This window comes from Plecotus auritus, assembly GCF_963455305.1.
Source record: "Plecotus auritus genome assembly, chromosome: 9".
Classification (NCBI taxonomy): Eukaryota; Metazoa; Chordata; class Mammalia; order Chiroptera; family Vespertilionidae; genus Plecotus; species Plecotus auritus.
In genome coordinates this window covers 118,501,333-118,645,511 of record NC_137783.1, presented here as the reverse complement: position 1 = coordinate 118,645,511, position 144,179 = coordinate 118,501,333, and the positions used below count along the sequence as shown (strand labels likewise).

At 44.5% G+C, this 144,179-nt stretch overlaps 1 long non-coding RNA gene and 1 pseudogene across 2 annotated transcripts; one reads left to right on the top strand and one right to left on the bottom strand.

Moving 5' to 3' along the window:
- Positions 1–64,523: 64,523 nt before the first annotated feature.
- Positions 64,524–123,271, bottom strand: LOC308233924. Its single transcript, XR_013959013.1, has 3 exons — positions 123,164–123,271; positions 91,466–91,586; positions 64,524–64,659 (listed from the first exon to the last, which is right to left on the bottom strand). It is a non-coding gene; the product is annotated as an uncharacterized lncRNA (long non-coding RNA).
- On the top strand, positions 103,375–103,904 carry LOC308257757 (ferritin light chain-like; annotated as a pseudogene). The gene has a single exon. The product of its transcript is annotated as a ferritin light chain-like (transcript).
- Positions 123,272–144,179: the final 20,908 nt, after the last annotated feature.

The window sequence follows — 144,179 nt, the reverse complement described above, 5'->3', positions numbered from 1 at the left end:
CTGGCCTAGCTCTCTGAATAGTAGAACGCCAGCTCATCTAGAATGGGAATCCTGGGGGGCAGGGAGCCCCTAATCTGACTGTGCCAGGGAAGGGCGTGTCGATGTGGTCTAATGCATCCTCCAGACAGATCAATGCCACTTTAAACATGCAAACACAGTGCAAATATGCCACATGGCTGGCTTTGAGGCCCAGCCGGTTGCTAAGGAGTCTAGTATTCATCCAGCTTAATTAAGCGAGTCTAAAGGGCTACATGCTCTCTATCCCCCATCCATCCTCAAAAAAAGGTCCTCAGCAGAAGTCAGTCAATTATTCAGAAGGCTGCTTTGGGAGGTTGAGGAGGACAACCTGGGGACAAGACAGCAGGAGCTCAGGGTTGGGCACAGGAGGGGTACACTAACAAGACCAAATGTGGCCTGATACAGGATGGAATAGGAAGATAGGCAAAAGCCTTAATTAACATCTGTTTGCATATTCAATGTCAACTGTGAGTTGTTTAAACCAAACTCAAAGGTACACAGAAATCGGTAGTGACTGTCAGAAAATGATAAGACTTTTCAGTTTTGCATTTTGCCTTGGAATACAAAAGATTGCAAATCTGCTCTGTGTGATACTCATAATCAAAGATAAACTCCAATTTAATTAAACTAACCAAGGACTACACTTAAACACACCCTCCCCCCCCCCCCCCGACCCCCGACCCATTCTCACCCCGCCCCACCCCGCTCTAAGCCCCAGCCCACAGGCAATTATCAGCCAAGCTGTGGACTGCAATAAACGTTCTTCCTGCCCAGTCATGACAACTGTGGCCTTGAGGTTGGCACCCAGGACCCTGAGATAATCACTCCTGGAGAGAACACAGGGCAGGGTGGGATATTAGATCTGTGTGCTGTCCCCAGGCAATAGGCCAGCTTTGACTTAGTGGTGGTTTGCTGTGCAAAGGAGGAAGCTAGGGCTGTGAGCTAGGGTTTCAAGGGGAGAGAAAATTAGCATTTATTCAGTATTTCCTGTCTGCAACCCCTTACTTGTACCTGTACTTTCTGGAAAGTTCTTCAAGTGCAGCCTATTACAAGAGTGGATACTTTATACAGAATCGCCTCCGGTGGATGTCTAGTGTAGTTTCTCACCCTCCTCTCTTTCCCACAGTCCCATCAATCTTCCTACCCTGCTGTTGACTCTCCAGGGCCCTGGATCAAAAGCCTTTCATTCTGTATTATTTTATACTAGGAGGAGGAAGAGGGTGGGAGGTAGCTTTTCCTCTTAAGCATAACTTCGCTATGTTGCCACATTACAATATGACCACACTCTAGGGATGCCGCCTCTTTTCTTGACGAAGACTAGACCTCACCCTGGGAGGTGGCCAGGAGGAAGAGAAAGGAAAGTAAGACTATCCTGTGCCCTCACTAGTGCCCTAGGCCTGTCACCTACGTGCTCTCCCCTACTCCTCGCAACTACCATATCATGGTCCAACCCTTTCTGTCACCGAGGAAACCAAAACTCAGAGATGTTGAGCGAATCCCTAATACAGGGAGTGAGTCTTGGAGCCAAGACCCAGGATTTGTCTGACCAAAGCATGCCCTTTCCCCTGAGCCACTGCCTCTGTCCTGGCTTGGCCAGACTCCAGAATTCATTATCCTGTGTCCCATGGGGTACAATGAACTCTGGCTTAATTCTGACATTTTGGGTACAGCAAAGAATTTGGTCAACAAGGAGGGAGAGCGTTGCTGGAGGACCTCGGACATGGGTGATGCTTGGAGCTCCACAAGGTTGTTCAGGGTCCCAGGGTCCTGGGGACAAGGTCCAGCCCCTGGGGAAGCTGGGCAAGGATGAGGATCCAGCCCTGTCAGCTATAATTCAGGGTAGGGCTCTACAATTGGTTGAATTACTTGGGTTGCCCTAAACCTAATGACTGGATCTTTATAAAAGCAGAGAGGGGAGAGGAGACCTACAGAGAAGGTGGTGGGATGATAGAGGCAGAGATTGGAGCAACATCTCTGCAAGCCATGGACACCAAGGACTGCCGGAGAGAGACCTTTCCCTCAGAGCCTCAGGAGGAAACCAACCCTTCCAACCTCTGGATTTGGATTGGCCTCCACACTGTGAGAAAATAAATTCTACTGTGTTAAGCCAGCCAGTTGTGTAATTTATCGCAGCAGCCCTAGCCAACCAACACAGACTCGATTCCTGGAAAGATAGGAATAAACCAAGAAACACCAGCTGTAAGTGTTTCAGTGGCAATAGGCCCAGGCTGGTCCTGGGTCAGATGAGGAGCCAATCTCTCCCTGGGAACCGCACACTGATGATAGGAGTTCAAAAACTCCTCCCTCTACTTGAGGGAGTGGCTGAGGCTTCAATGCCCTCCAGGTCCCAGCAGAGCAGGTGCAGGGTCTTGAGGGTGAAGAGGTTTAGTACTGTCCTGACAGGTTTGGCTCAGTGGATAGACCATCAGGCCACGACTGAAGGGTTCCAGGTTCGAGTCCAGTCAGGCAGATGTACCTTGGTTTTGGGATCAATCCCCAGTAGGGGTGTGCAGGAGGCAGCAATCAGATGTTTCTAACTATTCCTTTCCCTTCTTCTCTGTAAAAAAAAATCAATAAAAATGCATTAAAAAAAAAAGAGGATTGGTGTTGCTGCTGAGTGGGGCTGGGACAGGCTGGAGCAGGCCCCAGGCCCAAGGTCAAGCAATTCCAAAGATTTATATGATGCCCTGTGGTCGGGGGTATGGTCTAACGGGTATGTACGAAGGTGGGTTCATCTGACCCTGTCTTCACGAATTGGCTATACATTTGAAAACATAGATGCCAGGCCAGCTGACTCTTGGCTTGCTGTCTGCAGGTTGGGTTTGGCTTCTCTGACCAAGAGCTTGAGGGTTCCCTTCATTTTCTCATCTCCACACTGCACATACTAAGTCCCCATGCACAAGAGGGAAGGAGAACTCAGTGCTGGCCCTGCAGGGGCCCTGGCTGAGGGGCCAAGGTCAGGGGCTGGGACTGAACTTAGAAATTCCTACTTACAGCATCTTGAACCTGAAAAGTAGAGAAGTGGATGCATATCAGAGTCCCAGGAAAGCTAAGATCCAGAGGCCTGGAAGACAAGGCACACACACACCAAGTCCAAGGTCTCAAGACCCAGAATCAAAATCAGGGGGTGGACCCAAGAATTCAGAATTGGAGGGAGAGCAGGCCTGGGATGAGCAAGGAGAGTCTGGGTACCTGTCCTGCTGCTGTCGTCTTGAGGGACTATGGCTCCCCTTTGAGGGATAGCAGGACCTCAGTGCATGACTGGAGGTGCGGGGAAACCAGTTTAAAGGGTTCAAGGTAATGCTGACACCAGCCAGGGAGCCCTGTACTCAGCTAGAAAGGTCAAGCCATCACACCAGGCTTCAGCTCAGAGGGTCAGACTCTCCCCTCCCTCTGAAACCTCTAAAGGAGCCCCTTAGGTCCACCCGGGAGCGAATCTGCCTTTAAGTTCAAGCCTGGGAAGGGGAGGGGCAGAACAGAGGCTGACAAAACGGGTAGCAGGAAACTCTCCAGAAGCTTTCCTTGGAGTGCAAGCCCTGTGGGCACAGAGTTTGAGGCTCTGCCCAGTGCAGTGATGCTCAAAGGCACCCATTGTGGACCCCAGGAGGATGCAGCCAAAACGTCAGACACCGGGAAAAGTTCTCCCAAAGAACTTGGACTTCGTTTGGCCATCTGTTGCTCCCTGCCCTGTACGTCACCTCTGCAGAAACTCCTATCTTAGCTCTGGGCCCTGAAGCTCCTCACAGACAAAACCCACAGGCAAAGCAAGGGGCCAGACTGTTCTAATGCAGGTTCTCTGTCTTGAACAAGAAAAACCAAAGAATCAGATCTGGCCTTGCCCACAGCATGAGCTCATGGTGGTCAAGTGTTTGGCTGGAGCCGAGCTGATCATCAGAGATGATGGAGACGGAGGGTGGGCTGCTTAAGTGGCTTCTGCCTTCTCTGTGACCCCTCTGAGGACATCCTCATGAACCGACCACAAGGGGAAGCAACTGGATCATTTTTCCCCAGGGGGCTGGCTCACTCTGTAGCCTCATTAGTTTCCAGTGCAAATTTAGGTAGAGCAGCAAAAATGCATACATTTGTAACAGAATCACATTAATATGTATAAAAGGTCCAATGCAAATTGGAAAGTGACATTTGAAAATCCTTTGATAAGTGGCTGAGCAGAGCTTAAGATTCCAACTGGAAGCTTGATGTCAAAGAGGGGTCTTGCTTCCCACGCTTTGCCCACACACTGCTCAGGAACCAATTTTGAAACTATATCAACATGTGTGTGTGATTTTCACCCATCAAAATGTCTCATTCTTTCCCCCTCTGAAGTATACTGTACCCAACGTTGGCCAGGGTAGAGGAAGCAGACCCTCACACAGTAGTGCTGAGGGAGTGTGGGGTGGCAATTGGACAGAATGAACCAATAGCCTTGAACTTGTTCCCATTTCCTGACCTAGTCTTTAATTTCTAAGAACTGCGTCTAAAATCGTGATTGAGGGTTTGCACACATACCCCACCCCACCCCACTCCAATGTAACTGAAAAAAATATTCTTTAAAACTTTATTTTAGGGGAAGGAGAAAATAAATGAAATGAAGTGCAGTGAAGTGAAATAAAATAAACAAAATGAAACCCCTACTGCTTGTCTCCTAGAGGAATGCACATTCATCTCATGAGTAATTGGCTATCTGATTTAGAAAATTCCTGGCCTTTTGGCTATGAAGGGGAAGGCTTTGGGCAAGCCCAGTGGTCAGCAAACTGCGGCTCGTGAGCCACATGCGGCTCTTTGGCCCCTTGAGTGTGGCTCTTCCACAAAACACCACCTGCGGGGGCACAAGTACAGTGTGATTGAAACTTCGTGGCCCATGCGCAGAAGTCGGTTTTCGGCTCTCAAAAGAAATTTCAATCGTTGTACTGTTGATATTTGGCTCTGTTGACTAATGAGTTTGCCGACCACTGGGCTAGCCCATATGTGAGAGACACAGACAACAAAGGAACTAGATCACCCAGCATAACAAAGTCATAGGAATTCTAGAGTGGTCCCTCCCTCAACTCAAGAGAAAAGAGTTTTGGGAAATGTGAGACAGCTGAGAAGAGAAAAGATGGGGAAGAGTTTGGGGAGAGAGAGCAGGGCCAGGCAGGATCATGGGCCAAGAAGAGAGAGGCAGTAAAAAGTCCTCAAGGAGGGAATAACGATGTCTACTATTCCTTTCTTGGTGCTAAAATCCAATTTGATCCAAACCCTTTAATTCAGGTCATTGTGTTAACTAGCCTGTGGAAAATGAAGGAGGAGGAGCCAGCTGGCTCATGGTTGAAATAAAGTGAACAAAAAGAAGCTGAACAGCTAACAGAGAAGTGGAAGACAGTGAGAAGGGACTGCAAATGGTGACAGCAGCAAGAGTGTAGAACAGAGCCGCTCAGTCGTGGGCACTGGTCTTCACCATCCCTCATCGCCCAGAATCCTCAGCAACATTTGCCAAAAGGATGCCAGGAGGCAGATGCCACCAAGAAAATCCAGAGGAAACCACATTGTGTTACAGGTGATGGAAGTACACTTTTGTTTTGAATTTTCTTCTTTGCTTATATGTATTTTCTAAATTTTTAAACAAGTATGTATTACTTGTGAAAAGTAGAAATAAAATTTAAAAAGTTTGCTGACGTGACTGCAGCAGGAGTTACATAGCCAGCAGGATCCCATAAGCATCACCCGGACCATTTTCCTGTGCACAGGGGAACAGCACACAGCCCGGGAGCCTGCCCCCCACCCCTGACACCTGCACAGGACGCCAGCCAGGCCAGCCCAGCCCATGGACATGGCCCCTCTTGTTCCCAGGCTCTATCAATGTTCCAGAACCCCAGGAACATTCTTCATAGAAGACAACCAAGGCAAAAATCATCATTAAAAGGGTCCTTGTTACCTCACGTTTTCTAGACCCAGGGTTTTGACATCTTAAAGAAGAATCACATGTGGAGGGTAGACCCTTCCAGAAAAGGTAATGGCCAGCTACCCGCCAAGCTCCTGCTCTGATCCTTTTGGAAAACTTGAAGAGCCCAGGTTTCTGGGTCCCAGCCGTGGCTGTGCTGGTTGACAATGAAAACCCCATTCCACTCTCCGGGCTCCCTCTGGCCTCGTGAATCTTGGCAGAAGGCTGCTCTCCTATGGCGATGACTCCCGTATTAATTTAAGTCTTTTCGAGACATACTTACTAATTAAAATGTGAAACAATTTTTATCCCTTTAATTAAGATACAAGATGGGAAGCATAATTTAATTCGGTCTATTGAAGATATCAGTATTATTAGCTCCATAACTTGCTTCCATTACAGATGACTATGTGAAACAAAAATTTTTTTTTCTCCCACACTCTCTGGAGCTTTGGCATGTGCACTGAGTCCTGCAACATGGGCCGGGGGGGTGTGGATCAGGGACTGCAACCCCATTGAAAAGGAGCCACGTGGAAGTCAGAGCCACCGAGAACATCAGCTTTCGGACCCTGTCTCAGGTTGGGTTGTCCTAGAAGCAGACGCTAAGAAAGAGTTGAGTACAAACAACTTGCACAAGAAGAACTTTTAGGCTTTTAAGGCACTGAGGAGTGAAATAGGGACAGAAAGAGGGTCAACTTGGGTGAACAAAGGAATAGGTCACTGCTGCGGGGTACTGAGGGTAACCTCACTGGGGACACCTGATAGTGCACAATACACCTCAGGGATGTCCCACCTGAGGGATGAGGAAGCTGGGGTGTTTACCCTCCAATTGTCCACCATGGGCTAAGGGCTGCTTCCAGGGATGTCAGCTCCCCCGTCCTTCCCCCCTCCCCCCTTAGGCCAAGAGTTGTGGAGGGCAGTCATCAGTGGTGAGGGGTGAGGGATGAGATAAGATGGGCAGGGCACAGCCCTGTGCTTGCAATTGCTGGAAAAGGAGGTATGCAGGGAGAGTCTCAATTGCTGACTTATTAGTAAGCTCTTTCCATGGTCCAAGAGACAACATCTTGGACTGGCAGCCAAAGACCTCACTTGGAAGTGTCTGGGGAAGGCTAAGAGCAGCAGGAGGTGTGTCCAACTCTCTGACCCAAAGTCAGAGAAGAGGGTGGGGAAACAGGAAAGGCACCGTCAGGAGCCTGGAAATAGGAATGAGAGAGAGTTCTAAGGTCATTTCAGTTAGTTAAGCCCAAAGGGAAATTTCTCACCCAGCACTGGAGCCCTGACCTTCTGTGGAGAGCTGGGTGTGGAGTACCAGCTTCTTCCAGTTGAAGATGGAGAGGGCAGTTGTGAATTTGACCCCGTACTAACTGGGAAATGAGGAGTGTACATACTGTCCAAGACAGAGTCTGAAAAGATGCCAATCAGAAATGACATGGGATAGGGAGTCAGCTAAAGGGAAGATTCTGAAGGTGAGACTGCATCCTGAGCTGGTTTGAAGGATGACAGGAACCAAAGAACTGAGCTCAGGAAGGAAGATGGGCCATTAGATGCCTGTGTCAGGGAGCCACTAGTATACACAATCAGCCGGGTAAGGATGAGCTCGATTAGAGCCCACAGAGGTTGCGAGATAAGGTGCCCAGTAGAAGACCTCCTTTGTCAGAGGGAATATGGTGGGATACAGAGAGCTTAGCAATGGCAGCCTGACCTCCTGGGCTTTAAGCCCTGATTCTACCACTTACTAGCTGGGTGACCTTGGGCAAGTAGCTTAGCTCCTCGGAATCCCCTACATAGAATTCTATGAGGGCTGAATAAGTAATGTAGAAAAAGTCCATAGCTTAGAGTCTGCCCCATGGTGGGACCCCATAAAAGTTACTTCCTGTCCTGTCCTACAGTGATCTTACATTGTAACCTGTATAACACTCTGGGACTCACACCTTCAGGGAGCCCAAACATGGCAATTTCTGACTCTGTGTGTGCATGTGTGTGTACACATCTGTGAATGTGTAGGAGCGGGCAAGAAGTAGAGACATCCTCTCTATCCTAGTTTCTTTGAATGTACCTGTCCTAATTTAAAAATAAAACACTTAGCTATGTGTACCAACCCCCTTCCTGCCTCTGGCATTTCCCCAGACAGGTAGGACAGTGAGGCAGAAGGGTCTCAAGGGTCATAGCTCCAGTCTCACAGCTGCTGATTGTCAGAGCAGGCCACTGAATGCTTTTAACTACTTCCATCCTCCCTACCACCTGGTCCAGCCCCTGGAGGCCCATCCCAGCCAGGCCCTCATCAAGCCTAGGGCATGGCACTCTGTGTGGGATATGCAGGGGGTCTTTTAGGGTTGAAGTGGGGAGACACTATGTGGGATATGCAGGGGGTCTTTTAGTGTTGCGGTGGGGAGCAGGGGTGGGGAAAGTAAATATTTGAATCTGAGCAGAGCTTGCTCCTAACTGAAGGAACTTTTCTTCCCACCCAGCAACCCTTCTGAGAAGTGACAGTCAAGGGAGGAACACTGATTCAGTCTGAGAAACACAGGCCTGAAATTCCATCAGGGAATCTTTACCCCACACAGACGCGCAGGGGCTGGAAATCAGGGCCTCAGGAGAGCGGGCGGCAGTGTGCCCCTTGTGGTTGAACCTGAGGAAGAGTGAGAGCCGAAGCTTCCACCCAACAGCGGTCAGGCCTTCTTCCTACCACCTTTCATATGCCTCTCTTTGCTTTGGGCACCCAGAAGATAAGAACATCTTAAATCTTAAAGAAGTGCAGCCATGAAAATTCAATACTAATCCCATCAGCCCCCCCTCTTTGGGCCCACAGCCCTTGCTGTTGGGGCCTTCCTGAGGGGACTCAGTGAAAATCCCTGGAGAGACAGTGCACACAGCAGGGCCGCTTCTCTCCTGCCACACTTCATGCACTGTGAATTTTAAAACACGTGGGAAAAGCCACCTTCATTGTCAGACCACATGATGAAGGGCTCACTCTTTCCCTCGTCCAGAAATGCCGCCAAGCTGAACCCCTTCCTGAGCACAGAAGAGCTTCCCAGGCAGTAGGTGGAGGCCCCTCCAGCCCCTGGCCCAGGAGAAAACCGGGCCCAGTGGCCCACCGTTCCCTGACACCCGTGCTCCTCCCCATTGCTGTTGGAACTTGACTTGGGTCACTTGAGCTTGATTTGCTACATCTTACTTTTTGTGGCTCTGATTATGCTGTTGCCACTCAGAGTAGGGAGAAGCCAGGGGTCTAAGAGGCAAGGAGGTGGGTGATGGCAGATGTGATCAGCAGGACCCTGGCCAGGTAGCTTGACTGGTTGGAGCATTGTCCCCACACACAAAGGTTGCAGGTTCGATCCCAGGTCAGGGCACTGAAGGAATCAACCAATGAATGCATAAATGAGTGGCACAACAAACTGATGTTCCTTTCTCCCTTCCTCTCTCTCTGAAATCAATCAATAAATAAAAATTGTAATTAAAAAAAGAAGTGATTATCAGAGGCTGCTGGGAAAACCCATAGCTGGACGAATGGGCCCATAGGCATGAGGGCTTTTGTCCACCAGTCCTTACAACCTCCCCACTCACAGCTGTTGACTTCAAGTGCATCACCGGGCCCAATGTAGTTCCCTCGATGATTCCTGGACTTTGTCCAATCTGTCCTTTGTCCTGAGCTCCATATCCATTTATCCAGATATTTCAGAGTGGCCCATAGACAGCAGACTCACGCACTCAAATCTGTCCTCTTCGTCTAATCCTCAAGTCTGATTCTCCCCCATTGGTTTCCCATTCCTGTGAAAGGTGTCCTGCAGGCCGAAAATGTGTCATGCTTGATACCACTCCTTCCATCCCTGGTACCCAATCATTCATCCAGTCCAGCCAGTTCCATCTCCAATGTATAACTCAAATCTGTGTACATCTTGCCATCCTTGCCACAATCATTCAAGTTCAAACTTCCTCTCAGCATCTCACATCTGGATTATTTTTACACACACCCACTGGTCTGGTCTAGTTGCACTGGTCTTGCCCCAACATTTAGTCCATCTGCCTAGAATATCCTCTTTCTTTTGTCCATCTTGCAAACTCTCTCTCCTCATTAGCCTTCCTCCCCTGTGAAGCCCTTGAGGATTCGCCCATTTGATATGAGGGACAATAACTTCCACTGAGGGCCCCAGACCCTGGCACTCATACATCCATTTGAATCCTGATCACATGGTACTGCCACTGATCAGTGGCACATCTTTCTCCCCACAGGGCTCCTTGAGAGCAGAGGCTGTGTTTTCTTCATCTCTGGGCCCCCAATGTCTAACTCAGTTCTTGGCAAATAGCAAATACTTCAGAACTATTTTCTTGACTTAAAGAATCCTATAATAAAGAGGACAGAGGTCTTTCAAAATCCTTTTTCTCCCATATCTGAAGGATCTAGAAATTGGATTTTATGTTGGTATCTTTCTAATCATAGACCCAATTATCTAAGCCAGACTGAATCTTTTAGCAACTGAATCCATCCAGCACAGCATATCCCTCACTCAACAACCAGGAAAACTTTTGTAAGAAAATTTCCTTGTCTCACTTCCCATTTTGTTGTTTTAATTCTTTAAAATTGAAGCTGTATCTCCATTTCAGAGCCTCAATACCTAACATTCCCCGTGGACCAGTAAAACACAATTGTAGTGCGGTGTCCAATTCTTCTGGTCCTGCCATCAGGGAAAATAGACTTCTTTCTCTTGGCTCATGCCTCCATACTCAACAGCTCAGAGCTACCCATTAGCTTGATTCAGTGTTTGAAAATAATAGTAACAAAAAAATGAATAAAAAAAATGAATAAGAGAATGGCAACCAATGTTACCTGAGCCCATAGGTATACACTGGTATTCATAAAAATCACAGATTCTGTCTCAGTGATGCTCAGAGACGAGTTCTCTAGATCACTAATTGCTCCTGGGAGAAAATATATCTGCTTGGGTTCTGTAGGTGCTTTGCACGTGCACTTACTCATTCATTCAGTAAGCATTCAGTGAGCACCTACTGTGTGCCAGCCATTGTGCTGGACTCTGGGCAATCCAGAGATGAGTACCAAAATCCCTCTCCATGGTTTGGACTTTTACTCACCTTTCTACTTCGGTGGTTTACTCCAGCCTGATTCCTTCTTTCCGTCCCACAGGTCTTGACAGGAACAGCATGACTTCTTGTGCCCTTATTCTTCTGTTATCCCTACAATTTCTCTGAAGCCCAAACTTTCTGAGAAAAAAAGTTTCCTTTTCTGACTATTTTCTATTTCAACTTCCTTTTGTTTTGTCACAAAATCAATTGCAACCTCCTCACTGCAGGCAAAACTGATGCCCTTAAGTGGACTTCAAGCTTTTAAATGTATTTGGTGTACATTCTCCCTATCACATCTACTCAGTCACTCACCAATCAATCCTTCCTTCCTTTCATCCACTCATCCATTCATACATCCATTCATCCATCCATCATCCATCCATTTATTGAGCAGATACTATGTACCAGGCACTGAATAACCACAGGCCCAGCACTAAAAAGCTCATAAAGTGATAGGGGAGAATGAACATTTTTATAAATGTTCATGAAGAGTGTTGAAGGAATAGTGTGAGAACCCAAGGGAGAAGATAATTAATTCTAACAAGTATGGAAAGGTGGCATCAAAAAGTTGACATTTGAGCTGAATCTTGAAGGTGGAAAAGAGGGGGAAATGCCATTCAGATGAAATAGCCACTTAGAGATATAAAATAATTGGGTATGAACAGAAAAAAACAAAGGTCAAGAAGCTCAATATGATTGGAGCAAAGGAAGCAGATAAGAGAGAAATATAAAATAAGGTTAAGTTATTAATTCCATTTTTCTTCTATTGACATTGAAAGGTTCTTATTACTCAAATACAAAGGACCACTCCACAGTGACAAAAGCCACAGAGAAGAAAAAAAACTTGAATTCCTATTCTGAGGGAAAAAAGTAATCAAGAACTTCTTCAAAATTATAATAAAAAGGAGATAAAACTGATCCCATACCTACAGAGCTTATGACAGTGATTTTGTAATGCATTATCTCCATTTCATCTTCTTAATGACTGTGAGGAGAGATTATGGTTGCCATTGAACATATGGGGAAACTGAGGCACAAAGAGTTTAGGCCATTTGCCCAATGTCACACAATTGCTGGTTTACAGATCTAGGGTTTAAATTCAAATCTACCCCAGCTGATCAATGATTCTCTCTCATCATTGATGTTTCTATCTCTTTCCCTTCCTCTCTAAAATCAATAAAAATGTATTTTTTAAAAATAATAAAAAATTTCAAATCTGCCTCATTGAAAAGACCCTGTTTATTCACATTATGCCCATTCAGAGTGACAGTGCTGGGGCAATGAGAGCATGGATAGGGGTTGGAGCCCAAGAAGCACCCAAACTTGGATAAGGAGACTTCAGTGGAAGCCCTGGGTCTCCTTAATAGCTCCATGACCTCGGACAAATCACATGGCTTCGTGAGCAACAGTTTTGCCTCTAAAATGACATGGTGTGTTGGATTATCCAGGTCCACCATTCTTTGTTTCCAAGCCAAGCAAGAGAATGTGCTCACTGTCGAATGAATAAAATTTTACATTTCTGCTTTATTTGACATTGGAATGTCTCTCCATAAAAATGAAACAGAGCCTTGATTGTGAGTTTGTGATTGATCCCATTGCTTCACTGATCTGGTCCTCGTGGTTTCCTCTGAATCCACTGAAGCTTGTTGAGGGTGTATTCTGTGTGAGGTATACTCTGTCAGCAACCCAAGGAGGTGTGGGGGAAGTAACTTGCCTGGTGGGTACAGTCCTAAATGCAATTGTTCTACATCTTCAAACTAAGTGAACTGGCTGACTTTTCCCAAACTGTCTTTTGAGGAACACTAATTTTAGCTGTTAAAAGATATTAGGGGTCCAAAAGTATCCTGTGCCCAAAAAAGTTTTTTGGGGAAAAAAACCCTGTATTAAACAAGGATAAACAAGCTTCTATATTGTGGGGCTCCTCCCAGACTTTGATAAGCTGATGTCTTAGGAATTCTTCAAGAAAGAGAAGAATAATCAGGGTTTCCCAAACTTTCTGGACTACAGAATCTTTTTCAAGGAATACCTAGCCAAATGAATGTCCCAATGACTACACTTTGGGGAGCACCAGATCATGGGCTTAAAACTCTTAATTAAGCAGGGGCTGAATTGTAATTATAAATGTGTTGCAATATGACAGATGAGAGGTCACCACCTGCCAGTGTTCATTAACTGTTAACAGAAAGAGGATCCAATCTGCGTTCATAATGAGCACTGTCCTGGCTGGCAAGTGACCCTATAGGTCACACACTCGCCCCTCAGCTGGGAGGGGAGCAGTGGGGCCAGATAACCTCTGACACTCTGGGAGTGCATTTACCCAAAAAGCATTCAAATGCCCCTTTTCTTCCCTTGTGACATTTTAAGAAGATGAATCCTGGGGCAAGAGGGTCCTCACCCCTCTTCTAAGTACATATGCTTGTCAGCAGGAGGTTTCTTCAAAGGGTCTTCTGAGACTTTGTCCTTGTCTAGAATGACTGGTTGGTGTGTTTTATCATGAATCTGCAGACACCTGCAGTGTAGGAGTTGGGCCAATAGTCTCTTGTAGTATTTTCATGAGTTGATATTTTTAAAAGCTAAAGGGTGCTGCTTTTCTTCCCCAATTGTAGAACGAGGGCAGGAATAGCCCAGTGATGAGGATCACATTTGTGAATATGGTGAGTTTATTTTGTTATTTTCTCATGCAAAAATGAAAATAATCTTAAAATGCCTAATCTACTTAAAAAAGAAAACATATCTATATTTTTATTCTTTTCCCCTCTATTTCCACCCTTTCAATAACCCTTAATTTTTTCTTGGTATGAAAGGAGAAAATTCTTCCTATAAAATTTGGGAAAATACAAAAAGTCATAAAGAAAACAATAAAAATAGTAATCCCATCATCCATGGAAAACTACCAATACTTATTTATTCAACGCTTATGTACTAGTATTCATAAATATGTGTATCACATAAATATATGATGTGTATACATATCCTATATAATAAAAGGCTAATATGCAAATAAACCGAACAGCAGAACAACTGGTCGCTATGACACGCACTGACCACCAGGGGGCAGACGCTCAACACAGGAGCTGCCCCCTGGTGGTCAGTGTGCTCCCAACGCTGCTCAGCCAGAAGCTGGGCTCATGGCTGGCGAGCACAGCAGTGGTGGCAGGAGCCTCTCCCCACTCCGCAGCAGCGCTAAGGATGTCCGACTGCTGGCTTAGACCCACAGGGAGCGGGCCTAAGCCATGAGTCAGACATCCCCTGAGGTCTCTCAGACTGTGAGAGGGCATAGGCTGGCCTGAGAGACCCCCCCAAGTGCATGAATTTTATGAACCGGGCATCTAGTATATATATATATAAAATACAGGAAACAACATAAATAAATAAATAAATTGTTTTTACCAAATTGAGAAGTTACTGTGTATAGTTTTCAAACCTGCTTTTTTCACTTAGTGCTGTGTCATCAGCAGAGTCTGAAGGCTGAAGTTCCCCATTCCAAATCGCCTGAGGTGTTGGCTCATAGACGCACTGATGAATTTACAAGCTGCTGTCAAACATGACAAGTGATGGCCATGGCATTCATAGTAGTGGTTCTTGAAAGCAATTAAATATGGCATTGCTATCACTACCTAATGTGTTTATATCAGCTCCTGTAATTGTTTTCTACAGTCATCAATTTCTCAAGTTAATTATAAACAAATTGCTGTGCTTAATTAATGGGTATCACTAAGGGGTATTATCTAATATGCATGTGAATGAACCTTGTGGCAGCCTCACAGGGGCTGGATTACTGATGTCAAGAATGTCAAGATGGTGGCCCTGGGAGAGAAGTCAATCACCCAGAACACAGGTCTTGAGCGTGCTCCAGGAAACCCTGGGGCTGGAATCTGCTGGAGCAACAGTGTCCCAAAGTTATTGGTGCCCATGCTGGGTCTTCAGGGTGTATGACCCCTTGGACCTGCCCGGCTATGCATCAAGAAGGAGCTGAGATGAGGATGACTGGATGTGCTCTCAGTTTATTAATGAAAGTCTCTCCCTAGCAGCACAGATTTATTGTCTATGTTACCCTACGTGGTCTCCCCTCACCTTCCCGCACTGTAGCTAGTTTGACGTGATGGTGATACCACTGGGACCAGGCTCCCAGGGTTCAAATCTCAGCTCTGCCAGCTACTAGATGGGGGAACATGGGCAAGTTACTGCTTAATAGAACAGTGCCTCAGTTTGGCCATTTGTAAATAATAACATGTGTTGTAAAGCTGATGATAGATTAGGTAGATAGATAGATAGATAGATAGATAGATAGATAGATAGATAATAGATAGAATAGACATTTAACTTATTCATTGATCCACTCATATTTGTTTATTCTTAAATTTATTTATTCGCTTGTATTTTTATTTATTCAATCATTCATTCATTATCTGTCCATCTAACTAATTATTTAGTCCACAATCCTTTCCTATGTGCTAAGTACCATACTATGTGTTAGGAATATAGAATTGAGTAAGACAAAATTCTAATCATAAGGAAATCACAGTCTAATGGATTAGATAGTCATTTATATCCATAATTGCATTAGAATGTTTTAGATTCCACAGTACAGAGATATACAATGTATTTTGTGAGTCTAGGATTGATTGCTCCTGCTTGGAAGTGAGAGGGAATCTTGGCTGGAGAAGGAATACTTGAGTAAGACTTCAACAAGTAAAGAAGAAGGTGGGTAAGGACAGGAGAGAGCACTAGGTACAACCATGTGGCAATGGGCCCATGGCTCCCATAATTTCTAAATCACATGTATCTCAAACATGTCATGAGTCCTGTGCTGTGGTGAGGATTTATGTGGGCACAAGAAGACAAAAACATTCTTCACTTTATCTGCCCACTTCTATCTGTCACCAAACGATGAGGGTGATGGTTTTCAATTTTTCAGGAAATGATCTGAGGTGAGAAAGACATGGACCCCTGAGTACTGGAGGTCCTGCAGGGGGCCACCCTGCCCACCCAGGTTGAGCCAGTCCTCATGGTTCTGTCACCATCCAGTGTCTCTGGTCATCCTCAGCCACTACAGGAGCATGAACCTCTGTAATGTGAAGAGAGATTCACTCCACTCAACAGGGTATTTGTGGGGGAGTGAATGCTGTTTACCACTTCAGAGTGGAAATTCCCCAGCTTCTCGCTCTGAGGAACCCGTAAGAATTATTCTCAGTTTATATAGTATCTTTTCTTCAAGTAGCTTTATAAATTTTTAATCAAAATTGTATTTTAGAAACTAAAATCTACTTGATTTCTACCAGACTGTCACACTGGAAAAAAATTTTATAAATCCCAAATGGGATTTCTTTTTTTTTAATGTCTGTATTTCTTCTTCTTCAAGTGAGCTTCCAACCAAGCCTTCAGATTTTCTTTCCTTTTTTTAAAAAAAGGACCTTTTATGCACAATGTCAAATCCAAAAATGTGACATTCATTAAGTGACATTCTATTCCAAGTCACTTTGACAAAATAATGAACTCTATTTGTAGGAGAAATAGCATCTCATCTGACAAGGAGGTGTCTCTGGAGTTTTGCTACAAATGAAAAAAACTATTTCATTTTTTTTTTCTAATAAAATAGCAAGTTTGAGATCTTGGAGAAACTTTTTGGAAACGGTGGAAAATGTCCAAGAATCTGTAGGTAAGCCCCTACCATATTCACATGTCCTCCTGTTCGTCAATCATGTTTGGATATCTGGTTGAGGCCAATACAAACCATGGTCCTTCATCCATGTGAGCCACATCCCATGCCCGGGGGCAAACAAGGATTCAGCTTCAGGACACCTTCAGCTTCCCACCTAAGACAAGTGACCACGGCTTCTCTTTCCTCTGCCAGTGACACATGGGGACACTGGCTCAGATGAGAATCACAGGTTGCTAATCACTTGGGATAAGCAATCCCAAGGCAGGGCCTCTAGTCACAAATCCAGCTCATAACCCAAATAAGGGCTTCTTTGTTTTGAACTGTTTATGTTTGCTATAGCTCCTTGGTCATTTTTTAAAACCTGAGGCTAACTTTCAAGGTGAGCCCAGGAACCCTGAGTTATCAGTGAGAGCTGGTAGGATGTCCTAGAGAAACAGGATTGGGGACTTTGATCCTAACTGTCCAGTCCTTGGACTCCCTGCAAAAAAAACAGGAGACCAAGGCTGCCTTAGCACCCGGGGGAAAGAGCAGGAGGAAGCTCACTTCAACATAGGAGCTGAAGGCACATGGCCCTGCTCAGGACACTGGCTGTCACAAGAAGAGGTAAATTTTATTTTTATTTTTTTATTTGAAAAATATGTTTAAAACAATAAATAAAAATCATGTATAAGCTCACCATACATTTTAAAATTATTAAAATAGGAAATAAAACTCTTTTTCTCTATCCTAACATGAATTCCCCCCTTTGCCATGATAGTCATTGTCCATCCTTCCTGACATTGTCCATCCTTCCTGAAATTTCCTGTCTGTAGACTAAAGATAAATAGACATGTATAAAATTAGAGGGTCTTCAATCTGGCCAGCGATCGAAGTGCAAGTGTCTGGCGTGGAAGGGTAGGTCCCAGCTGAACTCTGGGCACTGGACAGCACTTGGGCACCTGGGCCCAAGCGTGCCCCCCTCTGCCTGACTCATCAGGCCCCTGCCCAGCTCCCTCAGTGCTTGGGAGCCGGGTGGCAGCCCTGCCCACTGCTGCCACTGCTGGTTGCCATCTACAAGGTGATTGGTGGGGCGATCAGGCCCTGCTTGCACCCGCCTTGGCCTGGTGCTGCCCGCTCACCTGCTCCACCATCCCACCGAGGTCCCACTCTCATCGGAGCCCATCAGGGCTGGCACCTCCACTGCTGCTTGCTGCCAGCACCACGTAGTTGACCCCCACCATGTTCCATGCCACCCCTGGTGGTCAGCACACATCTAGTGAGCGGTCGAACTCCCGGTGGAGGGGACAATTTGCATATTAGGCTTTTATTATATAGGATAATTTTGTACCTTCTGATCCTGGGGAGCATGTTTTAAGTTCTGTGAGAAAGGTTTGTAAAGCAAAAGAGAATCTTGAGTCCCAGTGGTGTTTTTAGACAAGTCTGTGGAGACCTGGACTGTACTTATTACCCAGATCCCTGATTACCACTCCCCACTCTCCTGGCTCCGCCCAAACAATATTAATGCAGTGTGGCAATGTTACCATTGGACGTTCCTTTTGTTTTAAAGCCCAGTTAAAGACAGAATAGCAGGCATTTTTTCAATAAGAAGACGTGATAGACTGAGTAAAGCAGATTTCCCTCCCCAATGTGGGTGGGCCTTATCCAATCACATTGAAGGCCTGACTAGAACAAAAAGGCTAACCTTCCCCAAGTAAAAGGGATTTTCACCTGCCTGGCTGTTCTCGCAGAAACATTAGTCTTTTGATACTTTCAGACTTGAGGTGAAACATTGGCTCTTCTTATGTATCATCAAATGAGATAATTTGGGGGCGGGGGGAAGCAAAAAGTTTGTCAGTGAGCAGTATATATACTTAACTGTAGAGCCGAAATAAAAACAGGTGTGGAGGTAACAGTGACCTAATATGATGGAAATGGTAAACACTCTAACAATGTAGAAATGAGAAGAGAAGGTAAAATATGGTAGGATAAAAATTACTTCATACCTAATATCTGGGAGTTAGTAGTTAGCATTCAAAACTAACCGAACAGGTCAAGTGAGTCTGCCAATTGAGGACCAGTCAGAGGCGTTAGGACAAACACAGCTGTAATGAAGGCTATGTTGAGTTTAATTCTCAGCTCTGCTGCCTGATTTTAAGCAACTATATTTACCTGGACCATAGATGTGGATACCCACCTGAGAGGATTACTCTTACTGGAAAGTTGCCAAAAGGCAGACGTGGAGGCCCCTGACACCCTAGCTGTCTGTGTGAAGGAGCCACGCCTCCTCTCATCATAGGCAAGAGCAGAGCACTAGACTGTCTCTCACGGTACTGATTTCTAGGTGGGAGGTGATTCTAAAATTGTAAGACACCACTTTCCCTGCAGTGCCCTTCTCTAGAATGTTTGATCCACCAGTAGGAGCCTCCCAGGACTTTTTCTTATTTCTTGTAGCAGGTTCATGCCCCACTGTTTTGTTTTGTTTTATTTTGTTTTGTTGTTGTTGTTTGTTTGTTTGGGGGGTGTGTGTGTGTGAGTGTGTGTGTGTGTGTGTATGTTTTGGGGGGGTTTTCCTGCTCTCATTATAAACATTTAGAAATTATTTACAGACTAGTGGCCTGGTGCACAAAATTCATGCACAGAGAGGGGGTTCCCTCAGCCCAGACTGCACTCTCTCCAATCAGGGACCCTTTGGGGGATGTCTGACCTCCAGTTTAGGTATGATCGCACAGGGACTTCCTTCTCACAATCTGGGACCACTGGCTCCTAACCACTCACCCCTAACTGCTCTCTCCTGCCAGCCTGATCTCGCCCCAACTGTCTCTGCCTGCCTGATCACCCCTAACTGCCACCCCCTGCTGGCCTGGTTGCCCCCAATGGCCCTCCCCTGCCAGCTTGATCTCACCCCCAACTGCCCTCCCCTGACAACCTGATCTCGCCCCCAACTGCCCTCCTCTGCAGGCCTGATCTTGCCACCAACTGCCCTTCCCTGCCAGCCAATTTGGTTCTGATTGGTCAGTTTCTATGCCAGTCAGTGTCAAAAGCTCCACCTCCTAGGCAGCCATTGGCTCCTCACAGTTCACCCAGATTTGGTTCTGATTGGTCAGTTTCTATGCCAGTAAGAGTCTCCGGGCCTATCTCCGGGCCTGATCAGAGAGGTGGGGCTGATCAGCAGCCCCCACAGAGGCCCAAGAGAAACAGAGGTGGGGTTGCTGGCAAAGCCCAGAGAGAAAGAGAGAGGCTGCAGATCAGACCCTGCCTCTATCTCCGGGCCTCTCTCTGGGCCTGATCTGCAGCCCCCTCAGCAATCAGTGCACCGGCGGCATTCAGTGCTGGGTCGCCATGGCAACCCAGCACTGACTGCATGACTGACTTCCAGTGTTTGGTCGAGCCTTCAGTCAGTCGTTAGGGACCCTGGGTTTTTATATAATAGGATATTTCTCTAATGTTATTATTCTTGTGACTTTATATTCTTTTACCTTTACAGTTTTAATTTTTGTTTTTTTAATCCTTAAATGCCATATACTAGTACTGCTTTTTCTGCTTCCTACCTTATATTTTAGCCATTTTATCTTAATCTTCCATCTCATTTGCTTTTATGATTTTAGCCTTTTATTTTGTTGGCTTATAGCCTTTTACATTTTCTTTTAAAACTCATCCATTTTATCCCATTGTTATTTTTAAGTTGCTAACCTTTTGCCTTCATTGTGATTTATAGTCTCTTAAAAATGTGAATTTTTTTTATTGTTTTTTCAATCTCCTTATAACCTTCCATACTCTCTCTCATGATTGAAATAATCTTATTCATTTCTCCCTGGTCTTATAGATGTGATCCTTTCCATTTCCTTTTACAATGGCCAGCCAGAATGTGTGGCCATAGCTGTGTCTGCAGGAGAAAAGCTCACCACTAATTGGGGGGGGGGGGGGGGCGGGAATTGGGGCCCTTCTTCCTTGCATTTGCCCTAAAAGTTCCACCCTGTTCTTATAAGGAACAGCGGAGGCTATTCCTTCCTATTCAAGAGTCTCTACTCCACTCCAGCCCGCAAACCTCTGGGAGACCCCATTAACCCTTCAGAATTCTAACTCCCTGCACAGCGGACAGACTGGATGGAGGAACTGTGCTGTGCCGACCATCTCCTGCCCTCCGGTATCAGAGGAGAGACTCTCTGTTTTTAAATCCTTCACCTCTAAGTCCCTAAGACCCTGCTGGGACCAGTTTCCATCTAAGCTTTGCTTCCATTGCCTCTCGGGGGATGCTTTCTCTCCAACTTCCTACCAAACAGAAAGCTGATCACTTAAATACACTTCTACCCACGCTGCATCCTTGGCAATATAGTGCTTACCCACCCAGTTTGTGGTTAAACAATAACCTTGGGGAAGAGAGAACCCTCACTGGCGGCTCTCAGTCATATTCCAAGCTTCCACTAGTGTAACTGATTCAGGCCATAGCAATGAGCAATGGGACCAGATTCTAGAAAATAATTACAGGAGGCATGTGTTTGGTGATTGAGGGAAGGGCCATATAATTTTTATAACTTTATAAAACAAGGTCAATTATTCAAACCTTGTAGGTCCCAGTCCAGTTTCTGGCAGGCCTGGTAATAATCACTCATTTTATACAGTTGATTAAAACGAAGTCCTCAAGCTAAATAAAACAGAGGAATAAAATTTCCTGTGGCCAGAACTGCTCAAGGAGGGTCTCAATGGTCAGATTTTGGACTTTGGTTCTGTTCTGGGCATGATGATTTAGGCACACAGCAATTTATCAATAAATTATTTGTTGGAATAATTAAGTAAATGCCTTGAAAAGTCATATTTGCCATATTTAAGAGCAGATATGACTTCTTGCCCCATTATTTTTAGATATTTCATCTAAACATATGTCCTTGCCTTTCTGTTTTTTAATCAAAAGTTAAACCTAAGTTTCTCAAGCCAGTGCTTCATATTAGCCATTCTACTACTGCCTGCTGCACTGTTTTTATGGGGAAACATCTAAGAACAGTATAAGATCATTGGAGGCATTTGACATTTCCCTGGTCTGATCTGTGGACAGAGTTACATGGGCTCAGTGTATGTTGTGTATGTTCATCTAGAACATGGGGCTTCAGGCTTTTTCTACAGAGGGGCAGAGAATATTGTGAGGCTGTGTGGTCCATACAGTCTGGGTTGCAGGAACTGTGCTTTACCATTGTAGCATGAAAGCAGCCACAGACAATATGTAACCAATGGCATGGCTGGGTCCAGTGACATTTTATTTATGGACACTGGAACATGAATATCATATCATTTTATTTGTCACAAAATATTATTATTATTTGATTACTTTTTAAAACCAACCATATGAAAAGGTACTAAAATTCATTAAGCATCATAGAAATAGACTCATAGATACAGAGAATAAACTGATAGCTTTTAGCCTTTTATTTTCTTGGCTTATAGCCTTTTACCTTTTCTTTTAAATCTCATGCATTTTATTCCATTGTTATTTTTAAGTTGCAGAATGGAACTGGTGGGAGGGTGGGAAAGGGGGCTGTGTGGGAAAGGTAAAGGGATTAAGAAGCACAAATTGGCAGTTACTGTATAGTCACAGGGATGTAAAGTACAGCATAGAGAATACAGTCAATAATATTGTGATAACGATGTATGGTGCCAGGTGGGTACTAGACTTATTGGGGGATCACTTCACAAATTATATAAATGTCTAACCATTCAAACTAATATAATATTGAATGACAACTGTAACTGAAAAAATAAAATAAATAAACTTCATTAATCACCAAGGAAATGCAATTAAAGCCACAGTATACCACCCCACACCCACCATAATGGCTAAAAAGGTCAGAAAGTTCCAGACCACAGCTGGTGAGAATGTGGGGCAAAGTGAACTCTTCTACAACGTTGGCACAAATGTAAATTGGTGCAATTGTTCTGGTAAACTGTGTTTCCGTGTCTAACAAAGCTGAACATCTGCATGCCTTATTACCCAGCTATTTCACTTCTAGTTGTACACCCAGCAGAAATGCACTCATGTATCCACCAAACAGTATGTGCTCTGATGATCATAGCAGCACCATTTGTAACAGGGAGAAAACTGGATATTATCCAAATGTGCACCAGCAGTGGACTGATAAACAAATTGAGACATAATGGAATACAATACTATATATTCCACATAATGGACATGCACGCGACAATGTATATGAAATTCAGAAAACATAATATGAAGTGGAAAAAGCCAGACCCCAGTGAGTATCTATTTATTATTCCATGTAGACTACAGCAATGGACAAAACGAATGTGTGTTAGACATTAGGAGGATGGTCACCTTTGGGTGGGTGCAGTCACTGAAAGGGACCACAAACAAGGACTTCAGGATACTGGTCAGGATGTTTCTTGATCTTGATGTTGATTACTTGTGTGTGTTTTGTTTGTGAAAATTCCTCAAGCTTCAAAAAAAAATTACAGCTACATTTATTATTGCTCCATATATAGATTATTCCATATTATATGAATACTGGCTACAGCTAATACTACCTGCTTCATTTTACTATGCGTGGCACTAGCCTGACAAATGGGGCCCTGTCCAGCGCTGACTCTGCTGCAAAGACTTTGTAATTTGTCTAAATGTGTGCAGCAATGTTGAGCATCATCAGACGTGAACCCCACAGACAGTAATGCCTGTGAATATGGAATCATTTCTCTCCACTTTGAACATTTTTCTAAAGTGGTTCTGGCAGGTGAGGTCTAGATCCTTGAAAGGGCAATGACTATGGGTCTCTAGAGTCATGTCTGACACAGATTTCCCATGCAGGTGCATTATCCAGGCAGGTTCAGAAATGGCTTCACGTGGACCTCTCCCAGGAGCCGATGTGTTTGAATAGCATTTGAGATGCCAAGATGTCATTGTTCTCTGCCTCCTTAGTACATCCTGGTCCCATCTGCCAATTGCATGAAGCTTTTCATTGTCTCCCTAGGTTGTAAAGGTCCTATGACAAATTCTCAGACAAATTCAGATGTAATTCATGTTGAGCACCCCCATTCGTTTGTCTGCTTACACTCCCCTCCTTCTTCCAGAAAGGTTCAAAGCCATCTTTAGGGGTTACTGCCTAGCCTGTGAGCTCCCTCCTCTAAGAACTTCTTCTCTAGGTCTCAGTAGTGGGTCTGGAAGCCACATTTACACTTTATTTCCACATAATGCACTGTTCCTGGGTGAATAGACCTGGGGGAGATGACTGCCCCAAGCTGGGCCCATTGCAATCTTTCTCCTGAGAATTTGAAATTGGTACTTGGAGACAGCTGTCACTTTCCACTGACAGGCTGACTGAGACCATGTCAACCTACCTTTTGCACAGAGAAGAAAGGAAAGCTGGTCCATAGAGATAGACAATGAAACAGATAAATAGGGGAAAGTACAAATGGGGTGTTTGGGAAAGAAAAAGGAGAGAGACTGGGAGAGGGGGTGCCTTGGTTTCTGATATGTCTCTCAATCCTGGTTCTTGTCCCTCCTTTGGCCCAAGCCCATTCCTCCCCTGTGTCCATGAGATAACCCCTGTAATAGTATAATGACTCACTCCTGCATTCTTTAGCTTAAGCTAGCTCAAGTGGGTTATCCACAGTCTCTAACTAAAATATAACCCATTACAAGATAAAATCATATTTGAAATGTGTCGACAAAATGGAAAATGAGACCTGGCGGCTAGTACGGTGTCAGGAGAGAGAAGAGGATACCAACAGCAGCCACAAGACCCTATGTTTGCTGCCATCAGCCAACAAATGCCAAGAGGATGGGTTCTTAGGTATCAGCCGCTCTCAACCCTGACTCTGCATGAGGGACTCTGCAGAGCTCCTGAGAAACACTCCCAGGCTCCGCCCCAGAGGTCCTGATTTATTGGTCTGGATGGGCATCTTTATGTTGCAAAAGTTCTCTTGTGATTCTAAAGTGTGGCCAGGGTGAAGAGCAAGAGTTTATAATCACAATATATGAAAATAAAGGTAAATAATGAATCAAACAAAAACAACTCCTTAAGGAAGTACAGGAATAGTGCTGAGGCCACAGAGAGAAACTCCCCCTGTGGATCCTCATTTGCAGGACATCTGTGATGCACTATACAATGTCCTCAACAATATCCTTAAATACTGAAGTGTCCCTGAAGGTGAGTATTTTTATAATCCCAAAGCAGCATCCAGGGAAACACCCCCTCAGGGTGGGACAAAGCAATTCTGCTGCCCGGGTCCATCTCAGAATGGGCGTGGAGTATTTGGAACAGCTGTTTACACTAGGACTCCTGAAATTAAAGCAACTTTTCTTTCCCCCAAGGAGAGCTCTGTAGTTTTCATCAGATTATGAGTGGTGGCTTTGAGCTCCCCAAAGGTTTCAGCATCACTGGAAGAGAAGAGTTCATGGGCTGACTCATTTTTTATTTTATTTGTTACAATTTTCTAACCATACAGGAGTCTCTACAGTGTCCAATTGGGCTTCCAGGTAGACACTTTTATGGGCACCTGGCATGTGACAGAGCTCGCCATGTTTCAGACTTGATCAAATCTGCCTTAAGAGTCAGCTAGCACGGTGAGGATCGGTGTCCCCTTTGGAAAAGTGAGGAGGTTGGCAAGGACACATGCGTGAATAGGAAGTAAAGAAGCAGGTAGAAGGAGTCGCTGGTGGGCCAAGATCCTCCTCCGGAAGCATTTGGGATACACTCCAGTGCAGACAAAAGGACAGTCAAGCTCCAAAAGTTCTCCATCTGAGCACAAACAGCTATAATTTCTGCTTGGAAGAAATTTAAAGCAGGTGAACCAAATACAAATCTTGTTCATAAAACATCTCTATGAACACCCAAGGAACATTTAACCTTGAGAAATATAGTTTCCTGGTTCCCTCTCTAAGCTAAATTATTTTCAAAATATATGACTATGTGACTGAATTAGTTAACTTGTTCCTTAGGGTTATTGACCATAAGTCAGTTTAATGTTGGAGGCTGTCTAGCCAAAATGATGACTTTGTTTTTAGAAGCATTTGATCTGTAGTCCTTTACAACATTAATTAGATAGTATGTAAGTATCTAGTAAGGTCAGCACTGTCTCATGAATCTAAACTACAGTATCTATGAATAAGTGAAGACCCCTCCCCCTTTATTTTTTTATAAAAAAGGGTAATATTCTGATATCTTAATCACTGAAAAGGAGTAGCAAGACTTTGAGATATTAGTTAAACAAAATGCAGACCAGAATAAATCTCTTTGGGAAATGCCATCTGATTCATCAAAAGAATATTCTTGTTGGGTAGTTCCTAAATCAGGAGTCAGCAAACCACAGCCCAAATCTGATCTTCAGCAGTTTTTGTGTGACCTACAAGCTAAGAATGTTTTTTTGGATTTGGGTTTTATATATTAGCAACTTGTGAGCTAAATCTTGAAGGTTGAGGCAGGGATGACAGGAAGAACATTCCAGACAAAAAGATGGGCATAAGGAAACGTGGAGACCTGAAGTCACTCTCCCAGCTGAGGAAGACTGCTCACCTCCACAGAAGAATTCAGGGATTCCAATTCATGCCTTTAGAGCTTGACTGTGCGTCAGTTAGGAGGTGCCAATGCTTATCCTCACTGTATCACTGGGCACCTGCTTGTTCAGGATTCCTCAGCATGACTCTGTGCTCATGGGACAGCAGGAGTGAGCAAGGTGAGCCACCAGGAGCTGATACCCTGAAGTGAAAGGTCACTGCTGCCTGGTCAGAAGTACCCAGTAAGGGAAGCGGTAAGATGATTCAAGTCCTGAGGAGAAGCTAGTTCCTCCTCCACAGCCTCCTCCACAGGTGGGAGAATGGTGACCATAGTCAATGAAGCCCATTAGGCTCTATTGGGGAGAAACAGGTCAGGTAGAGAACATCAGGTACATTGTATCTAATCCTGGGCACTGCATTCTGATGGTGAGTGGACTCAGAACCATCTTCCCTGAGGAACACCGGTTTAAATTGAAGCAGGATATAGGGGAGGGGGCCAAGGAAGAGCAGTCTCTTCAATCTCCTGAATATCATGAAGATGGACTCAGTTTTCTTATTCTGCACTGAAAAGGAAAACTAAAAGCTCAAATGAAAACTACAGAAAGGGAGATTTTGGCTCAACATAAAGAATTTTTTGATCATTAACAAATATTTGTTGGGAACCGAATATGTGCTAGAATTATTCTAGGTACTTTATAGCAATGGGAGCTATCCAACCATGGAATGAGATGCCTTGGAAAGTAGTGAGTTCTCTGTCACAGAGATGTTCAAGCAGAGGCAAGTAGATCTCTTAGTGGAAATGCTGAGGGAGGAATTGAAGCCTGAGGCAGGAAACTGACCCAGCTGGCTTCCGGTTTCTCTTTATCCCTGCAACTCTCTGACATGAGCTTCCTAAGGACTGAAGACACTTGTCTAAGTTACAGTCAGATATCTGCGTGTGGTATCCTGGGGAGGCTAAGGAGAAAGGGAGACATCATCATCCTCGCCCTATGGGTAGAAAACCCAGCCAGAGAAAAGTGAAATGACTTTATTAAGGCCACACAGACAATAGGGTCAGAAGCAGGCCTAGAGACCAGGGTTCCTGCTTCTGAGTCCTGCATTTGTGCCTGTCTGGCTCCACCACATGGCCTGACACCCCACTGGCCTGCTGGCTGATGGTCCTGAAGGGGCCAGAGGCCCCTGGATTTCCAGGCAGTGTAGTGTCAGTCCTCGCCATGCTGTGGATCAAGGCTTACACCAGGACGGCCTCGGGGGCAGTACAGTCCTACAGGGCTGCTTCCTCCTGCTCAGGCTTTAATGCTCTGTGGCCTTATCTTAGAATTCTTGATAACGTTATTTCTGAACCTGTGATCTAATGGGCATTCACAGGAGCTGAGGGTCTCAGGTCACTTGCAGTCCTGCCTCCTGCTACCTTTCCAAAACCATTCTCGAGGAGTGGGTGGCCTGCAGAGTTTCTCTCTCCCCAGCCCCCACCCCATAACAGCTACTGCCCTCCACCCCAGGCAGGGCACAGGGAGGATTGGGGTCCAGCACACACCCTATACACAGCATCAAGGGGTGGGGCTTAGCAGCACCATGACACTTCTGGTGCATGGCCAGCCAGAGGCCATGCCTCCAGAGGATTGAACCTCTCACCTACACCCAATCCAGATACCATAACATGCCAGCATAAACTTTTTTTAATCCTCACCTGAGAATATGTTTTTATTGACTTGAGGGGTGGGGGGAGGGAGAGAGAGAGAGAGAAACATCAATGAGAGAGAAATATGTATCTGTTGCCTCCCATACGCTCCCAACCGGGGATCTAACTGCAACCTAGGTATATGCCCTAACCAGGAATTGAATCTGCAACTTTTTGGTGTGTGGGATGACACTCCAACTGAGCCACCAGGCCAGGGCTCCCAGCATGAAATTTTAAAGTCAATGGGGGAACCCATCTGCTGTGCTTTGGGGCAGTGGGGGCTTGCCCGGGGTGGGAATGGGGGGAAATGAGACATATGTAAAACTTTAGGCAATTAAAATAATTAATTAAATAATTTTATAAAAGAAAACTAATTTGTCTTTAGCAAGTGAATGACATTAAATAGCAAGTGAAAAACACTATGACAAGTGAGAGAGAGACAGTAGAAAAAAGGGAAAAGCCTTATCTATAACAGCACTTTTTTCTGCGTTTTAACCTTGGAGCCCCACATTTTCATTTTGCACTAAGCCTCACAAATTATGTAGACAGTCCTGGTGACAACTCGCTCCTTGCATAAGCCAACACATGTGCAAACCTGGCAGCTGACCCTGAAACCACTAGCTGGAGCCCAGTTCGACAATAATGTTGCTTTCTGTGAGTGCCCCGTGGTGACTCACAGCTCGAGACTGTATATTTCTCACTTGTCTGAATGCAAAGTAAAAGTAGCTATTTTTATAGAACAAAAACCCAAGAAAAATATGGAATTCAGCCCATCTCCATGCACTGCTGCACCTGAGACACTCAGCACACGTAATAAATCTGTCTTTGGAAACTTGCTCCTTTGCAGTTTTGACACAGATAAATGACAAGTATTAAATCTTAAGGGGGGAGAACCAGCTGCTGTACTTGTTGAATTATGAAGACAAAAGCCTCCAGGCCTGCTGATTTGAGGCACCAGCCAGGGGCCTCCTGGGGAAGGGCACAGGTGAGCTGGGAGAATGTCACGGCACAGTGTCTGTCTTCACCAACCCAAAGACCTCAAGGTCACATCTAAAAGCACTGGATCTGAACTTGGGAAGCCACTGGATTTGGACCAGTAAGAGGACCTTGTTGGGGACAGATGCTACACTAAGGCAGTGGGTCAGAACTTAGATTGTCATCTAAAGGAATATTTCTTTAACCAGAATGGGTTCCTGGAGAAAGAGCAAGGACTAGCAACAGACGTATTTATTTGTTTACTGCTCAGCCCAGCATTGTTGTTGGTAGGAGTCAAGGGCGAGGATGGGAATAATTCTAGAATGCCAGGGGCAAACATAGCTAGTAGGCGATGCAACCCACCACGGAGTGTTCCTCTCCCCCTAGGGAAACCTCGTGAGGGCAGGGGCCTTCACTTCTTTGTTTTTACTCCTGGTGCTCCATACTTTGCCCAGCTTGGAGTGGGAGCTCAGAGCCCTTTTTAAAAAAATTAAATTCAATCCACCACCTTTGTTCTTTAGATGGGGGAACTGACCCAGAGTTTTGGTGGTATTTCCAAAACCACACAGCTACCCAATGGCACAGCTGGGATCAGACCAAGACCTACTGACGCAATTTGATCTGTTTCTATTCTATTGCACTCAAAGAGAACATTGGTGTTTCAATTTCTTTGAAGGTTATATATGCTCCCTATGGATGGAGGGAAATCTCAACCATGAGCTGCTTCCCAAAACATTAGCAGAATTGGGGTCTGGAGAAGGGTGGAGGATGGGGTGCAGAGCCCGGCCAACACAACAAAGACTGACAGTTGCTCAGACAAGGAAGCCCAGACCCTCAGCTCAGGGGGACCCACCTCTGGCCCCACCCAACATCCCGAGGTGAGAGCTCTTTGCAGGACGATCACACCATCGATAGGAGGAAGAGCCAGACATTCTTCTCAGAGCTCAGCTCCCATGGATCAATTCATTTCATCCTAGCAAGCCGTCAGGGAGGCACAAGTATTAACTCCATGGGACTGAAACTGAGGACAATCTGCCAGTGAGACGTGGAGACCATCTTCCACCTGAACGTCTGAGCCTCCCCTCTTGGCCAGTTGCGCTGCTACCTGTCTCACCCTGAGAAAGGCAGAGGAAGGTCCTTAGGAAGGGGTAACACTGACTCCTCTCAGGGAAGCAGGAGCCCAGCACCTGCTGCTGGAAAGGCCATGCTGGGGAGCACTTGGCACCCAGCTCTGTTCCTGGACTTCTCCCTTCTCTAGAGCCATCTCCTGAACTCATCCACTGGGAGCTGAATGCCTGCATCCTCAAATGTTCCCATCCCATCGTCCCTGCAATGGAGAATTCACAGAGCCCAAGTTCCCCAGTCCTCACATCTCCCACTTACTGGCTATGAACTTGGATGAGTCACTGGACATCTCCAGGCCTCAGTCTCTTTACTGACCACTGCTTCATAGGGATCAAATGACTTCTCACCTGTAAATTGTTCAGTGTAAGCCATCATCCAACCTGTTCCAATTTAGTCACAACTAGGACCAGCCACTTGAGAGTGTTTGAGAGCACAGACTTTGGAGCCAGACAGATTATGGGCAAGTAGTGAATATTTCTCAGCCTTCATCTCTGTAAAATGGGTATGATAGTAGTGCCTACTACAGGGATGTTAAAAGTCTTATGCCGGATAATTTATGAAAATTAATAGTAAAAATTGTGTATGACTTTAAATAAGTTAATATATAATACAATCACTGTTAGGAGGCCCTGGCACATGTATATTAGCTGTTAATATTAATAATTTTCAACTAAAGACAGTTACAAGTCAGACAATGTCTATAAAGTGATTAGTTTTGTGTCTAGCACATGGTTTGTTCTCAATGAATATAAGCTACTAGTTAATGTTATTTTATTGTTGCTATCATTGTTATCAGCAATAGGCTTGACTCAGACACCCCAACTTTAGCAAATCTAAATATTCCCTCTTAGACTCAAACCCAACCTGACTCCTGCAATAACAGGTAAGTAAAACATTCAGGTATTCTCCCATTGGAAGGCCAGGTCCCTAAAGACAGGATTGGTAGCCTGAAAAATGGATAAAAAGAAAATCCAATGCCCGGGTCCTCATCACCCATGTGTGCTTGGCCTAAGCTATCTCTTGGGACCTTGCTATTCAAAGGGGGGGGGGGGGGGGGGGGCAGGAGCACAGCCAGCATCAGGCATCCCAGGGAGTGGGATCCAAGAAAAGCAGAAAGTCAGTCCCACCCAGACCTCCTGAGTTAGAATCCACATGTTAACAAACCCCTGGCGATGCCCATTGACAGCAGAGTGGAGCAGCACCGCCCAATGGCTCAGCAGGACTTGGCCCTTTCCGCCTGGTCTGGTCCAGGTAAGAGGGCTGGACTTGATCACCACCCCAAAGCTGGGTCTACCATCTGTGCAATCACCTGGGCCCTGCGCCCTACGCCCAGAAAGGCCAGGGTCTTGGTTTAAGTTTCTGCCCTTACTGTCTTGACATTCTTAGTAATTTGAACAAGGGGCCCCACATTTTCATTTTGCACTCAGTCCCACAAATTAGGTAGCCTTTATGCCTGGTACCCAGGATCCTTTAGGACTGGGAACTAGAATCTGTCTGGCTTTTGCTCCAGTGGCTGGAGATGGAACTTCACATGGCTTCCTTGGGATGTTCTGTTCAACTTCTTCACGCCTACATATTGTTATATGCATGTCCTCAGACGCAGGCGTCCCTGGCAGGACCTGGGTTCTGGGAGATGTGGAAGTCTAGGAGGTAGTATCGAGTTCCCGCAGAGTGAACTTGGAAAGCTGAGCTGAAACTTTGCCTCCAGAAAGACTGCCAAGAACCTCACGTTTTTCCCTTTGCTGGTGGTGGGCCCTCGTGCCATCCTCCAAGTCACAGTGTGAGGCCCATAAGTAAGGCTGCTTGGATTGATGCGTTATGATGACAAGCAAAAGACCAGCTGACATGCTGTCATTTCCCAGAGGCATCAACCACCCCCTAACACACAGCTCTTCTTAACCTCCTCAAAGTAAAACTGCCCTGAGAATTTGAGTCTCACAGACATAAATGTGGGGACAATCACAGAAAATAGGTGCGTCCTTCCCACGTCTTCCGTCTCAGCGAATGGCCCCACACTCTCTAGTTGCACAAGCAGAGTCCGAGCAGTCTCCTTGACACCTCCCCTCCTGCAGCGCCCTTTACAGCAAACACTCTCAGTTTCACCTCTTAGGGAACTTTTCAGCCCTCCCTCCCACTTCTCTCTTTCCTCACTGTCTCCTCCTTCAAGCTGCCACCATCCCTCCTCAGGGGCCCAGAAGTGGCCTCTAAATTAGTCTCCTCACATCCACACCTGCCCCCATCCAATCTGTTCTCCATTCTGCAAACAAAATGGTCTTTTAAAAACATGCAATCCTGATTATGTATTTGTCCTTAAATTCCTTCATGTCTTCTTACTTATTGTGCTGCAGATGAAGAATAAAATTCCTAGTGCGGCCTACAAGCGCCTACAAGGCCTCAGGCCTCAGTTTGCATCTGGCTGTGCCTCACGCTTTGCCAGTCCTCTCCAGCCAGCCTGGGCTCCCCTCGGTGCCTTCTCCCACCCCTCCCCCCTGTCATTATCTCCCCACTTTTGCCTACTTAACATCTGCTGTGGTTAGTGGTCACCTGCGCACTTCCCGCTGGCAGTCAGGCTTCACATCCCCAGCTCCCACACTTTTTTAATTGTGTGACTTTGAGTAATTTACAAAAGTCCCCTGCATCTCAGTCTCCTCATCTGTAAAAGGAAGAAGTAATAGTACCTGCAGCGACAGGAATAAATGAGATGGTGCATGGACAGCACTTCGTGTCAGGCACATCATGAGCACTCAGAAACGTCGCTTGTCATCATAACGCATCAATCCAAGCAGCCTTCCTCAGCGAGGCCGGTCCCTGGAGTGCCTCCCCTCTGCCCCCTCCCAAGTCAGGTCGGGTGCCCTCCTGTGGGTCTCAGTTCTTGCTCCTTCCTTCCTTTCACAGCACAGCGTGGATTCGCCTGCCTTCTGCTCTAGGTTGTAAGCTCCCACAGGGTAAAAACAGTGCCTATTTGCTCACCATTCTCTCCCTCCCCGCCGCCGCGCCCCACTCCCCCCACCCTGAGAACCTAACAGTTTCTCAAAATAAACACTCCCTTTTTTGTGAAGTCTGAAGGGTGTGGGCACGGGTTATGATGTGGGCTTCCTGTCACCACATAGGGAGTTGGAGAACTGGGGACAAGAGAAGATGCTTGGACCATCCCGGGCAGGCTGACCAGTGGCTGACGTCAGATGAATGGTCCCCCCATTTCTAGCAAGCTCTGGGGAGAGACACAAGTCAGCCCCAGTGTGCCCTGAACACTGTACAGCTCTGCTGGTACCTCCCTGCTGCCTGAGGACCTCAGAGTGCAACCCACAGCATTGCTGCAGGGACCCCACCACAGAGGACAGCCTTTCCCACGCTCCTTAGCTGCCCAGCTCAGTAAGGTGCACCAAACAAGTCTATCTAGTTACAAAGGTGTGTCGTTTGGATTTCCATGTCTCCATTACAGAGCACACAGGTGTTTGCATTACCATCATGCATCACTTTGAATCTTAGTTACCTCTGCCGCCTCCTTGCCGTGTGGCACAGGTGTGGCTCCTTGTAGAAAGGGCTGAGGGCTTGCTCTGAGCCTGGGACAGGTTGAACCTTGAACACTCTCACCCCATTTTGCTGTTGAGGAACTGAGGCTTCAGAACCGCAGGTCTCACAGCTACTATGTGGTAGACACAGGGTTTGAATCCAAGCAGCCTGACCCCAAATGCTTGAGCTATGTGTGATGCTTCTTGGACTTGCCTTCAGACAGTACTAGTGAGGGGTGGGCAGGCTGTGCAATCTCCTGGGGCCCTGGTGTCTAGAGGGGGCATAGGGCCCAACTATGTCGTATATGAATACTAACTGTGTTGAGAACTTTAGCTTGCCCCCCATTGCTGATGAACATGTTTCCCCGCGGTCTGACCATGTCTTTTGGCTGCCCTAGTCTATGAAGAAGTAGAAAGAGCAAAGCTCAGAGAGTCAGGGAAAGGCCAGGATGTACTTTGGGTCTCTTCCCTCCTCCAGGCTTCCTTTCCCCGGACATAAAACACAGGTAGATGAGATGGCCTTTCCGGTCTCCTCTTACCCTCTCCACTTCCAGATCTGCCTACATGGGAGAAGCTTATTTTGTTGTATCGTAAATCAGCAAATGAGATATGAGACGCCTTAATGAGCCAATTAATTAGGAGTCATTTATTGCACGCGGCCCAGAGGGAGGTGTCTCTTCCAAATCTCTGGGTACCACATACAGAAAGTCTCCCGTATTTATACTTTTTGAGCCTCTTTGTTTGCAGATATTACAAAGGGCTCTGTGTGAGTTATTGTTACAGACAGTTGTAACCTTGAATACATAATAGGTTTGTACTTGGCATAAGAATATGGGAATTGTTATCAGTATTAGTCTGTTTTAGTCTATTGTATTGGATGGCTAGCTTGCAAGGTCAGAGTGTTAAGTTTATCTTTTTCTATTATTTGAAAAAAAACACAAAGTCATTTTATAGAATACAAGACTGTCTTAAAGGGACAGAGTTTACAATGACAGAGTGTACAGGACTAGGGACTATCTAACAATAGCAGAGAATTTCAAACAGCAGTTTTATACAAGATGGAGGTTACTATGCTTCAATTTAAGCTGAAGCTTAAATAATTGAGCAGCTGGCACATGGGCAACCCTCAGAGTAATTTAAGGGGTGCCTCAGGCATCTGGACTTTTCCATCATATCTACGTGCATCCCCACCATTTCCTAACACTTGATGAGCCATGTGGGTTGTCGTCAAGGCTGTGGTTTATGAAAAAGATTTCAGGGCTCAATCCCAAACAAGGAGCATGGAGTCCCTGAGAGGGAGAGTCCAGAGTGTCACTGAAGGGGACAAAGAGACAGCATAAACGAAAACGAGACCAATCTCACCTGAATTCAGGGGTGAAAATTCTAGACAAAACACCGGCAAATTGAATTCAACAGTATATCAAAAGAACAATTTACCAAAACCAAATTAGGGTTTACCCGAAGAATGGAAAGCTGTTTTAATATGAGTAAATCTGTTTACAGAACACATCGATGGGTCAAATAAGAGAAACCATATGACTCTCTCAATAGGAGCAGAAAAATCATTTATGAAGATTCAACATTCATTCCTAAGGGGGACATTCTCTAAAATAGTAGGAATAGATGTACAAGTGGACATTTGTGGGGGTTTTATGGTGGGAGGGCACTCCACAGCTGAACCCCCTCCCTAGGCTGGGGAAGTCCCCACTGTCTGGGTTCTGGTGGGAGGCAGAGTGACCTCTCACTATAGAAATGGAGAAAACAGACACTCACAGTTCTGGGCATGGTCCCACCCTTGCAACAACAGTGAGGCACTTAGCCTAGGCTCAGATGGTGGCTCAAAAAAGACAGGCAACAGAAAAAAAATTTTTTTTTTATTTTAGCTCTTTTGAGAGCAGAGAATTTGTTATGGTGGTTCTAGTAACAGCGGCAACATCCCTTTGCGAGGAGAATGTAACAATAGCACCAAGCAGCTGCCTCCAGGCTCCAGGGGCCGCAGTGCTGGCGTTTCTGGCTGTGTCTCCCCCGTTCTAAGACACAGCAGCCGTCCCCTCTGTTCTGCCTTGTGATCTGAGCTTGGCACAAGCTGCTCTGGCTCCCTTTGTGCCTGACCCTCTGGAGAGTCTCTGCACTGCCCAGGATCCTGTCAATAAATTCCTTTTCTGCTTAAATCACCCAGAATCAATTTCTGCTATTGGCAGTGAAGAAATCTTAATGATACAGAAGGCTATTTCTTTAACATAAAAAGAATATGCATTTTTCTTTACTTTTTTTTTCTTTTTTAAGAATAGTGTATTAATTTTTAAGGGAATCAGAAAGAAACATTGTTTGGGTGCCTCCTACACGCTCCCTACTGGGGATGGAGACTGTAACCTGGGTGTGTGTCCTGCCTAGAATCCAACAGGCAACCTTATGGTGCACTGGTTGATGCTCAACCAACTGAGCCACACCTGCCAGGGCTGTCTTTTTTTCTTTTTTCTTCAAACCTGTGGGGAAAAAAAATCCATAAATAATAACCTTCCTATTAGAACAAAGAGCAAAACAAGGATTAAAGCCAAAACCACGATGATTATTATTTTGCATATGTACCCATGTCTTTTTTTTTTTAAAGGTTTGTTGAGGTGCAATTTGCATACACTAAAATTTGCCCCTTTAAAGTGTATAATTTGATGGGTTTTAGCCATTATGTATAGTCATTGAAGCATACATGCAATATATGTATAAACTATTTCCATTACTCCACAAAGTTCCCTCAAGCTCCCTTAAAGTTAACTCCCTCCCCTTCCCCAGTCCTGGCAACCACTGATCTGACTTCTGTCCCCATGTTGGCCTCTGGAATGTCATATAATGCCTTGGATGGCTTTCTTCTTTCACTTGGCATACGGCTTTTGAGATTCATCCATATTGTTGCATGAGCACTATTCCATTGCATAAATGTGCCAACATTTGTTTATCCATTGAGTGACATTGGGGTCATTTTCAGTTTCAGACTATTATGAATGAAGCTTCTATAAACACTTGGTGTAAAGGTTTTCATATAAACATATACATTTATTTGTCTTGGGTAAATATCTAAGGGTAGGAATGCTGTGTCACGTCAGATAAATATTTAACTTTATAAGTAACTGCCACACTACTTTCCAAAGTGCTGTGCTGCTTTGATTCCCACCAACGCTCTGTGAGGCTTGCACTTCCTCTTCATTCTCACCAGCACTTGGTATTATCAGTCTTTTAATTTTAGCTGCCTACTAGACGTACAGCCATATTTTTGGTTTGGTTTTAATTTTTATTTCTCTAATAACTGATGATGTCGAGCATCTTTTCATCTATTTATTTGCCACCAATATGCCTTTTTTTGGGGGGGGCACGGTGTCTGCTCAAGCTGTGCACCTACTTTTTTATTTAATTGTTTATCTTATTACTGATATTTCTGTATATGTTTTGAATATAAGTTCCTCAGCAGATTTGTGTTTTGCAAATATTTTCTCCCTGTGGTTTATATTTTCATTTTCTTAAGGGTGTCTTTCAAAAAGCAAAAGCTTGATTTTTATAAAGTTTAATTTTTTGTTTTTTTCTTTTATGATTCATGCTTTATGTGTCCTACCTAAAAAATTAATTCCTAGCCAGAGGACACAAAGGATTTATTTCTCTTATGCTTGCCTCTAAAAATTCTATAGTTTTAGCTCTTACATTTGAGTCTATGATTCATTTTGAGTTAAATTTTGTATGTAGAGTGAGAAAAGGGTTCATTTTTACATATACACTGAGTGGCCAGATTATTATAATAATCTGGCCACTCAGTGTGTGTGTGTGTGTGTGTGTGTGTGTGTGTGTGTGTGTGTGTATTAGAGGCCCAGTGCATGAATTCGTGCATGGGTGGGGTCCGGCCAACCTGGCCAGGGGGAGGGGACATGGGCAGTTGGCCGGCCTGCCTGCTGGTCGAACTCCTGGTGGAGGGGACAATTTGCATATTAGCCTTTTATTATATAGGATATACACTGAGTGGCCAGATTATTATGCATTCAGAGTTCATAATAATCTGGCCACTCAGTGTAAATATAAAAATTTTCCAGAATAGTATTGTTATGTAACATAGTTTTAGATGTTCTGGTTGCCATAGTAAAATACAAACATAAGAGATAAAATTATTGGAAAGGAGGAGAAAAACCATTATTTACAGTCAACATGATTTCATGCCCCAAAGCCTCAAGAGAATCCATTGAAAACACATGGAATTAGTAAGGAGAATTCAATAAAATGACTCATTACAGAATAAACATGCAAAAACCAATAACTTCTCAATATAACAGCAGTAATTATTTAAAGGATATAGTAGAAAAATAAAGAATCTCATGCACAATAGCAACAAAAGACATCAATGCCTACAACTAATCCTTTTTGTGTGTGGTATGTTATTTTTCAATTACAGTTTACATTCAATATTATTTTATATTCATTTCAGGTGTACAGGATAGTGGTTAGACCAGCCGTGGGCAAACTACGGCCTGCGGGCCTGATCCGGCCCGTTCGGCTGTTCTATCCGGCCCATGGAGCCGAAAGAGCAGAGGGTTCTCTTGCTCTCCCCTCCGCTCCTTTACTTTGAATTTATATTAGTTCACACAAACACTCCATCCATGCTTTTGTTCCAGCCCTCCGGTCCAGTTTAAGAACCCATTGTGGCCCTCAAGTCAAAAAGTTTGCCCACCCCTGGGTTAGACAATCATCTATATATATAAAAAAGCATAATATGCTAAGTGTCCAACCTATCAGTCAACTGGTTGACTGCTCAACCAGTCGCTATGACACACACTGACCACCAGGGGGCAGATGCTCCAAATGGGAGTTTAGCTTGCTGCTGGGGTCCAGCTGATTGGGACTGAGCAAGATGGGCCGGGCACACCCTGGAGCCCTCCAGGGGTCCCTCCCCGGCTGGCCGGCCCCCATCAGCCCCGATCAGGACTGGGTGAGACAGCCCTGATCAGCCTCGGTCACTGGCCAGGCCAAGGGACCCCACCCATGCACGAATTCGTGCACCAGGCCCCTAGTATACTTTAAAAGTATTCCCCCTGATATTACCGGTACCACCTGGCACCATACATAATTATTACAATATTATTTACCATATTCCCTTGTTGTATCGTAAATCAGCGAGCGAGATACAAGGCACTTTAATGAGCCAATTAATTAGGAGTCATTTATTGCATGCAGCCCAGAGGGAGCTGTCTCTTCCAAATCTCTGAGCGAAGTCACACAGGAAGTTTTTCGTATTTATACCTTTGAGCTTCTTTGTCTGCAGGTTTTACAAAGGGCTCTGTGTGAGTTATTGTTATAGTTTGTAATCTTGGATACATAAAGAACAAACATTTGGCATAAGCATATGGGAATTATTATTAGTATTAGTCCATTACGTTAGATGGCTAGCTTGCAAGGTCAGACAGTTAAGTTTTTATCTTTTTCTGTTATTCAAACTAAAACAGTTATTCTACAGAATAAGAGACCATCTAAAAATGACAGAGTTTACAGAACAAGGGACTACCTAACAATAGCAGAGAATTCAAACAGCAGTTTTATACAAGATGGAGGTTACTATGCTTCACCCTATGCTGTACTTTATATCCCCATGACTATTTTGTAACGCCAATTTGTAGTTTTTCATCTCTTCACCTCTTTCACCTATTCCCCCATGGCCCTCACCTCTGGCAACCATCTGTCCTCTCTCTGTGTCTATGAGTCTGTTTCAATTTTGTCTGTTCATTTATTTTGTTCTTTAGATTTCATATGTAAGTAAAATCTCTGTCTTACTTATTTCATCTAACACAATACCTTTTAGGTCCATTCATGCTGTTACAAATGGTAAGATTTCATTCTTTTTTTATGGCCCAGTAACATTGCATTATATCCATAGCATTTTTATTCACTCATCTACTGATGGGCACTTGGGTGTTGTAAATAAAACTGTAATGACCATAGGGGTGCAAATACTCTTTCAAATTAATGTTTTGGGTTTCTTCAGATAAATACCCAGAAGTGAAATTGTCGTGTCATAAGGCAGTTTCATTTTTAATTTTTTAAACCTCCACAGTGGCTGCACCAATCTGCATTTTCACCGACAGTGCATGAGGGTTCCTATTCTTCACATCCTCACCAACATTTGCCATTTGTGGATTTACTGATGATGGTCATTCTGACAGGTGTGAGATAATATCTCATTATGATTTTAATTTGCATTTCTCTGACTATTAGGCCTACAACTAATCTTAACAAAGAAAGTACAGGGCCTATGTAATAAAAATCAGAATGCTTTATTGAGGCCATAAAAGATGATAACTAAATATAGAAATGCCAAGCTCTTAGATGAAAAAATTCAATAATCTAAAAATGTTAATTTTTCCAAAGGAACTTGTAATACTGGGAGGAAAAGGGTTGGAACATGCCAAAATAATTCTAAAACTTAGATGGAAGAGTGAACAGTAAGGAGTAGCTGATACTTTAAATGATATTATAAGCCCTGGTCGGTGTCTCCATTGGTGCAGGGGTCCTCAAACTACGGCCCGCGGGCCACATGCGGCCCGCTGAGGACATTTATCTGGCCCGCCGGGTGCAGCTGCCTGTCCTGCTTAGTAGCCGACTCGTCCCAGGCCTGCACTGCGCATAGGAATTTGTTCATAGTTTTTGTTTTTTTTTAACTATAGTCCGGCCCTCCAATGGTCTGAGGGACAGTGAACTGGCCCCCTGTTTAAAAAGTTTGAGGACCCCTGGTTAGAGTGTCATCCCAATACATCAAGGTTGTAGGATTAATCCCCAATCAGGACACATACAAGAATCAGCCAATGAATACATGGATGGGTGGAGCACTAATTGATGTCTCTCTCTCTCCCTCCTTCTCTCTCAAAATCAAGAAGTAAAAGTTAAAAATAAATAAGAAAGATATAATTTATATATTGTGTAAGGGCACAAAATAAAATAGATGGATCAATATGCTACAATAGGATAAATTAGTCTGAAACAGAACCTGCTGCATATTAAAACTTCATGTATAATAACTGAAGCATAATTAATCAGTTGGGATCAAGATATACTGCAGGGTGGTGAACACAGTACAATATACGGATGATGTGTTATAGAATTGTACACCTAAAACCCATATAATTTTATTAACCAATGTCACCCCAATAAGTTCAATAAAAAAGAAAGATATACTGCACAGTAGCAAGAATGGAAAAAAGAAGATCAATTATGAGGCTCTGAAACTAGTCCCAGAGACATATGATGGCAGACAAGTTCCCTGGGTTCCTAAGCCAGAGCGGCTCCTTCGTTAGGCAAGCAGGTACCCACCTGGGAGCAGGGCACTACAGGCTGGTGGGCAGGTGTGCACATCTGGGAGTTGGGCACATCCAGTGCCCTCTACTGACAAAGCTTAACATCATGCCAGCTGGCAAAGGAAAGGGATTGTAAAGGGCTCTTATTTTTCTCCATAGTTCAGGCAACAGTGAGTTTGGAGCTGACAGGTAATGTATTGATAACTGACACAGGATGTAAGTGCCAGCCCACACTTTCCAACACAATTACAGTCTCGGCTCTGGACACATTTGCTAACATCCCAATGGCCAAAGCAAGTCACCTAACCAAGTCCAATTACCAATGGCGGGGGGGAGTATACGCTACACAGAAGGGGGAGGGAAGTGAACACTTGCTAAGCTATAATCTAAACATCACAGAGGTGGTACTGGTAGGACATCCTGGTGGATTGAAAGGGAAGGAAAAGAGAGGAGATGACTCTTAGAGTTTGGATATGAGCAGCTGAGTGGCTGTAGATGCTATTTACTAATATAGGAAGGACCAGAAGATAAACAGGTTTGCTGAGTAAAAGCAAAAGTTTGGACTTGTTAAATATTGACATCTAAGAGGAGATCTCGAGGCAGCTAGATATGAGTCTAGGGCTCAAGAGAAAGGTCACATCTAGAGATCTAAGCATGATAATCATTGGCTTATAGGAAGTGTTTTATGCCTTGGGATCTCCTGGGGAAAGAAGGTAGCTGGAGCAGAGAAACTGTCCAAGGATGGGGCCGGGGCACTTTCCTATTTAGATAACAGGCGGGGAGAAAGATTCAGTAAGGGGGCCTCAGTGGAGGTGCTGGTGTTGTGGAAGAAAACCAGGAAAGTGTAGGGGTCACGGGAGCCAAGAGAAGACAGTGTTGGAAGTAGGAAGAAGTACCCAATGAAGCAAAATATTCCTGAGAATTTGAAATGTTCCTGAGAACAGCGAGTAAGGTTGTTGGTGACCTTGGAAAGAGCTATTTAGGGGACCAGCTCTATGAAGAAGCACTGTGCTAGGTGCTGGAGATAAAGAGATGAATAAGATGCATTTCTTGCCCTTTAGGAAATCGCTGCCTGGAGAGGAAGGCAGGCATGCAAATAACTCATTGCAATACAACGTGATAAATCTTACACTAGAATAACACTTTCCTAAATGCGTTCCACTGAACACTACTATTAGAGGGAGATGTTAATTGGTGCTCCAACATGTTCCAAAACCAAACAAGCTTGGGAAACTCTGCGAACCGAACCCCATCTCGGGCTACAGTGCCAACGGCAGAACTCTTAGCTCTATGCTCAGGTCTTAGGAAACCAATGTATTGCACCTTGGGTTCCTGTCTACACACCCAGGTCCTGTCTGGCATCCCCCAAGAATTAAAGAAAAACAATACCAGCTCCACAGTCAGTAGAAACAGCCACCAGTGGGGGGAAATGGCACTGAAGAGCAGCCTCTGGCAGTGTGACCTGACAGCAGAGCTGCTCTCAGCAGCAATGCCCAGGCAGGATTCCCCTGGGATGTGCCCTGGATCCTGTGGCAGAGCAGCAGGGGGAGGGAGCCCCTGCTTCGGGACCCCCAGGTGGCCCTGAACACAGGACACAGCGCCTGAGACCTCCCAGCGGAGTCCATGAAACTGCATTCCCGGGGCAACCACACACCTGCTGCTGCAGAATTGAGAGGTCTGGCTTTCAATTAATCTTGCAATTTCCCCCAGAGGTAGGAAAATTAGGAAAAATTAAATCACCAGCTGGCTCCTCAGCAGTTTCAGGCCCTCTTCATTTTTTCCCTGACAGCTAAGGGACGAGAGGCAGCAGAGACCCCATTAATACTTTGTTGCACAAAATGCATGCCGCTGAACAAAAAGCAAGGCATTCGTCCATGGCTCCAGGATTCCCAGGTGATTTCTGAAGCCTTCTACCTCAGACAGATAGAAAGTGCAAGGAGCGTGAGGGGCGGGGTTCTCACTCACACCTATTGGTGGGGAACAAGAGGAGCCCCTGGTCTGGCAGGAGAACCTGGTGCTGCTCAGGGTTGGAGAACCTGGGTCTGCAACCTTGTTCTAGCTGTGGGAAGGGGGCCCGCTAGGGCACAGACATCAGGAGACCACGAGGAGAAATAATCCATCTTTTCCTCATTTTTCTTGACATTTTTGACAGCCCCTTCCAAACATAGGATCTTTGGTTTAAGGGGTTGTGTAAGTCACCTTTCTAAAGAGTCAAGGGGAAAAAAAGACTATTCTATTTGGAGCTGTTTTTGTTGCAACAAATCAAATGTCACTCCAACTGGCTGAGGAACAGAGATATGGTTTGTTGCAGTGACACAGAGGAAACTTAGACTAAACAGACAGAATAGGAGGCACAGCCAGGCCCCACAGGGTCTAGACCTGAGAATAGCTCAGTCTCACTGAGGCCATGTGGCCTCTCTAATTCCGTTTCCACTTGATTCTTATTCAACTGGCTTCCTCTGCTTATACATATTGTACTTGGCCCTCCATGGCCACTACCAATCCTGACTCTAGATCACTTTTAGTCTAAAGAAACTACCAACTACTGGCTACAGTCCCTGTGTAATTTCATCCAAATTCTTTAGAACTGAATCAGTCACTGGCTGGTAGGAGGCAAGTCAATGGGACAATAGGTCATTAACCAGGAAACAGATCAGCTATTCAGCAACTATTGTCATGCCAAGGAGGGTGGAGCCATGTGAAATTTGCACTGTCCCTTCAGAGGGATGTGAGCAGGGCAAACATTGAAGTCCAAATAACATAGAATTGTATAGATGATTACCATCAGCGATGCAGACGAGTGGTAGCTTGAACAATGGCCCCCAAAGGTGTCCACATCCTAATCCCGGGAACCTGTTAATATGTTTACCTTATATGGCAAAATGGACTGCAGATGTGAATAAGTTAAGTATTTGGGGATGGGGTGATTATGCTGGGTTCTCTAGGTGGACCCAATGTAATCACAAGAGTGCTTGTAAGAGGGAGGCAGGAGGGTCAAAGACAGTGTAGGAGATGAGACAACAGAAACAAGAGATTGGAGTGATTCGGGGAACAGGTTACAAACTAAGGGAATGCAGGCAGTGCTAGAAGCTAAAAAATAATCCAGGGAAATGGATTCTCTACTGAAGCCTCTGGGAGCAACACAGCCCCACCTACATTTTGATTTTAGACTTCTGAACTCCCAAACTGTCAGAGAATAAGTGTATTGTTTTAAGCCACCAAGTTGGTGCTAATTTGTTACTGCAGCCAGAAACCATCTCTATAAGCACTCTGGCCTCTCCCAGAGAACTGAAACCTTAGCTCATTATATTTTGGGGTACAATTGGAATTCAACTAAATGCCACTCTGTTGTGTATAGCTTGCATTTACTCTTTCCCAAACTGAAGATTTGATTAAGTTGATTCATCACTGTCTAATAAACAGTATTCCCATTGGCCATACTGATGGAGCACCGTTGAGGGGTTTCATGCCAATACCCCATGGAGAGCGGTGGTTTCCCTCTTGTCCAATACCTGGACCCTGGTCCAATCAGCTGTGGTCAGGGCAGCAAGACTGCTGTCAGTCAGCACAAATTCACACACACACACACACACACACACACACACACACACACACGACACACACGACACACACAGGAAGTTATTAGGGAAAGAATAGGTTTGAGCTATTTGTGGGAGTCACCTGAGGACACCTCCTACAGCCAGTAGGGTTTAACATGGAGAAGTTTAAGAAACAATTTTGAGGGTTTTTTGTTTTTTTTCTTAATTTCAGAGAGGAAGGAAGAGGGAAGGAGAGATAGAAACATCAATGATGAGAGAGAATCACTGATCAGCTGCCTCCTGCATGCCCTCTACTGGGGATCGAGCCCACAACCCGGGCATGTGCCCTTGACTGGAATCGAACCCAGGACCCTTCAGTCCGCAGTCAGATGCTCTATTCGCTGAGCCAAACCAACTAGGGCAATTTTGAGGTTTTAAGAGAAGAAAGGCCCTTACTGACCTATTTTACCAATTTTAATGCTGTCTCTTGAATTGTCAGAAGCTTTAGAGCTAAAGACCTGAGATTCCTTTCTTTGGGGTCCTTTGAAGCCCCACTGTCTCCTAACGCCAGCACTAAAAGCAGTCCTCCTCCAAGGTCAAAGGTGACCCTTCCTCCTGCATCTCCCACCTTGCCCTTGGCCCCACAGATCGATTTGCAGGATGGCACAGGCTCACTGCTTGCCCTGGAGCAGTATTTTAGGAGTTGAAAGAAAAGAAAAAAGAATCTGTTGAAGCCAATTTCAGTTCTAGGCATGAAAAGGGATGCATTGCTTGAGCTTCTGGAAATCAGGATGGCTTAAGAAGTCAAAGAGACATTTGAAGTATTGCCTTCAGGCCTGGAAGAAACCTAAACAATCAGAGGTGTAAATGCACAGGATTCAGGTATTGGTATATCCCTAAAACCAGGTCTCCGGGCTGCAGGAGCCTGGCCTCATTTAGAATTGCTGGAAAATGCACTCTGAAGGCTCCTGGACGATTTGGTTTGGATCAGCCTTTTTCCTATAGTGTTTGTCTTATTTATGACTATTATTTTTTAGTGATTTATGTTTTCCTCCTATAATATGCTACCTTTTATTAAACAATTGGGCATCCCAGATCAGACTATCTAGAAATAAACTTGTGCTTTTCTGTGGTATTTGTTAAAAGATAAGGATTTTTCAACTCATGATTTACCTTTTTATGGACTTTCAACAACTCATCTCAAAACAATTCCACCAGCTTTCTTAACCTGAATCTTCAGTTAGGTTTCCCAGTCCCTCTCATTAAATTAAAACCTTTATAGTGTTTTAAATTTTATTGAAAGTATCATGCACATCTTTCATGATTCCTTTCATAAAGATTAAATGCATATATATTTTTAAATATACATTTATAAAATAGATATATTTACCCAAGAAGGCAAAGTTTACCTGCCATATACTTTTTTTGTTAGAAAATAAAACCAATCTGGCTTCTAGCATAGGCCTGTGTAATCCCTCCCAGAGGTCCCTTGGAGCAGGATCATGGCCAGTTTCGTCTCACTCTTTCCTGGAGAATGAGAAATCAGCTCCGTGGGCCATGGCCTCCCTCCTGCAAGGTCACCCTCCTCATGATGCCCAGGTCCATTGTGAAGACCCCAGGAGAGTGTGGGTGGCTCTGGGGAGAGCAGTGGGAAGTCTGCCGAGCGCTGGGCAGGGAGAGGGCCTCAGCACACGGGACTGTGGAGGAGACAGAGCCAGGCTCCCTGGGCACCTCTCTCTCTCCAATCCCTATGGAGATCACCTTTCTGCCCCTTGTATGGGCACAGCCCCAGGCCTACACTCCTGTCAATAGCATCTTGGAGGCAATCTGGATAAACCCTTAGGCTGCCATGAGACCCCAAAACTGTGCCTCCTGTGGCCAACACATGAAGAGTAAGCGGGTGTGGTTTCCGAAAGCCCAGTGTCTCCACCTCACACTCAGGCCCTGACCCTCCAGCGGAGGCAGCTCTGTGATGTCAGCATGTCTGGACTGGGGAGGATGTGCTGAGTGGGGTGTCAGCAGCTGACCTGGTTGCCCACCCGTTTGTTAGGCCTGGATACATCCTGCCCACAGACACAGGACTTGGAGGACTGGGAACCTTCCCAGGCCACCATGGGCCCTCACTACCTCCCAGAGGCTTTGCTGAGACGCCAGATCAGCAGATTGTCTGGCTTAAGGAGCTGTCGGGAAACTCTACAAAGGGCTTAGCTGATAATGAGGAGTAAATTGCTAATCATAGCTCCAATTGTGCCCACCTGCCCGCCTTCACAAGGGTATTTGCTTCATCAAAAGAATAGAGCTGTGATGGTGGAAAGGTAAGCCATGAAAGTGGGGTTAGAAGGGAGAGAGCCCTGCCAGGTCTCCCCTAAATGAGAAAGCATCCAGTCCTGTCCACAAGGCTCCCATGGGCACCTGGAGCCCAGGAAAGAGGGTTTGGGGCTGGAGGATATGTTGCCTTTAGGCCCCTGTAGCAGGGAGCTCAGGGGGCTTCGTGTTTAGGGTGGGGCCTCAGGGCCCTGTGTGACTTCCACAGTAGCAGCAGTCATAGATCTCTATGTGCTATTTGCAAAAAGTTTAAGAGGACTGCCCACGCCTGCACCCCGGCCCATGCCTGCTTCATGGCCTGACTCCTAACTCTGTGCTGATTTACTGAAATTAGAAGGTTTCTGAATACAAGATCAAGGATGATTTCAAATATCCTACAGTAAAACTTGTGGAAACTGTATGTGTTTTCTGTAACCAGAACCCCCCCTCCCCCAAAAGCTATAAGCTTCAATTTATATCAACTCAATATTTATACCAACTGTGAAATTTCTTATGGATCAGAAGCTCTAATTGGCAGTTATAGCTGGTTTTAATGAATAAAACTGTGAAAGTACAATTAATATCTGCAAGCAAAGAGTACATGGTAGATAGGATTTTCCAAAGCATGGAGTTCAAGGGAGAAAACAACACAGAAGGTATCCATGGTGATGGGAAGGCTGGGGGCACTGAAATAAGTCCAGGGGCAGGAGCTCAGGAAAGGTGGTTGGATTGGATGCAGTCTCTTAAAGTGAAAAGCCATACATCGTAGTGGAAATAGTGTAGCATATATAAGAGAACTCTGGGCGTTGCCTTGCTGCGTGACCTTGGGCAAGTCCCTTTCCTTGCTGAGTCTGTTTTCACACCTGTGCAATGAAGGGCTTAGACTTGTCTGATTCCCCCTCCCAGGACCAGGGCTCTGGACCCAGACTGAAGAAAGGGGAATTGGGGATATGGTACAACTTCAAGGCTGTGTGACCCTGAGCAAACTGCTATACCTCTCTGAGCCTCAAGTTTCCATTAATACTAGTGCCTACCTCTAAATACTTCAGTAAGTCTCCGGAGTTATTCCAGCTGCTGGTTTTACTGCTGCTGCTTCTAACCTCTTTTGAACTCTGACCCCCGGCTTGGATTTAGGGTTGTGGCATAGATAGCTGAGCACCAAGACTAATTGTTCACAGACCTCTTCTACCCCACGGTTCTCTGCCTCCTCTCAGGGCCGGTCCCACTTTGCTATCAGCTTTCCCATCTCAGCATCTCTTCACTCTTTCCTTTTCAACCTGTTACTGAAGCCCTGGCAGAAGAAATCAGTAAACCCTAAACAGATGTGTCTTGGCTTTGGCGTAAATGGCAGGGCTAATCCATCCTCACAGAAGCAAACATACCTCCCATCTGAGCCATGCCAAAGGTGATTTACTGAAATTAGAAGGTTTCTGAATATAAGATAAAGGATTATTTCAAATATCCTACAGTAAAACACCGGCTTAAGGCAGAGTTTGGCTACTACAATTTTTGGAGGATGGATGGAAGGGCCAGCTGTCTTTTCTCTGTTAAAAGAAATGGAAATCTTAGAGGACTACGGGCGGGGGTGGGGAGGAGAGGAGAAATCTTCAAGTGGAAAATAGAAATTACTATATTAAGAGCCTCTAGCCCTGACTGGTTTGGCTCAGTGGATAGTGCGTCAGCCTGCGGGCTGAAAGGTCCCAGGTTCAATTCCGGTCAAGGGCATGTACCTTGGTTGCGGGCACATCCCCAGTAGGAGGTGTGCAGGAGGCAGCTGATCGATGTTTCTCTCTCATCGATGTTTCTAACTCTATCCCTCTCTCCTCCTCTCTGTAAAAAATCAATAAAATATTTTAAAAAAAGAGCCTCTATTAAGGTAAATGTCTTGCTCAAAGATGGACAACCTCGATGAATGTGGGGTTTGGTGCTGGTGGAGAGTGGGAAGATGGTAAAGTGAAAAATGACTCAGAGGTTGTGGCTAATGGTGCCCTTGAAGAGGGGAGAAGGGTTGGGGAAGTGGAGGAGAGGCAGTTTCAGAGTAAGGGAGGCAGCCTCCAAGACGGCCCCAGTGACCCCCACTTCCTGGTATTTACACCCCCCCCATGTAACCCCTCCCATTGAGCGTGGGTTGCTAATGAATAGCTGTGGGATGTCACTTCTGATGTTAGGTTACAAAGACTGTGGCTTCCATCTTGCTCACCCTCTGTTGCTCTCCCTTGCTCTGCGGGGAGCCAGCTGCTGTGTCCTAAGCTGCCATATGGAGAGACCCACCTGCAAGGCCCTGAGGGTGCCTCCAGCCAGCAGCCAGCTGATAGCCCTCGGTCCACCAGCCCTTGAAGAACTGAATCCTGCCAGCACCTATGGGAGTGGGCTTAGAAGTGGGTCCCCTTCCAGTGGAACTAACTACCAGATGATACTGCAGCCCCAGCTGGCACAGGGACTCTTTGGAGGAAAAGAAGAGAAAAAGAGTTGAGTCGTGTGCTTTACACACCTTATCTTGAACCTCGAATTCATTCTGTGAGTGATGTCAGCACCTCCATTGTGTAGATGAGGAAGGAAACCAAGACTCAAATAGGTTAAAACATGCCAAATGTCATGTGACAAGTGAATAGAAGAATGGGGATTTGAAACCAGGACTGACTAATGCCAAAGCCCACACTCTGGTTATTTCAGAAATAGACTGTGTTTGCCCGGCCCGTGTAGGTTGAACATCGACCTTTGAACCAGGAGGTCACGTTTCAATTCCCAGTCAGGGCACATGCCCGAGTTGCAGTCTCCATCCCCAGTAGGGGGCGTGCAGGAGGCAGGCAATCAATGATTCTCTCTCATCATTGATGTTTCTATCTCTCCTTCCCTCTTCCTTCCTCTCTGAAATCAATGAAAATCTATATATATAAAAGCCTAAGCGACCAAACGACCGAACGACCGGTCACTATGACGCGCATTGATCACCACGCAGAAGCTGTCCCCTGGTGGTCAGTGTGCTCCCACAGGGGGAGCGCCGCTCAGTCAGAAGCCCTGAGCCGGGCTCATGGCTGGCAAGCACAGTGGCAGTGGCGGGAGCCTCTCCTGCTTCTATGACAACACTAAGGATGTCCGGCTTAGGCCCGCTCCCCATCCTCCGAGGGCTCCCAGACTGCAAGAGGGCACAGGCGGGCTGAGGGACCACCCCCCACCCTCGAGTGCACAAATTTTGTGCACCAGGCCTCTAGTGTATTTATAAATACACTGTGTTTATTTTCCAATTCAAAATAAAGATGGATAGCTGTCCAATTATCCAACCAATAAACACAGGGAGACAGCAAGAACTGGGACTGGAATGCCATGCTAACCAAAGCCAAACCTTCCCTGGGTTGGAGATAGACCCCCATGCAGTATCAGAAGCTGATCAGAGCCTGTAACATACCCTTGGGGTAGAATTCTCTACATGCAAAATGATCTAGTTTTTTTCATTTATTTTAAAAATTAAAGGCAATAGCTGAATCTGATATTACTATGGGCCAAGTACCACTTCCAAGAACTTTACAAGTTTTAACTCGCTTAACCCCATGAGGAAGTTAATATTATAGTCACCCAACTTACAGATGGGGAAACTGAGGCATAGATAAGTTAAATAATTTCCTCCAAGTCATTCAACTGTAAGGGCATGGCCAGAATTTAAACCTAGATGGTCTGGCTCCAGAGTTTCATGCAAGATACACAACTGAAGTCTGTCTGGGCCCTGGACTGTCATGTCAACTGGGCTCCAAGACAGCAAGTCTGTCTCCTTTGCTGATCAGGCTCAGCTGCCCTGGGTTTCAGTCCCCCAACTTCTGGATTCAAACATCACCTGTGACTTCCCTATTCAATTCCTGGGACTGGAATTGCAGTTCTCTGCCTTGACTCCATCTATCCTGACTCCCAGGCTGCCTACGCCTGCACCCCGGCCCATGCCTGCTTCATGGCCTGACTCCTGACTCACCATCGGCCAGCCTGAGGCTCTACCCACTGCCAGGCTGCCCCAAGGAAAGACCATCACCTGGAACAGCCAGGGTCAATTTTCTTAGAGCTATAAATGGTCTCAATTCTGGGGATATTATGTGAAGAGAGATTGTTTTCAGGCGAGGAAAATAACAATACAGAGGCAGAAGAGCATTACTGTGTGGATAAAAAGATGACCTATGAAAATGAACCCAACAGAGCCAGGAAGTTAGATTAAGGTTACAGACCGATCTGGTAGGGAAGCCACTAGAAGCTGTTATAGACCTCCAGGGCACAATGAAAAAGCAAATCTGCCCATGTTTATGCAGATAACAGGCTGTTAAAGAGGCCATAACACTGATCATATGGGACTTTAATAGCCCTGCAATGGCCTGGAATAAGAATTGTGGGGTGGTAGGCAGGAGGGGCACAGAGTAGGCAGGAGGGGCACAGAGCCGACAGTGACCCAGGCTCTCCTCCAGGAGACTGTGTTGGGCCATCAGGACAATCGGGGGGCTATTTGGGCAGCCATCCACAAAGCCGAATGCAATGAGGGATGAAGAGACGGAGCTAAAATGCTAAAAGCAGCACTTCAAACAAGTCTCAATTCAGTTTAGTCTTCCATCTGTGGTGACTTTAAAAATATAATTCCCAAATTGCCAGTGGCATCCAGGAAACAGGGTCTGTGGGCAGACACCTGCTCACCAGTGAGAATTCAGAACGGCATTTCTGGGTGGGGTCCCGGTGGTTGATCCGTAAGGAAGACAGACTTACATAATTCCAGAATAGCAGAGCTGGGATGTCCTTAAAAATGACGTAAACTGCTCACAGAGGGTCGCACATCTGGAAAGGGGAGGGGCTAGACCTCCATAGTCCTAGGTCCCTGCGGAGGTCCCAGCAATTCCCTGGGGTGAGTGAAGTGAAAGTCTTTGAAAGTGTCTCCTTGAAGGAAGTATAGAATCAGAGGCATGTTGGTTGCCAAGGAGGAAACAAGGGGAAAATGAACAAAGATGGATAAATTCAGATCTGACTTCTCTTCAGAAAAAAAGAAAATTCTAATAATTATTAACCCTCGTTAGCTTAGAGCAGTGGTCAGCAAACAGAGCGGCAAACCACGGCTCTCGAGCCGCATGTGGCTCGCGAGCCGCAGTTTGCCGACCACTGGCTTAGAGAAAGCAAGAAAACAACTACTGGGATAGGCAAAAGTAGGTTCACAGTTGTAATACAAATAAAAAATATAATAATTAATAATACACAAGAATGAACTCTGTACTCACAACTGTAAACCTACTCTTGCCCACCTGTATGCAAAGGCAAGACTAGGAAAGAAGCTGTTGGTTCCCATAGACATCAACCCCCCAGGTGACAGTGCCCCACCCATTGCACCTTTGAGGATCGGTGAAAGCTAACAATAGACTGTACCTATTCCAGGTGACTGTCCTTGAGCCCTTTACTTCCTCTGGGCCTCTGCGCCTGCCGGTCTCCCTGCTTCCCAGGTTTCTGAGTCTATGCCCAGTTTTGACATTTCTTCTGGCCTTATCAGATTAGTCACTTAATCCCCGGCCCCTTGGACATTAGCTTTCTGCATCGCTCTGAGCTCTGGCTTATGTTAACATCTCCCACTGTCCTACTGGGAGACCCCTGCTCTCAATGCAGAAACAGACCCATGCAGCCCCACGTGCTAGACTAGCCCCCGGTTCCTCTCAAGTAGACATTTTGTCTTAAACCCTAAGTTTTCACCTGGGATAAGGTTACAATAACGCTCCACATCTTTTCTCTTGAGAATTTAGAGCTGGCTACAGAAAGGGCAGGGCAGCAGGTACTAAATGTGCAAGACGCTTCGAGCTGAAGTACCAGCCAGATGCTGCTGCCTCCAGTGCACAGGCGCATTGGGGGGCGGGGGGAGAGAGGGAGAAGGGCTCTAGGAGAAGATTTCCCCAACTCTTCCAGTTTTCTCCTGCAGCCGTACCTAGGCTGGGCTCTCGGGCCCTGTGGTTTGCAGAAGAGAGGGAACTGACCTGGGGTTGGTCAAGACATTTGGGTCCTAAGTGACAAATCTAGCTCAAATTAGCCATAACAAAAGGGGCTTTATTGGATATCATGACCTCACAAGCCCGGAGTGAAACTGACAGGCTTAGCCAGAACCAGGGCTCAAATGGAGCCAGTAAGACTCTGCCTCTCCCTCTTTTTCTCAGCCTGGCTTCCACCCGGTGACGATTTTATTCTACGAGCTGATGTTCTCCGTGTGGTAGGAAAATGACTCTGGCAGACTTGAGTCACTGTCCTCAGAGCTGGCTCTCCAAAGCCAGAGAAATCTGTCAGGGAAACTGGTTGGCCCTGCAGGACTATACGCCCAGCCCTGGACTGACTGCATTGCTAGGAGATGAGGTACTTTACGTCACGGTGTTGGGGATGAGCTTAGAGGCAGTGGAAGGCGGATAGCCCAGCACCTCGTAGGTTGCTGTGAGCACTTTATTCTAAGGTGATGGGAAACCAGCCCCCATAGACATGTCTGAAAATACCTTTGAGCCTTATCTGGATTCCCAGTTACAGAGGAAAATACAGCGTATGGTGGGGCACTGAGCTCCCCACAAAAGTGCACATGGAAACTAGTTTGACTAAGTGAAATAAACCAGTCAGCAAAAGACAAGTATCACATGATCTCACTCATATGTGAAATCTAATGAACAAAATAAACTGATGAACAAAATAGATCCAGAGACATAGAAACATGGACAGACTGATGAATCTCTAAGGGAAGAGAGGGGGGAGCAGGAAGAGATCAACCAAAGAACTTATATGCTTATATGCATAACCCATGGATGCAGACAATGGTGTGGTGAAGGCCTGGGGGGTGGGGTGGTAGGGGTGGGGAGGAGCAGGGTGGCAGGGATCAATGAGGGGGAAAAGATAAATTCAAAACAAAACAAAAACTAAGCTTTGAAAGATGACCAGGAGTTTGTCGGGTGAAGGAAAGAAGAAGAAAGCATCCCAGATGGAGAAAGAACAAATTCACAGGTGAAAAATGGCCAAAGAGCAAAGCATGTTCCAGGGATGGCTGGCCATCCATCTGGCTGGAGTTTGGCCTGGGAGGAGTCAGAGCAGAAAGCCAGGCTCTGAAGCAGCTGGGGCCCGATGGGAAGGACCTGGCAGAAAGCAGCATCTCCAGCTCTCTTAGGAGTGCACTCCCTTCCTGGAGAAGCACATTAGTCCCTCGTGAGTGGCCGTCACCTTGTTAACTTACCGCAAAGTAAGCAAGTGCTGTTCTGGGAGGCATATGGCCCGGCTCCCTGCTCCTCCTCCCCAGCCACCACTGCTCCCAGATCCAGGCAACTGCCCGGGGCAGCATCAGAAGTGCCGATGTGCTTGGGGCTTGCAGACAGCTTTTCCCTCATAAGCAAGCTCTTTTATTTAATTTGGGGAAATTAGGTGCTATTGAATTAATTTCTCAACTGTCATTGCCGGAAAGCTAAGGACAGTGGATTTACAGGCAGAGGAAGAGCAGGGGAGGCCCACAAGACAGCAAAGAGGTGGCAGAGTTTGCAAATTCCTGATTCAGGTCTGTCCAACAGTCATTCCAACACGTGGGCTTCCTTCTGCTGTGCAGGCACCGTGCCGAAGACGCCCAGTAATTAAATAAGAAATGAGAGTCCCCTGATAGGTTGTTGTACCCAGGGCCCCGAAAATGATGGAAAGGTGGCCTACCTCTGCTGTGGGGTGAACCCAAAAGTAATTACCAGGATACTTTGCAGATTATTGAATAAGTCCCTGTAACTGGCACATTGATTTATATAAGACCCAGAGATTTTGAGAGATTTGAAAGAATATGAAGAATCAATCAATATTTTAATTTATTTTGGGGTCCAGGAGACTCCGGCTCTGCGGAAAACCGCTGGGAGGAGACGGCGACCTTGTCACACGGCTGGCGGGCAGGAGGCAGGAGGCACTGGAGTCTGTTTGGCAGCAGCTGCAGGGAGGGACTTCTGGCCTCTGGAATGTTCGCTTTCTTCCTGACATCAGTCAGATGCCAGGCAGCCACGGGCTGGAGGGCCTCAGGGTGACTGTGCTCTAGGGCCCGTGGGAGGAGAGGCTCTCAGCTGGGAGATGGGGAGCTTGACATGGCTTCCAGGATATAGTCCTCGGGGGCTGGAGAGGGGAGCCTGTAGACTTCCTCCGCTTTCTAAGAACACACAGCTGGGGTCTGGGGACTTCTTCATAGAGCCACTGGATGACATGACATCTTTGGGGGAGATCCAGCATCTTCTCCCTGGGACTGCCTTCTTCCCTTGCCCTCTCACGGGAGGTATGAGCACCTGTCTCCGACCACAACCACCCACACATCTGATTCCCCTGCCAGCTGTAAGCGCCCTTTAGGCAGAGACTGCATTTGATCCATGTCTGTGGCCCCAGCACCTGGCATCATGCCTGGCCTAGAACAGGCAGATGTAAAAAAAAAAAAAAATGCACTGCATCAACGAGTGGTCAAATGAACTAACACAAGAAAAGACAAATACTTGTTTGTGGAAATGGTTTTTAAAGGTCACACGATATATTTGGATGAGTGAAGTTTCAACAACAGAAGTCACATTCGAATTGGGTCCTGAGAGGAGCTTAGAAGGTGCAGGCAGCGTAAGGAACTGACCAAGGCCTGCAGCACCCTGGAGCCGTGACAGCGAGGGGGACAGAGCTACGGTCACCCCAGGCCTGGTGGAGCAGTGGCCCCTCCTGGAGAAGGCCGCCTGACATTGGCCAATGTGGAAGCCCCTCTGTTTGGAGTGGAGAAAGGGGAGAGATGACCCAATAGTACCCAGCATGGGGCTGTCGGGTAACTCTGCCTTTGGCATTCTGCCTTACCCACCCCATGAGAAGGGCAAACCTGGGCAGGCCTAACTGATGGCCTCACCCAGAGGCTGTAAGCAGGCAGTTTTGTTCTCCAGGAGATAATAGGCACTGTCTGCAAATGGCTTGCTTTTTATAGTTCAGGGAAGGAGGAAAGATGCTACTGACTTGTGTAGGGTAAAGGCCAGAGCTACTGCAAAACATATGAAAATGTACAAGAAGCTCCCACAGCAAAGAATTATCCAGCCCAAGATGCCCGTCGTGCTGAGGGTGAGAACGCTGGCCTAACGGGATGTTTCAGATGAACATTTCGGTGGACCAGAGGGCGTTGCCCTTGCTCTTCTGGCAAAGGTGGCATCATTAGGTCTGGCCCCAGATCTGTCACCAGCGAGTGCCCTGTGTCCTGCCTTCTCATGTCCTGCCTTGGGACAGTGCCACCTTCAGGCAGAAGCCCCTATGCTCTCCATCGCTCCTCGCTGACAGCAGAGTGGCCAGGGCGGTGGGAGGACAGGCCGATGGCACGGCCAAGCCAGGGGCCTCCACAGCCTGGCTCTGCCTTCTCCTGGAGGCCAAACCTCACTCCCCCTGGTTTTCAGTTTTACATTCACACCCTAAAAACATTTGGTAAAAGTGAGTCAAGTCTTGCCATCTGTCTCTTTCACTTTTATTATATTTATAACAAAAAGAAAAATCAGGAGGAAACTGAATTCAAACTGCAAATAACTGGGACCCTCCGAGCAAGGCTGCTCCTCAGGGAGGGGCTTGACCTCTGGGTATAGAATAGAGAGCACACAGAGTGTGTAACCATCGGGATCTCAAGCATGGCTCATGGCAGCCCTGGGACGCGGCGGGGGGGGGGGGGGGGGCGCGGGGGCATTGTCCCCATTGACAGATGAGGACACTGAGGCTCACCAAGAGGAAATTAATCATCCAAGGTTGTGCTCCCAACAAGTAGCAAAGCGAAGTCTTGAGCTCTGTGCTGGGCCCATCGACTCCAAGATGTGGACAATGGTGCTTCCTACTTCATCCTGACCTGGAATTGTTAACTCATTCCCATTGTGGGTGTCAGTAAAACTGTTGAATATAATATTGTGTGTCGACTCCACAAGTTTAAGTAGCGGTGGTTCTCAAGAAAGCCTTATTTTTCTCCCTGTCACATCTTAGAGAGTTGGTCTCTCACCTGACCCTCTGAGGCCAGAACTGAGAGAAAGAGTTTCATTCATACACTCATGCCACAAATGTTTATTGAAAGTGAACTGCATGTCACATTCTACCTGTGTGGTGGCCAGAGAACACCATACTGAGCAGAGCAGGTGTTGAAAAAGAGCCCTTGAAACCGGGTTAGAGAAGACCGTAGTAAGGGCAGACTGCATTTATTGAGCAGCTGCTGTTTCAGAATTTTACCTTGTACTTATTCTAACTCACTACTGTTATAGCTCCCATTTTACACAGGAGAAAACTGAAATAGTCGAGGAAATTGCTCAAGGATACCGAGTGTAAGAGTTGGGCTCTGTTCTGACACACGTTACATGGATGAACCTTGAGGACATTAAGTAAAATAAGCCAGTCACAAAAAGGACAAATATGGTGTGATTCCACGTATATGAATTACTTATAGTAAAATTCACAGAGACAGGAAGTAGAATAATGGTTGCCAGGGGACAGACAAGGGCAGAATAGGGAGTTATTGTTTAATGGGCACAGAATCTCTGAAATGGGGGCTTTAGGAGATGGATAGTGGTGATGGGTGCACAATGATGTGAATGTACTTAATGCCACGAACTTAAAAATGGTTAAAACGGTAAATTTTACATTATGTGTATTTTGCCACAATAGAAAAGTAAAAAAAATATATAACTTTTAATTGACCATTAAAATACATAAATTGGTAGGAAAAAAGGGTTGGGCAATGGAACTCATTCTCTTAACCATCCCTGTGTTAGACGGTTGACTCCCCCCCGTGCCCCCCCATGCCACATTTAAAGAGAGAAGAGACCTGATGTAAGCCAAGAGTTGAGGTGGTGGAATGAAGTCCAGAGATGCAGGCAAACTTGGGTCCGAGAGTGGGGACAGACCCAAAGCAAATGGACTGAGATACTAAAGCAGGAGAGAGACCAAGTGAGATGCAGGAATAGGGCTGGCTTAGGCTAACTTACAGGACTACTTGCCAGGCGAAAGGTATTCTGTGCCAGGGGTAGAAGGTGACCAGATATGAACTCAGCAGCACTTGAAGGTACATTATCTTCCTTCTAGACATTTTCCCAGGTACCTGACCTCTCCAGAGTTCCAGCCCAGCTCATTTCTGCAGATGAGACCTGAGGGACACCAGGTCTACAGGTCCAGAGCGGAATGAGCCCTGAGATGATACTACCAAGACCTGGGAGGTGGGGAAGGAGGAGTCCCTGAGCTGGCATCACAGTCCTTGGGCCTAATTCAAGAGGAAGGCTGCCGGAAAGGGAGCACATAAGTGTGGTGGCTGGGGACAGATCAAACAGGATTCTCTCTCCTGAGAGACACATCAAGGTGTCAGTAGCCAAGAAATGAAGCCAGAGGTTGGAAGCAGGAAGGAGCTGATGGATGCAGCCCAGGGAGAGACTGGGCAGAGGAGGGAACGAAGGATAGGTGAGGGCTGATGCCAAGCAGGTCGGAATATGGAGGAAGGCCCCAGTTGGAGACACATAGGTTCAGGAGCTAAGTTTGGAAGTGCAGGAGGTTAATCTGGACCCTCTTTCTACATAGCACCTGGGGCCTGCCCCAGACTAGGGGCAGGTCTTTAAAGGGACTGGCTTCCCTTGAGTTGACACCCCTCTGCAGCTACGACTGATGGTCATCTTTAGAGGGTATAATGATCATCTTTAGAGATGCAGTGTGCGGGCAGGAGATCTGGCATTTCACCCTGGACATAACTTAATCTCTGAGTTCCTGTTTCCTCATTAGTAAAATGGGGCGATACTGGTTCCCAACAAACCTCACAGGCATGTTCTGAGGATCCAGTGAGAAAAGAGGGGTGACAGTTCTGTGACATCTGCACCATATGATGAATTTGTAAGGGGGCTTGAAAATGTTAAATAGCAAAATTACAGCAACACAGAGGCCCCATCCCTGCCACTAGGAGAAGAGGGGGAATGATGTGACTTCGGAAATATGCAAGGTGTGGGGTGGTGAGGAAATGATAGCTTTCTATGTCCTAATTACATTACTATAGTCTAATTAAATACCCAAACCAGAGGTCTGTAAAAATTCTGCTGCCCTGAGGCCAGTGGCAGGAGGAGCACAAAATGGCAGGCAGAGATCTATGAATAAGCAAGGGACCACGCCCAGCTGGGGGCAGTGGGACCACATGAGGTCTGGTAGGTGGAGCAGCAGAGGCCCCAGTCCAAGGAATGTGAGTGGTTGGTGGAAGGACAGGGAGGAGGTGGGTGTTAGAGGCTCAGCACAGATTTCTACTAACTAAATACTCTTAGACCATCCAGCCATCTAAACACCAACAGGCTCCATAAACCTTCCCCATTGCTCCTGGCCCCTCCTAATCTGTCCAGTCAATAAATAAAATTAGTGTTTCGTTAAATAACAATAATAATGGATACCAGGAATTAAATGTCTATAACAACGGCTACCATTGTATCCTGTAGGCCTGATGCCATATTCAATATTTTGTATCTATTATCTCATTGAATCTTAACAACTGTGCATTATATACATAAATCTTTGAGAGGTTAAATAACTTGTCCAGCGTCACCAATCAGGCAAGAGGAAGAGCTGGGATTTGAATCAGATATGTCTGTCTGATGCCAAAACCAAGTATATTAGCCTTCAGTGCCCCTCATTTCTTGAGGGCTAGCAAGCAGGTTGTACATAAACCTGCCTGTTCTGTAAATCTTCTCAAGTGAGATGGCAAAGAAAATGCTGCTGTGATGACCTGGACGATTCAAAGTCACTTGAACATTGAAGAACCTGCTTGGTAGCCTAAATCCATTGAGGATTTCCCAGGGAGAAACATGTAAGTGAATTTAGGTGCATCCACAGGGTGCTGGGCCAGCAGCTGTGAATAGCATTCCCCAACTAATTTCCACCTAATGGCTCTGGGTGTAAAGAGTAGCGGGAATAATTGTAATAATAGGCAGGTTAATCTGTTCCATTATTTACACTTTGTAAACTGTTGAGCAGAGAGGCATTAATGGTTTTGCCAAAGCAGAGCAGAACCTGGGAAGGCCTCTCTGCCTTAACTGCTGCTGGGAAAAGGCAAATTGTTCCATTTGGGACTCTGGGCCTATGGGCAGAGGAAACAAGTTCCACAGGGAATGAGTGGCCGGGCCAGTCCTGCCATTTCATTCAAATGGCTTGCAGGGAGGTTTGGGGAAGGGGGTGGGGGTGGGTGATGAAAGCTATCTATCACCTGCAGGCCTCCACCAGCTTTGGAATCAAACCCTGGTTTGAAGGGGGGTTCCCTTGTGTAACTACAATGTAAGTTACTATGTAAGTTACTAGAACTGAAGTTTCCCGAGTCCCATTTCCCCGCACCGCCCCCCCACCCCCCCGCCCAGCCCCACAAACATTTTCTTAAAGCAATTTATTCAGGAGACTGAAAACATGATTCAGTAAGCATTCTTTTACTATATTCTGGAGAGAAATGTACTGTTAAAACTTAGGGCTGAATATAGGCCCTTAAAATGCTTGAAGATTGGGCTGTTTTTCCTTCATTCCTGATTTGTTTTATGTCTAACAACAACCAGGAGACATCCTTTGTGGTATGTGATAGAAAGACCATGGACATTACAATGGGACAGAATGGGTACAAATCTCATCTCCCCACCCACCCAAGCTCTGAGGTCCAAGCAACACACTACATCTCTCTGAGCCTTAGTTTCGAGACATTCCTAGTTTGACTATCCTCAAGTAACCCGTTTCTTAGAGGTATGTCAAGGATATTAGTCTTTTCAAAGGACTAAATTTGGGTTTTGTTGTATTTTCTTTTGTGGCTAATTAGAGAATATATTTTCTTCCCAAAGGCCTTCAAGTTCAATTTCTGCATATATTTGTTATTTATTTACTTCTATTTTCTTTGCTAGTAATGTGTTCCTTTTCTAACTTCATGAGGAAGAAACCTGATTTGTTACTTTGTACTATCACAGTATAAAGATACTTTCTTCTTTACATAGCGACACAAAAATTTTGACATTTTTATTATGCAGTTCAAAAATTTTTCTAATGTCCTCTGTGATTTCTCCTTTGACACACAAGCTATTTTGAAATGTATTTATACATTTCTAAACATGTAGAAAATGTATTATTGGGTCTTTGTTATTGATTTCAGGTTTAATTGCATTTTAGACAGAGAACATACTCTGGATGATTTCAGTTCTTTGAAATGTGTTGAAACTTGTTTTATGACCCAGCATAAGGTCAATTAGAACAAATGTTCTAGTTTTAACTTATTAGGTAAAAACTTGTTTTTCTGAAGCTAAACAAGTGGATACTAAAGTTCATGGAAAAATACACACACAGAATAACTAGGAAAAATACTGAAAAGTGAGAACTCTGAGAAGGAACTAGCCTTACCAGCTATTAAAACATACAAAAAAATCCTTTATAACTACAATAGTGGTACTGACACATGAGTAGACAGAAAGACTGTAGAGATGCGACAGAAATTCAAGAAACAGATCCAAGTCCATATGGAAATCGTGTATATAGTATAAGTGGCATCTCAAATCACTGGGGCAAAAATTACTTTTTCATAAATGGTGTGGGAAAATGAGAGCCATTTGTAAAAATTATATCCTTTTCTTGTACCAAATACAAGACTAAACTTGAAGTAAGTCAGTCATATAAATATACAAAATTAAATTATATAAGTACTAGAAGAAAACACAGGTAAATTCCTCTATAACCTGAGTGTAGGGAAGGATTTTGAGTCTTTATAGTTATTGTATTTTAACTCCTAGAATTCCCATTTGGTTTCTTTTTAGAGTTTCCAGATACCTATCAAGATTTTCAACTTTCTCTATTATTCTCTTGAGCATAGCAACCATAGTTATTTTAGATTTATCTGATAATTTCAATATCTTTTTCCCCTGTGGGATTGTTCCTATTATTAGTTGATTCTGCAACTACATTTCTTCTGCCAAGGAAAAAGAATAAAGAAGTTTAGATTCTCTTTGCTTATAGATGTCTTCTTGTTGGCTTAAATAAAATGCCTACAGGAGCCAGGTAGGTAACACAAATTAATAAATTTAGCCAGGTAAAAAGTAATAGGGAAGGGTGGGAACTGTGGCTAACTGGGTAATACATTTCCTTCCCAAAGGCCTTCAAGTTCAAAAACTGTAAATACTTTCAAGTCAAACAAAACACATCTGTGAACTAAATTTGCTTTCCCAATGTCACAAACTTGTGTTCCTAAATTAGAGACTGATGTATTCCTTCCCTTAAGAAATTTTGGGGTAGCTGCATCCATTTGCTTCTACTAAGGGATAGATTCAGGAGAATTATTGTGAAGTCTTGACAGTAATAATAGCTAACATTTCTATAATCTATATTATATGCAAAGAATTCCTCTAAAGACTTTACATATGCTAATTTAATCCTTATAACTGTATTATGAAGAAATCCCTCATCATCCTTATTGGATACATGAGGAAACTGAAGCACGGCAGGATTAACAGACTTGACCAGGGTACCTCAGCTAGTTAGTAACAGAGCTGGGATTCAGACCCCAGCATTCTGGCCCTAGAGACCATGGTCTTCACCACTACACAACCCTGCCTCTCGAGCTACAGAGGAAGAAAAGAGCTCTTGTTCTGGAAGCTGAAATTCTTTAAAAAAAAAAAAAATCTTTATTGTTCAGATTATTACAGATGTTCCTCTCCCCCGCCCTCTCGCCATAGCTCCCCTCCACCCGGTTCCCACCCCACTCCAGGACTTCCCCCTCCCCATCCCCACCCCCACCACTGACCTCGTCCATAGGTGTAAGCTCTTTGTCCAACCTCTTCCCGCACCCCCCACAACCCCTTCCCCCCGAGAATTGTCAGTCCACTCCCTTTCTATGCCCCTGATTTTATTACATTCATCAGTCTGTTCTGTTCATCAGGTTTTTTATTCATTTGGTTTTTAGATTCACTTGTTGATAGATATGTATTTGTTGTTCATAATTTTTATCTTTACCTTTATCTTCTTCTTCCTCTTCTTAAAGAATACCCTTCAGCATTTCATATAATCCTGGTTTGGTGGTGGTGAACTCCTTTAGCTTTTTCTTGTCTGTAAAGCTCTTTATCTGACCTTCAATTCTAAATGATAGCTTTGCTGGGTAGAGTAATCTTGGTTGTAGGTTCTTGCTATTCATCACTTTGTATATTTCTTGCCACTCCCATCTGGCCTGCATAGTCTCTGTTGAGAAATCAGCTGACAGTCGTATGGGTGCTCCCTTGTAGGTAACTAACTGTTTTTCTCTTGCTGTTTTTAAGATCCTCTCTTTGTCTTTTGCCCTTGGCATTTTAATTATGATGTGTCTTGGTGTGGTCCTCTTTGGATTCCTCTTGTTTGGAGTTCTCTGCACTTCCTGGACTTGTAAGTCTATTTTTTTCACCAGGTAGGGGAAGTTTTCTGTCATTATCTCTTCAAATAGGTTTTCAATATCTTGCTCTCTCTCTTCTTCTGGCACCCCCATAATTCAGATGTTGGTACGTTTGAAGTTGTCCCAGAGGCTCCTTGCACTATCTTTATATTTTTGGTTTCTTTTTTCTTTTCCAGTTGGGTGTTTTGTTTTTTTTTTTGCTTCTTTGTATTTTAAATTTTTGACTTGATTCTTGGCATCCTCTGGTCTGCTGTTGGATCTCTGTATATTATTCTTTATTTCAGTCAGTGTATGCTTAATTTCTGGTTGGTCCTTTTTCATATCCTTGAGGGTCTCACTAAATTTCTCAGAGATTTCTAGAAGATTCTTGAGTAACGTTATAACCGTGGTTTTTAACTCTATATCCAGTATTTTGCTTTCAGCAATTTCTTTCATTTGTGACCTGTTTCTTTGTCTCTGCATTTTGGCTGCTTCCCTGTGTTTGTTTCTGTGTATTGGGTAGCCGCTAAGTCTCCTTGAGTAGCTTTGTGTGGTAGGTGTTCTATAAGGCCCAGTGGCTCAGCCTCTCCAGTCACCTGAGGTGGACGCTCTTGGTGCACCCCTTTGTGGGCTGTTTGCACAGTCTTATTGTAGTTAACCCTTGATTGTTGTTAGTATCACTGGGAGGAATTGACCTCCAGGCCAATTGGCTGTGATATCCAGCTGTGTCTACACTGGAAGATCTGTTGCACAGGAGACACCCTTATGGGGAAGAACTTGTTTCAGTAGGGCTTTGGTGCTCACTGAGTCTGCCCCTTGAGTGTGTCTCTTATGGATGTGAAGAGTTGTAATTTGGTATGGTCTCACTCTGACCACTGGGTACACTGGCTCTTGGATCTCCAAGGAGGTGCAAGGTCAGCCACTGTCTGGGGCTTCCCAGTAGGAGCTACAGAGACATCTGCAGATTTCTCCTCTTTATATGTGGGTTGGAAGTGCTCAGACCGAGGCCCAGCTGTGAAGCAAGGCAGGCTGTTGCTGCCAGGCCTTGGGCCTTCTTTTGGAAGTTCTGGGGCTCTCTGACCCAGCTGCAGTTTGAAAGGTTTTAGACGGAGAAAGGACAGGCCATTCATATGCAAAAGCCTCTGTGCACAACTTGGGTGGGGTTGTAAATTGGGTGGGGCGAGGTCTCTGGGAATCACCAGGGCAGAGCAAACAGCAATGGCTGCCAGTCAGCCCTGCACCAGAGAGGTCCCCAGGTCTCCGCGTCCAGTGCCCCCATGCAGGAACAATGATCACTGCGAGCACCTCTGAGAGAAAGCTGCCCTCACGTTCCTGGCCCAATGCCAGACAGTCCAATTTCTCCCCATATGCGTCTGGGTCCCCCAGAGTCTTACCCAGAACTGGAGTTCAGAGCAAGCAGGAGCTTGTATCTCCCTCCTGATTAAAAGAGCAGCACATCCAGGTGCCAGCACTTTCTGCGCCTCCGCACCTCTTACCAGTCTCAATGCGCTTTCTTCACCTCTCTAGTTGTGGAAATTCCACTCAGCCAGCTTTCCCGCAGTTCTGGGTGGTAGTTGTTCTGCCTTTTAGTTGTAATTTTGATGTGGTTGTGAGAGGCAGCAAGTATAGGTGTTTACCTATGCCACCATCTTGGTTCTCGAGAGGAAGCTGAAATTCTTGACTGGGTTCCACTTGACCATGAAATCTGCAAAGAAGCAGAAAGAAATGTGCTGTTTTGTGAGTACTCTGAGCTGCTCAGCTCCTTAAACCCCACTGTGTTGTCATTCTGTCTATTACAAACCAGGATGCATTTGAATTTCAATTCAATTAGTAAATGTAAAATTGCCATCTTCATAAACTATACTTTGACATTTAATATGCCAAACATGATCATTTTACGGGCAAACCAAGTTATCCATAATACATTTTTATGTTCTGAAGCTATCAAGATGGCTTCAGATTTACAGAGTACTAAAAAAACTTTATCATAAATTTCTATTTTCCCTAAAATTGCTTTTTTTAAATGAACCAGGAAAAATTATATTCCTGTCAATGTCTCCCCTCGAGTAGGTTTAGAATTCTTGAAAAGTTGAAATTGCTCAAAGATTGAGGGTCCTTGTGCAGCTCTGCACAGTCACACATATTAAAGTATGCCTTCAGTTCTGTACTCTTTTGGGGAGGCTTGTGGAGTTTATATTCATGGGATTAGGGAAGACTCCCAAATTTTAAATAGTTTATATGCTTGGTAGCGTGTAGTCTCAGAGCTCTACAAAGTAGTTGCTAGACAAAAGACCTTGTGGGGGATGAGATGAGAGGGGGCGGGGCCTCCCAGTGGCCATGCTGGAGGTCTGAGGAAGGAATCAGTGGCCTGTGGGCTGGAGCTGGCTGAAAATCTACACCCTGCAAAGCTCACTCACTCCTTCCTCAGGATTGTGGATGGTAACAGACTTCTCATCCCTGACCCCTTTGAAATACAAACTGAGTGAGAGGTTGGCAGGACATTTCATCAGTAACCTCTAAGGACTCTAAAAAGTCTCTGAGTCCAGGACCCTGATGGGGCCACACAGGAAGGAGAGCATATACCTGGCTTTCAAAGGGCAGGAAAAATAAAGAGCACATTGGATTCAGGTCATCACACACCAAGCCCCACAAATGGGTTTGGGGTGGCAGGGGGTGGAGAGGTAGAACAATGAAAAAAAGCAATAAGATCAGTGCAACAGAATAGAAAGCTAAACTTAGGTCCCAGTATACATGAAAATTTAGTTTACTATAGAGGTAGTTTTTCAAATGACTGAGGAGACTATGATTATTCAATAAATTATTTGATACAAAACACTAACTATTAGGCCAAAATGAAGTCAGGTCTCCACCTTATACCACATAGAAAAATAAGTACCAGATAAATTAAAGATAAAAATTTGAATATTTATTATTTTTAAAAAAACATAAAAGAAAATATTCAGGAAAAGGTGGCAGTATGTGAGAAAATTTATAAAACTACTAGAGGTCTGGTGCATGAAATTCGTGCACTAGGGGTGGGGGGCCTTCAGCCCTGCCTGCGCCCTCTCACAGTCCAGGAGCCCTCAGGGGATGTCCGACTGACTTAGGCCTTCAAGGAGTCGGACATCCTTAGTGCTTTCACAGAGATAGGAGAAGTTCCCACCACCACTGCTGCGCTCGGCAGCTGTAAGCTCGGCTTCTGGCTGAGCAGCGCTCCCCCTGTGGTCAGTACACATCATAGCAACCAGTTGTTCCGCTGTTCAGTCGATTTGCATATTAGCCTTTTATTATATAGGATCTTGTCCAAAACCTAAGTAAACAAAAAGAAGTAAATAACAAATATACCATTGACATTGAAACTGTAGCAGGATCCAAATCTCACACCACAAATTTCAAGAAATATCCTGAAACTGAAATAAAAAGTATTTGACTATTGGAATTGTCCTAGAGAGTGCAAAACAAAGTCATGAAGACTAAAATATATATATATATACATATATATTTTTTTAAAGTTGTACTAATATCCACCTTTTCACACCCAATTTGGAGTAATGGGAACCAGGGCTAAAAGTGGACAGAGGGAATGTGCAATGCTGCACCTAGAGCTCCTTTTCCCCAATGTACCTGATTTCCCGAGCATAACCTGAGAGAGAAATGAGAACTCACCCTAAGGATAACTGACAAAAGGCCCAGTTAACAAGGCCATTTTAACAAGGCTGTTTTAATCCAAAAGCCAGGAACCTCTAGGATTTTGTGCAAACATGGCCAGTTCACCCCAAAGCAGAGAGAACTAACTAAGGATGGGAAAATCCAACCATGGGACAGAGCCTGGCCCCAGATCAGTACGTTCTCTAGAACAATGAATCCATGTGAGCCTTTAAGTCTCAGGAACAAAGCAACCACAATTACAAAATAGAGGTGAAATTTATAACTCCTGAAATGAAAACCACTTTAGGAAAACACATACATTATAAACTAGAACAAAAATCACAGACCATACCAACAAAATATTGGAAGTAGAAAGATGTAAAGAAAGCGTGTCCATTGATTTTTTTTCCCTCTTTCATGGGAAGTGGGGCTGTCTACTAGGTGTACCGGTTAATAATAGTGGATTTTGTAATCAAAGAAAACACGATAATTTCAAGAGAAACATCAATAGTGCTTTATTCAAAGTAATGTCCATCACTAGCTACACATTTCCCCATCTTTCAGGTAATTTATGGATACCATCCCAATAGAACTTTTCTCGTTTTGAGGCAAACCATTCAGAGACCCAATTTTCCACTTCTTCGTACGTTTTGAAGTGCTGCTCAGAAAGTGCATGTGCCATTGATCAGAACAAGTGGTAATCGGAAGGTGAATACAGCGGGTGGTTTAATACTTCCCAGGCAAAATCTTTCCAAGTGTCTTTAACTGGTTTTGAATTGTGTAATGGTGCATAATCATGAAGCAAAATTACTTTGCCGTGTCTTCTGGAACATTCTGGTCATTTCACAATCAAAGCATGGTTCAAATTATTTGTTGTCGGTAGCGATCAGTATTAACAGTTTCACCTAGTTTTAGAAGCTCGTAATACACCTCACCTTCCTGATCTCACCAAACGCAGAGCATTGTCTTCTTTCCAAAGTGATTTGGCCTTGCAGTCGATGTTGATGGTTGACCTGGATCAACCCATGATTTTGTGCATTTGGGATTCTCAAAATAAATCCACTTTTCATCGCCAGTCACAGTTTGATGCAAAAAAAGACTTTCTTTCATGCCGTTGAAGCAACATTTTACTGATGACTTTTTGGTTTTCCATTTCGTTTTTTGTTCAGTTGATGTGGCACCCATTTTCTTCCTTTAAAATCTTTCCCATTGCTTGTAAACAATCGGAAATTGTTTATTGAGCAACATTTAATCTTTCTGCAAGTTGTTTTTGAGTTTGACACGCATCTTCATCCAATAATGCTTGCAATTGTTGGTCTTCAAATTTTTTGGTTGACCTGGACATTCTTTGTCTTTCACATCAAAATCATCACTTTTAAAGCCTTTAAACCAGCATTCACAAGTATCTTGAGATGGAGCATGTTCACCATAAGCTTCCTGAAGGATTCAGCAGCACTTTTCTTCAAAATAAAGTAATAAATTAAAACTTCCCACAAATGCTCTTTTTTTGGCACGAAATTAGACATTTTTAAGTGTAAAAATATGATGTTAACACCTTCAGCAAATTTGGCATGTGAAGTTTTGAAGCTTGTTGTCAATACAACAAAATAGCATACATATCAAATCGCATACATATCAACATATGTGTAACTCCATCTATTGGAAAAAATCCACATTATTAACCAGTACACCTAGTATAGATATGGCTTCATAGATAAAGTTGATAATCTGAGACTGAAAGTATGTTTAACTGTGTTATTTGAGTATACATGCAGACTTATTAAGTAGTAGAGCTGAAAATAGACTGTATGCCTTCCAAAATAGCAAAGCAGAAAATATAAAATGGACAACAATAGCAAAAGACACACACACAAAAAAAACACTAGAAAATAGCAAGTAATGATTTTTAAATTTAATTTAATTTTTCACATCACTTTTATCCCCTCTATACCACTCCACCCCTGCAATCACCACACTGTTGTCCATGACTATGAGTTCTCTCTCTTTTGTTTTCAGCAAGAAAGAATTTGAAAAAGCATAAAGTAGAAAGTAGATGACAGAAATAAAACTAAATACATCTGATATGGCAATAAGTGTGAATGCAAGAGAGAATAATTAATTAAAAAATAAATTCAGTGTTTTTATATGGGCAACCAAATACTGTGTCTCAGACAACAATTTCCTTTACACCAGAGCCTTTCCTCCTGCTCAGCCTGGGATCTGGTCTTGCCTCTCCCACTCCCAAGGCAGGGAGGGTCAATGGCAACTCACCTGCTGTCCAAGCCCTTCTGGGAAGGTGAGCACTTACCAGTCCCTGCCACAACTTGCTCATCAAACCAGTCTGGCCTCAGAAGATAAGGAGTTGACTGTGATGTTAACGTTCCTGGCATATGAGAAAGTGAGATTCCAGCTCAAATATTGTAGAAAAGGAGCCTTGTTGCCGAAACCGGTTTGGCTCAGTGGATAGAGCGTCGGCCTGCGGACTGAAGGGTCCCGGGTCCGATTCTGGTCAAGGGCATGTACCTTGGTTGCGGGCACATCCCCAGTGGGAGGTGTGCAGGAGGCAGCTGATCGATGTTTCTCTCTCATCGATGTTTCTAGCTCTCTATCCCTCTCCCTTCCTCTCTGTAAAATATCAATAAAATATATTTAAAAAAGAAAAAAAAAGAAAAAAGGAGCCTTGAAAGGTACAAAAGAGAATCTTTAGAATCTACCAAGAGGACTCCATTCCAGGCCAGAACAAACATATCCCATAACTTCTCTAATACGGGTGCTCATTAGTTCCATCATGAGGAACCTGTAGATATTTTCATCAGAATGCCTTCTAGGTCATTTATAATTAGCTATGCATATTTATGCTCAGGTCACGGTAGCATGAACTATATAATTCTCATCCTACAGCATGAGTTCAGAAATTCTCCAGAAATCCTTTTGACTTTCTCTTCTAGTTTTTCCACTTCTCCTCTTCAGATCTTACATTAAAATGCCATGCAGTGTTTGGACATGGGAGACCTAAGCAGATCCCCATCATCATCATCGTCAACACAAAAACAGCAACAATAATGATAGCAGATAACCTGTACTGAGCATTTGTCATATGGCAGAAACTATGCTAAACACTGTACATGCATCATGTCATTTAATCCTGACAGATAAGGAAGCAGAAAGTGGGATTCAAACCCAGGCCTTTTTGACTCCACAATCTACATACTTAACCACAACACTAACCACACCAGGCTTTTCTTTTTTTCTATCTAATAGTGCTGAATGGAACACTTTCACATCAGTTTCCACATGTCATCCTTGCAACAACCCAGTGAAGTGAGAATGATCATCACCATCTTACAGATGAGGTTGCGAAGTGAGTAGTATTCTCAGATCAGGCCCTGAGTAAGTGTAGAGACAGAATCTTTATTTCTCTAAAGCCCAGTCTTTTCCATGCAACCTCTTCTCACTCTAATCATTACTCTCCTAACTATCAGAGGAGAGAGGAAGACAGACTTTCCCCTGGGTTCAACATGGAACTTTTCTCTCTATTTCCCTTTTCCTGGAAAACAGAGCAGTTCTGTGTTCTTGGAGTGCATGACCTCCTTCATGGTCTCCAGGTGCTGTTTTTAATCTTGTTGATTTTTCTTCTTCTCCATTTTCTTATCAAGGGGTTGTACACAGACTATAATTTTGCCACTCAAGGTGACAGCCACTTTGGAAGTTCTCCACACATTAGTACACAATTTAGGGAAATATCAGCAGGCTCCAAGGAAAGCATACATTTCAGCCAAAGTAATTGTTTGGATAGGGGAGCTTCCCAGAAATGAGATTGGCTTTTTTCTGGAGGCGCTCCAGTCCTTTTGGAGAAGTAACTAGAAGAAAGTGGTAAATGCCTTCTTTCTACCAAATATTGAAAAGCCTGCTATCATCCGAGGCTCTTTTCTCAACTGAAACAGTACTAACCAGAACCAAGGGACAAAGAAGTCATCCCTGCACATTGTAACAGAGAGAGATGCATAACATGTGAATCATTCTCTGTTAGTCAGAGAAGGTTAAACCTCAGCATCATGATGGGCATCACTAAAGTTCATGTGTGGATGAAAAGAAAGGGGGCCTATGAAAAGTAACCCATAGGGTGATCTGATCTGAAATTCCCAGCTGGGCAAGTCATGATGGATAGTCAAGCCTGGCCAATAACTTCTTTAGAAATAAGGTTTCAAGCCAGTGCTGTCCACTGTTCTTGTGCATCCAGGTTAATATACCTTTGAAATACCAGAAGTAATATCCCTCAAGGGGTTACCAACCCTCAAGAGAGCACATAATCTTGTTAACTATCCTATAATCTGGTCCCCACCTTGCTTTCTCCCACCTCCCTGTAATCTTCTTTAATTCCTTCCTTAAGTTCAAATGCATAAAAGAAGCTGCAAAATCTGTTATTCTCTGGGAGCATTTGAGATCTTGTTCCCTGGCATATGTGGTCAGTTTGACTCAAATAAACGCTTATAAAAAAAAAAAAAAACTACAGGCTTGAACATGTCTTATGTCAACAAGTGCTATTGGCATCTCTTATACTTTCCGAATTCCCTAACATAGTACTCCTAGGTTCCCCTTACTTCCCCTGAGTATCATGAAGTCTTCCCTACATAAGTGTCAAAAGATAAGCTCCTGCCTTGCTGACCGTAAGGCAGTTCTCACAGGTGATCTCAGATTATATTTGGGTATAAAAGAAAGCCTGTGATTTTCAGGGCAAAAGATTTAGGATGTGGTGGTCATCCAGGTTCTGGTTGGTAAGCACTTCCCTTCTTTCTTCTGCAGGAAACAGAAAGGCCTCATTTTAAATTCTAATTTTGCATCATAAACCAAGCCCAGGTGGCAGCTTGAAAAACTTGGTGGTGGGTTCTGCTTCTGACAACGGCAGACCAGGTTGTTTCAGCCAAGTCTCTCTCTAAAAACAATTCTACAATCTAAACAAAATATTTTGAAAATCTGTTTGAAGGCATAGGAAAGCTCCTAACATTATAAAAAACGCACAACCTGGTAAGAATAAAATAGAGAAACAAGAGAGTTTAGACTAGCACTTGGGGGTCTCTAGAGGCAGGGACAGTTCCAAAAGCAATGACTGAGAGGCTGAGGAACTGGGCAAAGTTGTCTGAAATCACACAGCTTGAATGACCAAAAAAAAAATGGAATTCATGGTTTTTTAAGAGGGAAGGAGTTTTCAGTTCCAGAACTTCAACTTAATTCGTTTGACAGTTTCTAAATAGCTGCCAATTTTTTTCCTCCTTGATATTTAATCTTTAAAATTATTATTATAATTATTGTTAACTCTGTGTGGGATAACTCTGTCAGGATCTTTCATGAATATGTCTTTTTGTGTGTTTGCTTTTTCTCTTGTATTTTTAGGCAAATCTTGTCTTCTTGCATGTCTGATTATTTTGTATTTGCATGCAGCATATTGTGCCTGACAAATTGCAGTGATAATTTATGGCTCTGGTATTTTACTCCAGGGAGGACTTACTTTGGTTTCTGGCAAGTCACCTTTCATTATAATCAGTTATTCGGTGATTCGAAGTTGACTGCAGACCTTGTGAGGGCTCGTTGATTCCTGGCTGGCACTTTCTTCCAGAGAGGGTAGGATCCTGGTAAACCCGGTAGGCTTTCGGTTGGCACCTCTAAATACAATGTTGGCTTTCTTTGGCTGCCTAATCCAAGATCATGAAACATAGGAATATATGCCCTTATGTTTTCTTCTAAAAGTTTATAGTTTCTATCCCTACATTTAGGTCTTTGATCTATTTTTGAATTAGTTTTTGTATGTGGTATGAGGAGGGCCCCCACTTCATCCTTTTGCATCAGAATATCTAGCTGTCCCAGAATCATTTGATGAAAAGATGATTCTTTCCCCCATTGGACTGCTTTGTCACCTTGTCAAAAATCTATAGATCATAAGTGTCAGGAGGGTTTACTTCTGGACTCTCAATTCTATTCCATTGATCTACATATCTATCCTTATGCCAATACCAAACTGTCTATATCTTTGTAATAAGTTTTGAAATCAGGAACTGTGAGTCCTCCAGCTTTTTTCCCCCAAGATTATTTTGGCTATTAATGATACCTTAAATTTCCATATGATTTTAAGATCAGCTTTTCCGTTTCTGCAAAGAAGACAGCTGGGATTAAAGGAATTGTCTTGAATCTGTGACCAGTTTTGGAAAAGTGCCATCTTAACAATATTAAGTCTTCTGATCCACAAGGTTCAGAGAAGTTACCTACCCATAGCCAGGTAACTTTTTATAAATAATAGAAGTGAGCTGGCTCTCCCCACTAACTTCTGCCTTGATTGAGTACTAAGGAGACTGACCTATCCCAGCACCATCCCCCAGAGCCAAACAAAGGCACTGCCATCTGAGCAGTTGTCCATGGTGCCATTTGAAAAGTGAAGCTAAACTTCTCTAGACATGTAACAAGGTAAAAAAAAAAAAATCTATTTGTTGAAAGACCTCTCAAAAAGAATCCTTCCATGAATGACCTGGGAAAGAAGGCAGGACCACCCAGTGGCATTCCAGTCATCTTCAGAGGTAAGAGCAAGCCTGTTTCCTCAGGAGGGTGGGCCTATAACTACAGTCGTATTTTGCTGATCATGTTATGGAAAGTCTGGGCCAGAGCTGAATTGCTTGAAATAACAGAGAAAAAAATTGCACCTGGCCCAGCATTTTTTTATTCTGCTTCTCCTCAAGGCTTCACTCAGCTTCTCTTACTAAATGTTGAACAAATATTTAAAGAATATTTTGTTGAAGATGCATCAAATTATCAATCTGCCTGGGGTGCCCACGTGTCTCAGTCCAGCCCTACCTCCCCCTATTAGGATATGGCAAAGCCAAGGGCTCTATAGCCAATTTCAGTAATTAGCAAGAGTTAGGCTTTTCACTGTGTCCACAAACAGTATGGATTGTGGTGTTTCTGCTTAGCTGATCAGAAAATTGTAACACTTTGGCTTTAGTGTTTTCAGCAGCTTTTAGCTAAGCATTCATTAATTATGCAAAACAGGCTTCAGGGGAACGATTCTATTGAGTTAATTAATATCAAGTATTGCTAGCCAATTAGCAGCCTTCTCTCTTAATGTGAGGAGGATGCTGTGGGACATGCCAGACAGAGCTGGGTCCCCTCTCATGTCTCTGTCCTACTCCATCTCCCTTCCATGACAGAAGTCAGAAGCACTCTTACTGAGAAAGGCCACAGGTAAGGACTTCCTCTTCACCCCCAGACCTACCTTCATCCTGGACCATTTCAGTGGTCATTTGGATATTGCACCTCTAAGTGTGGTCTGTGGACCAACAGCATCAGCATCTCTGAGGATGCTTATTGGCATGAAAATTCTCAGGTCCAACATCAGACTTCATGAATCAGAATCTGCACTTTATCAAAATCCCCTTGTGATCCACATGGACATTAAAATTTGAGAATCACTGATGTAGAAGATCCTCCCAAGACTCCAAGACACTGTTCCTTACAATTTCTGGCCTTTTTAAATCCAGAAGCTTCCTGGCTATTTACTTTAGCCACCACAGACACCCATGAACACATCTAGAACCTTGCCTTACCTCCACCTATGTAATCTTACTATCCTGTCCTACTGTCTATCTTCAAATGCCAACATGCAAATCTCTCATTCTCTTATTCCCACTGCATATCTAACAGAGACCTCCAGTCTACTGGCCACACCAGATAGTCTCCCAATCTGACTGTCACCTTGTAGCTTCCTTTCTTTTCCATGATAAACAGCATTCTCTCTTCATTGTGCTCAACTCTCCTGCCCCATGTAGATCCGATTCCAAATGCTAAAGCTTCTTGGCTGCTGGAAAATCTTCTACTTGACCCTAGCAGCTTTCTCCCCCATTCCAGCCACTCTTCCAAACTGTTACCCCTCTTTTCAAACCCCTTGTCTCATCAGGTAAACCCTCCTCTTCTCCCACAGAGAAATCCAAGCCATCTAGATAACTCCCTTTCTTGTTCCCTTCAAGCTTACCTGCAACTGCATATCTCTTTCTTCTTCTCCACCCCCTTCCTTGATGAAAGAGATATCCCTCCTTCTGTCTAAAGTTAAACTTTCAATCTGGGTCTGCAGACCCTTTCCAGGAAGGGAAGGACCCTTAAGGAACTTGGTTCCATCAATCACTATTTCTATAATTTCAACTTTTCCCTCTCCACTAGTTCTTTCCCCACACATTATAAATGTGCATGAGTCTCTCCCTTCTTTGAAAGAAGTGCCTGTCATAGCCCCATAGCCTTCCCAAGGGAACTTCCTTTTTTTAGTCCTCACTTAAGAGTTAAGCTTTCTCCACTCCTCAGCTTTGAACAATTCCCAAAAGGCCACACAGACTCTAGGCCACTGAGCAATGCTGCCTCCTTCAAGAAGGTGAGGCTCAAGGAAACCAGGTCACCTCTAGTCAGCAGACATCCTTTGCAAGTTAAATACTCCTCCTTGAGAGCAGAGACCAACTTCAGGGTTTTGTTCTAACAAGTTGAGCCCTCCTGGGCACAGCTCACCCCCCTGCATAGAGATGGGCTGCCACCACGCTGAGCTGCGTGCTTGCCAGGCTGCCTTGGCACATCCTGAAGCACCTGCCAGTAATACATACCATGAAAAAAAAAACAAAACAAATTGAAATAGAATTGCCCTGACACTGGGAGGGAACAGGAGTCACGGAATTGTCATGGGAAATCTGTCCTGCTGAATTTTTCATATTTTTGCTGTCAAACTGAGCTGACCAGACCCTCCCTGGAAATGAAATGAAGGGACCCAAAGCAAAGCAAAGGCTCGGTTTCTTGTCAGAGCCCATTAAGGTGACCAGTTCAGATAGCAGATGGTGACATTATTATGCAATTTCCATGGTTAATTTGAAGATTCATCCCTCTCTCACTGTCTCCCCTCTCTCATACACATGCATGTGTACACTCACACACACACACACACACACACACACAAGCACACACACGCCTCAGTACATGAGGGATTTGGATGGCTTCAAGGTCCACCTGAGGTACCTAGAGCAGCATTTTCCACAGGGTGTTGTCAACATTCATGTCAAGGAAGGTTCACAGGCTTGGGGCTAACAGGGCCCTATGCTCTGATCATTTGGGGAATGCAGGATTAAGCCAAGTTATGTGTGTCCCATAGGACTCCTTGGGACCTCGAATCCATTCATGTATGCTGGGAGTCTCCAAGAGCAGACAGAGTATGCAGAATCGGCCAAATGCCTCTGCCCATTGTGTTGTAGGGACTACACTGTGGGAACTGCTTTCTACAACACAAGCCCTGATCCTTCTTTCTTCTCAAGCTCCAGATGCTGAGGACTCTACCTGACATCCTGCCCAGCCCAGTTCTGCAGCCAGCATCCCCAACAGGAGGCTCTTGAGAAGGTCATAAGGACAAAGAAGCAACACCCCAAAGAAGCAACACCCAGACTCCCAGGTGCCTACTGAAAACAACCTGTTCTTGCTTCTGAACCTCTCCCTCACCCCAGGTGGGCTCACTCCTTACATCTGGGCTTCTGCCCAGTTTCTCTGCACTTGGACTTGAACCCCATTCTGAACCTTATCCCATTTAGTGCGACTGACCCTTGCCTCTTTCTTGCCACCACCTCCCCAGGAGCTGTGTTCTGCAATCAGATACTCTCTTTCTTCCTTGGATCCTCCTGCAGCTGAGACTCTGCCCGTGTGATCTCACATATTGTCTACTACTTGGGTGACCCTGACCTCACCCACTAACTGGCTCCTGACATGGATGTGTATTATATATACCCATGTATGTCAAACCTCTTGGCTTTTGGACAACAGAATACCCACTACTCCCACTGGCATGGGACTCATAGCCAGGCCATGTGCCAGTGCCCAGACCACGTAGTGCCAGCTGCCCTTCATCCCCACTGGTCCTGTGGGTGAGGTCCTGGTGTGCTCAGTGTTCAGGCCTTCCAAGGTTGTGAACAGGAGCTTGGCATTTTTTAGACAATGTCCCCATCACACCACAGGTCAGCAAAACACACAGCCGAGGTCTGAGGCTCAAGACCAAAGCAGAGGTGGTGAGAAGTACTGGGGCATCCCTTGCACATGGCACTGGCTGAGTGGTGTGGAGCACATTCAGAGGGTTTAGATTTTTCTGGGAAAAACAGGACAGTTATATTAGATCAATGATTTCAGTCATTTGAATTTCATGGGTCTTTACAATTTCAAAAGCACTCTTTGAGAGACTTTATAATGTTGGCAATCAAATAAGGGACAATACATAAAACAATAATCTGTAATCACCCTCATTTCACACAAGAAGCTATATCTTAATACCCAAAAAAGTAGAGAAGAGAACTTCAGCATTTGGAAAATTAGTTCTCTGGAAAATGTCCATACTTTCCAGAGACCAGTAAAAATTGATCATGGATCAGCCCTAGTCTAGAGTGTGGAATTTTGGAGCCACTGCCCAACAGGGTCTCCATGATCTCAGATTAGTTTGCTGCTCACCCGGCTACCGGACATATTTGACAGCGCAGATTACTCAGTGGAACTTCTTTTTACGAAAACAAATCTGTCTTTCTGCAACTCTCACACCTTGGTCTTGGTTCTGGCTTGGCCCAGAACATATTTGCTGTTTCTCTTTTAAGATCTCCCTCTAGACATTTGAAGCCTGTGCCTTAAGCCTTCCTCAGGCTACCATCCTCAGCCCTTCCCCAGGTCAGGCCTGGATTCTGAGGAAGGAGAGAAAGGGCGAGGTCTGAGCACTGGGGAGGTCTCTACTGTTCTTCCTTCCTCCCAGGCCTGCCTTTAAGGACACAGGGCAGGAAGATGCCCAGACAGAAGGCAAGAGACCAGAGAACCAGGGGAGGTGGGGCTCCTGAGCAGTGGGAACCTGGAGCCTGACATGAGGAAGTCTTGGTAGGTCCAGGGACAACATGGAATGGGCCTCTCCCAGCAGGGTGCTGGGCTCTGTCCCCTCCAAACCCAGAGCAGTTCCAGGGGAGGTCATTTGGGTGGTCATCGCAGCACAAAAGGGAATGAGCTTGCAAGCCTCTCACCTCTCTCTGGGGAGCATTGTCCCAGTACACAGCTGTGTATAGGCCATGTGGTAGTGGCTCCAGATAGATATGGTAGAACAGAACTGCTCGGTGAGTCAGGGCAGGTCAGAGCCCAGAGGAAGACCACAGCCTCAATAGCCACCTAGGGAAAGAGCTGAGGATCTTTGTGAGGCCCTGAAGCATTTGTGAGCTTCATTCTCATGTATTGAATGTTGAGCTTAAAATTTGTCAGTGGCTTCCCATTGTTCCTAAAATAATATATATATATATATATATATATTCTTAACTTAGACTACCAAGCACTGTGTGAACCTCATCACTCAGGCTCTACCCAACTCACCAAGACCCAGCCACACCGACTGTCATTCAGGTCCCTCCAATATCCACTGCCTGCTAGGTATGGGCTGTACCCTTTCTCTGGACTACTCTCACCACAAGCCCCCATTTATCTCCTCACCTTCTCTTCTTTTGGATCTCAGCTAAAAGTTCCTTTCTTAGGGAGGCTTTCCTTGGCCCCCTGGTCTGGAGTGGCACTAACAGAGTAGCCACTAGCCACAGGTGGCCCCTGAGCACTTGAAATGTGGCCGTAAATACAAAATACACACTGGGTTTTTGAAAACTTAGTATGAACATAAGAATGTAAAATGTCTCATTGATAATTTGTAATATTGATTACATGTTAAAATGGTGATATTTTAGACATAAATAAAATATTATGCTAAAATTGATTTCACCTCTTATTTTACTTTTGCTAATGTGGCAACCAGGAAATGGAAAGTTACATGTGTGGCTTATATTTATGCCTCACAGTTTATTTCTGTTGGAAGGTGCTAGTCCAGAGCATATTGCCCTGGTATGTGCTTGGGTAGAGCCTTACATTTCATCTTTCTAACCTTTATTGCACTTTATAATGATGCACTCCCACTGGAATTCAAACTCTGCGAGGACAGAGACCGTGTTTGTTTCCCATTGTGTCCTCAGCTGCTAACACAGTCCTTGGCACACAGTAGGAGCACAGCAAATACGCGTTAAATGCCAGGCACTTTACACACAGCAATTTCAAACTTGTGTGTGGGTGTGCCTATCTACATATGTGTGCATGGTATGAGTACACATAAATAAAAAATAAATAAAAACTTTTCTGTTGAAATTTTACACAGAACCTCATCCCATAAAACAAGAGAGCAGCAGAATAGTTTTTGATGATGCTGAGTGGGAGCCTCTGCTTGATGGCCTTCACTGTTCTGGTGAAACCCTAGAGCCCCCGCCCCCCATAGGTAGTATGAAGATCACTGTGCTGCCTTACTCACCCCTCAACAGCTCAGTGAGGAATTGTAGCAGAGAGTGGTAATGTGTTTAGCAGCCAGTGCATGGTGGGGCAAACTAAGTGCCTACTGAACAGCAGATCCCAGCTACTTTTCCGATGCACTGAAGACTCACAAAGGGTAGAACAGTGAAGCCTTGGGACTCCACTTCTCTGCTGCCAGAGCAGCAAACTGGAGCTGGGTGACTTCAGGCAACTCTGGTCACTCCTCTGAGATAAGTGGAGATGAATACATCTACTTTGAAAGAGTTGCAGGGGAATTAAATGAAAAAAAAAAAGTATTATAGCATTCAGCATAGTACCTGGCATATAGTAGGTACTCAATAAGTAGTTATCATCATCATCATCATCATCATCATCATCATCATCATTAAAAGGAAGCAAACAGTAAGCCTTTGCAACAGCAGTCTAAACAGCAGCATACTTCAATCACTTGCCCAATGTATTTCCCTGCTGTAGACATTAGTGATCTTATGACTTATACTTTGTATAGGTAAAACTCATGCACATGGATGTATGCACTAAGTACACATGCCATCAAACTCTACAATCTGTGTGTGTAATATGTGTAGGACAGGAACTGGGCTGAATGCATTTCCATAAGTGCTTCTGCACAGAGACAAGTGCTCCTCAAATAGAACACCAACTGTGTCACCTCCCAAAACAGTTCCATACCACTATCTCTATGAGCTGAACAAGGGACACAGGAACATTTGTTCCTAAGTAACAACAAAAAGAATCTGTCTCACTTATTCATAGTACCCAAGCCTAATCCCAGTTATTGAGGTGCTGCCATGTTGCATTTGAGAAAGGCGTCATCATGTCTCCATGGTGCCAAGGACAGATCCAGGTCTCCGCCTTGCAAACACAGTGGCAGCTCCCATTTGTCATGGATCAATGAGGCAGCAGGCCAGGGGGACCAACGCCCCCCAAAACCCATCAAAGCAGAGCCCAATGGAGCCAAAAACCACAGCATTTCCACCAAGAACTGTAGGGGTGGGAGAGTACAAAGTGAGACCTGCTAATCAGTGATTCACTAATAGACGTCTCTGTGGGTCCCAGCTGTAAGAGCTGGGCCTGGAAACCAGCTACAGTCCTGTTCCTTCCCTCTTACATCCACAGCACTCATTCAGAAGCTGCATTCTGTGGCCCTTCCACAGGGTCTATGGACCCAAAACGGGGTCTACAGAAGGCTCCAGCGTATAGACAGGCCAGCAAAGGACACCCAGAACCATCATGCTTCCCATCTCAGCTCTCTTCCCTAATAGCCAGAATCTCTGAAAGCACACATTGGCTAAGGGCCCAGAGGCCTTTCCCTCCCTTTCCTCACTCCTGTCCACCCATCATCACACTCTACTCATGAAAAGAGGTTTTTAAAGATTCAGCCTGGCATAACATGGGTAACCACAGGGGTTTGCGAACTCTTTCTGTAATGGCCAGATAATAAGTATTTTGGGCTTTGTGGGACCTTCCAATTCTGTTGTAATTGCTTGTCTCTGCTATTATAGACAGAAAAGGAAAGAAAAAAAAAACCAAATAATTTCACTCATATGTGAAATATAAAACAAAAAAGTAACAACAACAACAACAAAAAAAAAAACTCATAGATAACGAACAGAATGGTGGTTACCAGAGGGGCAGGGGGGAAGGAGGACAGGGAGGGAAAAATGGGTAAAGGAGTCAAATATATGGTAACGGATAGAAGCTAGACTTTAGCTGGTGAGCACACAGTAGAGTATAAAGATATGAAATTTTAATGCTGTACACCTAAAATTTATATGCTAACTAACCAATGTTACCTCCATTTAAAAAATGAATTAAAAAAAAAAACCTCCCTGATGTACTGCAAAAGAAGTCATAGGTAGTAAGTAGATGATGCATGTAGCTATTTACCAATAAAACTTTATTTACAAAAACAGGTAGCAGGTAGAATTTGGCCTGCAGATAGCCAACCCCTGCTTTACAATAAGCAAAGTGAAAACAAATTCAGGTCAACCAGAACTTTTGTTTTTAAATGAACTAGGATGGGATGGGATGGGATGGGATGGGATGGGATGGGATGGGATGGGATGGGATGGGATGGGATGGGATAGACTAGACTAGAACATGCAGAGTTAATTGCATGAAGAAATACATACTGTTTTGTTTTGGTTGGTTGTCTAAATCTAAAGCCCTTGCCTTTTTCTCCATATCATGGTCCTCTTTGGGGAGATTAGTTTGCTGCAGCCCCAAACCCCAAGCTGCAGCTCACCCTCTATTCCTACTTGGGAATAGTGCCTAATCAATTCCTAAACACTCAAAAATGAAGCAGTGAGTGCCAGGAGCCAGTGCGGGTTTACCAAGAACAGGTAATGTCAATGCAGGTCTTTTCCTTTTTTCATGGGTTATTAGAGCTACAGACCAGGGAAATCAAGTAGAGAGCATATGTCTGAGCTTCCAGGCTGTCTGATGAAGTGTCTTGTAGGGACCTGTGGAGCGGCTAGTGAGATAAAGACTGAAGTTTGAATGAGTGAAGCAGGTTCATGGTTGGTGGATCAACCATAACCAAGAAGCATCATTTAATGGAGCAAGGAGGATCAGAAGAAGAGGACTCAGCTGCCTGTGAATGAGTGGAGGGAGTGCTGATGTTACTGGACTAAAGGGGTATGCTCACATGCCTAATCAAACATGAACAGGAGTTTGTAGCAAAGGAAGTAGAGGTTATTAGTTTAGAAAATGGTGCCAAGCCCAGAGTCATAGGTAAGCTAGTGCTAAAGACCTGACACCATGATGGCTTCCAGGGGATGGGTTACATAGGGAAAATTATTAATCACTAAAGGCCTGGTGCACGAAATTCGTGCACTGGATGGGGGGGTCCCTCAGGCAGGCCTACACCCTCTCGAAGTCCTGGAGCCCTCAGGGGATGTCCTTAGCACTGCCAGGGGAGGCAGGAGATGCTCCTGCCACCACCGCTATGTTCAACAGAGCCCGGCTTCTGACTGAGTAGTGCTCCCCCTGTGGGAGCACACTGACCACCAGGGGGGGCAGCTCCTGTGTTGAGCATCTGTCTCCTGGTGGTCAGTGCATGACATAGCAACTGGTCGTTCTGCTGTTCAGACGATTTGCATATTAGCCTTTTATTATATAAGATGGTGGCTAAATGAGTTGGGGTCCTGGGCTCCACTGATTGATTGGGGCCAAGGTAGGGAGTAGTTGATCATCGTATCAGGTCCTGATGTCAGCCATGGCGTTGTTCTGTCTGATTTTGTGAGAGTGTGGTCCCTAGGGTGCTCTGCTTTCATGGGCCTGGGGCTGAAAAACAACTGAAGTCAAGATGTTACCATTATCTTGACCAAAACTCTCTTTCTGTGGTCAGACCTGAGGCTTTGTTCTTAAGACAGTTTATGTCCCAAGTAGATCCCGGAAAAGGATTTGGGGTGTTATCTAAGTCGTCCCTTGAGATAAGCTTAACCGTGCAGGTGTTGGGACATTTAAGTAGTTGCTAGCGAATAGACTGCTCTACGCAAGCAGGACCAAGAGTAGGCTTAGGATCAAAAAGACCAAAAATCTTAGTTTCAGTTTCAAGGGTACGCAAAGTAATTGAATTAACTGCTGGAGGAATTACACCATATAGAAACATATGCAGTTGCAAATCACACAGCATTTTATTACTCACAAAATACCTAATACTGCGGGTACAGCCTTAACGGGATCCTGGTGGTGGTATCCTCTGGGGTTTGGCAGTTGGACTGGTCTGGTCCGATGCAGGGGGCCAGCATTCCTCACCCGAGAGCTGGGTTGCGTCTGGATCTGGAGGTACTAGCCGTTCTTCTGTTGTCTGTTAGGGAGTGGAGCGTGGAGTGGCACAGTGTGGCGTCGTCTGTAGGACTGGCAGAAGGATGTGCCTTTGTGGCTGTCTCGACAGGCGAGTACTGTCGGCTTGTCAGGACCCGTTTTTAAAGCCTATTCGTACCTGCAGCAGTCCAGGTGGCTATCAATGAATTACATCAATGCGCACATGTTAATCTTAACAGGCCGAGGGGCTACATGTGGTTATCAATTAGGGTGTGCACTCATGGGTGCATATCTGGGGAAAGTACATCGCTCACACATATGGCTATCATAGCAAGTCACTCTAAGTCAGTAATGGAAGTTCAAATCCTTATCTATGGGATACACATGTTTAGGGCAGTGTATCCTTAATATCACGCTTTAGGTTTCAGGAAAGTTAACTCAAACATGTTAACACATTTTTAGACATTTTTAAAGATTTTTAAAGATTTCTATATATTACTACAACAGTTTAATACTGACCAGATTCTGGTAACCTATGGGCTTAATGATTGAGGAAGGGCATGGACACATAGAAAGGAGAAAGGGTCATGTTAAAGAAATGGAGTTTTGCCCGGCCCAGGTGGAGCACTGTCCAGTACACCAAAAAGGTTCCTGGTTGATTCCCGGTCAGGGCACATGCCTAGGATGTGGGTTTGATCTGTGATCAGGTAGTATACGATAGAAGGCAACTGATAAATGTTTTTCATGTCTCTCCCCTCTCTCTCTCTCTCTCTTTCTCTCTCGCTCTCTCTTTCCCCCTCCTCTATCTCTAAAAATAAAATTAATAAACATATCCTCAGGTGAAGATTTAAGAAAGAAAGGAGGAAAGAAAGAAAGAAAGAAAGAAAGAAAGAAAGAAAGAAAGAAAGGAAGGAAGGAAGGAAGGAAGGAAGGAAGGAAGGAAGGAAGGAAGGAAGGAAGGAAGAGAGAAAGAAAGAGAAACTGAGTGAGTGTTGGCCTTGGTCTGGTAGCTCAGTTGGTTAGCGCATCGTCCTGATATGCCAAGCCAAGGTTGCAGGTTCAATCTCTGGTCAGCACATACACAAATCAACCAATGCATGCATAGATGACTGGAACCACAAATCAATGTTTCTCCCTTCCTCTCTCTCTAAAATGAATGAATGAGTAAAAAGGGGTTTCTCCATGGTTAAAGTGAGGACTCTGGCAAGTGGAAAGTGGTACAATCAGTGTAACAGGAGCAGCTAATTCAGTGAAAACAGCAAAGGCATTGGAATCAGACAAACCACGACTCAAATCCCAGTTCCACCACTTACTAGCTGCTTGACCTTGAGATTTCCATGAGGCCCTCCCTTTCCTTATCTTCTTGTTGTGAGAATTAAATGAGATAGTGTATGTAAAGCCCTTAGCACAGTGCCTGGCATATAATAGGTTCATTTATCTTCTTCTCAATCATTTCCTCATTCACTTATTTTTTCATCAAGCATTTATCAAGGCACTGGTGGTGAATCCTGGAGTAGCAAATATGCATAACAAAGAGCTCCTGGCCTAAGAATGCAAATTAGCAGGAGAAAAAGAAATGTTTAAAAAGAAAATCTAATACAGCATGATAAGTACAACAATAGCATCATGTAAAATACACAGAGCCAAAAGGGATTAGCCCTGAGGCAGAAGCAGAGGCCATTACCAAAGTAGACTTCCCAGAGAAAGTGATGTCTACAATGTGTTCGGAACATAAATAAGAGTTTTCCTGGCACTCAAGGAGGGAGAAAACTTTACTAAGTCTTGGAAAAAGAAAATAGCATGCTGAGCCTTGATGGAGTATAAAGAGCAAATGAGGGGTAGGGGGTGAAGTTGGAGCTCCGCTTTCTCCCTGCTCTTCCCACCCAAACCCTAAGCTGCTCTGATGGTCAGAAGGACAAAAGGAAAGAAAAGTGGCAAAATGAGATAGAAATGCCTAGGGGGCTACACCTGGTCACAGAGAAGGCAAGACCAAGAACTTCTTGCTTGCTGGAAAGACCAGCCCTCCATTCAGGAATGGCATTTCTCCATGCCCCTGGTTTAGGACATTTGGACATTCACACATGCCCCTAATGGTTAGGTATATCCCAAAGGTTGACTAATGTGTTAAACTAATTTCCATGAAGACCAAGACTTGTCTCATCCATCACCAAACCCGCAAGGCCTAGAATAATCTCTGGCATGCACAAGGAGCTCGGTAAATATTTACTGATTCAACAAATGTATGGATTCACAGGAAGTCTGCAGAGAAGTATGATAATCTACCAGAGTTCTCCATCCTCAGCTCATCATGATTAATAATTCAATGGAAACATAAAGGGATTTCTGGGGGGAAATAGATAAAATAAGAATGGGACTGGGAAGGATTTTGAAGGTAGGAATGAATTGACTCAAGATTCAAACTATCTGGAGAAGGCAGAGCCATCATCTATATGATGATAGGAGATTTTCACAGACTTGCCATGCCAGTTGAGAGATGTGATTTAGCAGCAGTGCGCCTGGAAAAGAATCATGGGTCTTAATTGACCATAAACTCAGTCGGAATTTAAGGTACGAAAAAGCTGCCAAGAAAGCAACTGTGCTCTGAGGTACCAAATCCAGAAATGTGGGAGGTGATGGTCCCAGAACAGGGTGTGCTGCTTGGACCACCTCTACGGTAATTGGCTTGGTACCTGAAATATGCTCAAATGAGGAAAATCAAGGACAGGATGGAGATTATATCATATGAGATACATCTGAAGGAACTAGACATGTTCAGCCCAGGGAAGTGTCAGAAGGAGTATCCATTTCCTAAGCTGCCATAACAAAATACCACAAACTAGGTGGCTTAAAACTACTGAAACTTATTCTCTCACAGTTTTGGGAGCCAGAATCTAACGTCAAGGGGCTCACAGGAGCTTCCTCTGAAGTCTCTAAGGAAGGACCCTTCCTTGGCTCCTGGCTGCATCACTCCAACCTCTGCCTCCATCTTCACATGCAGTTCTCCCTGTGTGTGCCTGTGTGTCTTCTCACAATGACCCGGTCATCTTTGATTAAGGGCCCTTCCTGCTCCATTTTGTACTTAATTACATTGACAATGACCCTATTTCCAAATAAGGTCATATTCTAAGGTACTGGGGTTTAAGACTTCAGCATATCTCTCCCGGTGACACAAATCAACCCTCACAGAGGGCAAGAGGACTGTCTTCATATATTTGAAGAGGTCTCTTGTAGAGGATTTGATCTGTGTGGCTCAAAGGGCAGAACTAAGAACGGGGAGTGAACATTACAGGGATGCAAACTATAGCTACGTATAAAGTTTTCTCTAAGAATTAAAACTGCTCACTGTGACTCCCAACCCCAAAGCTGTCGAGGAAGAGGCAAGACAACCCATGAGGTGGCGTTGGGTGAATTCTTTCCTAGGAAGGGGATTGAGCTGCATGGCCTCATGTCACTCTCGGTTAACTTGATTTCATGTGACACTGCCCTCTGGTACTCTGGCACGAGGAAACTATTTTTAACCAAGCTGTGATTTAAGCGGCTCTTTCCAAGAAGCAAATGTAAGTAGATGAGCTCCACGATAATGCAGGCTGCTTATGAGAAATGGAGCAGGAGTTGCAGGCCCAAAAATGAATATAAATTCAGCAGCTATTTTAATTTTTAATTGGGAAGAAAAGCCTATCCCAGCCAGAAAAAAAAGGGGAAGGGTGTACTTTGCACACACAATGGAAAGCATTTGTTAGTGCTGTAGAGACAAATGGTGGAGTCTTGTGTCCTCTTCTGTCCTCACCAATGGGATGGGAAAGATGGCTACAGGGACTGCCGCTGCTGGTGCCTCATGGGTAATGAAGGTCGTGGTTTATGAGCACAACTATCTTGCTCCAGACGCCGCTTCATCGGTATGCAGGCACAGCAGCCGGGCAGCCAGGCCCACGCACTGATTAGATTTGGGGATTTAGTAATCATGTATCCCCTCTCTACATCCCTCTCATTTTATAGGACATTTTTGCACTCAATTGGAGCAGCTGGAAGACAGAAGGTGGTCCGAGAAAAAAAAGTGGCATTTATTAGGCACCTACTTTGTGCCCAACATTGGTCTAATTGAATTATGGAGGCTTTGGACTCTGGATGTCAGAGTGTGTGTGTGTGTGTGTGTGTGTGTGTGTGTGTGCATGCTTGCACATTTGTGATCTAGATGGAGAAGAGGAGGGAGAGGGAAAAGGTGCAAAGTGTTTAGAAAATGAGAAAATTATGAATCACAATGTGCATAAAGGGTCCAAGACTAGCCTCCTGGGGACAATGAATTAGCCAGCTTGTTATGGAAGTTCCTGTCTCCATCAGGGGTATCCAGTCAGGATGGGATTTGCAGTCATAGGGGTGACTAGACTCAAGGCCTGAGATGGAAGAACACTGAAGGATCTGAGAGGATGGAAGTTCTTCCAAGCCAGGTGGGCCTCAGCCGAACATCCGGGTGTCTGTTCAGGATCCCAATGTATCCAGAGCCCTAAACTCTGCCATTTTTGTTCCTGTTACACCTACTTATTTGCTTGATTACCTCTGGAACCTTAGTAAAATTATCCCCTTGAAGGCTCTAGATCTGTGAGCCTCCAAATTTGGCTGCAAAAGGATCATTGGGGAGATAGTTTATAAAGCAGATACCAAATTTCACCCTCAGAGAGCGCCAGATTCAGTAGGATAGGATGAAGCTTGAGATCTGAACTTTTAACAAGCACCGCAGGTAAACAGAGGCCCACGCTTGGAGGAATCCTACTTCAGATCATTTATGGCTTTGTCAGAAGAAAAAAAGGATGTGTCCCTGTGTGGGCTAAAGGGAGAAGAAAGGAAAGTGCCCCTAAAGGCCAGTGTGCTGGTGCCACAACATGGGAGCTGGGGGCTTCAGAGGCTGCCCCTCAGCTGTCCAGCTCCCAGAAATTTTAGAGATTCTTAGTTGTGCCTAAAATCTCCCCACGGCTCTCTTCCTTAGCATAAGTGGCTAGTAGTAGTTGATGAAGGAAGGTAGCACAGAAGAACGTTATGGCCAAAGGAAACGCATGTACCCAAGATCGCCGGTGGGGAGGAACATGATGCTTGGGAGACCGAGGTCAGCGAGGTCAGCGGAGCTGGAGTGAAAGGCACTGGATGGGGCTGGGGGTGGGGGATCAAAAGGCAAAGCCAGAGCAGGGCTTTGTATGGTTTTGACTCTACCCTATGAGCTATGGAAGGCCATTTCGCATTTGGATATTGGAGAAGGGTACTAATCTCTGAAAAAAAAAAAAAACAGAATCATATAAGTCCCCTTTTCAGAGAAGAAAAATTTGAGATGAGAAATGAATCACCTTTTAAGAAGGGAATCGACTTTAATTAAAGGGAACTGAGAAAAATCACCTGGATTTGAAAGTACTTTTGTTTACCTAGGCATTATGCTATAAATTGCTTTTCTTGGCTGATAAGAGAAGCTGGAAGATAAAGATTATTTACAAGCCAGGTAGTTAAAGAACCTATTTGCTTACAAATCAGACTGAGACAAGGTCCCCAGTAAAACCAAACTGGATTATGCTCCACTAAGAGACAAATTTCTCACGTGCCCTCCTATAAAAAGAGATAAGGACTGTCTCCCTGTCCAATTGTTTTGATGGGTCTGTTTTTACCCATCTGAAAAGCATGTGAACATCAAGAATTGGGAAACATGTTTTAAGTAATCATGGGAAGTTATAAACATAACTGGAGGCTGTAATCATTAGAAATTGTAATTATTAGTAGTAACTTCAAATATACTTAAACAAAATGAATTATACTTTTTTTCTTCTTTTCTTTGCCTAAACCCCATTGTTGACCAACAAAATAAAAATCTCAGTTTGTGATTTTGGGAGTTTGAAACAGTAGCTGCCAGTCTTTCTTTTGAAGCTGTTAAAATAAAAATGAGCCAAAACCGGTTTGGCTCAGTGGATAGAGCGTCCGCCTGCGGACTGAAGGGTCCCGGGTTCGATTCCGGTCAGGGGCATGTGCCTTGGTTGTGGGCACATCCCCAGTGGGGGGTGTGCAGGAGGCAGCTGATTGATGTTTCTCTCTCTCATCGATGTTTCTAGCTCTCTATCCCTCTCCCTTCCTCTCTGTAAAATATCAATAAAATATATTTAAAAAAAGAAAACATAAAAAAAATAAAATAAAAAAATAAAAATGAGAGCTTTGTGCCTCGCAGGTGTGGCTCAGTGGTTGAGCGTCAACCTGTGAACCAGGAGGTTGCGGTTCAATTCCCGGTCAGGGCACATGCCCGGGTTGCAGGCTCGATCCCCAGTAGGGGGCATGCAGGAGGCAGCCAATCCATGATTCTCTCTCATCATGGATGTTTCTCTCTCTCCCTCTCCCTTCCTCTCTGAAATCAATAAAATATATTTTTTTTAAATGAGAGCTTTGCTTATACTTCATTCCCTCCATTTAACCTGTCCGTGGCTGTCTTCACCACTCCTTCCCAAACACCAACTTCCACACCTTTGCTCATGTCATTGTTTCTGCCTGGAATTCTTTTCTCATTTGCAGCCACAGAGCCTGATATTTCATACCAAATGACTAAGAAGACACTGCTACTTATTGGTAGGAAACTTATATTGCAAACTCAGGTCTTTGCAGTGATGAATAAGCTTGAAAGTTGCAATGCTAAATCCAATTTGCCACCATTTGCTGATTTCCTTCATTTTGCAGGGAACAATACTAGGGAAGAAACAGACTGACTGCGTAGTCAAATGATATGCTCCATAAATCAAAGTGGCACTCACTGACCAACTCTTAATAAAGCATGTGTTTTGTGCTGCCCCTAGTGGCTGAGGTGAGAGGGCCAATGAGCTCTCTCTCTCTCCAGTTCCAAAGATCAAAGACAACCAGTGCCTGTGGGCCAGTTTATAGACAAGGTTGTGGCCAGAGTGAGGCTGCCTGGCTCACATGTGAATTGAACCTATTCTTCTTGGCCTTAACTAATGCCAAGAAAATGGCAACACACAATTTGAGAATGGGACAATCCTGGGTATATGTCCCTTGGTCAGTCTGGTAGTATTAATACAAATGCCCTGATCATTTAAAATAATATATTGGCACCTCTTCAAAGTTTCTCTCTGAGAAACGGGAAGGTGGCAGGACCAGCCTTGACTTATCAGAAGACAGAGGTCAGATGAGGAACAAAACTCCTGCTCAGCCCATGTGGCTCAGTGGTTGAGCATCAACCTATAAACCTAGAGGTCAGGGTTCAATTCCTGGTCAGGCCACATGCCTGGGTTTCGGGCTTCAGTAGGGAGCGTGCAGGAGGCAGCTGATCAATGATTCCCTCTCATCATTGCAGTTTCTATCTCTCTCCCTCTCCCTTCCATTCTGAAATCAATTTAAAATACATATTTAAAAAATAAAATAAAATAAAAAGAACCATATTCCTCATGCTGCAGGGGAGAGGATAAAGCCAAAGTGGGTGACTTCTGGGTTTCTTCTGAGTACACAGTCCCTTCAGAAAGCATTGCACCTGAAGCTATCTGCATAAACCACTGATCAAAATGGCACATTGGAAATTTTCTGCTGTTTGATCTGTGTGGACAGTCACATCAGATCACTCAAGCCAAGAACTTCTAAAGTTAATGATCCATGAGTCTTGAATTCGTCTCATAGAGACAGACCCCAGGACTCCAACAGTGAGATGATGCCGCCTTTGTCATTCCAAACCCCCACAGTGCGGGGCAGCTGCTCCTCTCCAGGCTGTCCTAATTAGCAGCATGGCCCTCATTAACAGCTGCAGCGTGTTTAATTGTTCTCCCCCACGTGGAGCAGGGCCTATACAACCTCCCCAAAATACATCCTCCTGCAAAAGCGGTGCACACCATGGCAGCAGATGTTTGCTGACAGTGGGCCTGACAACTTGCTCTGCCAGGATCTAAGATTCTCTCCCAGAGCCAGTGAGGATGGGGCAAAGCACCCCAGAGAGAACACCACCATCACACAGACTACGGGGCTCAGCTGAGCACGTGGCATATAGTAGGCACTCAATTAGCTTCCAGTAGGGCTGATATTCCACTAATAAGCACCAAGACAGCATAGTAGTTGTTAAAATGTGGAAAACTCCCGTGCAGGATGGTAAATATCTGCTTCACCAACCCCGGTCCACCCAATGTCCACCACCGCCACCATCAATCACCACATGATAGTCTGATGGCCTTCCCCCAGGACCTTTGGGACCTCCTCGTAGTCCAGCATCCATTCTGATTGGTAACAATGGTCAGTGCCATAGTTACCAGTCATTAAATTCAATATCATGCCTAGTTATCACTATCCTCATTGTCATCATTATTATATATAGGACCACACTCTCACAAATATTTATACCCAGAAACTCAGCCCTGCCTCCCCCAGGTTCTCCCCTGCCTCTCTGCTCCTTCTCTTGCTCTACAGTAGGTTCCTATCATCCGCTCATCCTTTCAGTGCTGATATTTTGTGGCTCAACACAATCCCCGAGTCTTCTCATCCACAGCCATGACTTCATTTGCATCGTGCAAGGATTCGTCAGTCCCCACGGTGGGGGATTTGTCAATGTGGCTAGGCAGGACCTCTGTTTCCCATAATTCCTTTTCCTGGGCTATGAGAGACATTTTAGGTGAGACTTGGAAGGGAGAAGTAAAGCAGAGACCATTTTTGTTTTGCTCTCAGAAAACGGCTACAGGGTGACAGGTGCTATTGCCCCTTACCTGTTGGCCCTTCTCGTGGTGTGAGGCCAACAGCCAGGCGGCAGCTCCTCCAGCTCATACTGGATCACTCCCTGCAGGGCCAGGTGCAGATTAGCTCTGTGATGAAGGTAACCAGCCTCTCCTGCAGTGAAAGTGTAAAGGAGGTGAGAGGTCAATGAAGGTTCTAGGGCAGTCTCGTGAGTTCTGGCTCATCCTTGCAGATTCCCTTTTGTCTTGCATTACCAGTATCACATCCATCCTCTTCTCCTGCCTGTCTGCCCTGCAGACACAAAGTAACAGCTGTACACAACTGTTGACCAGCTCCTACATTGCAAAATGTCAAACCCCTACAATAAGTCTATATCTATAGATAGATGATGATGATAGATAGATAGATAGATAGATAGATAGATATAGAAAAATAGATCTCCTAATGGTTTTGCTTCTCTGATTAAACTCTGGTTTATACAAACGTCCATCCATCATCTAAGCCATACATCAAGTATCATCCCCACTTCGCTCTCCCCATCATTCCCAGCATCGAAGCATCTACCCAGGGAGCCATTCCACCGTCCAACCTGTTTTGTTCGCCAAGTTCATGGATCTTTTTGTTTTTTGTTTTGTTTTATGTTGACATTTGACAATGAAACTATTTGTTTTATAAATAGCAACTAGAATATCATGATAGAAAAGCAGAAGGGAATAAATGAGTGACTGCTACTTAAAGGCTCAACAAAGAACTATGAATAGCCTAAGTTCAGGTTGGCTTTCCTTTTCATCCCCTTGTGACTGTGCTAGCATTAAGCCACCAGACGTGATCCCTTGGAAAGGCACAGCCATGGAAAGTAGGTTAGAGCCTTTCACTACAGAGCATCTGTTTTAACCAGTGGCAAACACTGCCTCACTGGGGGCTTGGCAGCAGCTTACATATTAAGAACACGTGTTACAGAAATGTGTCTGTATTTCTTTATCATAAAGGTGACAGGAGTTGCTAAACAAATTCAAACAACAGAAATGTTAGCCTACTTAAGAGCAAGGAGCTTAAGTACTGGCCTTTACATTCGTGTAATAAATATGCTCATTACACGTCTTCCCATCTCTTTAAAAATGTCCTGGCATGGATCCCTAACACGTCCTCCTCTTCCCTTTTAGCATTTGTCCTCTGGGTGCCTGATTATAATGGAAATACATTTCCTTACAAATGTTCTGTTTCTCTGGCCCATCATTCATCATCCACTCACAAACCATTTATTAAGTGCCTGCTGTTTGTCAGGTGCTGGGAATGTGACAGCTTATTAGTACAGGATTTGTATTTGTGGAATTTTCATTCTACTGGGGGGAGATCATCTATCAAAAAGTAATCAAATAAACAATATTCCATTTAGTGATAGGTGCCACAAAATAAATATATAGGTACACAAAGTGGGATAAGGGAGAGTGAGTGTGAATGGGTGGTCAAAGAAGGCCTCTTGGAGGAGGTGACAACTAAGCAGAGATGTGGACATGGGAAGGAACCCACCGTGCAGCCATCTGAGGAAGAGCTTCTCGGCCAGAGGGCACTGCAGGGTTCAAGGTGCTGAGGTGGGCAATGTCCTATCGAACATTCATTCTGTGACAAAAAAATAATTAGTAATGAGTCCTAGATGTTTCTTCCTTCGGTTTCTGGAATATTCAAGGCTCTTTTCTGCTTTTGCACATTCTGTTCCCTTACTGGATCACATCTGAATGTTTCTTCATTTTTCAGGTTTCAGTCCAAACATCCCAAAGTATAACTGTTTGTATGTTGTATTAGTGAGGATTCTCCAGAGAAACAGAACCAACAGGAGATATATGGATACAGGTGCAGGTACAGGTACAGGTACAGGTATAGATACAGATTCAGGTACAGGTACAGGTAGATTTATTATAGGAATTAGCTCACATGATTATAGAGGTTGAGAAATCCCATGCTCCACAGTCTGCAAGATGAATAACAAGGAAAATGAGTGATATAATTTAGTCCAAGCCCAAAGGCCTAAGAATTATGGGGCCAATGGTGTAAGTCAGAAGGCCCGAGAACAAGGAGTGCCAGTGTCAAGGGGCGGGGAAGACGGATGTCTCAACTCAAGCAAAGAGCAACTGCAGCCTTCCTCCTCCTTTTTATTGTATTCAGGCCCTTAGAAGAGTGGGTGATGCCCACCCTCATTGGTGAGATTGATCTTCTTTACTCAGTCTACTGATCCAAATGCTAGTCTCTTCCAGAAACACAGACACACCCAGAAATAACCTTTTACCAGCTATTTGGGCAGCTCTCAGCCCAGCCAAATTGACACATAAAATTACCCATCACATAAGTGTAAGTTGTTGAACGCATAGAAAGCATTTAGAATACTTGTTGAATGAAAGTACCAATGAATGGGTCATAAAAGAGTCATCCACAGAGCAACCAACCCAGGTATGTTGTGCATTGGGAAAAGGGTAAGGGTGGGATACAAAGGAAAGGAAGTTATTGAGACAAATTAGGATTTAAGGAAGAAGGAAAGAAGGTGGAAGGGCAGGAAGACTCCTAAGAGAAGCCAAGCAGAGCAGCTAAGCTAGAGGGAACAAGGCGGCAAGCAGGCCAGGCAGGACAGTGGACAGCAGGGCAGAGAAAGCCTAGAGCAAAACAACAGCTGCACTGCAGGCCAGGTGCCAGCAAAGGTTTCAGCACTATTCAGAGGGACAGTGTCATCCAAGCCTGAGATGCAAGGCCTAGGGACCTGCTACCTACCACCCAATCCTCCTCGGCTTACCACTGCCAGCAATGGACAGGGTGCTTACTGCCAGCATCAGCTATCTGTCAACCCCCACGCAGTGAGTCTTTTCTCCTCTACTCAAAGCATTCATAGTCATTCTTAGTCATTCTTCACAGGATAGCAGTTACACCATCACCCTCTGCTCACTCACCCCCAGGATGGTTTCCAGTTTGTTAAGCTCCCCTTTGCAGGGTATTGCCCACAATAGCACCCACTGCCCCAGATGTGGCTGAAGCCCCATGCAACTGGATAACAGTGACATTTGGCATTGTGATGGCATGACCTTCTTTCTCAAGGCCTTTGAAACTGACAAGCTCACCGCCTGGGAGAAAGCCTGGGATGGCTTTGGGCCCTCGCCTGCCTTGACAGAAGAGGTTACAGCAAACGCCCTTGTAATTCATTGTGTGGCAAATGAATGCAAGGCAGGAAGAGAGGGAAATAGACCCTGGCGAAGGCACGAGCCTTTCTGGAGGACCCCAACAGATGGGGCCATGCATAATGAGATAACACAGGTTCCAATCTCAGGGCCAGCTGCTGAGGCGTGACTTCTTTCTCAGCGGAAGAAACAAGAAATTCTCCTTGAAATGAGAAATACAAGGCAGACAAATGTGCCCAAGGAGAGCTTGAGGATTGAATGCCCCCACAGGGCTCTTTGGGGAGCCAGCAAGTTCGATTGAAAATGCCAGTGCAGGTAGAAGCAGATTCCTTTTTACCTGCTCAGACTGGATGAAACACAGACCCTGAGCACTCGTGTGCACCTTCCGTAGACATGGGGGCACCTGCATCTCTGATTGATGTCCTATCCGACAGCTCTCTGCTCTGAGCTATTATTTCCCTAGTTTTCTTATGCCAGAAAAAAACTAAAGAGCTCTGGTACCTTCTTCCCTGGGATGTTGTTTTTAATGTGCCCATAAAAGTATATCTTAAAAGGGAGTTGCTCAGTTTTCAACATGCAGATAATTGATTTGTTACAGCTCACAAAAGAGCATTTGTCATTTCAAAACAACCAGGACCGACGTGCTTCTTCCTCCCGAGATGAGCGTGGAGGCACTTGACTTATTGCTGCCATTAAATTGAAGTGTTCGGCTGACTATTTGGTATTTCAGAATTCCTTATAAATCACCACCTTATTTTGGTGATTATAATTTTAGGAAGAGACATTTGATTCATAGTCAACTTCAGGGAAGAGGAGGGAGGAGAGGGAGGGGCCAGGAGGGGCAGAGAAGACAAGAGGCTGGATGAAAATACAATTGGAAATATCTGTTTGATACATCACCCCCTTCTCCAGCCCTGGGATTGCAGGCCTGGAATATGCCTATGCCTGGGAGATTGTCATTACCTGAGCTTTGGCAGATAAATATAAGAAGAAGGATAGGGGCAGGGGGACTCCAGGGCTCTTTGCAGATTGGGATGTACCATTCCATACAGAATCTGGTTTCTTCCCAGTAGAAGAGAGCAGAGCTCCAACATGAAATTTATCCTGTGATGCATGGGCAAGCCATGAGACCAAGGTCCGTGTTCACTGAGGAATGAGGCAAGCAGAGGGCTGGCTCCACCTGAACACAGCTGGATTCTGGGATGCGCCAGAGCGGAAAATGACTTCATAGGCCCCAGTGAGTCCATAAATCAACTGGATGTATTGGCAGTCGAAGGAAGGCAGACCAACACAGCAGGCTCTTAGGAAGGACCCAGGAATGACCAAAGGTGATGCCCACTTGGGATAAACTTACAGCCTAACAGGGAAGACCTGAGTGACATGCTGATTGTCCCCAACAGGTTAAAAAGCATATAAATTGTGTTGTGGGTGGTTATGCATAAGTGGCACAGCACTGTTCAGTATGCCTGTTCCAGCTGGAAGTCAGTGTCTGAAATTTCTTTTCCAGGGAACAACGACCTCTCTACTCCAACAAGGGGAGGTCAGGCTTGACTGTCAATGCCCCAGGAGAAGGACCCTGCTGGTCCTTCTGTATTTTTTAAATTGAAGCATGTACAGAGACCCAGGAGGGCAGTACAGTGAGAGAATCCAAAACTAGTCCTCTGGGGAATACATCCAGAAAATGGGGCATTCGGCTGGAAAAGAGAAGGGATGTAAGAGATCACACATTCTGAAAGGTTGTCATGGAAAGGGGGAAGCAGATTTATTTGTAACCGCTCCAGAGAGAAGAGTAAGGATCGCTGGCCCAAAGCTGCAGAGAAGCAGACTTCAGTCCCACAGAATCAAGCAATCAGAGCTCTGCGGGTATAGAGAAAGGGTAGGCAGTGAGCTCCCCGCTCCAGGAGGTGCTAGTGGTCATGTTAGAGGCATCACTTAGGAAATTCTGTGTTTGGTGCGAAGTAAAGCTAAATGCAATTTAAGGACCCTTGTCACTGTAAGATTATGTGATTCTGTAACTTGAATACACATTAAAATGTACATGGTTAATAGGTTCTTTCCAGAAAGTATATTGTATTAAAAACAAAGGAAATCTTTTTTTTTAATATATTTTTATTGATTTCAGAGAGGAAGGGAAAGGGAGAGAGAGAGAGAAACATCAATGATGAGAGAGAATCATTGATCAGCTGCCTCTTTCATGCCCTCTTCTGGGGACCAAGCCCGCAACCCAGGACCCTTCAGTCCACAGGCCGATGCTCTATCCACTGAGCCAAACCGGCTAGGGTGAAAAAACAAAGGAAATCTTATTTTAAAAAGTAATGTCTATATTAATGGAATAATATGTGCCCCTTACAGGAGAAGTGGGCTTAGAAATATATAATGACTGTGGGTGGCCATTCCAGTGCTGAACGTAGTACCCTAACATGGAGTGGCAATAATGAAGAAGGATTAAGAACAAATACACTGGCATCAGCAAGTGGCTCTAGGTTCTGGTTCTATCACTTACTAGCTGTGTGGCCTTGGGAACGTTACTTAACCTTTCTGAGCTTCATTTTTCTCATTGGCCAAGTGAGGATCCTAATAGTGCCACTCTCAAAGAGACATTGTAAAGATTCAGTCCGGTCATTTAAGCAAAGAATCAAGCATTCAATCAGTATAAGCTATTAAGAGTAATATAGCATTTTAATTTTAGAGGCACAATTTTCTGAAATCAGAACATGTCTTATAATAGATATTCACATGTGTTATTTTGTTCCCTCCCACCACACAGCAGCCTATCATAGCTACCAACCTGGGCTCTTTGGGAGAATGAGAGGTGAAATCTGCTAAACCAAGCATGCAGCTACATTTGTTTCTTCAGTACCCCATGTAGGATGCCATTCAGAACTCAGCAAACAAGACAGGCTACCACTCACCCCTTCTTTTTGTGAACCTGGTTATGGTTCTATACCAGATGGCTGCACAAACATTACCCATTTAATCCTCATGTCAGCCGTGCGAGGGCAGCATTATTATCCCCATCTGGACACTGAGGCTCAGCGTGTCTAAGAAGCTCGCCCGGAAGCATGTAGCTAGAAAAGTAGTGCATCCAGTTTATAAGCCAGGTCTGTTTGACTGCATTGCCTAGGCCATTTCCCAGGATGCTATAAGAAAGCTGGGAATTACAGCTCTTCCTACTTCCGGGTATTAACTCCCAGGCTAAGGCCTCATATGTGCCCTCTAACAAACAGGGGTTCTCTGGGAGCTGGAAAAGGTGTGTGGGAAAAGGGACCAGTATAGGCTCTGGTGCTCCATCCTACATCAACCCTTTGTATATCTCCTGAAGGGGGATGTGTGCACACACAGGCACACGTGCACACACACATTCACACACATGCACTCATTCCCGGACACATATGGCCACCATCTGAGGGACAGGGTGAGGGTGGGCTTCACTGGAGCAAGGATTCTCGTTGTTCCCCGACAGCCTCCTGGGACTGTCACTACTTTAGCAAAGTTCCCAGGCCGCGGATTGGCCCTCAACCGCATAGGCCTAGAAACAGGATTTTGTCCACAGAGGAAGAAGACTCAGGAAACCTGATTCAGACACTCACAAAGGACTGACATCTAAGCCAGCTGTCAGGGTACTGATTGGCGGTGAGCACTCTGGGTTCCCAGTGGCCTGCACCATTTGTGGGCCTGACTGGGCTCTGTGTCCCTGGCGACAGCCTCTTACAAAGCCAAACTGCCAGCAGGTGCTTAGTGAGCATGGAGTCAGGGCAGGGTGACAGGAAGGTCTGATGTCTTGTCCCCAAGAGGGATGACCTGCAAGAGCACCAGCCTCAGGTGCAGGCCTGGTTCCTCTCCCTCTCCCTGAGGAAAGCCTTGTGGCATCTTTGCCCCTGTGGCTCCCAAATGGGGCTTCCTGAGGCTGACCAGCCCTCTTCTTCTAGTGGTCCCCACCTCTTCCTGGAGGTGACAGCCTCAATATCTGGCTGCCTCTCTGAGGTGAAGTTGCCTAGCTCTGCCTGATCACTGTCCCTCCCCCACATCCAGTGTCCACTGCCCCTCCCCGCATCGTGCATGGTGGCCACCTCGTCTGGAAGAGTAGGTAAGGGGCTCTCAACTATCAGAGTCTGCAGAGCAGAGGAAGAGGTGCTGGCCTATTTCCCGCTGCTGCTACACTGCTGAGTGAGCCCAAATGCAAGGGCTCCCACTCGGTCCCACCAGGGTGGGTCCCTGTAATTTTAGCTCCACCATCCTGAGGCTGGAAGTAAGTTCTCTTCCCCCCAACCTGACAAGACATATGTAGCAGATGAGCCTTGAGGAAGGATGTCTCTAAGCCCAGTTCACAGACTGCTGAATCCCTTATCCAGAGGCTCCTCTCTCAACCCTCAGCCCATAGTCTGCCGTATTCTCTGAGAAGTATCCCAGCCTCTCTCCAGCACTGAGCCCAACCCCGAGGGACACCCACCATGTTCCTGCAGCCACTCCCCACACCCCCTCCCCGCTCCAGGGTGATCATGTTCCTTGGGGCTCCTCGTGGTCTCCTGTACTGCCTGAGATCCCTGAGAACATCTGGATAATAATAACAAACATTTACAATAATAATAGCATCTATTATACACATATCAAATATGTACTATATGCCAGGTCCTCTGCTGAACATTTTGCATGCATTAGAATCCCATTTAATCTTACAAACAACCCCGAGAGATGGGTGTTGTTCACATTTCCTGGATGAGGAAACCAAGAAGCCAAGAGTAGAACCCTCAGTGTCACCCAGCTAATATGTGGCAGGGCCAGGCCTTGAACCCACACCTGTCTGACTTCAGAGCCCATGAGTATAAACACTACTCTATCTTGCTACCCCTCCAGCAGTGCCAGCTGTCTAGTGGCACTGCCAAGTGTGCCACAGTGGCAGGAATAGTGAAAGGCTTTGTCTCCTCCATCATTTATTCAGAAGGGCTAGGAAGAAAATATAGTTCATGGGATAGGGATAATGGAGGGTGCTATTTAGATGGGGTGATCAAAGTTTGAGTCAGCACCCCCATATTTTTATATGGACTATTCAATTCTTAATTCTATCTATTTTGCTATGCAAAAGCAGCTTTCAATCCTGTTTCAGCCCAAGTGTCACCACCTAAAGGATTTTGATTCCACCATCAATATCCAGGGCTAGGACCACTCCCAAGCGAACCTGTCCACCCCATTGGCCTCCTGGTCCCAACATCTGTCCTCCCCAGGACTACCTTCTGTGGCCAAGACAGCTTTCACCTGACTGTGCCTCGTGCATGGTTGGCAGCTCAATTCCAGGTCCCCAGCTCCCCAGCCCACAGGCACTGGGAGCTTTCTGCACCAGGCTGCCCTTTGAGGGCCACCACATCACGCATGCAAAAGGCCCTTTCTTTCCCTCGGTTCATTGGCATGGCATCCAAGAGGAGGAGAACTGCAGTGAGAAAAAAAAAAAGATTTTAAGAATCTTTATTAAAAATAAAGGTTTTAAGATTTCCTGGCATAATTCAAAGGGAGATTATGCTAAGTCTGGAGAGAAAAATCTTTTCATCAAAGGAGCATCATTAGAATTTTCCACATCATTTAAACCTCTGTGATCATTTAAACCAGTGAATTTTAAAAAATAAATTAATAATAATAATAATACCATTTTAAAAGTATACGAAATATGTTTAAGTAAATGCCTGGAAAGCTGCTCATAGGTCCTTCTTCTCTTCCACTATCAAGTAGAACTGATAAGCATGGTTTTCTGAATAACTAGCATGAAAAGGAAACAGGCCTGAAAGCCTGTAGGACTATAGCATGCACAGAAGGGAAATGGAAGGGACCACAATAAGAGGAGTAGAAGATAGCAGGTCTTTTTAACAAATACATTTTAAACACCTACTGTATGCCAGGCCCTATGTCAGGCATTTATGATACAGAGATTAAAAAAAGAAGAAGAAAAGAAAAGGCCAGTCTCAGGCAGTTCCAGGTCTAATGGGGGTGATGGACTGGTACTCCAGCGACTACAGCATGATGAAAACACAGGGCCTTTGACATACACAGGAAACTCTAGAGTTCCGTTTCCAGCTCTTTGACTCAATTGGAAAAGTCACTGAACCTCCTGTGCCTCCCTTTTCTCATTTAGAAAGTGAGGATAATGAAAATGAGCTAAAGTGTGTAAAGCCCCGGAAAGAGTGCCTGCTACCTGCTGTATGTGCTCGCCCTTCCTGTTGTTGTTATAGTAGATGGGGCACCCAGTCTAGGCCCCATCCCCTCACCCACCACAACCAAAAGCAAGGTTTGCAGAAGGCTGGCTGAGCTGTGCTACCAAGGATGGGGGAGTTGGCCAAGTGGAGAAGGTGGGAGGAAGAGGAAATGGCCTGGGGGAAGAAGAGGCATATTAAAGTGGATGTTGTATGTGAGGAACTCTATCACAAGGATGATGAATAATGAAATCTGGAGAGCAGAGTGGTAGCAGATAAGGCAAGGAGGTACACAGGGGTCAGTTCTTGGGGAATATTTCTTTGTCAGGCTAAAGAGCTTGAGTGGTTTTGTCTGTGTGTTGGAAGCTATTGGAGGGTTTTAAACAGAAGAGCAACATAATCAGATTTGCAACCTAGAAAAGAACTTTGCCTGGGGAGAGGCTGGAAGAAGGGTCAGCTGATAGAAGACTAACCAATCTTCCTCCTAAGAAATGATGGGGACAAAAAGTGAAATGGGTCAAGAGACAAAAATCAAAAGATATTTAGGATTTTTAGTCTAAGATGGTGAATTGAATATGTGCATGCATTTTTATCTATGCTCCCTTTTAAAACCCCACTAAAACAACAGTAAATGATTTTTTTTTTTACAGTATAAACCCCAAAGACAAAGGAGAATAAAGAATCAATAGCAATAAATTTTGAAACCTGAAAGCAGACAACTAGTTGATAATGGATAAGGGAACTGGATTCTAGCCAGGCAATGAGCAAAACCAAGTATCACTTGAACTGTACCACATAAGCCCATAGGCCCAGGCCCACGCAGCACTGGGACCTCTGCATGTGAGGGGCACAGGGGCTCAGTGGGAACACTGAGTGAATGTCTATCTTCAGAGCAGTTAGAGACCCAATCCCACGCTGGATGGCTGCCCCTCCCCACCAGAGCATCATCTCTAACCTCTTGGATAGCATTGCCCATAGAAATAGTGTGAGCCACATACATAATTTAAATTTTTTTAGTATTCTCACCTTTAAAAAGTAAAAAGAAATATAGCTAATTCAACTCAATATATTCAAAATATTATCATTATAAAAAATTATTAGTGAACTCTTTTACATTCTTACTTTTCAAAAAAACAGTGTGTATTTTATACTCACATCAATTTGGACACTAAGTTTTCATCAGAAATACTTGAGCTGTGTTTAGATTTCATAAAATCTACAGTTTAAAAAGTTAATTCAAATTGTTCTACAATATGTTAACGTTTAAATGCATTTTTAAAATACATTTATTAAAATTAAAAATGTAGTCCCCCAGTTATAGTAGGCACATTTTAAGCACGAAGAGTCTCATGTGGCTGGAGGCTACTATATTGAACAGCACAGGATAGGATCTCTGGACTAGGAGACACCAAGTCCAGTGGAAACCAAGGGCACTATGCTTAAAACAGAGTATTTGTCTACTTAGAGGACGTGGAGACTTCCAGTCTTCCTCTCCACATGGACTCTGGTGATTGCTGTTAAGCCAGGAGGCTGCAGATTCTTCTCCAGGAAATTGGACCAGTCCAAGAGGAAGGCACAAACCTATGATAGCAAGGGATCCACCTAAACAATCTAGCAAAATGACCCTATATTAAGTCCCAGAATCAGTGAGACACAAGCAGACAGACAATGATCACCAAACATGTAAGGAAAGCCTCTATCCCAGAGACAGACAGAAATATATGGGGAAAAGCAATTTGAGGGGAATAGACAAAGCAAGAAAAAGAAAGCATTCAGATATCTATATATATAAAAGGCTAATATGCAAAGTGTCCCCTCGGGAGTTCAACTGGGAGACTGGCAGTTTGATCACTCACTATGACATGCGCTGACCACCAGGGGGAGGCACGGAACATGGTGGGCGACCAGCAGCAGCGGTGGGGCACTGAGGGAGCGAGGGAAGGAGGAGGTGGGGAGGCAGGGAACCTGATCAGCCCTGATCGCTGGCCAGGCCTGGGGAACCTACCTGTGCACAAATTTCATGCACTGGGCCTCTAGTCTATTGATAATTACCTTAGAGGGGCAGGTGAAGATTTTGAATCCATTGAATTAGAACAGGAAGCTATTAAAAAGTAATATTCAGTAAACAAACAGCAATAATAAAAGTGCTCTTGGAAATTAGCAAAAACCTGTGAGCAGAAATGAAAGATCCAATACAAGGGCGAAAAGATAAAATTGAGTAAATCTCCCAGAAAGTACAGCCAAAAGATAAGGAGATGGAAAATGGGAGAGAAGAGATTTTTTAAATGGAGGGTCAGATCAGAAGATCCAGTACATGAAAAAATAAGAATTCTAGTGTAAAGGGGAGAAAATGGTGGGGAGGGAAACATTTAAGAAAAAGTTTTTTTCAAGAAAATATCCTGGAGTGCCCTCGGTGGTCCCAGATCTGACTGTTGCTTCAACAGTGTTTGGACAGAACAGACCCAGGGACATCCCTTCTTCCAGCCTCTGGCCACTCTCCTACGTCTTATCCAGATATCACCATCAGAACCACCTCCAAGACCTGCCAACACACTGGTGTTGTTGTTTTTTTCTACCTTAACTCTTTATTGCTGAACAACCATGAACTCCCAAACTCATCAGAATTATTCCACTGAGGTGGAGGCTGTGATCAACCGCCTGGCCAACCTGCATTAGCAGGCCCCCCACACCTACCCCTCTCTGGGCTTCTATTTTGACTGTGATTATGTGGCTCTGGAAGGTGTGGGCCACTTCTTCCCTGAGTTGGCGAAGAAGAAGCTTGAGGGCACTGAGCATATCTTAAAGTTGCAAACAAGCTCGGTGGCCGCATTCTCTTCCAGGATGTGCTGAAGCCTTCCCAAGATGAGTAGGTGAAGCAAAACTCAGGACGCCATGGAAGCCACCCTGGCCTTGGAGAGGAACCTGAACCAGCCCTTTTGGAGCTGCATGCCCTGGGTTCTGCCCATGCAGACCCTCATCTCTGTGACTTCCTGGAGAACCACTTCCTGGGTGAGGAGGTGAAACTCATGAAGAAGATGGGCGACCAGCTGACTAACCTCCACAGGCTGGCCAGCCCCCAGGCAGGGCTGGGCAAGTATCTCTTTAAAAGGCTCACCCTCAAGCACAACTAGGAGCCTTTGGAGCCCAGAGGCCTTTGAGGAGCCCCTCTGCATTATCCTGGTGTCTGGCTTTTACCTGAGCCTCTCCTCAAAACTACTAACCATTCTTTTAACCACCCTGAAGCCTTCTCCCATGCATTGGACCAAATGAAACAATAAAGCTTTTTGCAGCAAACAAAAAAAAAAAAAAAAAGAAAAAGAAAAAAGAAAGAAAGGAAATATCCTGGAGTTTCCATAATGAAAGGGCCCATTGAGCACCCAGCACAATGGATAAAAATAGTCACTCTAAAGCATAGAAGGGAAATTCAGAACCCCGGGGCCAAAAAAAATACCCTAAAAACTTGAAGCGAAAAGAGGGAAAAAAGATTACCAAGAAAATGAATCAAAATATGATTGACATGAAACTTCCCAACGGCAACTCTGACATCTAAAAAAAAAAAAAAAAAACCAAAGCAATGACATCAAAATACTGAGGGAAAACAAGTTTTAACTCAGAATTCTATACTTACTCAAATGCATTAGTTGAATAGAAACATTTAGAAGCTTGCCAAGTTAAAAAAAGATATCACTGCCAACTTTCTCTGAAAGTTGCTGGAGGAGATGACACACCAAAATGAGGAAGTAAGTGAAGAAGATGCCATGAGATGCAGTAAACGGGGTCTGGCACAAGTGAGAAGCAAAGGGCCCCTAGGACAGCACAGAGATCAGCAGGCAGCTCGAAGTTGGTCAGAAGCTTCATGAGCAATTTCTTCAAGAAAATGTTTATAAACTACAAATATGTTTAAATATATGGAGAGGAAAAAGTGATGAATACAAAGAACACAATGGAAAAAATGTTAATAGAAGATAATTATAAATGCCACAGAGAATAAAGAGTTATGCAAAAAAGGACAAGTAGTAACAAAGCTGAAAATAAATTTTACAGTCACAATCATATAAATATGAATCTTGAGCAAACTGAAATTATCATATGAATATGAAGGGAGAGTGAGGGAGTTGCAGAAGTGTGTGGTGTGTGTACATGAGGAGACCAGAGTGAACAACTAAAGGCTCAGCCACCATAGAAGTCAACAGATGAGGCTGACAGTGAGCTACTAAAAAGTAGTAGTATGAACATATATTCAGAACTTGAGGTAAATACCAAAATAACCACAAAAAGAGAAGGGATTCAATGGGGTGGAGTGACCTGGGCCAGGGACTGCAGTAATTTTGTAAAGGACTTGCTCAAACTATGGTCCCATTTAACTTTGTTAAAAAAACTAAAACTTTAGGAGGAGAACCAAGATGGCAGCGTAGGTAAACACCTAAACTGCTGCCTCGCACAAAAAATTTCAAAACTACAACTAAAAGACAAAACGTCTATCACCCAAAACCACGGGAAAGCTGGCTGAGTGGAAGTTCTACAACTAGAAGGAAAGAGAAAAGAGCATTGAGACGTGCACAAGTGCTGACAAGCTGAGGTACGGAGGCACGCAATTTGGGCTGGCAGCGGGCGACTGGGTGTGCTGCTTTTTTCAACCTGAAGGGAGACAAGTTCTCGATTACTCTGAACTCCAGTTTCTGGGGAGACGCTGGGGACCCAAACTCCTATGGAGAGAAGCTGGACTGTCTGCCATCGGGTTGGAAAGTGAGGGTGGCTTGCTTGCAGAGCTGCGCACAGCAATCATTGTTTACTGCACTGGGGCACGAGATGCAGGGACTTGGAAACACGGAGATGCAGAGACGGCTGACTGGCAGCCATCACTGTTTGCCACGCCCTAGCCTAATGACTCCCTGAGACCCCACCCTGCACAATCTACAAACCCACCCAAGCTCCACGCAGCAGCTTTTGCATATAAATGGTCTGCCCTATCGCAGCTTAACCTAACAAACTGCAGCTCTGGTCAGACAGCTCCAAAACCTCCAAACCCCAAGCAAAGAGGAGAAAACTGTAGTTCTCGCTGTAGCTCCTGCTGGGTGGCCTCAGACAGTAGCTGACCTGCACCCCAATGGAGATCCAGAAGCCAGTGTACCTAGTGGTCAGTGTGAGACACCAGATTTCAACTCCTCACATCCATAAGTGACACATTCAAGAGGCAGACTCAGTGAGCACCAAAGCACCACTGAACCAAGTCCTGCCCCATAAGCGTGTCTCCAGCACAGCAGTTCTTCCATTATAGACACAGCGGGTCCTCACAGCCAATTGGCCTGGAGGTCAGTTCCTCCCAGTGTACCAACAGCAATCAAGGCTTAACTACACCAAGACTTTACACTCAGCCCACAAAGGGGTATACCAAGAGTGTCCACCTTAGGTGATAGGCTGAACCACTGGTCACCTACCACAGAAAACCACTCCATCAACACAGGGAAGCAGCAAAATGCAGAAACAAAGGAACATGTCACGAATGAAAGAAATGGAGGAAAGCAAACTACTGGACATAGAGTTCAAAACCACATTTATAAGGTTACTCAAGAATCTTCTAAAAACCGCTGAGAAACTTGATGAGACCTCCAAGGAGCTTAGTGAGACCTTCAAGAACCTTAATGAGAATGCCAAAAAAAATGGAAAAGGACCAGTCAGAAATTAAGCATACACTGTCTGAAATAAAGAATATACAGAAATTTAACTTTAGATCAAAGGACCCCAAGAATTAAACCAAAGATCTGAAATATGAGGAAACAAAAAACACCCAACCAGAAAAACAAAAAGAAAAAAGAATCCAAAAATATGAAGATAGTGTAAGGAGCCTCTGGGACAACTTTAAGCGTACCAACATCCGAATTATGGGGGTGCCAGAAGAAGAGAGAGAACAAAATATTGAAAACCTATTAGAAGAAATAATGACAGAAAACTTTCCCTGCCTGGTGAAAGAAATAGACTTACAAGTCCAGGAAGTGCAGAGAACCCCAAACAAGAGGAATCCAAAGAGGACCACACCAAGACACATCATAATTAAAATGCCAAGGGCAAAAGACAAAGAGAGAATCTTGAAAGCAACAAGAGAAAAACAGTTAGTTACCTACAAGGGAGTACCCATATGACTGTCAGCTGATTTCTCAACAGAAACTATGCAGGCCAGAAGGGAGTGGCAAGAAATATTCAAAGTGATGAACAGCAAGAATCTACAACCAAGATTACTCTACCCAGCAAAGTTATCATTCAGAATTGAAGGTCAGATAAAGAGCTTCACAGACAAGAAAAAGCTAAAGGAGTTCATCACCACCAAACCAGGATTATATGAAATGCTGAAAGGTATTCTTTAAGAAGAGGAAGAAAAAGATAAAGGTAAAGATAAAAATTATGAACAACAAAACAACAACAAATACATACCTACCATCAAGTGAATCTAAAAATCAAGTGAATAAAATATCTGATGAACAGAATGGACTGATGAATATAATAGAATCAGGGACATAGAAAGGAAGTGGACTGACAATTCTCAGGGTGAAGGGGGTGTGAGGGGTGTGGGAAGAGATTGGACAAAAATCTTACACCTATGGATGAAGACAGTGGCAGGGGGTAAGGGCATGGGGTGGGGTGGGGAATCTGGTGGAGGGGAGCTATGGGAGGAAAAAAAGAGGAACACCTGTAATAATCTGAAAATAAAGATTTACTTTAAAAAAAAACTAAAACTTTAAACAAAGCGACTATTTAGGATAGACAGAATATTCTAGTTGTGGGGAGAAAAAAAGAAAGAGTATTAGTCAGCTCAGGCTTCCATAACAAAATACCATAGACTACGTGGCATAACCAGCAGAAACCTATTTTCCCAGCTCTGGAGGCTGGAAGTCCAAAATCAAGGTCCAGCAGGGTCAGCTCCTGGTGACAGGTCTCTTTCTGGCTTGCAGATAGTCAACTTCTTACTGTTTCCTCACATGTCCTCTTCTTATAAAGCCGCAGTCCTAACAGATTGACACCTTATAACCTCATTTAATCTTAAGTATCTCCTAAAGACTCTACCTCCAGATATGGTGGTATTAGGGGCTAGGGCTTCAACATTCAATTTAGTTCATAGCAAGGAGTCAGGGTTGATTGTTCATTTCTAGTTTGAGTTATTAAATGGATGAGGATGTTACAACATACGTACAAAGCCTAAACAGGCCCTGGCCAGTTTGGCTCAGTGGTTAGAGTGTTGGCCCGAGCACCAAAAAGTCGCAGGTTCAATTCCCAGTCAAGGGCACATGCCTCAGTTCCAGGCTTAATCCCTGGTCCTGGTCCAGGTGCGTGCAGGAGGCAACCAATAGATGTGTCTCTCTCACATCAATGTTTCTCTCTCTCTTTCTCTCTCTCTCTCTCTTTCTCTCTCTCGCTTTCCCCCTCCTCCCTCCCTTCCACTCTCTTTTTAAAGATTAATGGGGAAAATATCCTCTGGTGAGGATTAACAACAACAACAACAAAAAAAAACCTAAGCAAGAAAGCAGGGAGCCAATCAGTTGGCAATGACAAGGTCCAGGTTAGGCTAAGTCTGCAGTACCAGTGGGACAGCTGAGAGGAGTATCCAGCTGATGATTGTACATAGAGTTTAGAGCTCATAGCCCAGATCTGAGCTGGAAACAATCGTTCCAATTAAAGCCACAGACTTTCTGGGAATGGAGTGGGGTAAAAGGAAAGGAAGGGCAAACTCAGACCCCTAAAGATCACCAAGGCTTAAGGGTCAATGGGCTTCATGAAGAGGAGACCCCAAGGGAGCTAAGGAAGTGATCAATAGTTAAATGCTCCAGAGAGACCCAATGATGTAAGGATTGAAAACTGTCCATGTGGCCTGATGGTGAGGAGGACATGGCAGCCTTACCCAGAGCAGGTTGAGTGGGGTGATGGGGACAGATGGCACCCTAAATTGAGGAGCAAATGGGAAACAAGTGGATGGGGCATGAGTAGATGGTAGAGCACTCTTTCCAGATATTTGGCTGTGAAGGAAAAGAAAGAGTAAAGTGAATGTATAACTTCAAGCACAATGATTATGTGTTTAGAGGGAAAAATCATGAGGGAGAGAAGGTATGGAAGAGACAAGTGATAACTGAAAGAGTGAGGCTATGGTAAATACGAAAGGGTGTTGGATACAAAGCCATGGTGATGGGATAAGTCCTAGGAAAAGCACGCCTTCGTAGGAATGGAAGAGAGTAGGATAAAAAGGGAACGGGGAGGAAAGTAGGAGAAAAGGATAAAATATGAAGGCTGGATCACCCCCTTAATTTAATCTCTTTTGTGTTATTCTCTCAGGAGTTACTGAGTGAGAACACTTGGTCACCACCCTCTATGGTTTGTTTTTGCTCCTGCCCCATTCATTCTTTCCTCACCTTGTTCCTCTGGGCTCCAGCCTCTTTTCCTTTTCCTTTCCCTGTGCTACTTGCCTGTCATTGATATGGTCTTTGCTGAGCCTCCACTGCCTCATAGCACAAAAGCAACTGAGAGGGCTGGGACTAAGGAGTTTAGGTCCAAGTACCCAATACACAGCTAATGAGTCCCTCAGGGGACACAGGGGGAAACAGCTGGAGGCATAGCTGGGTCATAGTTGTCCTTCAGAGAGATGCCTCTCTGGCTGGGAGACTGTCACCTTCCTCTACACCTGCCTGACAGATTGAGGGAATAGAAGAGTACAGCGGAGGTCAGTCCACCAAGATGTGAGTCTTTCATCAGGTCCCTGGTCATTTCCAACCCTTTCAAATGAAATGCAAAAAATTCTCAGACCCACAACCTTACACAGTGGCTGTACTCTTAGTATTTACTGACTGAGAAAATGTAATTCCAAGAGGCTCCTCTGAATCTACTACTGCCTTGAAGTATTTTCTTTTTCACTAGTGCATCTACATATTTGCAACATACATGAATACATAATTTCAAGATATACCTGTCTATAAGCAATGCTTGGTGAGTGTATGGATCTGTGAAACTCTGCAATAAATCTATTTTTCTTAGTCATCAGGATCCAAGTTCCTCTGGTTGGAAAAGATGGATCCAGATTTTGCCAGGGTTGGGGGTGAAGTGGGGAGATACTCTGCCATGGCTGAGAAGTATCTTCATGCGATCAAACCAGATAATCAGCAAGATCCGGGAATGGAAATCCTCCCAGAGAATTCTAAGTGTCTTTATTTCCTCCTACATGGAGTTTGCCACCCATGCCTGCAGGCACCAAAGAATAATGCCTAATTGAGTGTGTGACTCCCCACATCTAAATGAATATGTCGAGATCACTGGAGTGAATAAATGTTTAAATTAGTAACTGTGTCAGTTATTATTTGATCAAAGCTCTCTCTTCAGTCTTAAGATAATTGTCCTTGCCCCTCCTTCTCCACCCACTCAATTTTGCAATCTATTATGTGCCAGCCTAGCCATACACACATCACATATGTGATCTCATTTAATCTTGACACCCTCATGGAGTATTCTCATCCTCATTTTATAGATGTGGAAACTGAGGATCAGAGAGGTCATTTGTTTTGCCCAAAGTCACATAGCCAATAGATGATGGAGTTAGGATCCAAACTCAGATTCCGTATGTTACAAATTTTCTTTTCGCTACAGTACATAGTCTTTTTCCCCCTCTGGAATATAGAGATTTTGTCAAGAGATAAAGAAGAGGTAGGGGGTGGGTGGTAGTCATTTTTTAAGCTGGTTCCAGGCAGAAGGAACTCCTCCTAATGGCATTTCCATAATTAGAATACATTTTTTTTCTGATAGTTATAATTCAGGCAATTGCAGTGACATTCAGCTGAAACCTGGCATGCAAGATGTTCATTTCTCTTAAAAGTTCACTTTTAATTGGTCCCAATTCTTTCCAAGTCTGGAAGAAGTGCACAATGTGTACTTCTGACGTTTCCGATGTAGAAGTCTGTTTGACACAAGTACTCAATTCCTGGATTTTATTCTAAATTCCCCCAGTAAGAGGCAGGGAGGACTGGATGGAAGAGGCAGACAAAGAGGAAAAGGGCAGGGGCTCCTCAAACAAAGGGACTGCTCCCTAAAGAGCACACTTTTCCAAAGGGGACTCAAGATTCCAGAGTACATTCTATAAACCATACGGGGTAGGAAAATACCCTGCAGAGGGGAGTGCACTCCCTCACCCCCACACATCTCCAGGGACACTTGGGCTGTAACTATGACATCCCCACTCTCCCAGTCTGAACAGCCTTGACTGAGTCTTCCGCCATAATTAAGGTGGACACCCTCAAGAGAAGCTGGATTGTGTCTGGTCAAGTAAGACTCCTCTAGAATTCTCAATTCTCTGGACTTAAGAAATAGCCCAAATCCCAAAGAGTTCTAGAATTTGTATGAAATGAAGAGAGAAAACCAGGGAACCAGAGTAGGGTGATGGGGAGAACAAAGGATGAAGTAGGACCAGAAGATGTATATTGAATCTACTGCATGCTAGCAATGTAAAGTCCTTGAGCCTTGACTTCCTAGGCCAAAAAGAAATTGAGTTAATAATCCCAGCTAGTGAGGACTAGATGTGGCATTATATCTCGCCTCGTTCAAACTACTGTTTCTTACTATAGCAGACTAGATGTTCTAACAAATACTCCAATTATGCTAAATGAAGTATGAGAACAAATGAGTTAGGAAGACAGTAAAAAATTCTCAGAAGCCCAAAATTAGATATAGGTGTTGGAAACCTAAAAGAACACTGAAACCAAATTTCCCTTGAGGGCATTTGGCAAACCCAGGTGGCCTTGAGCGTCAGTATGTGTGGCCCAGCAGTTTATAGGAAACAAGAGACAAGCTCTATGGCCCATCCAAAGTGGGGAATGGTTGTGGAGCGAATGCGAGTGAATAGCCACTGGAGTCCAGACCAAATTAAAATTTAGGGAGCCTTTATTAGATATTAGAATTAACAGATACCAAATGCAAAGTAGGTCTGATATGCTTAGAAATAAAAATAAGAATAGGGAGAGCCATAAACAAGAGCAAACAGATTAGAAAAACGAAAGAGTATAATAATTGAAATCAAAAGCCAATGAATGGGTATAACATTCTTAGACACACCTAAAAAGAAATTTCATCAACTCTAAAGCAAATCTGAAAAAAATTATCCAAAATGTAACATAGAAGTAAAAAATAATAATTTTTTTAATATGTGAAAGAGAGGTTAAGAGACATGGAAGCTAAAGTGGGAAGGTCTAACATCTAACCAGTTTCAAAAGAAGAGGAGAAAACATTATTTGAAGAACTGATGGCTGCGACTTTTCCAAGACTAAAAAAGACATTAATTTTCAGATTCAGCAAATTCCAAGCAGAATAATTAAAACAAAATTCACTTCTAAATATAGTAAATCTGCAAAACATGAAAGGCAAAGAGAGGACCTTTAAAATAACCGGGGGTTGCAGGTGGAGACAAACAGAAAGCAATCAAGCTGACAGGTGACTTCTCAATGAAAACCAAAGAACAATGGGATAATATCTTCAGGTGCTGAGAAAAAAATAAATTGTATACTCAGCAAAAATGTCCACCAAGAATGGGGGTGACATTTCCAGACAAAAATTCAGGTGGGTGCCATCAGAAGACCCTCACTGTGCCAGTTATCAATGTATTGTCTCTCGGCTCCAAATTTGTTCTTCTGCTCTGCAAAGTAGAGATGGACTCTTGAAACATGTTTCTTTTGCCAGCTGGCATCACATTAAGCTTCATCAATAAAGGGCATTGAAAAGACATTGTAGAGTTTTCCTTCCGCGTTCCAGTTCTTGACCTCTCAGCCCAGCTTCTCCAGAACCTGGCTCCTCCCTGACAGGACAATCAGCCAGCAGCTTCCCCGGTAGCTCCCTCAGGTTGTGTCTTAGTGGAGTGCCTTTAGCAAGACAACTAATCAACAGCCTTCCCTGGCAACCTGGAGGACAGATTTCCACAAGTTCCACTACAACTTCTCTGCCATTGAAATTGGTAAATATGGGTAAATTTTAAAAATATACATTCATTTCCTTCTTTCATCTTCCTAAGTCTGGTGCCTCTAAAACAAATCTCCAAGAAATTATCCCTTTGGTCCTTCCCTTCTAGGCCAGCCAAATAGTGACGTGATGAAAGCATAAGCTCTGGAGTCAGACAGACCAGGGCATAAATCACAGCTCTGCCACTTGCCAGCTATGTGACCTCCAAGAAATTGCTTAACCTCTTTAGGCCTGTTTCCTCATCTGATAACAGAGACTAAACCATCCATTTGCCATGAGACTTAACTTAGATAACCTATTTGAAACTTCCTACTGGAACATAGTACCCTCGCACTTTTGAAGAAACCATTTAGAAAAGATATGCTTCCCCCAGAGATCCTTGCATCCCTCTCCTGGTCATAGAGTTTTCTTTCCTTCAGAGGACCTCCATGCTCTTGAAAAGAATTCTCCAATGTTCTTTGCTTAATGGGTTTATTTTATTAGCTGATGTGTGTCTGCACAGAGCTCAGAAAAAGAAAAGTGTTGAGCCAGTTCCTTCTACCACCTGGTTCTCTTCCTTACCTAATGGGTTTCTAAATCTTTAAATCAGAGCCCTGGATATTTGGCCCTCCTGCTATATTCAGATCCAGGAGAGACCAGCTGTCCTGAGCCCAGGATGAAGGGGAAAGTCAAGGATATCTAAGGACATTTGCTATGCTGTGAGTCTGAAGCCAGTCCATCTTAGCTGGCACTGACTGAGCCAGACCATTATGTAATATACAGGGCTGGTGGGAGGGAAGGGGAGGTTGACATCAAGATTTCCCAAGTCCACACATAATGTAGGTACTGGCCAACTCTGCTCGCCCACCCATGATATGTGTGAGTCTGGATAGTTTGAATGGATGCCAGCTAGGCCCTGTACTACTCAGTCATTTAGCCTCTTGATCATCACTCTGTTAGTGACACAAACAATGGTCCTTTGAAAGGAATGTTGGGGGCTGGAATCTTAGCTAACTTAAAGACTTTCAGAAGAATTGTTGAACCAGAATAGGTAACTATGGATCCTTTCAGCACTAATTCTGATTGTAAGAAGCCAGGCTAGAGATCAGGCCTGTTTGAAAGGCAGGATTTTTGCTGCAGTTGGGGTCTTCACCCAAGGATCATGACAGCCTATAGTGTCCAACCCCAGAGAACTTCTCGGGGTCAAATACTTGCTTTTTCTCAGACCCAGATACCATGTTGAAAACTCTTAAAGGGGGAGCAAACCTCGCCTGAGGCGAGCCCAAGGAGCTCTCCCATGAGGACACTGCTATCTGGGTAGCAAAAAAGTGTCCCAAGTAAAAGGCTCTGTCATCCAAGTGCCATTAGGGCAAAGCTTTCTGGAGCGACTCCACTCAGCATCAGCATCAACAGACCAGCTAGAGCCAGTTCGGTGAAAGCCTAGCCTGAATAACACTGGCCTGAGCTGAGATGACCTTATAAACTCACCTGCAAGACACATTGCTGTCCTGCCTGCCCTTGTCATCCATCTGGTCTTTGTTTGAAACCTGAAGTCAGCAAACTTTTTCTGTAAAGGACCTGATAGCAAATTCTTAACACTTTGTGATCCAAATAGTCTCATTTGTTGCAAATACTCAGTTCAGAGTGTGTGGCATAAAAATAGTCAGACAGCATGCAAATGAACATGACTATGTTCCAGTAGAACTTTATATACAAAAACAGGTGGTGGGCCAGGTTTGTCCGTCAACCCCTGATATAAACTCATGACAATCTTAGCCTACCGGCTGGATTCTCCCTGATTCTGGGTTACATTCATCAACGAGCTCTTTCCTTCTGTGCCTGGCCAATTCTTCCAGGACTTTGGCTCTCTTGTGGCTGTCCAGGGCCAGACACCCCATCCTTGGATATCTCCAAACTCCTCATCCCTGCCTTTCCACTCCCTACCTCTTACTATGTTCTCCAAGACACCAAATGCCTTGCAGTTGTCTGCAGTTCCCCTCCATGCCTTTATTCATGCTGTCTCCTCTGCCTGGATGCCCTTGCCCCTCCTCCTCACCAGCTGTTTCTTCAACCTTTAAGAAACAACTCAGCCATATTATCTTCTAGAGGGCCTTCTTTGCATTACCCTCCATCCCTCTACACCCCTCCTTTCCACTCCCATAATACTCCATGATTTCCCCATTATTTGAAAAGTGTTCATTTATTGGTCTACCTCTCTAATTAGGTTGCAGGTTTCTGGAGGGCAAGAACAGTTTCTTACTCATTTATATGTCCCTAGTACCCAACTGTGGCTCAGAGTAATGACTGAGAACAATCAGCTGGACTAATGAATCACTATGCATAGCCTTTTGCAGGAAGTCTCCGTGCTCTGCATACACATTTCCTCATCTCCTTGCATATTGCCATGGAGCATCCTGCAATCAATTCCCCATGTCTGACTCTCATTTCCATCCCTGCTTTGTCAGTGTGTCCAATGCTTTCACAATCAGTTCTCTCCTTGGATGATGAAGCCTGCATTCTTGTTCCTCCTTCTTCTCTGGACTTCTGGAGAACCTCAGAGCTCTGCCACCTTAGCATCTTCCCAGAGGTGAGCATTTCAACAGCAGACATGATCAGCCGCTTGAGGTGTTTCATATCTTGGAATAAATAGGAACTTTTCAACCCTGAGAGCATCGTCACCATTAGAAGATGTTCTGTTGGCTGTTAACCAAAGGAGACTGTGGTGCAAAGAAGCTGGCAGTGTAAGGAAAGAAAACACAAGCCCAGATCCCAGCCAGAGAAGCACAGTGCTTAGGGTGTAGTAGGGAGACAAAAAAAAAAAAAAAGATGAGTTTTAACCAGCAGGAAAGCTGAAGACTCTGCCTTCGCCAGCTCCTCCCAGCTGTTGACACTCAAGCCAAACATTTGTACATTCAGCCCTGACCAAGCCTTGAGGTTTTCCTGAACCATGATGGGGAGAAGGTTGGGAGTCTCAGCTCTGTTAGTAGGCATGGCCCAAGGGAGCTCTGGGCCTCCATGTTCTCAGATTTGTCAATTCCCCCAAGATCCTATCATGGTGACCCATAGGCTAGGCTATAGACTGGTCTCCTCTCTCCATTTTTCTCCCAGCATGTCAATTCTCTGAGGGGACTGCCTGTGCCCTGAGCCCAGCCTTCAAGGCTATAGTATGGCTGCTGACCTAGCCATGCCATCATTTTCTCTGGAGTCTAGAATCCTCCTCCTGCACTCTCTGCTGTTACCTCCCACCTGACAATAGCTATACCAACACAAGGGGCTCATCACATGTCCACTCTGGTCCTCTCTGAACCTCACCTCGTCCACAAGCAGAGCCTGAGGCCAGTGCCCATGGAACAGCTTCTATTCCTCTCCCAGGAGCCTTCTCCTCTAGAAGAAATGTTCTCTGTCCTCCTGGTGCTCTGAGTTTCCTGAAAAATAACCCAGATTCTGCAGCATCAATTTTGGCAGGGTTTTGTCAGTCTTTCATCTACATCGATCCTCTGAAAAACTACTTCCTCATTATCCATCTTGGACTGTTGCCACTTGGTGGTCTGAATGGCAAAGCACCCGTCAAACTCCAATGCTCTCTCTGTTGCAGCGAGAGAGCCAGGGCTTTTGAATCAAACAAACCTGAGCAAGAGGCCCAGCTCTGCCACACTCCAGCTGCGTGACTTTGGGTGCATCACTTGGTCTCTCAACCTCAGAAGTTAAAAGAACTCCTGTTGAGGAAGCTCATGGCGAAGACATGACCCCCAGCTTGACCATGAGCTGGACCCAGGCAATTGGAGGCTCTCCACTCCCTCCTCGGTGCTTGGAATGTACTCTCTGCTTGCCTTCCCCATGCAAGAAGCTGCCCAGAACACAGCCTTGTCATAGTAATGTGGTGATGAGACCATCTAGACTGGGTTCATGACTAAACCCAGCTAAAGCCCCCTGGGAACATGACTTCCCCCAATTAGGCCTCTATATAAACTTTTAAGATGTGTAGGCTGGTGCAGAAAACTACTTATCTCAAAGCCACCCAAGGCAAGCCTCATAAGTAAGTTCCCTTGTTTATTAAACCTGCCACCTACCGATCTGAAGTGGTCTGCCTCTTTCTTTGGTGTTATTGAGATCAAATCACACAATTCATCTGAGATCCTACAAATGCTATTTTCACTATTATAGTTTTTCACTGGTTCCCAGGCAGACTGAGACTGACCTTCAGTTTCTAGACCTCAGAGAAGCAACAGGCTTGAGGGCACAGGCTTGAGAGGTGTCCCTGAATGCTCCCCATCTCTCCATTGGCAAAGTCACAGCTCACCCTGCAAGGCAAAAGCCCAGGTGGAATGGAGCTCAAAGTGAAAGCCAAGACACAGGGTCTTATTTCAGGTGCAGAAATGAAGACAGAGGGTGGTATGACCAAAACCTCATTTATTACCCCACTCGAACTGGCCCAAATCCTGGGAATGATTGCTTGGTGCCATTCCCGAGATTCAGGCTTTCCCCAAGGGGAGTGTGCAGAAGACACTGGACACTGGCTTCCTTTTCCCAAGCACCAAAGAAAAGGGGCTGGAACTCCATAGCGCATGTCACTGTGGGTGCACCCCCTCTTTTCTCCTCCCTCTTCCTCTCACATCATGGTGATCAGGATGGACACAGGCTCTGAGGTCAGGAACACAGTGTCAAGTCCCACCTCCACGCCCTGCTCATCCCTCTGGGTTTCAGATTTTTATAAAATGGAGATGATGATACCCATTTGTTAGGTTTCTGTGAAGTTTGAATGGATACAAAAGTGCTTTGTTAACCTTAAAGTGCTACGTAAATGCTATTTACTGCATTCCTAACTCTTTGATTACCCAGTTAGGCCCAGGTCCTTCTGCTCTGACCCCCACCCCCACCTTCAAGGCTGGAGTGGATCAGATCAGATGCACTGGAATTGAAAATCAACCACAACCGTGTTTCCCTACCAGAGGGATAGGAACTAAAGTTCCTTCTATGAGGAGAGAAGAGACAGAGCTTTCCGTTCCATATTTCAGGCAAAATAAGCAGGTGAACGAATAATTTGGAAGTTATTGGGTTCCTTGTCTCTGAGTCTTAAAACGAAGGCTGGTCCTTGGGGAAAATTGTTGCAGGGTGCCTGGAAGTTGAACCAGAAAATATAGCAGGATCTGGGAAGATGCTGACATTCTCCTTTGACTGCCCTCCTTTATCCTTTAAAGCTGGGAGACCAGGACTTATTCTCCCTGCGCAACTCCCTGTTTGCAGTTCTACCCCTGCTGTCTAAGTGATCTCCACCACTGATGTGGAGGCTGAAAACAGCCCAGTCGCGGAGAGTCAAGATTTGTTTTCACATCCATCTGAATGACTCTTGGTTGTGAATTTTTCATTTGGGCAAGAAGCAGTCGCAGTTTAAAGCCCATATTACCAGGATTTAAATCCTTAGCTCAGCTGATTAGCTTGAGCTAGTGTGCCCCAGTTATCTCATCTCAGAAATGAACATGGAATAATATATTCTTACAGGATTAAATTAGTTAATGTAACCTCCATCCTTAGACCAGTGCCTGGGATGAAGTAAGCACCATATGTGTTTGCAGCAGCCGTTGTTGTTATCGTTGCTATTGTTGTTTCATGGTTACTGTGCTACTGCTGTTAAGGGGGTAGCCTGAAACACAGACTGAATTTAAAGTACCCGACACCCCCCAGCATATGTGTTACAATAAGCCTGCCAGGTAATTCTGATGCACACGAATGCTTTAAGCCGGGCTAGAGGGGTGAACAACAGTTCCCAGAAGAAGAAATGTGGGTACTCTCACCTAGATTTTTTTAAATGTGCAACCTCACTTATTATAAGAGGAATAAACATTACAATTATATGTTAGGCTCGGGTCCTTCTGCTTATGGAGGTATCATTTCTCAGCATCCAATTGGCAAAAATCCAAAAGGTTGACAACAAGTTCTGTTGCTGAGTCTGTGGGGAAACAGGCATTCTTGTGCAGCACTGGCAGGAATGCAAAAGGTTACATTTGGCAATATCTAGCGAAGTTACATATGTATTCACCTTTTAAGCCAGGAGCCCGCATCTAGGAGTCTATTCTAAAGGAATGCCGGTGAAATATGAAGGGAGAAAAATGAATGAATGAAACTACTTATTGCAGAAGTATCTATAAAAGCAAAAGATTAGAAACCACTCAAACTCAAGAGGGGACTGGTTGAATGACTCCGGCACACCTGTCTGAAAGAAAGAGTACCAGGCTCCTATGGGAAGGATTGAGGAAGATCTCTACTGCTGTGGCATAACCCCTAAGACACCAGGTTAAGTGAAAAAAAGCAAGTTGTAATAATGAATATAATATATTTTATCATTTGTCTAAGAGAGTATATACTGATATATATACAATTGACCCTTGAACAACACAGGTTTGAACCGTGTGGTTCCATTAATATGCAGATTTTTCCCAATAAATACACAGTAGGCCCTCTGTATTTCCAGGTTTCACATTCAAGGTTGGGAATCCGTGGATATGGAGGGACAACTGGGTGCATTGTTTTACACTGTTTTTTACTGTATATAAGGGATTTGAGCATTCACAAATTCTCATATCCACAGGGTGCCTGGAACCAATCCAATCCCTATGGATACCAAGGGACAACTGTAGTTAAGTTTTTGGTGGGTCAAAAGTTATACACAGATTTTCAACTGCACAGAGGTAGGCACCCCCATGTTGTTCAAGGGTCAACTGTGCATATGTATTTGTATATGTATGTGTATATGAGTCCAAATATATATATATTTTTTAAATACACAATGCAAGGATGTGTTGGATTCTTTATGCCCCATTTACTGTTTCATAGTTCATGTATTAGCTCCATGCAGCCATTGCTGCAGCAAGCAGCTGTGCACAGCTGTAACCTGTCACAGTCCTAACCAAGCTGCATTGCAGATCTCTTACATTTTCCTCTGAGATGTGCCGGCCACTGCTGGCAACCACTTTGGTTCATAAGCACACCTGAAAGTTCCAGGAAGTTAACACTCCTGAGATAATCCTTGACCAACAGGGGACAAGAGCACAGGAGTCGTGGATCAATAATCCCATCTTCCACATCTGGAGCAGATAATTCCGAGGCACATGGTTCCTCAGTGGTCCTCTGTAGCAATAACACATTCTTAGATTGATCTTCCTTTCTTCTGTTTCACTTTTCCTCTCTCTCTCATTACTGTCCCTGGGGTCACTCCAAAACCTAATTACCTGCACACACTCATTGTCTCATAGTCTGCTTGGGGAGAAAAATCCAAACTAAGGCAAAAAATAAACCATTAAAAAAAGTTAATGATTACTTATAGGAATAGAGGGAATAGAAATAGAAACTAGATTGCATGGCTGTATTTTACATTTTAGACTTGACTTTTGATACATTTAAATATTTTATATAACTATAAAAACAAAATTAAATTTCAAAAAGTACTCCCTAAAATTGAAAGTTAAATGAAACAAACAAGCCTAAACGTGTTTAATGTTGGAGGAATAATCACACAGAGAACTACTCCAAGTGACTTTAAAACATAATTTAACTGCACTTTCCTGGTGCAATCAACCCTAACAACAAAAGGAATAGGAAATAATCTTAACCTGTTTTCAGTAGTCAGAGGTAGGGCTGTTATTGCTATTCTGAGACTGTTGTATGTCTAGTGCAGGGTAAAGCAATAAGAATTACATTGTTGTCATTGAAAGCCTGTATTTTCCACATGAGTGAAAAGAGATACAGATATTAGATTGAGGAGGGTTTTTTTTTTCCTCTAATTCATAATGTTGCATTTGAGTTAGAATCATCATTAAAAAAATACTCATTATATATTTAATGTTTAAAAATAAATACATATTTTCCAGCTTCATCCCTTTATAAGGCCTAAAAGCAATGATTAACATGATTAGAAATAACAATTAGGAACAGTATTAATGAAAACCCTAGCACAAAAACTATGGCCAATTAAAACCATTTCCCACTTTAAAATTTAAAAAACACAAGACTCCTTGGAGAAATGGCTGGTTCTAAGTTGGGGCAAGAAATGTACAAAAGGATCCTAGAACATTTTGTCATACAAGTAAGAAAAGAAGTCATCAAATACCACTAGACTGTGTCAAAGGGTCTTGAGAAGCCACTTAAATAAGTTCCTCCTAGTTGGCCAATGATGGGATGACATGAACATCAATAAGGATAAACACTACAATGAATTGAAATGCATCAAATATGTTTACAAATTGTAAATTGGTAAGTCAAGGGGGGGAAACCTAGTTATTCCTACATTTTCTATATGACTATATGTCAGGATAATTAAACAATTTGTGAAGAGAAATGTCTTCCTGTAGGAGAATTCTAATTTAATAAATGAAGAAGAAATGATAGAGGTAGAATATCACCAGTTTGCAATCCATGATGAATGAATAGGTCCAGTCAGTGACTGTCAATAGTTACAGCATCACAAAACAAGAAGCTCCTGATGGACCACCTATAAATATCCTTGTCAAAAATCAAACCTGAGTCTACCAAATCTCTAGTGCTACCTACCAAGGAGGCAGAGGAACATGTGAAATGACACCACAGAGAGGCAACAGCAAAATTCAGACTGTAGGGAACTCTAGAGAACAAAAGGCTCAGCTTCTTCAACAAGTCCTTAAAAAGAAACAAAAAGTAAGGGGCCTACACATGAACAGAGACTTAAGCAATATCAAGCAATAGCAATGTATGGAGCTTATTTAGAGCCTTCATTTAGACAGGCCTCTGTTTTGACCATGTTCCATGCTCCAAGCTCCAACCAAGGTCAGGACTTTCACATCTTGGGGCGTCAACGGAGGTCTATTGGAGAGACATCTTGAAATGAGAGCCATGGCCAGTCTCCACGTTCCCTGGACCTTTAATCCACCATCTCTCCCCTCCACCACACTCTCTAGCTCTTCCCACTGGCATCAGTGCTGAGCTGTGTGTCCTGCTCCTTGGCCTTTATTTCACCCTGTTCTTCATTCCCCTGCTGACAAACCTTGTTGTTCATTGTCCTGCCTCTGACTTCATTCATCCCTCCCTCCAAAGGGGATGCTCAGTACTACCCTTCCACTAACTGCTGGCTTCCCTTCCCTCTCCATCCGGTCCTTCCTCTAACCATGCTGCCATACATACGCTACCTTGGGTAAATGGCACTGCACTGCCCATCTCAGTCTCCAAACCCCACATTCCACTACTCAGCTCGCTGGGCCCATCAGTGCCACCCAGAGAGTCCAACACTCTCCTGACTGTGCTCATCCACCCTCTGCCCAGCCATCTTCCAGGGACTTGGAGAATGTCCCAGTGAGACGTGGCCTGCTTTTATTGATGGGTATTACACATGGGCCTCCAAAGGTGCCTCGTTCCCAGGAATCTGACAGGTAGAGGCTCCACACTGTGCCCACCAGGGTAGCCGGACCGAGGCCTTGCCTATCAGAAGTCAGGAATGAGTTGGACAATGACTTTCCACTCACACATTCACAGAGTGCTGACAACTCCCCAGAGTTATCTCTCCATTGAGTTAGCTCTAGGTGGGGTCAGAGCAGCAACATTGACCTCTAACCCTTTGCAGGACTCAGGACAGAGGCTCCAGGGATGGGGAGGCAACGCCACCTAAAGGCATTAAGGTCAAGTGGGTCAGTATTGTGCTAAGTGAAATAAGCCAGTCTGAGAAAGAAATGCCCTCTGATCTCACTAATATGTAGAATCTAATGAACAAGATGAACAAAGTAGAACAGACTGGCTGGTGCCAGAGGGGAGGGAGGTGGGATGACTGAATAAAGAAGGTGAAGGGATTGGCTAAAGAACAGACATGCCACGGACAATAGTGTGGTGGAGGCCAAGGGAGGGGGAGGCAGAGGTGAGTAGAAGTGGGCAAAGGGGGGCAGGGAACATGGGGGACATCTGCAATGATGTCAGCATTAAAATGTTTTAATTAAAAAAAAAAAATCAAGTGGGTCATCCAGCTCCAGACTGGAAAGTGCATCTTAAGACTTAAAAAGGCTTCTTTAAAGCTACTCACCAAAGACAACCAGCCCCCGGCTGCATAGAATCAATTGTGAGGACTAGATGCCTTGTACGTATGCATTCTACTTCTCATTTTTGAAGCATAAAAGATAAAAGGTAGCTGGATAATTAATATTAGGAATTTGACAAGGCAGGCCAAAGGGAACGGAAATAGTAGGGAAAGCATTCTTCTAGGAGAAAAGCACCAATATAAACAGCAACAGGAAAAGCAAGTCAGCCTGCAGAGCTGGCTGTGGCTGCTGCTTTGCTCCTGCCCTGGGTTCACACCCTGCCCCCTGCAATGACACGCCGCTCTTCTGAACGCTATGTGATCCCCACAAAAGCGGAAGAAGAAGCATTTCCTCCCCCATTTTATCCATTAAGTCCGGAAGCTTGAGAAGATCACGTGGCTTACCTGTAGCCACCAGGGACATGTGAAGGATCCAGTGTGTGAGCTCAAGTCTGTCTGGCTCTAAAGTTTGTGCTCTTTACCCAACTAATTGCTGCCTCCAGTCCAAGTCTGAATTCTTCCACACAGCCCTTCACAGTTTCAAAACCAACTCTCCACTCCCCCGTCTTCCCTGCTCCCAGGCTGATGCTCTGCAGCCAACAGTCCCAGCCCCTCCGTCAGTCGGGATGCCATGGCTTCAAATCTTTGCATCTTTCCTCCCTGAATATGTTCCAATTTGCCCAAATCCTCTTCAACATGTGGGGCCCGGAAACGGACACAGATTTTCAGATCTGGGCTGATGCGATGACCAAAGCCAAGCCTGGAGGACGATCTCCCCTCCGATCTGGAATGGAAGCTGATGGCGCGCACACTGGCTGAGAGGGAGTGCTCACTCAGCCACAGCTCCCCGCTGCTCTGGCCGGGCCTCAGGTAAGCCAGCTCTCCTCTTCCTACACTTGGCGGATTTGTTATTTTGAATCTCAACTCAGGATTCTTCCATTATTGACCTCAATTCTATTCAATAAACACCCACCGAGCTAGGCACGGTGCTGGTTGCTGGGAGCCGAGTGAACAAGGCACTATTGATCTCCACGCTGCGACTTTCCAGCCGCAGCTCAGCTCAGAGCACCCCTCTGGGCACCCCCACCCCACGCCTTCCCTCCGGGGGCCTGGTACACCCTGCACTTTCTGCCATCCGCTGCCCAGACCTTCCTCAAGAGCAGAGCCACACCCTGGAAACTGCCAGGACCCTGGAGTGGTTCTGAGCTGACCATAATTATGCCAAGCAAGGTATTTTTGTTAGTGAGTGAACAGCTGCCAAGAACACTTCAAGACATGATTTACTGCTTCTCTGAGGGTTGTTTACACCAGAGCTCTCTGTTCCTGTCACAGCCCGCGCCTCCCATGAAAAACCTGTCACAGTTTGTGATCTGAGGGGAGCCTGTTTGCCTGAAGGAAGAAAGCAGTATATTTTTTCCCACATAGGAAGGAATGCAATGTTTGCTCACCTGGCCTGGAAGTCGGCATGGAAGCACAGGGGGGCGGGCATTAGCTGACCCAGGCCCAGACCCTGCCCAGTCAGAGGTTACCCGTGGTTAGAGGGGCTATTTCATGTGGCCTTGATCCCCTGGCGAGCTCTAGCGCCTGAGTCGAGCTATGAAAGATTGAACCCCATAAGGCCAGGAGACCATAGTAGGATTCTAGTCCTTTCCAGTCAGTCAACACAAAGCTTGAGCTTTAGCTAAAATGACTTGAGGCTTGGTATGGCGTGAATGGTGGCCACCGTGACAAGCGCTCTAGGCTGGGAGACAGAACACCTGGGTCTGGGTCCCAACTCTACCACTTTCCTGACTATGTCACCTTGGGTAGGTTAATCACACTCTCCGGGCCTTAGTGTCCCCATCAGCCACAGGCAGAGAGTTAACGTGCAGGCTCCCCAAAGGTGCTTCAGGTGGTGAGGCTGTTCAGTCTTCTGGGTCGTGAGAGTGGCTGGGGAGCCAGCGTGCCGGGTTTATACCCCAGCTCTGCACTGACCAGCTGGGTGACCGTGGGCAGGTCACCTAGTTCTGTACACCTCAGTTTCCTCTTCTGTAAAGTGGGGATGATCCTAGTGCTCGTCTCAGAGGATTCTTAAGAGGATTAAATGAGCTCAGAACGTGCCTGGCGCGTAGTAAATTCTCAATAATTGGTGAAACGCCACCACCAATTCTTATCTTGTTGTTTTTGTTTTAATTACCAACCTGGGCCTAGCCTTCCCTATCGATGTTAAACTGCTCTTGACAAGCCAGTGAAATGCAGGTTTTGTGCCTTGAAATAAATGTTCCTCTTACAGAGGTTATCTGCAGTTTGAGATCCCTCAGAGCAAGGATGGGGAAGGCACCCATGGCTGCCCTAAAGCCCCAGAAGGCGCAGGGGACCTTGCTTTGGCCCCACTCGTCTGCATGGTCACCTGAAACTGTGTCGTGGGCAGGACCCAGGATAGCTCTGCTCCTCGCAGCACAGGCCACACTCCGCCTCCTCTTAGCAATCAGGAAGGGCTGGGGGAAGAGGCAGGAGGCTCTGAGGCATTGCACAGGGATCCATCCCTACCCTGTCTGTGCCAGAGGGGTGACTTGGGGTGTGTGGCCCTCCCTGCTGCCTGCTCTTCCAGGCTCCCTGCAGGAAGATGAGTCATCTCGGCAGCTTGAAAGGCCTGTCTTCCCCTAGAAAAAGCCCAGTGAGAGCTTGTTCAGAGCGACGAGCTGCAAAGCTTCTGGAGCTGCTGACCAACTGAGCCTGAACCACTAGGGCAGTGGTCGGCAAACTCATTAGTCAACAGGGCGGCAAACCGCGCGCGGCTCGCGAGCCGCAGTTTGCCAACCACTGCACTAGGGGGAGACTAAAATTCCTGATAGCCTTTTCCTGAGGTTTAGCATGCCCATGGGTGGTGGTAGGATGAGGCTTAGCTGGCTCTCACGCTTAGCTTCTTGGATCTTGCTGATTTACCTTGTGCCTAAAATAGCCTGAGGGTCCCTCCCTCCGCCCGCCCCCCCCCCCAGTGGCAATGCCCGTTTTTCCTACTGAGATCTCTTATTGCACGATAAGATGAAAGTTGGAGCTTTATTACTCAAATTGTTGATACAGAAGTGTATGGCTCAGGTACTCAGCTAAGGGCTAACCAGTACTGAAGCCCAGACTGGCCGCCCCAGTCACAGCAACACTGGGCAACACAGTCCCCCACACAGAGGCCTGCCCCCCCCCACCCCGAAAATGTGCCGCCTCACTCCCACTCCTGTAGTCAGCTCCCCACAGGAGAAAAGCGTTGAGCTGCACATGCCCATGTCCTTGTCCCAAACCCACTCGTCCAGGGAGAAGCCAGGAGGGTTGTGCCAACTTGTCCTCCACATGGAGGGCACATCCAAAGTGGGGAATAGGTGTCTCCCCCAACACCTCCTGCCTACTTTGCCAGTTCCTCTCAGCCTTCCGCACTCAGCTCTGGAGCCTACCTCAGCGACTCTGGTGCACATCAGTGGCTTGGGCTCCACTAAAGCACAAGATCTTCAAAAGCCAAATGGTCTTCTTCATCTACACAGTAGCTCAGAGTGTTGGTTGTGCATCTCTGTCATGTACTAGCTGTGTGACTTTGTCCAAGTTACTTAACCTCTCTGTCAACTTCAATTTCCTTCTCCATGAATGGTGTAGTCAATGTGCCTACCTCATAGGGTCTATAAAGATTATTTGCAATAATTTTTGGAACATTGTCAGAGCTATAGTTAGTGATGATGATGATGATCTGTGATGTCAATATCTGGCAAAGGCCCACTTATGGGAGGGGATGAAATGGAGCAAAAGAGAGTGCCCTGCCCTGTTTCCCAGTGTGAGCAGCCTGGCTCCCACAGGTGTTCTGGCAGCGGTCCACTGTCATCTGCCTGGGCCTCACAAGGACTTGTGTATCCCAGAGAGCAGACAGCCATGGCAAATAAAGATAAGGACATCTCAAAGGATGTCGCCCCTGCCCTGCTGGACCAGTATATGTAACTCAAACAAAAGAAACGAGAGATAGGCCCTTGAGATCCCTGTCACCTATGAATGATGAGCTTGGCCAAGACAGAGACCAGGACATTTGTCCCTCAAGTCCCAAAGCCTGCTTCCTGCTGATAAGCCCCAAGTCCCAGAGTGGGACTAGCTTAAAACCAATCTCCTCACTGGACTGGAGGGATGGGGGCACTGGGGAGCTTCCTATAGGAACAGCTGTGCTGGCAGCTCTGTTTTCCTGACAGAGTCTGGGAAGTTGATTTCAACAACAGGAAAGCTGATAACCTAGACACCAAAGTTAAAATCCAGGCTAGCCCAGCCCCAGGCTAGCCCTGGAAGTGGCTTAGGTTTGAGGCTTTTCAAGGGGGCCCAGCACCAAACTCCCTTCCTCCCAAACTCAGGCAGACTCCTGGGCCTGAGGGATGGGTTCACACATCTGGGCCCCACAAGCCCGGAATCATCAGGCGATTAAAATTGCCTTTTATTATGGCCCTGAGGGCTATAAACAAGCAAGCCTGACATATGGGTCATTCCTGAGACTCCTGCTCCATTGGTTTTAAGGGCCCCTTGGCGTAAAGAATTTCAAAGCTGCTAACTTCATAGTATATTAAAGTGGAATATATTCCTCTGAATGGTCCTCAGGTGAGAACCAGTGCTTAGCAAATGCCTCTTGGCTTCCTCTTGAAGAACCCAAGACTGACCCCTGGTGGTCTCGAAGCCCAGCTGAAGCCCAGCCTTTCCTATATCCATCAGTGAGAACCTTCCCTGTCTCAATCTCTCTCTCTCTCTCTCTCTCTCTCTCTCTCTCTCTCTCTCTCTTTCTCTCTCTCCCTTTCTCCTCTTCCCTCCCTCAGTCTTTTTCTCTCTGTCTTTCTATGTGTCTCCATATATGTGTCTTTCTTTCTGCTTATACATCCCTTCTTCCATGAGATGCCCAGACCCTTGGAAATGCAGGGGTAATCGCACATAAGAATGAGATTCTTCTCACCTTAATCTCAATTGAGGCACCAATATGTGAGAGAACAAATAAGGAGATAAGATATCAAAATGAATGTAAAATAGAGCTCACTCCCCCAATTATGCAAATTCAACAAGGAAATAGTCCCCAGTATTTGTTTCATAATCTTTTAAAGCCCCTTAGTCCGTTTCTAAAGGAAGTTGTTTTCACCTTCCAGTCTCACTTCCATTACACGCCCACACGTACTCCCTATGCTGTGTTAAAGCTGATCTGCCATCCTAGGCACCTCTGTGCTCCAGCAGGCCAGAGGTTTCCAGGGCTCCATGCCTTGGTTTCTACTGCTCTTTCATCCTGGAATACTTTCCCCTATTTTGCCCCTCACAGTCCTGTTTAACCTTCAAGGCCAACCTAAAATGTCTCTCCTTCCTAAAGCCACCCCAGGGCAGCCAGGGATGAACGGTACCTTCCTCTGTGCTCCCTGCTGAAATCAGAGAGGGTGTGTGCACACCTGTCTCCCTTACCAGCCTCTAAGGTCCCTAGGACATGGGTTACAGGTGGGTGGTTCCTGGCAGAATGCATCACTTTGGGAAATGTTGATGGATGAGCTAATGAGCGGATCCTATTGGCAGCAGTGCCTCAGAGAGTTTTCTCTGTTCAGAATATCAAAGAAAAGACAGAGAGAAGTGAGTCCCTTGTAGGTGAGAGTGGAGTTGGAAGGAAAGTACCAAAGCCAGTGCTCAGAGCAGGGAGTGGCTCAGAGCCACCTACCTCCCTCGACCTTCTGTGTAGGCATCAAAGTCCCTATCCAGCTCATGTCCAGACAGCTGTCACTGGGCGGCTGCTGCACACTCTGCCTTAAGGCCAGGACAGACGTGTTTGTCACAGGCTGTGTCTCTAAGATCCATGCCTTCAGAGCAAGTGTCTACACTACACAACCTGCATCTATAATCCAACTGCACAATATGCTTTTGTAACCCCTGTCGATAAAGCCTGTGTCTCTACAATCCAATATTTGTGCAAACCATGTCTCCTCAACCTTTGCCTCTACAGTGGGTCTGTATATCTCTCCCACATCTGTCAAAATCCCGTTTGTGATTTCATCTTGGGCAGCCCATCTCTGCACAGCAGGCCCACACTGTCACCCTGAGTTTCTGCACAATATGTCTGGGTAAAGAATAAACGATCAAACAGAAATAGCTTTATTTGTGGCCCATTTTGAAAGGAACATCTTCCCGTTCAATCCAGGTGCTAAGATGGTGACTGCAAAAGCCATCAGGATTGTTCCTTCTGGAAACAGATCCTTTATCTCAGAATTTTATAAAGACAGAAAAAAGGGGGAAAGGACCTAAATAGACATTTTTCCAAAGAAGACATTCTAATGACCAACAAGTACATGAAAAGATGCTTAACATCACTAATCATCAGAGAAATGCAAATCAAAACCATAATGAGATATCACCTCACACCTGTTGGAATGGCTATCATCAAAAAGACAAGAGATAACACATGTTGATGAGGATGTAGAGAAAAGGAACCCTCGTGCAATTTACTAAGAAAACGCATTTTTTTAATTCTCTATTATGTTTTCTAGGTCATCAGATTCACTATATTTTAGTTGTAAGATACATTTTAAAGTGAGGCATACCATAAAAACAGACACATAGACCAATGGAACAGAAAGAATCGAGAGCCCAGAAATAAACTGATGTATGTACAGTCAACAAATATTTGACTGTGGAGAAAAGACAGTCTCTTCAATTAATGGTGCTGGGAAAATTGTATATTCAGACATAAAAGAATAAAACTAGATCTCTATCTTACACAACTTTCAAACATTGACTAAGTGAATTAAAAACTTAAATGTAAAATTTGAAACCATAACTTCTTAGAAGAAAACATAACGAAAAAGCTCCTCATGTCCTAACTAGTTTGGCTTAGTGGATAGAGCATCGGCCTGTGGACTGAAGGGTCCCAGGTTCAATTCCAGTCAAGGGCATGTACCTTGGTTGCAGGCACATCCTCAGTGGGAGGTGTGCAGGAGGCAGCTGATCGATGTTTCTCTCTCATTGATGTTTCTAACTCTCTATCCCTCTCCCTTCCTCTCTGTAAAAAATCAATAAAATATATTTTTTTTAAAAAAAAAAAAAAAAGCTCCTCAACATGGGTCTTGGTCATGATTTTTTGGATATGACACCTAAAGCACAAACAACAAAATAAATAACAAGTGGTACTACATCACACTAAAAAGCTCCTGCACAGCAAAGGAAACAGTCAGCAAAAGGAAAAGACAACCTGTGAAATCTAGAAAGATAATTGCAAATTATATCTGATAAGGGTTGATATCCAAAATATATAAAGAGCTCATACAACTCAATAGCAAAACAAAGCAAACAAAACAAATAATTTTTAAATGGGCAAAGGACCTGAATAGACATTTTTCCAAAGAAGACATTCAAATGACTGACAAGTACATGAAAAGATGCTTCACATCACTAATCAGGGAAATGCAAATGAAAACCATAATACGATATCACCTCACACCTGTTAGAATGGCTATCATCGAAAAGACAGGAGATAACACACGTTGGTGAGGATGTGGAGAAAAGGGAACCATTGTGCACTGTCGGTGAGAATGTAAATTGGTGCAGCTACTATGGAAAACAGTATGGAGGTTCCTTTTAATTTTAAAAAATTAAAAGTAGAACATGTGATCCAGTAATTCCACTTATGGGAACATATCCAAAGGAAATAAAATCACTATGTCAAAAAGCCATCTGCACCCCCATGTTCACTGCAGCATTCTTTACAACAGCCAAAGCATGAGAACAACCAAAGTGTCTATCAACAGATAAATTGATTTAAAAATGTGATTTATGTACACAATGGAATACTTATTCAGCCATAAAAATGAAGGAATTTCTGCCATTTATAACAAGAATGGACCTTGAGGGTATTATGATAAATGAAATAAGTCAGACACAATAAGTCAGAAAGACAAATACTGTATGATTTCACTCATATATAGACTCTAAAACAAAACAAAACAAGAAACCTCATGAAAAGGAGATCAGTTTTGTGGTTGCCAGAGGCTGGAGGTGGGGGGAGGGGGGCAGTGAGGAGGGTGTGGTTGGGGAATTGGATAAAGGTGGGCAAAAGGAACAAACTTCCAGTTATAAGATAAATCATTAGTGGGGATGTAATGTAAAACATGATGACTATAGTTAACACTGTTGTATGGTATATTTAAAAGTTGCTAAGAGAGTAGAATCTAAAGTTCTCATAATAAGGAAAAGCATTTTTGTGTCTATATGAGATGATAGATGTTAACTAAACTTATTATGGTAATCATTTCACAATATATATAAGCCAAGTCATTATTCTATACACCTTAAACTTAAACAGTGCTGTGTGTCAATTATATCTCAATAAAACTAAAAGGTATATCTATAGCTATGTTTCTACTTCAAAATCATCTACACTGTCCTTTTATTCTAATTAATTATTCTAATAACATTCTAATAAATATTTGTTTTCTGTAACAAAATTTTAGACTCTCACCCAGCCAGTGTGGCTCAGTGGTTGAGAGTCAACTCATGAATCAAGAAGTCCCTGATTTGATTCCCATTCAGGGCACATGCCCGATTTGCAGGCTCAATCCCAAGTAGGGGCCGTATAGAAGGCAACCAATTGATGTCTCTCTTTTATCAATGTTTCTATCTATCCCTCTCCCTTCCTCTCTCTCTAAAATAAATAAAAACATATTTAAAAAATTTTCTTCAGAATCTCAAGCTTAAAAATCCTTGCAACTTAACAATACAATTTTTTAATATTGAAGGAAAATTCTGTGCATTTTAATAAACAAACTTGGAAATTCAACTTATAGATTTCATTTTCATTTTAGAGTATAGTGTATATAAATAGTTGCTAAGATTTTAGCTATTTAATCCAATATTTCTCAGTGGGATGCCACTGGGATTTGGGAGAAGAATAGTCCCATTATGGAAGATGCCCCATGCACTGCAGGATATATAGCATTCTTGGCTCTGTCCTTTAAATATCAGGGACACCTCTCAGTCAATATGACACAAAAAAACACTCCCACACATTTTCAAACACACTCCAAAGAAGCAGTATGGATCCTGATTGAGAATCACTGGTTTAAACAGTTTGTATAACCATTCACCTGATGTAGGATATCTGGACTGGTTCTAGCTTATGGCTATTACAAATCTACACTAATAAAAGAGAAAGATGCAAATTAACCATACCTTCGTGACACCCACCAGCCAATCATGAGTGAGTATACAAATTAACCCACCAAAAATGGTGGGTTAATTTGCATATGCAGGTGCCAAGCGGCCAGGGGCAGGGCAGGATGCTTGCATCATCGCCATGGCAACAACGCAGGCATTCCGCACCGCCCCAGCCGCTCCGGGCCTCTGTGCAGCGTGGGAAGGCAGAAAGGTGGCTCCCGCCAGAGCGAAATGCGGTGCCGGCAGCCATTGGAAGAAAGGCCCATTCTTGCACGAATCTTCGTGCATTGGGCCTCTAGTAAAGCTATAAAAGCCCTAGCAGGTTTGGTTCAGTGGATAGAGCGTCAGCCTGTGGACTAAAGGGTTCCAGATTTAATTCTGGCCAAGGGCATATGCACAAGTGTGGGTTTGATCTCCCCCAGTAGGGGGCGTGCAGGAGGCAGACAATCAATGATACTCTCTCATCATTGATGTTTCTATCTCTCTCTTCCTCTCTGAAATCAATAAAAATATTTTTTAAAAACAAATAAAGCTATAAATATTTGGACACTGGCTTTTGTGTGAATGTAAGTCTTCATGTCTCTAGGACAGTGGTTGGCAAACTCATTAGTCAACAGAGCCAAATATCAACAGTACAACGATTGAAATTTCTTTTGAGAGCCAAATTTTTTAAGCTTAAACTTCTTCTAACGCCACTTCTTCAAAATAGACTCGCCCAGGCCATGGTATTTTGTGAAGAGCCACACTCAAGGGGCCAAAGAGCCGCAAGTGGCTCGCGATCCGCAGTTTGCTGACCACGGCTCTAGGATAAATGCCCAAGAGTTCAAATGCTGGGTTCTATGGGAGTTGTATCTTATTTTCAAGAAACTGTCAAACTGTTTCCCAGAATGGTTGACCATTATTCTGGCACTGTATATATTTCATCCATTTTCTAATTGGATAGTTTGATTTTTTTTACTGTTGAGTTTTGAGAGTTCTTTATATACTCTAAATACCAGTCGTTAGTCAGATTTCTGGTCTGCAAATATTTTTTCCAGTCTACAGCTTTTTTTAATCCTCTTTACATGGATTTTCATAGAGAAAAGTGTATAATTTTGATGAGGCCTAATTTGTCCATTTTCAAATTATGCTTTTGATGTCAAGTCTGAGAATTCTTTACCTCGTGCAAATCCCAAAGATTTTATCCTATGTTTCTTTCTAAAAGTTTTATGTTTTACAGTTGAGGTCATTTTTTCCACTTTGAGTTAATTTTTGTATAAAGCGTGAGACTCAGGTCAAGGTTTATTTTATTTGCCTATGGATATCAAATACCACTTGTTGAAAAGGCTATTTAACTTTCATTTTAATCTAGGCTAAATTGAAGAGATTTTATATTTATAATCATCTGTACCCCCAATTATCTCTCTCTCTCTCTCTCTCTCTCTCTCTCTCTCTCTCTCTCTCACACACACACACACACACACACACACACACACACACGTAAACAGCATAGAGTTTTTTAACAGTCAACACAAACATACATATTTACAGCTAGCTACTAACCAATTAAAATAGTGACATTATAACTTTCTTCAAAAATAGATTTGCCAGCTATATCACAGCTAAAGGTCTAATATCCATAATATATAAAGAACTTTTTTTTAAATGAGGAAACAGGGAACAAACAACATAGAAAAATGAGCAAAATTCATGAACAGACAATTTACCTAAAAAAAAGATAAAAACAGTTAAACTTACGAGAAGTTATTCAACTCATAAAAAGATAAATGCAAATTAAAACCACACTGAAATACCACTTATCAACTATCAAATTAGCAAAAATTTAAAAACTTGGCACCACACTGTGTTGGCAAGGGCTGGAGAGAAATAGGCACTTTTGTGCATTGCTGATAGGCATGCAAAGTGGTACAGCCTTATGGAGGGGAATTTGGCAGTATTTAACAAAACTATATATGCATTTACCTCTTGTTCCAGAAATTCACTTCTAGGAACTTACGCTGAAAATACACCTGCAACAATATAAAGCTATATGCACAAGTTTATTCATTGCAGCATTATTTGTAATTGCAAAATATTGGAAACAACCTGAATGCTCATACATAGGAAATGTATTGAATAAACTAAATTATATTCACACAATGGAGCACGATGCAGTGCTAAAAGAAAACAAGGATGATCTCTATGAAACGACATGGAGAGATTTACAGGACATACTTTGTAAGTGAAAAAGGCTAAAGTATTACACCTTTTGTGAGGGAAGAGGAAACAAGAAAATTCTATATACTCCCTTACTTCATTGCAAAAGAAAATTGGGGGGAAAAAGAAACCGAAAATTAAAGAGAATGGTTATCTACAAGGCTGGGGGTGGGGGAACAGGTGGATAAGGGAGTGATGCTTTATTGAGAGAAAATTTTGATATAGTTTGAAGTATGGAATCATGTTAATGTTTTAAATACATTCCTAGAAACATCAAGTCAAACCTCTGAAATAAACGGGAAAAAATGAACCTAATTATAACTTAAACCCAAGTAACTTTTTAACACAGAACCTTGACTATGTACCTTTAATCTAAAGACAAAAAGAACTGTAAATGAATAATTCTACTTATAGACATGTTTTCTTGTGTGTGTGTGGTTTTGTTTTTCGTTGTTGTTGTTTCTGGTTTTGTGTGGAGGTTTTTTGCAGTGGTATGGGTTAGCCATTCTGAAACTACGTTCTGTGACAAATAGGATTGAGCAAATGAATAAATAAATTGAAATTGTGGGATCCAGGATTCTCACTGTGAGCAACAGCTGTTACAAATATGGAATCGGAGAAGCTTAGGATGAACCCTGTGGTGTAGGACTGGAATTAGAGATAGGGAAAAAACAGATAGGGGTGTGTGTGTGTGTGTGTGTGGTCTTAGATCTATAAGCTGAAGGGGCCTAGAAGCAATGATACACCAGTAGCAATGAACACACCTGCTACCCAGGTCTTCTAAATATTATTCCTTATAATAATAACGAGGGTTCCTTGGAGAAATGGCTGACTCCAAGGTTGAGGCAAGAAGGACCTAGAATATTTTGCTACAGAAAGTAAAGAAGTGCTCAAAAAATTATAGGAACAAATCAAAACAGGTAGGAGCCAACTTGATGGAGTTCGGACTACCAAATCTGAGTGCATGTCAGCATCAAAATAAATAGTGATAATATTGACTTACAACCCATTGAATAAAGTAAGAACCATATGTGTATACATATATAATTAAATAAATGAATATATCACTGGGAGGTAAGAGAAAGAGCTTCCTTACAGAATTATGACAACTAATTAATGTAGAAGGAATGATGGAGTTAGAAAAACCATTTTGATGCTAAAACCACTGGGTGATAGTTTGATAAGGACTAGGATGTTTACATAGTTTAAAGTATCTTCCCACAAATTACTTAATCACAAGGGGGGAAATGAGAAGTTACAGTGGAGAAACTTGGAGGACACCACCTTAACCATGGGGTCAAGGTCACCATCCTTTGACAAAGCAATATCACATCCCTTCCAATACAATGTTCTGACAAGGACACAGCACCACTTCCATGGTATACAAACTAAAAATGCATGATCTTATCCTGTCATGAGAAAACTTTATACAAACTGAAATTGGGGGTAGTTTACAAAATAACTGACCTGTATTCTTCAAAAATGGTGAGGCTGTGAAAGAAAAAAGCTGAGGAAATATTCCAAATTAAAGAAGACTGGAGAGATGTGATACCTAAATGCAATGTGTGAGCCTGGATCAGATCCTGGATGAAAAAAAAATAGCTATAAAGACAATTGGCAGGGAGAAACCAAGATGGCAGCATAGGTAAACACCTGAACTGCTGCCTTGCACAACAACTTCAAAACTACAACTAAAAGACAAAACGGACATCATCCAGAACCACAGGAAGGCTGGCTGAGTGGAAATTCTACAACTAGAAGGAAAGAGAAAAGCACACTGAGACTCAGAGGAGCTGCGGAAGTAAAGGCAGAGGTATGGAGGCGTGTGCACGGAGAGGGCTGGCAACTGAGTATGCAGCTGGCTTTTACAATCTGCAGGGAGACACAAGCTCCTGACTGCTCTGAACTCCAGTTCCGGGCGAGACTCTGGGGACCCACACTCATACAGGGAAAAACTGGACTGTCTAGAAGTAGGCAGAACTCGAGGGCGGCTTTCTTTCAGAGGCGCTTGCAGGGATTACTGTGGGACACTGAGACCTGGGGGCCTCTTAGGGCAGGGCTGAGGGGAAACCATTGCTGTTCACTCCGCCCTGAGACTCTGCCCCATCCAAGCTGTGTGCAGAGGCTTTTGCATATGAATGGCCTGGTCCTTTGAAAACTAAACTTACCTAACAAACTGCAGCTGAGTCAGTGAGACCCAGAACATCCAAAAGAAGGCCCAAGGTCCCGCAGCAGCTTGCATTCCTTCACAGCTGGGCCTCATCTGGGCACCTCCAAAACCCAAAAAAAGAAGAGGAATCTGCAGATCTCTCTGTAGCTCCTGCTGGGCGGCCCCAGACAGTGGCTGACCTTGTACCTCCTTGGAGATCCAAGAGCCAGTGTACCCAGGGGTCAGAGTAGGACCATCCAGATTACAACTCCTCAGATCCATAAGGGACACACTCAGGGGGCAGACTCAATGAGCATCAAAGCCCCACTGAAGCAAGTCTTGCCTCATAAGGGTGTCTCAAGCACAGAAGTTCTCCCATCGTAGACACAGCTGATCCTCACAGCCAGTTGGCCTGGAGGTCAATTCCTCCCAGTGATACCAACAACAATCAAGGCTTAACTACAACAAGACTGTGCACACAGCCCACAAAGGGGTGCACCAAGAGTGTCCACCTCAGGTAACTGGGGAGGCTGAGCCACTGGGCTTATAGAACACCTAGCACACAAAGCCACTGTATCAACTCAGGGAAGCAGCCAAAATGCAGAGACAAACAAACAGGTCACAAATGAAAGAAATGGAGGAAAACAAACGACTGGATATAGAGTTCAAAACCACGGTTATAAGGTTTTTCAAGAATTTTCTAGAAAAGGCCGAGAAATTTAGTGAGACCCTCAAGGATATGAAAAAGGACCACCTAGAAATTAAGCATACACTGACTGAAATAAAAAATAATATACAGAGATCCAACAGCAGACTAGAGGACCACAAGAATCAAGTCAAAGATTTGAAATACAAAGAAGCAAAAAACACCCAACCGGAAAAGCAAAAAGAAAAAAGAATCCAAAAATATGAAGATAGCGTAAGGAGCCTCTGGGACAACTTCAAGTGTACCAACATCAGAATTATGGGGGTGCCAGAAGAAGAGAGAGAGCAAGATACTGAAAACCTATTTGAAGAAATAATGACTGAAAACTTCCCCCACCTGGTGAAAGAAATAGACTTACAAGTCCAGGAAGCACAGAGAACCCCAAACAAAAGGGATCCAAAGAGGACCACACCAAGACACATCATAATTAAAATGCCAAGAGCAGAAGACAAAGAGAAAATATTAAAAGCAGCAAGAGAAAAGCAGTTAGTTACCTACAAGAGAGCACCCATATGACTGTCAGCTGATTTCTCAACAGAAACTATGCAGGCCAGATGGGAGTGGCAAGAAATATTCAAAGTGATGAATAGCAAGAACCTACAACCAAGATAACTTTACCCAGCGAAGCTATCATTCAGAATTGAAGGTCAGATAAAGAGCTTCACAGATAAGAAAAAGCTAAAGGAGTTCATCACCACCAAACCAGTATTATATAAAATGCTGGGGCATAGAAAGGGAGTGGACTGACAATTCTTGGGGGGAAAGGGGTGTTGGGGGTGTGAGAAGAAACTGGACAAAAATCTTACACCTATGGATGAGGACAGTAGTGGGGGTAAGAGCAGAGTGGGGGTGGGAACCGGGTGGAGGGGAGCTATGGGGGGAAAAAAGAGGAACAATTGTAATAATCTGAACAATAAAGATTTATTGAAATGAAAAAGAAGACAATTGGCAAAATTTGAATTTGGACTGTGGATTTGATGACAGCATTTTATCAATGTTAAATTTCCCAATTTTGATCACTGTACTGTAATAAAAATTTTACAAAATGTCCTTGTTCTTATAAAATATACATTGACATATTTAGGGATAAAGGGATATAATGCCTACTTACTCTAAAATGATTCAGACATGTTTATACTTAGAAAGAGAGAACAAATGCTCATGCCAGTAGGGCAAAATGCTAACTCTTGGTGAATCTGGATGAAGGCTATTTTGTACTATTGCAACTTTTCATGGCATTTAAACATATCAAAATTAAAAGTCACAAAAGAACCTTTTTTTTTTTTTACCAGTGGAATATTTTCTTAAATGAAATCCTACCTGGAAGCTTGATGTGTCCAACATAAAAACTCAGTGTTATTCTGAATGAAATAAGAATGGCAGATCCAGAGACCTGCACACTCAGATCCCATCCCACCCTCCAGAGCAACACCTGAAGGCATGACCACAGACGCTGGGCTGTTCGCTGCCAACCCTCTTCACAGGAGCCCTGGATGCGCGTAGGCAGCACCTCTGGCTTCATCCCTGTCTGGATTCTCTCTCTGGTCACCTCTGCTCTCCAACTTCCTCTGGCCTATGCTCTCCACGCTTATCTGGCCTTTTCCGAATATTTGTGCAACTATGCCAATTGCTGAGAATTCTTAGTCTGTCTACTATTGCCTACTCTCCATGATGCTCAAAAATGGTCTTCCCTGCCCAGTCGGAGTGTCTTAGTTGGCTGAGCATCATCCTGTGCACCAAAGGGTTGCCGGTTCAGTTCCCGGTCACAGCACATGCTCTCTCTAAGCATATCCTCAGGTGAGGATTTAAAAAAACAAATGTTCTTCCCCAACCCCACAGAGCTCACAGTTGCTATTCTATTTCCATTTCTGCTTCCAGCTGCAGCTGCCCATACCTATACCAAGTAGAATCTTCCTGAGGAAGTGAGTGCATTGTGCGGATCCCCTCCAGCTCTCCTGGCCCCTATAAAATACCTGCTGGAGGGGACCTCTTTGGCATTAGGCAAGGAAAATTTACTTGTATTCATTCCCTGTGGCTGCGGTAACAAATTACCATGAAGGTGGTGGCTTAAAGCAACACCAATTTATTCTCTTTCCGTTCTGGTCGTCAGAACTCCAAAATCAGCTTCCCTGGACTGAAGTCGAGGTGCTGCCAGTCCTGGTTCCTTCTAGAGGCTTTGCAATGAAAATCCATTTCCTTGTCTTCTTCAGCTGCTTGTTTCTGCCTGAATTCTTTGGCTTGTGGCTCCTTCCTCCATTTTCAAAGGGCATCACTCCAATCTGTGCTCCATCATCATCTCGCCTTCTGCTCTTCTGTGTAATCTCCCTTTGCATCCCTTCTATAAGGACACTTGTGATTACATTTAGGGCCCATCCAGAAGATCCAGGATACTCTCCCCATCGCAAGAGCCTTAACTTGGTAATATTGGCTAAGTCGCTTTTGCCTTATAAAGTCACATTCACAGGTTCTAAGGGTTAGAACCTGGATGCCTTCCAAGGCCATTATTCAGCCTGTCACAAATACCTAGGTGGATTACTGTCCAAGAGCTTTTCCCTATTATAAATACCCCCAGCCTTCAGGATTATTTGCTGGTTTTTACCTGATTGTTCCCCCCAAGAGATTCAAGTTCAAAACTGTTCATTTACAATAATAGACACTGCCTTCCTTATGCTGCTCTGCTCCATCATGGCCCCTAACTGTAGGTAAAATTACAGAGCTGTGTCTGTCTGCACAGCTCTTCCTACACCACCCCTTTATCAGCTGAATTGATGAATTGCCTTGGTCTTGTATAGCCCTAGCCTGGGATACAAGCTTCTGAAAGCAACAGAAAAAGGAATGAGCTAAAAGGTTTCTGCTAATTTTCCAAGACTATGGCTGGGGTGGGTGGAGGTCTCCCCGGGAGCTCTCAACAACCACACACATAAATCAAGAAGGAACTGAGCCACAGTGCTCCCAAAGAATGAAAGAGGAAAAAGAACCCTAGCTCATGTTTGGGCTGATTCTAAAATATATGGGAATGAAAGCCTTTGGGGTGATGAATTTTCTTTTAATGCTGTCACATCTGTAGTCCTGGAGGTTTAACCTCTGATTTTTGGCTATAAAACCAACATTATTTCTGCAAACTTGACACCAGATGCTGCCAGGGAGATGTAGCTGAAGGGATAAAAATCTATGTCATAGATTTAGTGAAGCAAATACAAACTAATTAACAATTTTGGAATTGGGATTAAACACTAATTCTTTTAAACTATAAAAATTGAGATGAACCAAAGAGAAAAAATTGTTCTCCCTCTGAATAACTCATTGGAGCCATCTGTTTGTTATTGAGAAAATGGCCCAATTGATAGATTTTGAACAAAGCCCTACATATCTTTATCTGGATTTGAATGCACTGTGGACGAACAACCCAGAAAGAAGGCACATTACTTCCTGGCTAACATGTCCATCTGAGCTTCCCTGAAGCTCCAGAAAACAAGCTATTTTTGTACTGACTCAGAAATAAGGAGACAAAAAAAGAAATGGTATCTTTATAAATGTGTTTGTATGTTTTCAGTTTTGGGAAGGAATGATGGCCTGAGGCTCCTTCTAACTTCCCTGTGCAGTAGCCACTGGCAGGACACAGCGCTTTTGCTGTGTCTTCAGTGTCATCGCCAGTGAGCGTAGAGGGACCTCAGCTGCCACCATTATGAGACTTTCCAAATTAAGTGAAGTCCAAGCTATGGAACTGTGGATCCTCTCATCTTCCCACCTGGACACTCTTGCCCTCAATATGCAGTGGAATTCTAGAACACAAGCTCTAGAATTCATTCCACCCTAATCAGAGTTGGATGATTGGGAGAATTCTGTTTGCTCTGGTTTCAAATTCTGTTGATTTGGCATCAAATCAGTCTATTAATCCCACTCTGAGCAGTTCCTGAAAAGACCTCAGATCTGTTATAAGCAGCTTGAGGGTGGAGAGAATTTGGTATCCCTTGTGCCTAGCCCAAAGATCTGTGTACATATATACACATATATACATTATATATACATGTATGTTCAATTAATGATGATGATGATATTACAACTTATTGAGTACCTATTATGTGCCAGACACTATGCTATCTCATTTAATCCTCTCAACAACATTATAAAATAGACTAGTGACCCGGTGCATGAAATTCATGCACATTAAAAGGAGATTAATTAGAGGAAATAATTTAATATCTCTATTTTTCCTTTCTCTATAATAGAAGTGTCAGAGATGAAATAAAATTAGTAAAATGTATATGAAAACCTTCCTCCTCTCAGAGTCTGGGGCTCACCAGGGGACCCAGAGTCAAATCCCCACCTACCCACATGCACTTCAAAATCACGTGAGACCCAGACCTGGCTGGTGCCCCCCATTGGGCTAGATCCAGACCCAGCCAGTCCCACCCTTGTCAAGTCCTGCCGGGCAGGGGGTGTAGCCTCAGGTCCCCTGGCTCAGCACCAGGACGGGGGGAGTGGCCTGAGGTCCCCCAGCCCAGACCGGGGCTGGGGGTGTGCCTTGAGGTTCTCTGTCAAGCCCCACCAGGCAGGGGGGCACAGCCTTAGGTCCCCCGGCCCAGCACTGGGAGGGGGATGCAGCCTCAGGTCCCCCGTCAAGCCCCACTGGCAGGGGGGCGCAGCCTCAGGTCCCCCGTCAAGCCCTGCTGGTTGGGGAGCATGGCCTGAGGTCCCCTGTCAAGCCCAGCCAGGCAGGGGGGCGCAGCCTCAGGTCCCCAGGCCTGGTGCCGAGGTGAGGAATGCAGCCTGAAGTCCCCTATCAAGCTCCACCTGGTGGGGGGCCCGGCCTGAGGTCCCCTGGCCTGGCGCTGGGGCAGGGGGAGCAGCCTGAGGTCCCCTAGCCCAGCACCAGGATGGGAAGCGCACCTTGAGGTCCCCCGTCAAGCCCTGCTGGGCAGGGGACATGGCCTCAGGTCCCCTGACCTGGCACCGAGGCAGGGGGCACAGCCTGAGGTCCCCTGTCAAGCCCCATGGTCCCTGCTGATTGCTCGTTAAGGCTCCTGATGGGAACTTGGCCTCAGCTCTGGGTGCAGCCATCTTTGTGACAGAGTGATGGTCAATTAGCATATTCCCTCTTTATTAGATAGGATAGTATTATGATACCTATTTTACAGATAAGAAAACTAAGTCCTAGGAAAATCAAGCAATTTGTTAAAGGTCATATAGCTCATAAGTGGCAAGACAAAGTTAAAACTCAGGCCTATCTGATTCTAGAACTGACCTCTAAGCACCACACATACCCTACTGTGTGTACATGATCATTCATTCATTCACTCAGAGCCCACTTCATCCTAAAATATATTTGAAATTACGTATAGAAATATAACCTGAGCTCAGCTGGTATGGGTCAGCGGTTGAGTATTGACCTATGAACCAGGAGATCACAGTTCAATTCCCAGTCAGGGCGCATGCCCGGGTTACAGGCTCAGTCCCCAATGTGGGACATTCAAGAGGCAGCTGATCGATGATTCTCTCTCATCATTGATGTTTCTATTTCTCTCTCCCTCTCCCTTCCTCTCTGAAATCAGTAAAAATATATTTTAAATATATATATATAACCTGTACAACTCAATTGAGAGTATTGAGTTTTAGGGAAAATAAGAATGGAAAGGTCAAATTATTAAGTGCACTGTCAGTTCAAATAAGGTTGGTAGCAGCACTTGGGAAGGAGTTTGAATTGTTCCTTGAGATTTGGTGCTTGGATTCCTGGGGCAGGTGGGGTTATGGGCAACTGGCTCCAGGAAGCAAGACACAGTCTGTCCTGGGCTATGATAACCACTGAGACTGGCCAAAGACCATGCAGGGTGAGCTGCAGGTCAATCAAGCCTGTTGCTAGGACTTTGGAAACAGGCCCCGTGGATCAGGTGTTATACAGCCTGTTTTCCCCAGGTGGAGTCTGAAAACAACTCGTTTTAGAATGCTTTCCTGGGTTTGGGGGATACAACTGCCTGCCACAGAACAGTCCATACTCTTTTTATCTGCCCATCTTGTAAAAGGCAACCAAGCTATGTGTTCCTGTAGTTGTGTAAACATTTCCTCAATCAGAGTTCTTTACTTACTCTGAAGACCTTTTACAACCAGACCTATGCAGTTCTCTCGGGCCCTCTCATGGCTGTTATCTAAAATATCCTGATGATGCCTGGCCAGTATTGCTCAGTGGTTGAGCATTGACCTATGAACCAGGAGGTCATGGTTCGATTCCCAGTCAGGGTACATGCCCAGGTTGCAGGCTCAATCCCAGTAGGAGGCGTGCAGGAGGCAGCTGATCAATGATTCTCATCATTGGTATTTCTATCTCTCCCTCTCCCTTCCTCTAGGACAGTGGTTGGCAAACTCGTTAGTCAACAGAGCCAAATATCAACAGTACAACGATTGAAATTTCTTTTAAGAGCCAAATTTTTTAAACTTAAACTTCTTCTAAGGCCACTTCTTCAAAATAGACTCACCCAGGCCGTGGTATTTTATGGAAGAGCCACACTCAAGGGGCCAAAGAGCCGCATGTGGCTCACGAGCCGCATGTGGCTCTCGAGCTGCAGTTTGCCGACCACTGCTCTAGGAAGTCAATCAAAATATATTCATAGATAAATAAAATAAAATATCTTAATGATAAATATATACATTCAAACATAGAAATAGCTTGAAATTTTTTCAGACTAAGGTTTCCAATCTGTCTTTCTGGACAATGAGTGATCAGATTCATCTATTAGTACATGAAGCCCCAATTCCTATGCCCAGCACTCAGCAGGATGACAAGGAGCCACTGTCAGAGAGGGATGGCTGCACAAAGCCAAACCCAGAATGAGAGTCAAGGATCAGGCCCCAAACGAGTAGTCGATCTGCCTTGGTTTCCACAGGCAGACAAGCTCTAAGGGAATTGGATTTAAACAGGTAGAAAATGATGTGGGCACTCTGACAATTTAAGACCCTGGTCCCTCCCTCCATTTCCCACCAGGGAGCCGGTCTTGCCATCAGGCTTTTTGTGCCATTGAAACTAGGCCTCACGTTAGGGCCTATAGACATTTTCTCTGGATTCATGAGTTTTTTACATTTTTTTTAATTTTGTGTTTTGATCTCAATAAAAATCTAAAAATAATCAATGTAAGTATCTTGTGGATCAACTGACTGACCAGCTCAAATCACAAAATTTTTACGTTCACGTGTATAATTGTGTTTATGACAGC